The sequence below is a fragment of the Arvicanthis niloticus genome, chromosome 3 (genome assembly GCF_011762505.2).
Source record: "Arvicanthis niloticus isolate mArvNil1 chromosome 3, mArvNil1.pat.X, whole genome shotgun sequence".
NCBI lineage: Eukaryota > Metazoa > Chordata > Mammalia > Rodentia > Muridae > Arvicanthis > Arvicanthis niloticus.
Genome location: NC_047660.1, coordinates 73039672 through 73183850, shown reverse-complemented (window position 1 = coordinate 73183850; position 144179 = coordinate 73039672). Strand labels below are relative to the sequence as shown.

The 144179-nt window shown below is 42.9% G+C and overlaps 1 protein-coding gene and 1 pseudogene across 3 annotated transcripts; both read left to right on the top strand.

The window, feature by feature from the left end:
• Positions 1-32777: 32777 nt before the first annotated feature.
• Positions 32778-136809, top strand: Gng2 (G protein subunit gamma 2). 3 transcript variants are annotated; one of them, XM_076931193.1, is made up of 4 exons: positions 32778-32860; positions 48750-48789; positions 119026-119141; positions 133386-136809. In XM_076931193.1, exons 3-4 carry the CDS (start codon positions 119055-119057, stop codon positions 133512-133514), a joined length of 216 nt encoding a protein of 71 aa, XP_076787308.1. In that variant the 5' UTR covers positions 32778-32860; positions 48750-48789; positions 119026-119054; the 3' UTR covers positions 133515-136809. The 3 variants fall into 3 exon arrangements, with proteins under 3 accessions (XP_076787308.1, XP_076787307.1, XP_034354665.1); XM_076931192.1 differs by having other exon boundaries at positions 32781-32894; XM_034498774.2 differs by lacking the exon at positions 32778-32860 and adding an exon at positions 32957-33082.
• LOC117705649 (far upstream element-binding protein 3-like) lies at positions 113458-114647 on the top strand (annotated as a pseudogene).
• Positions 136810-144179: the final 7370 nt, after the last annotated feature.

The following is a 144179-nucleotide window of genomic DNA, read 5'->3' as shown; positions in this document are numbered from 1 at the left end:
GAGTCCCTTTTCATGTGGTAAGGCACATGCAGGGGATGGGGTAGGGCAAAGGCTTCATTCTGAATAACAAATTCAAGAGGCATCTGGGAGAATTTTCCCCTCTTGAATCAGCCACTGGTAGACAACAGAAGATAACCACAACTGACACATAGATGCTGGATGGTGGGTGAGCAAGAGAAGTAGGAGAAGAGGGGGCGGTTAGTGAAGTAGAAGACAACACAGTACAGCTGGGCAAGAACATGGAGCGATCATGGTAAGTGTAACTTGCAGATGTGAAGAGAGGGCCTTGACTTAACATGGAGTAGGGATGCATCCCACTCTGAGATGAAGGTGATGGGGGGAAAGGAAGAGCAGCTGCTAGAGGTAATTTTTTTTTTTTTTTTTTTTTTGGCTTGGGTGGAGTGAAATACAGGAATGTGTCATGACTGATGAAATCTACTTTCTGTCATGAGATAGGACGTGATGTCATCTGGAAAGTTTAAGGAGGAAAATTAGAATAAAGATGTTTTGGAATCACGAGTGAAGGCCAGACAGAGGCTAGAGATGGAGGCCACAGGAAATGAAGGATTCCTTAAAAATATCAGTATAGATAAGTATTAATGGAATGATTCATAGGATGTGAAGGCTGCATGACGTTCTCCAGTCACACTTGAGGGCTAGTATTTATAAGCAGATCTTTTCTTCAAGGAAGGCTGACAGGAGGATACTTGCGAAAGCAGGACATAGACACAGGCACTTTTGAAGCTGCCACGTAAATCTTACATGAAGATGACTTTGGAAAACATTAGATTCATACATTAGGCCAGGAGTCCTCAAAGAATGCTCCCCAAAATAGCAGCATCAGGAAAAACACAAGGCAAAACACTCTACACACAAAAGAAAATGTCAAAAATTCTAGACAGACATTCTCCAGTTCCACCCAAGCCTACTGAGTCAGAAATTCAGTAATGGAAGTAAGTTTAAGCTCACTTTGTTAAAGCTTCCCAGCCCCTGAATGGGAAGAAAGAAAGGGCATGCTGGTCCTCATGATCTCTGAGAGCAAATGTAGCAAGGGGGCTGGCAGGACTCATAACCACTGGCAGGCATCCATGAACAATAACTAACTCTCTTCCGAGCCTCAGAAAGGCCAAGGAAATAAAAGCTGGTTGCTGTGTTAGATGGTCATCTATAAGTATGTTTAAATATTCCAGAAATATGGCAGGATTTTGGAAATGTGGGAGGACTTACAATGCTGACCACATGTCTAGAGCATCAGTGTTTACAAGAGATTTTAAAAATGGGCCTGGGTGGTAGTGGTACCCTCTTTTGGTCCTAGAATTTGGGAGGCAGGGGCAGGCGGATCTCTGTGAGTTCAAGGCCAGCCTGGATTATTTGGAACTACAGAGCAAGTTCCAAGACAGCCAGAGCTACATAGAGAAACCTGTCTTGAAAACCAAAACCAAACAAACTGGGAACATTCAGCAGAACAAAAGTTAATGGAGGAAATCCTATTTTGTATATGGTGAAAAGCAGAAGCACAAAGCTGTGTATATTCTGCTCTGAATCCTTGTCTCCTATCTAGGACTATGTATGGGAAAGAGAGGCCTTCAGCAGGGCAGAAGCAAGAGATCCTGTATGTTTGGTAAGGTAGGCTTCATCCAAGGGTAGTGGAAAGACATTGTCAAGAAGAAAACATTGGCTATAGCATGTATGAAACATCTGGTTTTATCACCAGTATTTTAGTCAGTATTCCGTTGCCGTGAAGAGACACCACGACCATGACAACTCTTAGAAAACAAAGCAGTTAATTGGGGCTTGCTTATAGTTTCAGAGGTTTAGTCCATTTCTATCATGGCAGGAAGCATGGTGACTTGCAAGCAAACATAGGTGTAAGAGAAGTAGCTGAGCGTTCTATATCCAGATCCCAAGACAGTAAGAGAGAGACACTGGGCTTAGCTTGGGTTCTTAAAATCTTGAAGCCTACCCCCAGTGACACACTTCCTCCAATAAGGCCACATCTCCCAATGATCTCAAACACTGCCAGTCCCTGGTGACCAAACATTCAAATCCATGAGCCCATGGGACTCATTCAATCACTATGCCATAAAACTGAGCATGATGTCACATGCCTGTAATTCCACCACTGGTGGGACCATGATGAAAACAGGAGGATCACGAGTTTGAGGTCATTCTTGGATACATAGAAAATTAGAGGCCAGTCTGGAATACATGAGACTCTGCTAAAAGAGGAGGAGGAAGAGGAAGAAAAGGAGGAAGAGAAAGAAAAGGAGAAAAGGACGAAAAGGAAGAAAAGGAGGAAAAGGAGAAGGAGGAGATAGAACAAGAAAATACTGAAGCATTTCTGTTGTATGGAACAGAGCTATAAAGGGTAAGGGCTTGCAGAGATGGGTTGAGGGTGGAAAGAGTCAGAAGTTACAGGATAGATGCTTGGGTGTAAAAAACTGGGAGAGATCAAGTATAATTTGTCTTCCAGACAGGGGAATGATTATCAGTATGGGAGGCCCTGGTCCAACTGCCTAGCTTTCTTGACCTGAGTTATTTGATACTACTGTGGCCGGTTGTCCCAGACAGTGCATGGGATCTGTGGCCCTGTGGCAGAACCTATGGTTTCCAGCAAGGCTGCTTTGTTATGGGCAGGGAAGCTGCAGGGACTGCCCAGCTGTCTTCAGCATAAGCCAACAGTGGCAGGCCTGACCAGAGAATGATTCTTTTACACAAACCACAAAATCTACTTAGTTGTGGACATGTTACCCAACAGAGAGTTGTGCCTGCCTCAGAATGTGTCCAGGTCTTTATGAATTGCATAAAATTCAGCAAGACCAAAAGATTCTTAAAAACTGTCAGCTCTTGCTTATTTTGGCTTTGGCTGGGAGGGAGTCAGGAGAGGCAGAGGGAGGCAGGAGGAGGCAGAGAGGAAGGAATAAATTAAGGAGACAATAACAAAGGCAAAGCACAGGTCTTTTGTGGTGGGCAAGAATAATTTGATAACTTCTGTGTAACTCATGACCATACTGAAGATTCTAGAATGGATCACAGACAGGTATTAATGGGCATTCTAATGGTCACAAAATAAAACTTAATTTAGAGACCAGTAAAATTGCCTGGAGCAGTTCAAGATTGAATTGTGGAGCTATTGAAGTGTATTCTTGGATGCACCTCATTTGCAGGCCTCATTTCCTACTCTATTCTAAGAGTCCATCACTTATTCTCTCTCTCTCTCTGTAGGCCTATCCAAATCCTCTTACAGCTCATCTCAAGCTAGGGATCTCAGCACTTTTTCTCTTCCTCCTGCCTCGGGTTAAGATGGACAGGCATTGCAGATCCTTCTTCCCCAAGAATTTTAGTTCTTAGCCTCTCTGTCATTCTCCAAATGCTATCATCCCTCTTCTTGGAGGTTCCAGGGTTTGAAATGGTAAGCTTTTTATTCTTTGGTATTTGAGCATAATGTTCACAATAGATAAGAATTGGTGGAGCGCCCACACTGCTCAGGAGAACAGACAGCCGTGGAAAACAGGAGATTAAAGCAGTAAGCTATGTGACAACCAAGTGGCTGACCTCCCACCCACCAAATGACTTTGTCTTTCTCTGTCACAGCCAGTCACTTCCATAAGTATATCCAAGACTCATCATTGTTATCAACAGTAACAGTCATTTTCCATCACTCTTCCAACTTCTCTTTCCAACTCCTTGTGTTCTTTAGATTTAACGGCACTTTGATACCTATGAGCTGTCAGTCCTGCCCCTTTCACTAATCCTCCAGGCCCTCATCTTCTTGCCTTCACTCAGATCTCTGAATTTATTAATATTTCCTCATCTGCCTTCTTCCATAGACCCACCTGGCAGACCTCCTCTTAGCTAACCCCAACTCAACACATGCTGTAGACTTACATCTGCAGCCATCTTAAGAGCAACTCTATCCTGGTCCCACATCCCATTCCAGTCAGAGACGGACCATTGCCCTGCTCTCTTCCATAGAGATATGCCTTGAGAGAAGTATTGGTCTTTACCATCCCTAATTCTTCTCAATCCATTCTCTGTTAAAGTCATTCTCCTCAAATTACTCCCTCCACCACTCTAACTGTTTATAAGGTCCATCTGAGACAACACAGGGAGTGCAGCTCAGGAGCCATGGCACCTGATCTCTTCTGATTCTGTCCTTGGTCAGGTTCTACTTTTGAAACACTTCTCTTCACTTTTATGTGAAAAAGAAGCATTCTTCTATGTGAGCAGACATTTTTGCTCAGAGCTCTTTATTGATTCTTTTTCATCATATTGACTTTGGATCAAGGAGTTCTTCGGGGCTCAGCCCTTGGGCCTTTCCAGTATTGATATTGCCTTTTTACCACACTACCCTCCTGATGGGATCAGCCTCTCTGCCTTGACAACTCTCAAATTTACATAATCTAGTGAAGAATTCTCATATCAACTACCTCTCGGAATTCTTGATGGGGAAGAGGAGTTTCATCTTTAGTGTGTCTGGAATGAGGGTATCTTCAAGCTTGCCCTTACATCTCCCAGTTTAGCCAATAGAAACTCTATTTTTCCAGTCAATCAAGTCAAAAGTCAGAGTCATCTTAGCATCATGTTGCCTTCGGACTCCATGTTCAGGCATCAGCAGGTTTGTAAGCTGGATTATCAAAATAATGTCCTAACTAGTACATTGGTTTGACCCTATCCCTCTCTAATCAAATTTCCTTACTGCAGCTGAGATGATGCATTTCAAACATTGAGTAACAGCATAGGTGGTCTGCCAAAAGATCCCCACTTCTTAAAATTTTATTCTAGAAACTGATATCCTTAAGATTTGGATACAGCTTGACGGGATCTACAGCAAGCTGCATTTCTCTGGCTATGCTCTTCTCTGCCTCATCTCTCCAGTCTGACAAGTGTGCCACACCCCTCCCAGCCTTTGTGCCTCCCCCCCTTCACCCCTCAGCCTCCGTGTGTTTTCACTTGCTAGTCCTTTGGCCTGGAGGCTGTTCCTCCAGATCTCTGCTTTGCCAGTTCCCTAACTCCAAAAGTACTTAATGTAAATAACTTTAATTTCACATTCTAAGATATCCCTGCATTAAACATTTCAACTTATCTCCTCAACTCCTTTTTGTACTTTTTTAAAAAACCATCTTTTTCTTTTTAATTATTTCCAATACCTAATCATATCTGATGTATTGTTTAGAATTAGTCATGTGTTTATTGTATGTGCTTCCTAATTTAATACACCCAAAAGAAGGACAGTAGAATTTAATGCTAATATAGACTGCTGTGCAGTCCTTGGGGCACAGACCAGTGTCAGGGCTGTATCATCACTTGATAAGCATTTTTAAAATGAATAGATGGATTAAGATGAAGTGGACATGAAAGAACCATCTTGAGTTGTAAAATCTAGATAATCCGTATTAGAAACTAGGGCTTGGGTATTTTAGCTCAGTGTTGACTGCTTAGCATGTGCAAGCCTTTGGGTCACTCTTTAGAACCAAAAAGAAAAATGAGACGGAGGAAGAGGAGAAGGAAGAAGAAGAGGACGAAGAAGAGGAGAGGAGGAAGGAGGAGAAGGAGGAAGAAAGAGGAAGAGAAGAAAAGGAGAGGAGGAAGGAGGAGAAGAGGAAAAAAGAGGAGGATAGAGGAGGAGGAAGAAGAAAGAGGAAGAGGAGGAAGAGGAGGAAGAGGAGGAGGAAGAGGAAGAAGAAAATTATTTAGAAAACTGCAAGAAAGTGGTTCGCAACCAAGTTGTATATTGTTTTAATACCAAATCTGAGGGAAGGAAGGGGGATATAATTTCTTTTTAAGTGGTTACAATTACTTGGCAGTTTCCTCCCCTCCTTTCATGACCTCAAAAATAAATTCAAATATCACACACACTGGAGAAGTCCAAAAATAATTAAGTGACCTCATGGGCAAAGCCAACACATACTATCTTCAAAAGAAATCTCAGCCCAAGGCCAAAAAGCATTTAGACCCTTAGTGGTTGCACACAAAGATATGAAAGTGGAATACAGTATATAACATGCAGCATAGATTTAGATCCTCTGCTCTGTTCGAAGAATCATTTTAAAATTAAAAAAAAAAACCCATAATTCTGGTACAAATCCATAGTGAGTATGTGTCCATTATTTTATTTCAGCTCATTAGAATTATGATGATAGTTCAAGCAATTAGATAGATAGTGCATATAGAATCATTGAAAGGAAGTTGCAGAAATAAGATTGTTAATTACATGCAAATAAGATTGTTAATTCAATGCAGGGCAAGAAGTCATTAGCTTTGGGGTTATCTTTTGTACTTTTAGAAATAATTTTCATCTCTCCCTGGAAAGAACTCTCTCAGTCAGTGTTAGTTGGCTGGGGCTGCTATAATTAAATATCAGAGAATGACTGGCCAGAGCAGTGGAAACGTATTCTCTCACAGTTTAGAAGACTGGCAAGTCCCAGATCGGGTCTTGGCTTGACTGGTTTCTGATAAGGACTCTCTTCCTAACTTTCAGATGACTGCTTTCTCTCTGGATCCTCATGTGGCACAGAGAGATAGAAAGCAAGCTCTAGGGTCTCCCAAGGACACAAATTAGCAGGGGCCTCCACCCTCATGTTGTAATGTAAACCTAGTTACCTCTTACCTAACTGACCCATTTCCAAGTATCATGATATTGAAACTAAAGTATTCAACATCAGGGTTTAGTGGGGGAGGAAGTAATTCAATATAATCCATAACAATAGGTAAATACATTTGTATCTTGACTATCTTTTGCAGTTTAAAGGAACACTTACAGAGGTGTAATGATATAATCTGCTTGCATGATGGATGGATTTATTCTTGTATCAAAACCATTGTCATCTGCCCCCTCCTTTTACAATGACCTAGGTGGCCATTGACATAGCATTGGATATACTGTGTTTATAGCTTACTGTAGATGTGGGGATCCACTCAATACTGCCCTCCGACCCTGCCATTATGCAGCATCAGTACCTAGAAAGTTAGTAACTATGGTTTTGTGGACTTCACCTGGAGGCTGTAATGAATAAGTCACACACTAGAATTTTTAGAGAGGGGAGAAGGCCTTTGAGGGACTGGAGAGGGAAAGGCAAGCAGGAACTGCTTTAGACTTCTCTTTTAGCTGTGAACCAGGAGGCAAATCTTGTATTTATACATGAAGTTTGGAAGCATCTCTTCTCTGTGATATTCTGACCCAGAGCTGTAGGGATTGATGCCTGCTCACTGATGGTTTTGTTCCCGGGCTTGCCTGCCTTCTGCAAGCCTCAGGTTCCCTGCTGAGGTCAGAGCCTCCTGGAAGAGAGGCCACCCCTGGTGACTGAAAATAGAGCTTGTCAACCAGCAGGAAGACAAGAGACAAGTGCTGGGTGAAGGAGGCAGATAAAAGGCTGCTGAGATGCTAATGTTATTCCTTCCAGAGGGTGGCAAGTCAGGTGCAACAGGCTTTGTGCTCCTGTACAGTGTGATGAGTTACCACTGGGTGGCTAGTGAGAACAAGAGCACCCCCAATCTGCACAGAGGTTTAAAGGGCATCCTTTTCAGTCATGGAAGAAAAAGATTTGTGTTGGGGGTGTTACCCACATGAATTCTGGGAACCTATGGAGGGAAGGCAATACAACATGCAAAGTTGGGGAGAATCAGACTTGCTCATTAATAAAAGACAAGTGTTGGAGATATGTATTTCTCCCCTTTTTTTTCAGGGTTCCATTTGATCTTGCTCTGTCCTGCTTGGCCTTAGCACATTGTATTTCATGCAGAGTAGATGCCCTACACGCCTCAGCATTCCCTACTGTATGGTTGAATAAGGACAAAACTCTGTGCTCAAAATAGCTGAAGGCCATAAAGGGTCAGAAGAGTCTTAACAAAAGAGCAGGCTGTAAATTATTAGTACTTTGTAAAACTAAGCCTTAGCTACTGGCTCAGCTTCTTAAAAGCTCCCCAATGAGTGACTAGAGAAAGCCAAGTCAAAAAAGTTCCAAGGCTGCCCAGCTGTTTATTTATGTGCCAGAGTTCAGAAGAGGCCAGAGCCAAGCCAAGTCAGAAGTTACCACCAGAGGAAAGAAGCACCAAGCTCCTGTAAGAGACACAAAGTGCCAAGACTGGAGTAGGGTGCAGGAGAGGCTAGGCTTTTGATTATCTCTGCATCTAAATCTACTTTACCATTCCATTCCTTTCATCTAGAGAAAGGAAAAAATATTTATATCCAGACCTCTCAGCTCTCTTGACATGTAATATTTCAGTGGCCCTAAAATATTAAGTATTGTTCTTGATATTAAAATACTAAGCATTGTTCTACTTAGCATTCTGAAAGTAAATATGGATAGTTTATACAGCAAAACAATCTTTAAAATTGTTTGTTTTTTCTTTATCCTACTGCTTGGTAAAAATTATTCATATTCACGGTGTACTTCAAACACAGGGGCCAGAGCCCCTGAGCTGGGACCAACCTGAATGCCTCCTCCCTGAGCATTAGCTTTCATGGTCCCAGAAGGCACCATGCAAGTTTACAAAGGAGAGAGGGAATCAACAATCCTACCCAGCTATGATACCTATGGACCACAACAATGACCCATGGTACAGTAACCCAAGGGGTGTAGTAGTGGCATGTGTGCCTAGGCAGTAACCAACAGCTCCCTAATTGTACTTAATGATCATTTAACAAGTCGGAGACCACACCTGGTACTGGAAACCTAGCTAGTGACCCAGGAACTAGTGAAGTCATGGATCTCTGAGAACCTACAACCACTGCTTTACTAAACTGGCATAATTCCTAACTACACTCTGAATATTTATCCTTATACTCCCAGATAAGTCTAGACTTCACTCCTGATCAAATAAATAAATCTTTGCCAAAGACAAAGACCATTACAGAAAACCATAACCAGTCAAGAAAAAAAGCTGTGGAGAAAAAAAAGTTGTAGAATCCAATGACTAGACTGACAAAATAACTCATACCCCTAAGACTCAGGGAACATGGCAGAGGAGAAGACAGAAAGACAGTGAGAGCCACAGGATCAAAGAGTTTGCTGTGAGGTTGTATCTCCTAGTAATGTCAGAATTGTCAGGCATAAAATCTCAGGAACATGACTGCCTACCCATGAGCTGAATAAGGATAATAACAGACATGCCAAAGTGGATGGGGGAAAGACCACAGGACTCAAACATACACAAAGAACTACAGGCAACTAAGGAATGCTGAGAGTGGGAGAAATAATCTTGCCCAGGGAAGAGCACACCAGTTGTTTATCCAATGCCAGATGATCAGTGCTGGAAACATACATACAAGCAACATGATACAGACTGAGCAGGTTGTATTTATACGCTTAGGAGGATATGTATGTAAAACCAATTAATGAACAAAGAGGCCACAAATTTGACAAGAGAGGAAGGATGGGTATATGAGGGTTTGGAGCAGGATGAAATGATGTAATTATATTATAATCTCAAAAAGAAAAGAAAAAAAGGTTTCACAAAAGATGTTACTGTTCAATCCTTTTTTGAGGAATATTTACAAAAAAGCAATGTCTAACCTTAGAAATGTCTGGGTAAGAATTGCACAGGAAAGATCTGGTTACATGTAGATTTGGTAGGTGTCCAGGTCAAATTTTGCACACTTAACAGAATTCTATAGGCTGCATGGTTTCAATGGCAGACATTTTTTTTTCACAGCTTTAGAGGGTAGAAGGTCTACCATCAGGTCAAGGTGCTCTTGTTTGGAGGCCACTTTTGGGTCACAGACAATTGTCTTCTTGTGCACGCTTATGTATCAGAGCAGAGAAGGGCCACAGCCACCCCACCTCTGTCTCACGGGACACTAACACCTGTATAAGGGCTCACCATCTTCACCTCATGATCTCCCAAAGGCCCTAGTCTAAAACCCACCACGTTTGGGTTTCAGCATTTGAGTTCAGGGAGGACAAGGTCAGTCAGTGCTTAGAAGCATGGAATCTGGGTGGTGTGGTGCAGTGCAGTGTGTTTTGGCTTCAGTTCTGGTGTGGAGAGATTTGGGGGGCTGCTTGGCAAGACTTTGACTTTGGGCCATGACAAGGAAGTAAGCTCAGGCAGGAATCTAATTTTAGGCTAGAACAAAGAAGTAGGCTTCAGGCATATTATGACATTGGGCTAGGACAGGGAAATAGGCTCAGATATTTTGGTCATCCTGATAAGCCCTTAGAAACAGTGATCAGGGGAGTGATCATGGGACTTTTGTTTATTGCCTTGCTTGTTTCTTGACTATTTGTATCTATTATATTGCTTGTTTCTCAACCTAGAGCTGACCTTAATACTTGCATGTAATTAAAATGGTATAAAAGCAGATTGGGAAAAAATAAACCAGCCTCAGCCTCAACTAACTGCATTTTTGAGTGACTGATGCTTTCACCTTTATATCTGACAGTATTACAGGGCTTCAGTTATAGTCAATAATTTTTAGCTTGTGTTCTCATTCAAAAAAATTTTATGGGGCTGGAGAGATGGGCTGGGGTCATGCTACAATGTTGTTTAATTGTCTTTTTTCTTTTTAATCCTCGCTCCTGTGCTGGAGGACCTGTTGACTGACTGAGTTGGCTGTCCCTGTGTTTCTGCGGGAGCTTGTTCCCTGGTTTGGATCTTAGAGTCCAACAGAAGGAATATACCAAGTTTTATACTATTTCCCATACCAAAACATGGAAGGAAAACAAATTTTTTAAAAGATTTAAAAATTTTATGTATATGTGTGTTTTGCTTGCATCCACATCTGTGTACCATGCATGTGTCTAGTGTCTATAGAGACCAGAAGAGAGCATCAGATATCCTTGACAAACTGGAGTTACAGACAATTGTGGATGCTATGTGGTACTGGGAATTGACCCAGGTCCTCTGGAAGAAGAGTCAGTGCTCTTAACTACTAAGCCATCTCTCCAGCCCCATAAAAATTTTTTTTGAGTGAGAACAAAGGCTAAAAATTATTGACTATAATTGAAGCCCTGTAATACTGTCAGATATAAAGGTGAAAGCATCAATTACTCAAAAATGCAGTTAGTTGATGTCAAACTTTAAAAAAAAAATCCACATATGTTTTATTAACAAAGAACTTACATGGTAGTCAAAAAAGAGTTTGAAAAATTAAGTATTTCTAGAGACTGAAAAACAAAGAAAAATACTTCAATAATATAACTGAGATGCTAACTTACCTCCTACCTCACAAAGTGGTAGCTCTATAATCTTAGGGTGGTTGCATCAACCAGATTACTATTGTTCATCACTCTTTCATTGCTCTTTGAAGAGAATCACATTGACCCATTACAGTGTTACAGAAATTAACCTTTATACTTTCTTGTTAAATATCCCACACAATAGTAAATGGCAAGTCAAACAAAAGTAGCCACTCAGAGAGTCATGTAAGTCTTGCATTCAGGCCCATATGCCAGACCTAGCCAATATAAAAAGGATTTGCTTCATTTTTAGTTATTTGATTTAAACAGTCCATTATACACCCAGCCTTGCAGAACTTATTGTTATGATAGTTTTTTTTTTGTTTTTTAATGATTGCGTTTATACTGACAAAGGGAATTGAAAACCAGAGAGGTTAAGAAATCAGATCAAATTCAACGTAACAAAAGGTTACCCAAATCTGTGTGAAACTTTTGACCTCTCGCCATGGTATGAATTAACAACAGGAAAAGAGAACCACAAAAAAGCACAGTATCAAGATCCACGGTGATATACTGTGATGACATTTTTACCCGTGTTTCTATGTCTTTGGATAAACACATGTCACCACAACCAGATGAAGTTACAGACAACATTCACTGTGTGGATGTTCTCTCTGTATTTCCCTATACAAAAGCCATCACCACTACAAATCCTGGTCAATCGTTGTGGATTAGTTTGGCTTGTTTTCCATAGAATGATACGTATCTACTCTGTGTCTTCCTGTGTCTCCTGTGTTTCTCTCATAATTGTGCAGCATACATGCACACTCTCATGTATTCTCGTTCTTTGAAAAGGTATTTCATTAGGTGAATATGTAGTCAGTTTTCTAGTCTTTTGCTGAAGAATGTTGGAGTTATTTCTAATTTGGGCTATAATGAATAAAACTAGGAACATTTTGAAAACATTCCTGTGGATATGAGCTACCTTTCTTACTGGCTGAGTATTTAGGAAATGAACCTTTGAGCAGTGTAGCTGTTTGTATTCTAATGCTAATTGTGTCCCCCAAAGCTGTTTGCAACAGAGGTCTGCATGTAGCTTCTGGGATCCTGCCCCCAGTTAATTCTGATTGGTATGTAGAGATGCCAGCAGCCAGTAGCTGGGGAGGAGAGACAGAGGCAGGGCTCCTCAATTGGGTCAGAAGCAGCCAAGATGGAACATAGAAATTAGTAAGTAGTAACTTGGAATTATTAGGGTAGATTCTAACTGTACAGAGGTTAGGCAGTTGCCCAGCTATTGTGCTGATTAAGGCATATTAAAATATAAAGGCTGTGTGTGTCTTTCATTTGAGAACATAAACCGTTGAGGTGGGTAGTAACTCCGTTCTGGACTTTATTAAAAATATTAATACTACAGGGCATTAGGTCATGTGTGTGCTTAGTGTTCATAGGTACTGTTGTAGTGCTGAATGTTTTCCAAAATGATTGCACTAGTTTGCATTCCTACCAGCAAAATTCCAGTACCTTCAGGTCTCCATCAACACTTGATGCCACCACTCTTTTTAGCTTTACCTACTCTATAGAATTAATAAGTGCTCCTATATGTACACATGTGATACAGACACTAGGACAAATAAAGGAAATACTTTTGCATACTACAAGATGTTAGAAACAAACTTTCTTAATCAAACAGCTCACAAAGCAAATTACCAATAACTGTCTGGAATCACTGCACAGCGTCATGCTTCCAATTTGAGTTGCTGCTTTTATAGAAGGTTCTACATGCTGAGGTACAATTGTTCCTATACCCTGCTTCTCACACGAATGCTGCAATCCTGGTGGTGTTCTCCACTTCAATGTATTTGGTACAAATATTTGTAATATTAGACATCTTTTTTTGTGTGTGATTTAACATTAAATATAATGGCTGTTAGGAACCAATACTATCCAGAGCACTGCATTCACTAAATAAATTTAACCAGAAATCCAAACACATCAAATTCAGATATCTGACTTCAGAGTGACCCCCTTCAGTCCAGGACCATCAACTGCACCTGAGGCTATACCTTCACCAATAGCTTTCTGTGGCCACTCACAGTGCCAAGCCTCAGCTGTTCTTCATGACCTCTTCATGCCTTCAAAAGCAGTACCACCTGGGTGACTTACACATTACCAAGTACAGCTTGGCTATCTCTGGAACACAGGTTCTTTGTGCTCTAGAAAAGACTTCCCAGAAGATTTCACCTCAGTGATGCTTGTCTTCTTCTTAATCACCACTAATTTCTTAGCTTCTGCTAACCAGCATCAATTGTCCCAGTAGTCCCTTCTATTTTTACTCTAAAGCCAGAGCCACATTGCTGAAGCTGCTTGCAGGAGCTGGAACATGGCCCCTTTGTTCTATTACAACATCGCTAGCTTTCTTTTCCAACTCCTTCACTGCCTAAGCTTGGCTGCTGGATCTTGTTCTGTAGATTGACCTTGAACTCAAGAGATCTGCATGCCTATCTCCTGGGATTAAAGGTGTGTACTACCAAGCCTGGATTTAAGCTTTTCTTCACCTAGAACTTGCTCAGTCCAAGGCTGGCCTTGAACTCAGAGATCTGTTTAGCTTTATCTCCTGGGATTAAAGGTGAGTACCACCATTCCTAGATCTAATTTTAGCTGGGTAGGATCTTACCACAAAGTCCCATTCCCTTAATTTGCTATCTCCTAGAACACAGGATTTAGCTCTATTTCAATTCATGGTGCCTCTTTAATATGCAAACCGTATATTCTACATTTTTCCTTTCTAAGCTTGCTATGCTTGTTTAAAATGCTCTTCATGAGATTTAACCAGAGAACAGTCTCTGCTGGACTTTTTTGAGACTTCATTTGTCAATGCAATTAATCTGAATCACTTCACCTTAGTGTCAGGAAGACTCTTCAGACAAGGGCAACAAGTTTCCACATTTTTCACCAAAATACCACAAAAACAGTCTCTAGTCCATATATTGAAATTCTCCACTGAAAACTCTTGGGCCAGGTCCCCACAATTCAAATCACTCTCAGCAACAAAGTCTTCCATATTCATACTAGGATGGCCCATTAAGCCCCATTTAAAGCATTCCACTACTTTTCAAATCCAAAGTCTCTAAATCGCATTCTTCCAAATAAAAGCATGGTTAGGCCACTTACAGCAATGCCCTAGTCCATGGTACCAATTTCTGTCTTAGGGTTGTACTGCTGTAAATAGACACCATGACCAAGGCAACTGTTATAAGGACATTTAATTGGGGCTGGTTTACAGGTTCAGAGGTTCAGTTCATTATCATCAAGGCAGGAACATAGCAGTATCCAAGCAGGCATGGTGCAGGAGGAGCTGAGAGTTCTACATCTTCATCTGAAGGCTGCTAGCAGAATTGACTTCCAGGCAGCTAGGATGAGGGTCTTAAAGCCCACACTCACAGTGACACACCTACTCCAACAAGGCCACACCTCCTAATAGAGCTATACCCTAGGCTGAGCATATACAAACCATCACAGCAAATATATTCCATTGTATACACTGGTTAAATCTCACATAACTACTTTTTAAAGGATGAATTTTGTTTTGTGCAAATCTTCTTCAGAACAAATGGTAAAAGACCAAGATGTATCACAAAGATATTTGTTTAAAAAATAATACCATGGCATCTTTAAAAAATTTTTTAAATGTTTTCATTGATTCTTCATGAGTGTCACATTACATACCCCAAGCCCACTCATCTCCCCAGCCCCTTGTATCTGCTCTTTGCCCTTGCAATCTCCCACCACCCCAATAAAAACTCACACGCGTGCGTGTACACACACACACACAATGCACAGAAAACATCTCGTTGTAGAAGATGCAGTGTGTCACAGTGTGTCCCACAGTATACCCCTTGGCCCACACATCTCCACTTTCAGTGTTGATTGCAACGAGTCATTGGTTTAGTTCACGCTCTCTGGCTTCTGTGACATCATCCGTTGGATCCTCACCTGGACTCCTCCCAGCCATCCTGTTGTTTCCCTGTGTCGTGGAGATCCTGCAGTTTTGGATTGACAGGTCTGGTCCTTTCACGTGGCTCAACAGTTCACAGATGAGATGATGTAGGTTTGGGGGTGGGCCAACTCAGAGCCTGGATCTGGGGCTGGGTAGCAGCTGAGCTGGTCGGCCCACCAGCTTCCCCCATCTGCACCATCAGGGCAAGCTCTTTAGCATTACTGCAGTTAGTCTACCCAAAGCCACCATTGGCAGAAGGTGGAGTCAGCCCTTCTGCTCTCATGCTCTGGGAGCTGGGTCACCTGCAATCACCAGAACCAGATCCACTGGGCTGCCTAGTCAAGGTGCAGGGCCCAGTCTCCCAAGTGCTGCAGCCTGTGAGGGGCTGGGCCTATTCTCCTGCTCTCGAAACCTCAGGGCTGGCTGAGCCCAAGTGAGGTACAGGGTCAGCAATCCCTCCTGACTACTGCAGGTGGCAAGGGGCAGGGGCAGGGGAGGGCATCATCCTTGCACCCTATCCACCTCATGGCGGTTGAGTGGCAAGGATAGCTCTCCCTGGCTTTTTCCCTTGGAGCTGCCTCCCTGCATCCTCTCCACCTGGATGCAACATTCTTTATTTATTTTTTCTTTATTTATATCTAAAACTTTTGATTTTCAAGACAGGGTTTCTCTTTGTAGCCCTGGCTGTCCTAGAACTCACTTTGTAGACCAGGCTGGCCTCAAACTCACAAAGACCTGCCCACCTCTGCCTACTGAGTGCTGGGATTAAAGGCGTGTACCACCACGCTTGGCTACCCTGGCATTCTTATTGCTCATTTCATAATGAGTAAGTAGAGTCAGCACATGTGCAGATCCACATCTAATTTCACACTGGGGTCGTTTTCTTCAGTTCTAGGAGTGGTACTTTAGCAGACCTGGAACGTCAGTTGGTGCTGGGTACTCTGACAGAATCATGCTTTGCTTAAATAGTTGCTGTGCAACCATTAGAAACATTAGAATATTGTTGTTGGCAAAGGTGAGTTCCTCTTGTCTATTGAAGTCAGTATTCTACGGGGGAAGCTTCAGCAATAGCTGTGTATCTGTGAGAGCTGGAGACCTGAAAACCTTTACTTCAGTTTAGGCACACACTACATTTTGCTTTCTGCTTTACCTCAAAAACGATTTTTTATCTCTGTCTTCTAATTCTTCTATTGCTGTGAAGAGACACTATGACCAAGGTAACTTAACAAAAAACAAAAACAAAAAACAAACAAACAAACAAACAAAAAAAACAAAAAAGCATTTAAATTGGGAGCTTGCTTACAATTTCAGAGGGTGAGTCCACAGTCATCTTGGTAGGGACCATGGTGGTAGACAGGCCAGCATGGCACTAGAGCTGTAGGTAAGAGCTTATATCTAATCAATAAGCAGGAGACATGAAGTGGGGGAGGGGGGGTGAGGAAGAGAAAGAGAGGGAGGGAGCTAACTGGGAATAGCACTGGCTTTTGAAACCTCAAAGATCACCTCCAGTGACACACTTCCTACAATAATCCCACACCCCCTAATCCTTACCAAAAAGTAATTTTTTTTTAAAGTTCCACCAACTGGGAACCAATTATTCAAATATATTAGCCTATGACGGTCATTCTTATTCAAACAACTATGATCCCTTATTGTGAAGAAACCTTGTTTCTGTCCGTGCTTAATGTATCTTTCTGGTGTCTCCCAGGACCTCTATGGACCCTTCTCTACAGAATCCACATTCAACAGAAAATCAGAATTTTCAGTCTTTTGGGCTGACATCCTCTTAGTTGGGTACAGGCCCATTGGGTGCAGCCTAAGTTTTCCAGGTCTGAGATTTCTAAGGATGTTCTCTTCTCTGTAGCCGCCCCCTCCCACTGGGCCCCACTCTCCCGAGACTTTCTGCTTTAAGTTTAACTCCTTCCTCAGAGATACCTGGGCTGTCTCTCATCTCATGATCTTTTAAAGCTGACAGTGGGTAAAGAGAAATGAAAGCTACCTTGATCGATCTGTCCTACAAACAACCAGAACAGTGCCCCAAGCTTTCAGAAGACTGCATGTAAATGACATCTCTTACATTACACGTCACAAGACAGCTTTGAGTCATTCTTCAATACTCTTTAGGTTTTTTGTTTGTTTGTTTGTTTTGAGACAGGGTTTCTCTGTGTAGCCCTGGCTGTCCTGGAACTCACTCTGTAGACCAGGCTGGCCTCAAACTCAGAGATCTGCCTGCCTCTGCCTCCCAAGTGCTGGGATTAAAGGCGTGCGCTACCACTGCCCGGCTATATTTTGTAGACAAATACCTCCTTCTCTTCTACCCAACAGCATCCTAAGCCTTAAAACCAGGTATACCAGGTAACCACATGTATTAAGTCCCATGACACCATCTCTTACCTTAAACCACAGCAAAGAGGGTTCAGTATAAACATCTGCATCTGATCCATTTGCCCCAAGAGAGGATACATACACTGAGGATCAGGAAAATACTTGCTTCACTACAGGAGCATGCATGGGTAGCTCTATATGGAGAGCTGCACAAGGTCAGCACCAGAGGAGAAACCCCCTCCACATGAAGAGTTCATGCAAAGGTTCCCAGATGTCACTCAGAAACCACTGGAGGGATAGCCGGGAGTCTGTCCTGTAAGATTTCTCTCTAGGGCATTCTGATATTTGGCCAAGGTGGGAAACCCTGTGGTCTAAAGAAGTTCTACCAGAAGGGGAAGCCTGGTACTGTTCTGCAGTTCGTGTGGTCCTCCAAGGGAGGCAGTATTGGTCTGAGCCCTTTGCAGGCAAGAATGTAGAGGCTGAGGGGCAGGCCACCCCTCCATAGGTGATGGGGTTGAATGTTTTACAGAGTCCACAATGATGTTTCAACCCAACTATTAAAAGCTAACAACAAACAGTAAGGCATGGGGAAGGAATGAAGTAGGGGGAGAGGAGAGACTGATGAGAAACACCTTGTATAGGAATCGGTAAGTTCTAATGAAAACCAGACATGAACTCTGGTGTGTAAAGGTAGGCACGGAGCCGGCCTGTGGAAAAGTGCACTTCAGAGCTGTGCAATGACAGCTGAGGTTCTGTTCTGTTTTACGTCGAGTCTTGCTACATAGCCCAGGCTAGCCCCAGACTCTCAGTCCTCCTGCCTCAGCTTCTGATTGCTCAAGTGAGATCTTAATGACAGCCTGGAGAAAATAAAAATGCTATCAAGAAGGAATAAATTGTTTACAAAATTAGTATAACCTTTAACACGAGTTAACTGTTTACAGAGAGTGATGTTGGAAATCCTACCAATTAAAACACGAAGGGTTTCTGAACATTCCTTTTAAGGGTGTGTGTAGCCCACTGTGCATTATTTTCCTATTGTCTTAAAAGCCTCCTTCTTGTCTAACCTAGATGACAACTGTGATGTCGTGCTTATTTATAAACCATAATGAAAGCAAGATTTTGGAAAAATCCTTTCAGAGCCTGAACACAGAGAGCTTATTCAGATCTGAGATGACTGGGCCGATAATATCTAGTCTAGACATAGGGATCCTTGAAAGAAAGGTACAATTAGAATCTTTTAATTCAAAGTGGGTGTCTTGAAATATGTTTTCTGAAAACCCAATTTTAATCTGTTATTTTTGTAAAAGGAGAGAGCACAAGGCTTCCTTGGGAGAGTAGAACATCTCATTGTGTCCGAGTTGTGCCCACCAATGACTGAATCTCTGATTGGCAGGCAGAATTTCATCTGCAGCAGCTGTGGGGCTCTGTGAAGCACAAAGGCACAAAAGCTGAGGGGTTGGGCACTTCTGTTCCAAGCTGGGAGTGGCTTCTCTGAGGTGCTGCCAGAATCGTCACAGACAAAACATTATTTAACACTAAGGTGATTTGGCTTATGCTGCTAAAGGAATGCCCTGTGCTTGACCTGTTCTCACAAAGGACAACCACTTACTAGAATTAAAGAAAAAAAGAATGTCCCCCCACCCCCCTGGAAAACTCTACCACTAAGTAAGTAATCTTGTTTCAAAGGTCACAGGCTGCAATTCGTCTGCTAAAGACCCATTGGAATCATTATCTAGAGGAAGAGACCAACAATCCAATTAAGTTATAATAAGCTGAATTATTTCAGGTTCTTTTAATCAACATATTCCTTTCTCTAAGTGGTAGGGAAGGTCTTCAGGGTAAGAGAGGGGAAGGATGATGTTAATGCAGATGAATAATTGCTGAAAGGATTGAATGAATCCTGGCATCTTTATTGCTTTATCCCCCAGGACTTGTGTCACGCCCCCAAACACCTGACTATAAAATTCTTCAGAGATATTTAAGTATCTGGAGTGGTCATTCCTGTCTGGTCTTCACTGTCGTGGAATGGTCTTTTCAGAGATAAACCTAGTAATGTCAGTGCTGTGTTTTGTAAAACGGTGATATGTGGTGGGAGGGAGCACTTCAGCAGGCCCAGACAAGGTGTTCCCCTGAGGAATCACCACCATGTGACAGACCTAATGCAAAAGGGAGTTTATTGGGGGAAGGGAAGGGGACCTGGGAAAAGGGTAGAGGCAGAGAAAAGATGGGAACAGAGAAGGACAGAAAGAATGAGAAGACAGAAAGAGAGGAAGCAGCCAGCCAGGGACACGTAGGAAAGAGAGAGAATAGGAGGATATGGAGAGAGAGAGAGAGAGAGAGAGAGAGAGAGAGAGAGAGAGAGAGAGAGAGAGAGAGAGAGAGAGAGAAGCTATATGCCTGGTTGGTTAGCACCTAGCAGTCAGCTTCACAAGCTGTTGCTAGGTAGCTATTGGAGGAATTGCCAACAGCCAGTGCCTAGGTCAATGTCTTCAAGGCTCTTCTGTCCACATTGATTAAAGCATCATGAGAAACACTTTTCATCAGCCCAACCCACCTCTTCCATCCACAGTGTGATCCAACCGACATAACTCCAACCTTTCACTTCCGTGATGCCAAATCTTTCCTACCGTACAGTCAGCCACGGTCTGGCCTGCCTCATGCCTCCAGCCCACCAGTGTCGCTAGCCCACACAGCCTCCTTTCTCTTCCACTACCCTAGTTCTCTCTGTTGCTCAGATTCTCTTGGTAACCCAGATAAAGTAAATTGATCTCCTTGTATGTCCTCCCTTCCCTTGAGCTCCTCCACATGCTTATATGGCTGTCCCCAGCTATTCAATTGTTTGACTGAAGACATTCTACCCATTGAGGTAAACACAGGGACTAATTTTAACTTGCTAACAGCAGCTACCGATTGTGTTTCTCATCTGTTCTTTTGTGTCTCTGGGTAGCAGGCTCCTACAACAACATTTTGTTCTAAGTCATAACTTAAGTCACTTGCACTTGTTAAAACACTTTGGTCCTGTAAACTATTGCGTATTTGGCTCAAGCCTCCCTCCTCCTCCAGGGAAGGAAGCCTCCTCCCTGCCATGAAGCAACTCAGTGGCAGATCCACCACTCCCTCCCCCCTCCATCCCCCCTTGCTCTTTCAGGAATTTGTCTCTGGGACAAATTCTCTGTCTCTTAAACATTTCACAGCTTTAATCACAAATAAAAACCCATGTATCTTTCTTTATATTGGGTTTTAGAGACAATCTGGCCCCATGTTTCTCAAAATATGTTCTGAAAACATAAGTGATGTTCTGAGAAGACTGTTCAGTGGTCGAATATATTTGAGAGACACTGTGTTCTTTAGATTTCTCTCTTGGAGAGTCATGATAGCTATCAGAATATCAACAAGCCCTGACAGAGCCTGCACTAAGTAAATCTGATAGAACTCCACAAGGTGGGATCTCACAAAATTATTAAAGTTCTTAATTTTCTATCCCAACTTTGTACCCTATATATCTTAAGTTACTTTAGTATTACTGTGATGAGACACCGTGACCAAGGCAACGTATAGAAGAGTTTATTGGGGGCCTACATTTTCAAAGGTTTAGTATCCATGACCATGGCGGGGAGCATGACAGCAGGCAGGCAGGCGCAGTGTTGGGATAGTAAGCTATGAGCTTACATCTTGAGATACAACCAGCAGGCAGGGAGGGAGACACTGGGCTTCTAACATTTCAAAGGCTACTCTCAGTGATACACCTCCTCCAACAAGGCCATACCTGCCAATTCTTGCCTGTGGGTCTCCCGGTTGATTTGGTTCACGAGGGCAGTGGAAGCAGAGATGGCCGACAAGTGGTTCCAAAGCCCTGTGAGTACATAAGATGAATTACCACACGAGAACCACGTGTCAGGAGGCAGATCTTTATTTGGTGTGATACAAGGTTTTGGGGGACTGAGGGCAGGGACATCCAGGATAGGCAAAGTCATTGGCTGAGGGCTTAGCGTACCTAACATAACTCATTATCATGATGAAGTATTTCAGGAATCTCAGGTGATGGCTGAACAGGTTTTGTCAGGAGGAAGGAATTGGTCCTATAAAGTAATTGAGGCTACGTGGCATTCCTCAGGTAGAGACAAACGACCAGGCTTAGAATTCCCCAGATGAGGTCATAGAAGAAGAAACTCTGTTAAGGAAGAGAGTCTCTGATTATGTGCAGAGCCCCAGAAGGCTATCTGATCAATGGTAGACTTCCACCTTAATCAGCGTTTACCCATGCTTCCCAAACAGTTCCACCAACTAGGGAGCAACCATTCAAACATGAATGTATGGGGGATGATTTTATCCAAACCACCACACTATGTGACACCTAGTGATCCAGTTTGGGACAGGGTAACTTTAGATGAATACTAGAAAGAACGCAGAAAATGCTCCTGCAGAGAACTGTTGCGTTTTTATCTCCAGTCACATGGCTATAAATTCTTTCTGGGCATCATGGCTCAGGTACCAGCATCTAAAAATAGGAAAGGTTGGAACCCAATTGCTTCATCAACTCTGATTGGGAAGAACTCTACAGTCCCAGCATTTTCTCTGTGTTCATTTTAGCAAACCTAGGAAAATTCTACCAAGTTTTAAAAACATATGAAGCATCTGTCAAAAGGCAGGATGATATTTTATAAAAAAGAAAAAAATGATTTTAAATCATGTATTTCTGAAATATAATGATGAAAACTCCAGATGAATTATCAATAATTTTAGGTTGTTACATAATTTATTGGGGCTGGAGAGATGGCTCAGTGGTTAAGAGCACAGGCTGCTCTTCCAGAGGTCCTGGGTTCGATTCCCAGCAACCACATGGTGGCTCACAAGCATCTGTAATGGGATCTGATACCCTCTTCTGGCAGGCAGATGTACATACAGATAGAGCACTGACAGAAAGTTAATAAATCTAAAAAAGCAAAGCAAAACAAAACAAAAAACCCGCTGTGTACAGGGCAGTGGTGGCCCACACCTTTATTCCCAGCACTTGGGAGGCAGAGGCTGATTTCTGAGTTCGAGGCCAGCCTAGTCTACAGAGTGAGTTCCAGGACAGCCAGGGCTATACAGAGAAACCCCTGTCTCGGAAAACAAAAACCCAAAACCCACCCCCCCCCCAAAACAAAAAAAAAAACCCAAAAAACAAAAACAACAACAAAAAAAATGCAGGCTATGATAAGTAGAGAAATCCAGACTGACCAATTTTGTTATGCGGTTTTAAGCAGGGAGTTACAAATCAATAAAAGGGAGAAAAGTAGTTACTATTTTATCATTAATTTTACAAAATTATTGGATAGAAATAAAAATTCCACATGACCAAACATGAAATGAAAATATTTGGAATCTCAGCTCTGTTTTTTTTTGTTTGTTTGTTTTTTTGTTTTTTTGTTTTTTTTTTAAGTTATATAAGCAAAAGCATTGTGAAAGGCTCTACAAGACCTATCCTTTTGTTTGGCTTTGAGTCTATGCCGACTAAATCTTTCAGATTTCCTCTGGGTGGGTCTGATTGCTGGTGGGCTCCAGCCACCTGAGAAAAGCATCTGTCTTCCTGTCGCCATGCCAACTGCTCGGGATTTCCCCCTTTCTTCTCCAGTCTTCCCAGCAACGTGGGAGCCACACACTTGCCCACCTCGGGAGGGGCGCTACTTCTAACTACATGTGGCTCTTCCCCCTCGCCTTTTGTGTGAGGCAAGAAAACTGGCAATGAAGTTGTCTTTGGGAATATGATTTTTGTTCTGTTTTGCCTCCTCGCTTTTCTTACTGATGTCTTTGTGTGGCAGAGCAGGCTGGGATCCCACTGCATTTACATGGCAACCAGGAAATCAGTCATCGGCGTTGCCATGGTAACCAGAGTGGGGGAAGGGAAAAGTCCATTTATCACAGTGGGCTGTGTCCCTTGTTGGAAGCTTACAGAATTTTTAGACAACGGTCATTCTGAAAACAGCAACCAAAAGAAAGAAAAAGAAGGAAAGTAGGAAGGAGAGAGGGAGGGAAATGAAAGGTAAAGAAGAGAAAGCAAAGAAGCTCCAAACTCAGGCCTGCGGAGGCGCTGGCATCATGAAGCCGTAAGGTGCTGAGTTTGTGGCAGATGCCACAGACAGCAGAGGACTTCTCTTTCTCCTCTGCTGCACAGGACACAGGGCTCTGACAGGTCAAGTCAGCTAAAGGAAGTCTCCCAACGCCGGTCTGCCTGAAGCGAGCAGTCTGCAGGGAAAGACAGGCATCCTTGTTGCAGAAGACTGCCTTGGTGCGGTACCGCTCCATTTTATGGCTGCAGCGGAAACAGAGCTCAGGGTGCTGTCCTGAGAAAAGCAGAAGTGTATGTTGAGTCTTGTTTCCTGTCACACTTGAAAGTAGTTGAAAGTAATCAGCTTTCAAATTCAAAGGTTTGGGCTACTGTATGTGATGTGTTTTTATAGGCCTGGTCATTAGAGTCTTCAGTGAGAAAACCTGACAGAATCCACTTACTGGCAGATATATGTTTGGTGACAAAGAGGAGTGGAGACCCCCATCAGGCACAGATTTCCCTTCTGGGTTTACTGGTGTGACTTTTACAGGAAGACTGTCACACAATAAAGTTGAGGAAACACTATTTGCTTTTAGGTCTTTTATTGGCAACACTGGAACAAGCCAAGAGATAGGAGTAGAGCGTTGGTGTGGCTGAAAAAAGCCCTTTTCTTGTAAAATAAAGTCTTCCTTTAAAAAAAACAAAGTAGATTGTTCTTTTCCTGTACAAGCTGAGATGAGGAAATTGCTGACGTTGTTCTCCAGGGCTCTAGCCTCCACAGCTCACTTTGAACCTTTCCTCTCTTCCTCCTCTCCTTCTCTCATGTCCAACAAATTCTCACAACTTTTATTTGAAAACATACCCTGACTCTCTCCTCTATGCCTTTTATTATCTGTCATCCCGAACCGTGCTCCAACAATATTTCTAAACAAACAAAAAAAAGTAGCCCAGTGGTGGTGGCAGCGGCAGTGGCAGCACACGCCTTTAATCCGGCCCTCGGGAGGCAGAGGCAGGCGGATCTCTGAGTTTGAGGGTAGCCTGTTCTACAGAGCATTCCAAAACAGCCAGGGCTACACAGAGAAACCCCATCTCAACAAAACAAAACGCAAAACCAAAACAACAACAAAAACCCACGGGGTGGTGGTGGTGGTGGTGGTGGTGGTGGTGGTGGTGGTGGTGGTGGTGGTGGTGAGCTTCTGATTGTAGTTATAGTTCCCCTTTTAAAACCTCCACTCTTATCAGGCAGTTCAGACCCTGCCACGCCCGTCAGCCTGTTCCCCACTCTACCCCACTGCTCTGCACCAGGTTCAATAAATCACTATCAGCCACAAAACCGGTTCAAATGTGGCTCATGACAACCTGCCCCATCCCCAAACCCCGGATCTCTCCTACTCCTGCATTCCTTCCCCATATTCCTTGAAAACATCTGCTGATCCCAGAAGCTTTACACTTGGTGAACACTGTGCCCTAGAAATGGAGAAGGCTTTCTCTCACTTCCTCCCTGTTATCTATGCAGAGAGCCTCTCCCACCATTTGTTATACTAGTCTGGAAACAAAAGGCAGGCAATTTTTGCAAGAGGAAAGGGACTGGTCACGGTGGTGTGTGGAGGGTTAAGGGAACCACAGAAAGATAAGTGCCACTTCCAGACTTGAAGGAACTAGTGTTGCAGGAGCACAGACAGCTGCAGTCCTGGAAACAGCAGGCATGTCCAGAGGACTTGTGGCTTTTGTGGAAGGAAATCATAACCAAAGCAGTGTGGTAAGGAACATGCTGACCTCACTTCCAGCCTCTTGGCCAAGCACAGATGGAAAGCAGAGGCAGAAGGGGCCCGAATGATACAGTGTTATTGCATAATGAATTCTCCCCCAACACACAGAGGCTGGAAACAATAACTATTAACTATTTCTTGTAGTCTCTGTGAGTCATGAATTTGGGAGCTAGTCTTTGTATTTTCAGGCCCCTTCTCATGGAATATTATAGTCAGGATGTCAGTTATTTGAAAGCTTGCTCTGATTGGAGAGCCTGTAAGCCACTCCCAAGGTGGCTCTCAAGGCTTCAGGTGGCTGCTGGCTCTTGATAGGAGATCTAGGAGCCTTTCTCTACAGAGCTGCTCCTGAGTGTCCTCACAATAGGCCACCTGGACTCACTAAATGGCTGATTGGAGAGGCCAAGCTGGGGACTCTAATGCATCTTGTGGCTTACCCTTGAAAGTCATACAGCTAAGTTCAATGTAAAGAAGGGACAGCTGAGTGTGAGCAAGAGATAAGAATAGTCAGGACTGAAGACCCATCTTGAAGATCCTGAAGGCAGAGGACAGAGGGAAAGAAAAAAATAGGAATGAATCAGAAAGTGTGGGGGAAGAGAGAGATCAAAGCAAAAAATCAGCACGGACAGCATCCTTTGAAAACCATCCTACTTAAAATAGACCATGGATTCCTGCCCCTCTGAACCCTTTTATTTTCCTTCACAGGGTTTAATGTGACACAATATACATATATTTATCTGCTAACTATTTTCTTTGTTGATTCCCTTTGATTGTATACACTTCGTGAAACAGGCGCCATATTCTGTTTCCTAGTAAGACCCTAATAAGTATTTGTACGTTTGAACATGTAATTATACGCAATTTTAGAGAAAAAGTAAGTGCTACTAAATGACTAATTCCAGCAACATTTCCATCCCTTTTAAACTGAATTTATTTTCTCCCTCCCCACAGAAAGAGTAGAATAATACAGTTCAGTGAACTCATTGTCTCTGAGCACCTTGTCAGTGGCTTTATTACCTGTTGCCTATTTTACTTCCTTAGTTTCTTTGACTCTCATTTGAAAATTGGATTGTTTCGTATTGGACGGGAGGAGGACCTGAATTTTAAAAGCAACTGTTCGTCTTTCTCCCTCTTATAATAAGAACATATTAAACTATGTTTTGTTTCTATGGCTGCCCTTTTTGAGTTATCTTTTGGAGATCTTATTTTAAAGTGGGTCCTTAACAGATGAATTCTTCTTGTCCTTCTTGAAATAAGCCAGCAGCACCTCCGGGAGTGTGTTGTCCTCTGCGGTGCAGATAAGATGTGCAGGATTATAGTCACTGATGCCAGGAGGAGAGCAGCTCATAGCAGCGAAGCATGTCTTCACGAAAAATCCACACGCATGTGGAGTTATTCCAGTCAATGGATTCTAACCTCAGGATCAACTACACCGATGCATACAAGCAAGGATGTTTTTCCTCCCTCAGTCCCCAAAGGCACACTGTAGAGGAACTATTTTCCAGGCAAGAGTGGGAGAAACCAGTCCCTCAGGTTATGAAGCAATTTCTTTTGGATGAGGGAGAAAGTCTAGTTATCAGAAGGCATGACTTGAGGCCATGGCCACAGAGTCCTTGCTGCACAGCAGAGGACTCAGACGTCCTCACCAGCCAGCCGTCACCCTCCATACCACATCCAGGAGCTTTGGTACTTTCATCATTATTAATAACATTAGAGATAGTGGTGTGTGAATGTGGGGGTTGTGCCTGCCATGGTGCTTGTGCGAACATCAGAAGACAACTTTGGGGAGCTGGTTCTTGTTTTCTACCTCTATGTGAGACCCAGAGATTGAACTAGGGTGGTCAGGCTTTGGTGGCAAGTGCTTTGTCCACCGAGCCATCTTGTCAGCCTAGAAGCCATGACCCTTATCAATACTGGATGTCGTCATTTACTTAATATGATAGATCATCTCTCATTTCTGGGGTTCTTCATGCATTCACTTAACAAAGATTTAATGTGTGCTTTCTATATACTAGGCACCATGGAGACACTGGCAAGCCAGGATGAACCCGTTATGACTGATATCTCAAGTGCCTCCTCAAAGTCTGATATGTTAACATCTTGATTCTCAGCTGATGAGAATTTTTGGAAGCAGTTGGATCATAAAGATCCACCAAATGTGAACAACCCCCATGGCAAGCTCCTGCCTCCATGCACCAGCCACGTCAGCAACCGTGTTTTCCCAATCACAGTGGACTATATCCCCTGACCATAAGGCAAAATAAATCTCTCATCTCCTAAGCTGTTTCTGTCATGTATGTGGTCCTAGAACATAAAGGTAACCAAACAGTTCCCTAGTTATCCCCCAATAGTGCCGACATATCCTCTAAAGAAAGAGATGGTCCTTACTCTTAATAGCCCTCTAGACTGAGACACAGGCTGACATATTCAGTAGTGAATACTATTGGCTACTGTTTCTCAAGAAAGGTTAGTTCTGCATGCTCCCGCTGACTCTCTTTAAGCCAATATGATTTGGTATTCTCCGTGGCTTTAACAGCAGAGCTCGATGGCAATGGGAGAGAATAAGCCCATGGTACACAAACCAGGGTGTGATGATGCCTTTTGGAGAACTCTTCGGTGAGCCCTGCACTCCTTCTAGCTGGCCTCCAAAATGCCTGGTGCTCTGTTTCTTCTGTGAGAAAATAACAGCTTAAGAATTACATATTTCTTCTGCATTGCATCTGCACAGCATTCAGTGAGTCATTAGAGATCATCTGTGCATGCAAGTGGGCAAGAGTTATTAGTGTGTGAATTTGCTCTTCCCATTTCCCTCTTCCTTCTTCACTACCCGTGCGTGCCTGCAGGTTGTAGCCTTGTTGGAATGGGCTATGGTCACTATCTATAAGACAGAGGGAGATGGGGAAGACAAAGAGCAAGAGGGAACTAAGACATGGAAAGAGAATTAAAGGGGGATTAGTCAGAGAAGTCAAGTCAGTTGAAATAGAGTAGAGCTAGCTGGGCATGATAGGGGCTGTTGGTGGTGGTAGTGGTGGTGATGTTGCTGTTGGTGGTGGTGGTGTGGTGGTGGTGTGGTGGTGGAGGTGGTGTGGTGGTGTGGTGGGGTGGTGGTGTGGTGGTGTGGTGGTGTGGTGGTGTGGTGGTGTGGTGGTGTGGTGTGGTGGTAGAAGTGAAGCATAATGAAGAGATTAGAGAATTAGTTTGTGATTTGGCTTAGGAGAGGCTCAGGGACAGCTTCAAGGGACGTCGGTGAAGACTTTAGGGTGTGTGTGTGGGGGCAGGTAAGAAGTGTTCCTGGTTGAACACTGGCCTCCTGTAAAGTTCTTCCAGAGATTCAAGGACAGAATGGCTTTCCTTCCCGTTTCCACCTCATTATAATTTTTTAAATTAGTTTTTGTTGCCAGACTATGCTTCTTTATAAACATGTCAGTGCCAAAATGGAACGAGACACTGCCCCAGACTTCTTTAGGGTTGCCTACCTAATGATCCAGACTTTGCTGTACATATAGCACGCTCTCCTGCAGTTTGTAAAGAGAGAGGGAGGGTGGAGGGTGGAACTGTTTCTTCACAGTCTGGCTAAGTTCTCATCTCAGACCTTTTCTTCCCTTCCAAAGTATCCAAAGAAGTACAAAGGCTTGGGAATTTATGCCACAGTTGTTGCTTTTCAGTATGTGAAGTTCTGTCAACTAACTGCTACGTTAGTAGGAAAAACAGAGGCCCAGAACTGGAGGGGCTAGACAACTATACAGCTGGTCAACATTGAAACAACTGTGTTGAAGTGGAAGGGGACAGGGCAGAACGACCCGGCAGAGAGACCCTACTCGGCCTGCCTATGTGGCCAGGGGAGATTTTTTTTTTTCTTTTCTCATTGCTGTGACAAAATCCCCAAGAAAAGCCACTTAAGGAAGGAAGGAAGGCATCAGAGGTCATCATCTGTAGTGGTTGAGACAGCATGGAAGAGGAAGTATGCAGCCTGCTTTCCCCCCTTCCCTTTTCATTCCATGGAATGATGCTCCTCACATCCCCCAACCCCAGTTAAGCACCTCTGGAAACATCTTCACAGACACTTCCAGAGAGATCTCTTTTTAAATTCAAGTTGACAACACAAGTTAACCATCGCAGAAGGCTTCTAAGAAAGGCTGTGTTGAATGACAAACGGGATCTCCAGAGTACATCCTAGAGAGAAAGATGAGGGTGTGTCTGGAGATGGGATAGTAAGTAGTACGTTGTCACGGTACAGAGGTAGGGGACAGCAGGCTCTACCCAACCGGCAGGCATGAGACTGACAGAGGCAGTAAAGCTGGACTGTGAACAGATGACATCATGCACGGTCTGGCGTACTGTGCAACGAGTTTAGGCCTTTATATCATAAGCCGTGGGGAGAGCAGGAAGGTAGCCATGAGAGTAGGGCAGTGTATGGTCAGCCCTTCATTTTGGAACTGGAATTCTGGTGAGGAGGATTTAGAAGAATGGCTGGAGGTAGAAGCCCATAGTAGGGAACTTGCAGTCACACAGGGAAACCCAAAGCAGTGGGAACAGAAGGTGGTGGCAGGGGAGGCGAGAGGAACATCTTGGGTAAAGAGGTAATTTGGAGGTAGCAATCAAAGGCTGATTTACTTTGAAATAGCAAAGAAAAGGGGGTCTGTGGTAATCCTGATACTGTGTGTACAGTTGGTTGATGTGCCTCCTTAAAAAAAATGGAGACTATAGACAGAGGTATAGGCTTCAGATGAAAGCAATATTTAGAACTCTTAAGAAATGCTAGCCAGCTGGGCAGTGGTGGTGCACGCCTTTAATCTCAGCACTTGGGAGGCAGAGGCAGGCGGATTTCTGAGTTCGAGGCCAGCCTGGTCTACAGAGTGAGTTCCAGGACAGCCAGGGCTACACAGAGAAACCCTGTCTCAAAAAACAAACAAACAAACAAACAAACAAACAAACAAAACTGCTAGCCAGAAAACTCAAAAAATACAGGAAAGACATCAGGCTAAAATGATGCCCTTTGTGTCCCCATCAGCCCCCATTATCAGATAAATGTAAGAAATACAGCAAGGCATTAATTTCTGCAAATAAGAGCAGTAGTGGATGTTTTCAGATTTTTATCTCCGCATCGATCAAATGTATGTAAGATAGGTTACATCTGACAATTGACTGCACAAGCATCTCACATCAATAAAAGGCTTACTTTTTTTTTCCTGTGTAATGGATACATTGTAGATCTGGTGTCAGGGCTTCCCGTGCTTCTGTTCCAGCTCTAAACTGGATTAATCTCTTCCCCTGGCGGAGCTACACACCCACACTTGACTCTTGCCTCCTGAAAGAAGAAGCTGCTGGAACGGAAATCAATGAGGCCAATGACAGGAAGGGGACATCTTAAAATCTGTTTTTTTTAGTTTGAGGAGTTTGTTCGGTTCTTTCCTGGAGCGGGGCAGATGAACCTCCTGGGAGATTTATGACCAGAGCCGAAAGAATAGATTAGGAGGCGGGGACGAATTCCTAGTGATTTGTTGTTTAAAAGAGATTTTCTTATAAAAACTTGAATAGAAGTACCAACCCCTTTCTCATGGAGAGGGGGGAGGGAAGCAGGGAGGGAAGGAGAGAGAGAGAGAAAGAGAGAGAGAGAGAGAGAGAGAGAGAGAGAGAGAGAGAGAGAGAGAGAGAGGATCTATTTGAATCCACAACTAACGCTAGATTCAGCTGGTTTAAAAATGACCAAAGTCTTGTTTTTATAATTTTCCCAATTTTTTTTCTTAGGCTTAGCAACACACACACACACACACACACACACACACACACTGGACCTCAGCTGACCCCTCTTCTAGCACAGCACTTTTATTTGTTGTTACTTCAGAGGTGGCTCCTCAGCTTTAACTCGAACAAACAAACAAACAAACAAACAAAAGAATGAATAACAAACAAAGCAACTTTCTTTTACAATTTTCAGATGTTTGCAGGGTTCAGGTTAACATCAGGGTCCCTTACAATAAAATGAGAAACTTCATGGAACTTGAAATCAAAACAAAAGGACTCTTGGGATTGTCTTAGAACATTTCACCGAGATTGAATTCTATGCCAGGATGACATGCTGCCGGAGTCCTCAGGGAGTTCCCAGGGTGTGTGAGGAAGGCGCAGCTGAGGAGCCTGCTTTAATTCTCGAGTTTCCTGTCAGATTCCCTCCTGGTGAATGAAGCTAGGACAGGACCTTAAAAATACAGTTGCAGACTACTTTTGACGCTTGAGAAGGTTAGCTTTCCAGGCCTGGCTTCTGAGAGAGGATGGATTTATTTATTATTTACATTTGATTCAGGGTCTCACCATGTAACCCGGGGGAACCTTGAGCTCAAAGTGATTCTGTTGTCTCAGGCTACAGTACTGAAACTGCAGATGTGAGCTGCCACACACCACCTCCCTTCAGGAACAAGAACTCCCACCTCACCTCCCTGCTGGTGTTTAAATTGTAGCTTCTCCCAGAGTGCTTCCTTAATCCAGAGAAAGAATAACTCAAGCCTGGGCTAAATTGTTTCCACAAGAGTCAGGGCTCAGCTGTGAACATAGCTGTGGCGGAAGCCAGAGGGGGAGCAAACACTGTTCTCCCACCAGCTATTGCCTGCCCAGGCCACTTGTCACCTGAGTTTCAATCTCTTGTAAATAATATCTGCTAGTATGTAACTAAGTATTTTTCTCTGTTCCCGGAACTATTTGAAGCACCGTGTGGCACATAGAAATTAAATCGTTTGTCTAAATTCACAGTCAGGAATGACAGCTCAGATTCTAACTCTGGTGGACAGCCAGCCAGTGGGTTCTTTTTATCCACGACACCATCCTATCTTCTGAAACAAAGGGCAAAGGCGGCTCCTCAGTCCCACCAATACTGTGTGGGTGGCTGAGGAGGGGATCTAAGTCTGGGCTGGGAATCCGGACCATTCAGACCCCCCCCCCCAGCCCCCACTCCCTTCATTCACACTATTCTCAGACCGTTCTCACTGCTAGGACTACCTCAGTATTGCAGGACTTGGCTTAGCTCCCACGTCCCAGAAGTCCTGTGGGGCCATTATTTTCTAAGCATATGGGTTAAATAAAATCTCAGTGGTAGGGAGACCTTGGGGGGAAATGAAGCTCTGGGAAGGTTGGTCACAAAGGAAAAACTCGGCAGCAAGAAGCTGCAAACTGCCTGGGAATGCAGATAGGCCATAAATCAGAAGGAGTTGCTGGCTGGCCCGGGATCTCAAGACCCGAGCTTACCGCTGGCCCAATAAAAACAGTAGCTTCAGTTCAGAATGTGAAAGCAGTTTAGGTGTTGAGGAGACCCACTGAGGCACCGTGTGGACACTGTTGGGAGATGAGAAAGGGACGGAGAAGACAGTGCAGTAGGGAGGTGGGGATGGAGGGGCGCTGGAACAAAGGGGTCCAGCGGATTAGAGCCGAATTACCATCAACAGCAGACAAAGGCACTTAGAGGAAGCCCTGAAGTGGAGGGAGAAGCAAACAAGAAAGCTGGCTTGCTACTCGATACTAAGAGAGGAGGAAGTGGGAGATGCGCTGCTTCCTGTAGAAATGATGATTGAAGACAAAGCTGGGTGGGGACTCAGGCTTGGGCTTCAGGGGCTGCTATACAGACACTCGACGCCTCTCGGTGGGCAACTCCTACAGGGCTGGGCTGGACTGAGGTGGGCTGGGCTGGGCTGGGCTGGGCTGGGCTAGACTGGGCTGGGCTGGGCAGGGCAGGGCAGGGCTGGGCTGGGCTGCGCTGAGCTGGGCTGGGCTGGGCTGGGCTAGGCTGGGCGGGCCGAGCTCACCACCCATCTGCTCCGCCAGGGGAAGCTGCTCTCTAACCAAGCCTCCGGAGCCAAGCAAGGTAAAGGACACGTTTTCCGTGTAGCTCCTTTTGAATTGAGACGAAAAAACCGTGCCTGTGGGTTTTAGGGTGAATTTCTTAAGGAAGCGAGGGACATTGCTTCGGGCTTGGGGGAAAATGATTAAGATGGGATTTTAATTATTTTTTCGAGAACGATGGTCAGATTTGTGACACATTTTGTTCGGGGTGAGGGGAACCACCCTCAGTGGTGTTTAGGAAAACGAGCTGAATGTAAGAAGTGGTTTGCTTAGCTGGCTCCGCAGTCCGGCAAGGCTGAGTTGCAGTCAGCTGGGCTGCGAAGCTGCAGTCTGGGCACCCGAGCGTGGCAGACCCTTGTTTTGGGGTGTAAGTCGTGAAAGATGTTCAGCACATTCATGTACGAATATATTTCGATGGGCCGTCTCTTTGCAACATTATGTCTGTGGTTTGGCTGTGAGGATGTTGGTTTCTTTTGTACATAGATTTTTACCAACAAAGGCTCGCATTTCGCGAGCGAGGGGCTAGTATTCACCTCTAAGGAACTAGTGTCTTCCTCTCTTTGCTGCTACCATTTGTTAGTAGGTCTTACCCTAAAGTTGCATCCTTATTTAAAGGACCATGGCCCGCCTGTAACTTGCTGAAAATCGGATACCGGCGTGTAAATGGATTTTATGCCTATATGGATTTTATCCATCTCTAGAGCAAAGCGATTGTTAATTCCAGACAGAGATAATATCAAAGTGAACTAGTTTGTTTCCTTGTCTGTGTATGCTGTACACTGAAGTAAAACAATCAGAAAACAGTTATTATTCTGTAAATTTTCTTAAGCTTTGGATACTGATAATGAGTCTGAAACTCGTTCGCGTTTATGAATGATATATGTAAAAATGCAATAAAGGGGTCTAATGGGCTTGATCTGAGATTATGGGCTTTCTTTGGCTTAACATAAGATAAACAGTTTAATAAACGGTGGCATAATTTTTAAAAACTCTTCAACAGAAGTGTGGTTAAGCATAAGAAAGCATTGATTAAATGGTTTTTACTGTTTATATATAATAAAAGGAGATAATTTTTTCAAAGCAAAGAAAGAGCCTCGTGTGGCAGAGTGAAAACAATAAAATGGCATGTTAGAATACTAATGAATTATTAAAAATACAAGTTTTTTTTAAACAACCCAATATACCAGTTGAGAAAGCATGTACTTTTGTGATAAAACCATTGTCAGTTGAAGAAGCCACACAATTGAGATTCTGTTTTGTTTTGTCACCTTTATGAAATTAATTTAGCTTCTCAGAATTTGTGGAGTAGCAATGCATTTTCTGAGACAGGAAACTTTCACAGACACTGAAGAAATAAATTTCTATTTTCCTGAGTTCGTGTAGGAGTTACTGTAACCATGGGGCTCTTGGGAAGGATTTCTTGAATTTAATCAAAGCAAGTCGTTACAGGATTCCAAAGTCCCCATTGCATCCTTAAGTGAAATATGTAGAACCATTCTTCTGGATGAAGACCTAGGCTTGATCTAGAGTCTGGTGTCCCTAAATAAAATAGGAAGCTGGGCCTCTAGGCTATACGGAAGGCAGGACTTCCCTTTCATAGGGATCCATCTCCAGCCTGTGTTCCGCAGATGATACTGGCACCCTGCTTTGTTTTGGGATGTCTAGAAAATGTGTGTTTCCCCTCCCATGTGTCTCATGGGAGAGTGAGGTGATGAAACCTTGGCCAGTAGGCATAGTAGAGTCAAGGGGGCCCCTATTATCAGTGTGAAAACAACTAAGAGGTAGCCTGTTTTGAGCACAGCAGAAAACACTTCCTTAATTGTTGAATTTCAGCTCGAGGGCGGAATGTGAGTGAGCAACCGCAGGTCTGTGAGGATGAGAGCAGGATTCTTTCTTAAGCAAGAAACAGATGGGTGGGTTTGCTTCTACGACGAAGAAGGAGACTATTCCCACCGCTCTGGCCGGACGAAACACTAACAGGCATTTTTTTTGCTCAGGGTATTTGGTGGCTGGAGAGGGCACCAACAAACACTGATATTTTAATGGTGTGTGTGTGTGTTTTCCTGACATATGGTCAATGACTGAATGGAAACATGACTCTTATTATTTTATGGCCAGCCCTGGGCCTTGAGTGATGGGTATGTAGTGATGCCTTTAGCTGAATAACTTTTGGAGTCCGATTCTACAACTCTTAAGTCTAAAAGTAGAAAAACTTTTCACAAAAGATCAGTGTGAGGAAAAGAAAGGAACGCAGAAGAGTGCCGAGAGCACACTCTGGAAGCAAAATGTTCTGCCTTTGAATCCCTCCGCTGCTTCTTACTATGTGACTCAGTACATAAATTTGTGAACCTTAGTTTCTTCCTTGTGAAGAAAGTACAACAGCACATAGTCAGGGTTTTTTTGTGATGTGGCCTTTGCTTATGTGTGTGGATAAGCAAGTACTGGGTACACAAAGATGCTAAAGCATCACTTTGTCCCTCTGTAGTGGCATCTGGAGGAGTTAGCACTGTCTCTGAGAACGGAGATTTCTTTATTGTAAAAGAATATTCATATCACAAGATGCCCTACTTTAGTAACTGTTAAGCATGCAGTTCCATAGTATCAAGTATAATCACATTAATGTTGCCACTGCTCACCCCCTGAATTCTTCTTAATCTTATAAAACAAAGTTGGTAAATATTAAACAATAACTCTCCTTTTCTCTGTAGCTCAGGCCCTATTAAGAACCATCATGATGGAGATAGAATCACACAATGTTTCATGATGAATTTAATTCATCTTCTATATTGTCTTCATGTTCTAGCACATGTGAGAATATCCTACCTTTTTAAGTTGAATAACATATATCTACCCCCATGTCATTTGTCCACTCATCCCTTGATGAATGCTTGGACCAGTTTTTTGCTATTACAAACAATGCTGCTATGAATATAGCTGTGTAAAGTCACTGGATTCTGTGTTCTGTTTTTAAGGAGCCACCATATTGTTTCCTCTAGCAGCTACATAACTTGACTCTCCGCCAGTAGGGCACAATGGTTCTAGTTCACCTTCATCTTCACCAGTGCCTGTGGATGATCCTGTTTGTGTATTTGTTTTGATAATTGCCACCCCAAAATGAGGTGGAATTGCTTTGTGATTGGATTTGCATTCTCCTGGCTATGCTCACAGAGTCTCGAATACTTCCTAGCTCATCTTGCAAGAGCACATCTCATGTGATTCACATTTTCCCAGTGATTTTCATTCTTCATTTGCTTTTGACCACTGGTGTGTCTTCTTTGAAGAAATGGCCATTCAAATACTTTCCAATTTTGAATTTGATTCTTCTTAAAAAAGAGATTTGTGTGTGTGTGTGTGTGTGTGTGTGTGTGTGTGTGTGTGTGAATGTGAGTACAGGTGAATACAGAGGCCAGAAGGTATCAGATCTTCTGGAACTGGAGTTACTGGAAATTGTGAGATGCCTATCATGGGTGTGAAAGACTATCTTGAAAGCCAAGCTGATGATGATTCCTGAGGAACAAACCTGGGGCTGCCTTCTGGCAAACACACATACACACAAACACACACACACACACACACACACACACACACACTCACACACACACATATTCACACACACTCACACACACATACTTACTCACACAAACACACTCACACACACCCCTTTCTATATGAACATGAACACACTTGTACACAAACAACACAATCCAGAGCAGAGGGTGCTCAGTTATCTTTGAGTGATTGCCTGTTTCTATAAAGTAGCTTTACTGCAGAGGCTTGAATAAGGCAGATGGAGCCTTTTAGCTCCAGGCAAGTATGTGCAATAGGACTTGTGCTTAGTGGGAAGACCAGTGAGTGTCTTAACTGCGTCATTGGCCTAGTTCGAATCATGCCTGCGTTCTCCTGATCATCTCTCATGTGCCAAGTCTCTGAGGCAGGCAGAGAACCTGGAAACTAGGTTGCTGACTTCTCCTTGAAATTTACCACCCTATCAGCAGGTGGTTGTTTCTTGAAAGCTCCCTCCACCCATCCCTTTCTCTCTCTTTTCTTCTTCTCCTCCTCTTCCTCATTCACTTTCACTCTCTCATGCATTCACAGGAAAGTCTGCACAGCCCCAACCCCTACTCACTTCTTTCCTTCCAGTTGGGCCAACCCTCTCTTTTTCTAACGTGCGTTATAGGACTCCTCAATTCTTACCACTTCAAATTTTCTGTTTGTCTTCATTTGTCTTAAGTCATTCAGACCACAATAACAAATGGCCACAGACGAGGCCATTTATAAACAACAGAAATTAATTTCTCCCAGTTTCTGAGCCTGGAGATGGGAGATCATGGTGCTAGCGGATTATATGTGGTTGATGCTGTCCTCTTGTGGCCTTACATTCCTGAAGGCCCTCTTCTACAAGGTCCCATGCAGGACCTGAGGACGGGCGGAAAGACCACTCCTTCTCTAACCCACTGCAACTATGCGAGGGGTTAGGTCCCAACATATGAATGAGGGTAAGGAAGGGCACAATCACCGGCCAGAGCCACATTCATTCAGTCCTTTCTTTGCCTTTCCTTCAGAGCGAGGGTATATCCTTCACCAGACTCTATTCTGTCCTCTCTTGTTTAAGCGATAACAATTTTCCTTCCTACAATAATGGGTTTCTTCACTTTTAATGATTGTTTTTACTATATTTATGTGTGTGCACAAATGCCACAGTGTACATGCAGAAGACAGAAGACAATTTGAGGAAGTCAGTTCTCTTCCTATCATGTGTATTCTAAGGACTGAATTCAAGTTGCCAGGATTGGTGGCAAACACTTCTACCTGCGGAGTCACCTCATCAGCCCAGGATTTCATTCCTTAATTTACTGTATTTTACCTCACCTATAACCTTATTTTAGTTTTTCTTTACATGCAACACTTAAACAAAATCTACTGCCAACAAAGCCCAACCTTCACTTTGTTTCTTTCTTTAAGATAGGTTCTCACAGTGTAGCCCAGGCTAGCCTTGAGCTCAGGCTTCTTCTATCTCAGTGTCCTGAGTACTGGGAAGAGAGGTGCATGCCATCATGCCTGGCTCTGCTTGACTCTTGTAGCCCCTACTGGCGCCCTTGCTTTCCCCTGCCTGTTGAAGGTTCCTAGCTCCACTAACTTAGACCAAGAATGTCCGACTCTTCCTTTCCCTCTTCTCAACTCACACTCTTCCCTTTGGTTCTAATCACTGTTGTGTGTGGGTCAGTTCTCATATCTGATCTCTCCCTGCTTTCTAAGCATAGCAAACTCACTAGAGTATCTAACCTAGCTCAGGTTCTAAACCGTGCTCACCACTGCCTTTTCACACCTCGAATCCACTCCTCCCCCATGCCAGATGCCATGACTAATGATTAGCGCTCTCCTCTTTCAACTTTGACGTATTAAAAACTCCATCTCAGTCTCACCGTTTTCCATTTTCCTCACCAAGCAACCTGAGTGGCAGTAAGCTGAATAACTCTTGCATTTGGGAATGGAAGTAACCACCTCCTCCCCCCTTCCCCAATACTGTCTACTCGTTTCTATGGTGATAACAGTCTCTTAGTCAGGGCCTCTTGGTCTCTAGCAGGGCTGGTTTGTCCTTCCCCTAGATTAGCTCTCTTACTTCCCCTTTCTGCATTTCACCTCACAACCCAGTATTTGCAAAGAGCTGGATCCTACATGTTCCATCAGGCTCAGTTCAGGGGTTGATGTCTTCCATGAAGCCTTCTCTGGTTGCTTCTGCTGGCTTCTTCTGCTATTTCCCAAATAAACAACAGTATTTTTAATTCCCCAATTATATCTTCTTACATCATAGCATTTAGCATATTCTGTGTGTATATTAATTTTGTACATGCATTCTCCTTTTTTTTTTTTTTTTTTTTTTTTTTTTTTTTTTCGAGACAGGGTTTCTCTGTATAGCCCTGGCTGTCCTGGAACTCACTCTGTAGACTAAGCTGGCCTCAAACTCAGAAATCCGACTGCCTCTGCCTCCCAAGTGCTGGGATTAAAGGCATGCGCCACCACTGCCTGGCTGCATTCTCCTTTTAACAACACAGCAAGCACGTTGTGAATAGCAACTACATTTGTTTCTGTCTCCATCTTAGCACACAATGAATGCAATTTGTTTATCATCTAGTTATCTAATGAGCTTGCTTGAGTGACTCATATTTTTGATGCAGAGTGAGCTAGACATAAAACTTGTTCTCTGGGCAATCACAGACCACTGTGAAAAATAGGTACAGAAAAGAATTACAATTCAGTTAGTCAGTCTGGCCACAGGTCTGAAATGAGTGTCTGCCCCTTGCCACCTACCCTTTGAGATGCCAGGGAACAAAACAAGTCAGTTCTTTCTTTTCTTGGAACTTAAATTCTAGTTTTGAGAGAGACTCAGTAAACATGTAAACCAGAGGCTTGTAGATCTGGCTGCACATTAGAAATCACAAGGGGGTTTGAAGAAAAAAAAAAAAAAAAAAGCTCTATCCCAGTTATACCCCAGACTATAAAATCAAAGCCATCCAGGATTGGAAACCACAGGCAAAGACAAATCACAATACAAGAACATACACAAATATAAGCTGCCACTGTGTGTTGTGTTAGATAAAAGGGGTGGCGGTTGTATCATTTGTATATGTGATGGGTGGTGATGGGGATTTAGTGTTCTCTCCCTTCCCCTTCCCTCTCCTTTTCTTTCTTTTTTTAATCCCAGAAGGTATCTAGGAGGTCACACTGTGGGTGAGTCCTTCGATGCTAAGCACCGATGTCAGGTATGTGAAGGCTCTACAGAGTGTTTCCATGCAGAAAGTACCTTTCTGAAGCAAGGCTGAGGTGAAACCCCAGAGGCACTGTGCCCTTCCTCCCACATAGGCAGGATGACTTACAGACACTCTTCTGCTGGAAGCAGCCTTTCAGTCAACCCAGACAGGCTCCAAGGCTTGGCCACTCCACTGAGTATTTGGCCTGGGCTAGATTTTATTTAGATCAAATTGATTTGCACAGTCAGGAAGACTTTTCCATTTAATTATAGATTTTTTTTCCCTACGCTGCAATCAACTCAACAGGGCTTGTCTGAAGTAAACACTATCCTTATTGTTTAAAATAACCTTAGATACATGATAGTTATCTCCTAGATGAATAAAGAAGAGAAAGCAATGATTTCTGCTCTTAATCGTGTTTGGGGGAAGAAGCAAAAACCCTTACAGAGGAGTCTTTCAAGCCACTCCGAGTAAAAGCACTCCCTCCTGTTAGAAAGAATGAACAGCACCACCCTCAATAAGCCAGCCGAGAGAACCAGCGTTTGACAGGCATTTGTCTGTGCCCTGAAATTTATATGTTACTGCTTTCAACTCATCTTTAAATTAACCACGTGAAATGAATTTTTTTCTGCCAGGATATTTTGAGCCGCTGGTGAGAGGGAAAAAACCGTTTGCCTAAATGAAAACAATGGGAGATTTATCCCAAGATCCAGAGTCTGTTATTGAGCAGCTGGGCAGTGTTCTTAAGGAGCTGAACTCTGACACCCTCAGCTGATTTGCTCTCGGCCAGCTCCCCTCAGTATGTGGAGATGCCTCCTAAAATCCAAATAAGGGGCAGCTCAGTGCCCACAGGCACAGCTGAGGGCCTAAGTTCCTCTCATGAAGCTCGTTTGCTCATTTGTGACAGTGTCTCCCTCAGCATTCTAGAGCTCATCCTGTAGTCCAGGCTGGCCACAACCTGACAACCCTCTTGCCCCCGGCTGCTAACTGCTAGGATTATAGGTATGAGCCACAACACCTGTCACTCACGCATCCCTTTCTAAAGCTGAAAGCAGCCTGTGTGGTCACCCGTGCACTGGGAAGGAATGGGCAGGAATTTCTCAAGTATGAGACTAGCCTGGGCTCCATATGAGAGTCAAGTACATCAGAAGCCACCTGGATAGACAGCTCCTGTCTTAAGAAGTAAAGGCTAGGGGTGTGTCTGAATCACAGAGTGGTTGCCTGTATGCACAAGACCTCAGATGTGCTCTATAGCACTGTGAAAGAAGGAAGAAAGAAAAAGAAAGAGGCCTCTCTAGCTGACTTCCTCTCCTGACTCACACATGACCAAGCAGAAGGAACCACTGTGATTAACTGATTTGGGAGTTTCTTTCCAGAGGCCTTGTTGCAGCCCAACCTCTGTGAAAAATATGGTCACTAGAACCTCAGAGAAAAGTCCACTACTATTAACAAAACCAAAGAGTTATTGGCCTCCAGGGCAGCTGTCAATATATTCTGCTATTATTAGTTCCATTTTGCAAGTGAGGGTACCAAGACTTGGGAAGATTAAATAGCCTCCCCAAATCACACAGCTGGATCTTAGTAGTTTCCTTGCATTTCTCTTTGAGAACAACACACACATGCACACATATCTATACACACACAAACACTTACCATTTATGCATATGCACACGTCCAAACTAGTTTTTTGCTGGTGATCTACATAGAATGGAGAAAGAGCCCCAAGTGTAAAGAATAACCTTCTCAAGAGAATATTCCTGAAAGAAATTCAAGTCCTGTAAAGACAATAGGAAAAATACTCAATCAACCCTGCATGTCTGCATTTTATATGTGTGTGTGTGTGTGTGTGTGTGTGTGTGTATAAAATGATGGAGACATCATATACACATATATGTACATATACATATATGTACAGTATATATATGTATACACACACACAAACACACATATAACTTGGTCCTCTGTGACTGGTCATGCAAATCGATTCGATCTAAATAAATCCAGCCTGGCCTGAGTATTGAGCTCAAAGGCCAAGGCCTCCATGACTGGTGTCTGTCTAACTTAAGTGAGAAGCCTGTTTTCTTCTGCAGCGTATATTTTGTTGGTTACTGTGCCTGTAAGTGAGGCTTGAATGGTCTCTGGCATTTCTGATTACAAGTTACTTAGACAACAGGTTTCCAGTCTTCACCTCTGGAGGAAAGTGGGCTCGTGGTTCCGTAGCGGGCGTGGTTCCAGTAGTGGATAGCATATTCTCCTCCCTCCTCCCTTCCACTCAGGTATTGTATTTCCCAGGCGACGCGTGCGCTGCAGCAGTAGGGAAGAAGGGAGATTTCAGTGTTGTGACAGGTTTCTGTGTGTTCTCATCCTAACAGACAGGTGATGGTGGGGTGTGCTTTCTCTGCAGTCAGACATGGAATGCCTCCTACTCTTACATTTGCATTTTCAAACAAAAAAGTAAAGTTAATTTCTCAGCTTTGCCAACAGAGCCCTGTTTAAGAAGGGTGTTCATCTGATCCGTGTCGAGCCATATTTTAAAAATTACATAGGAACAAAAACCTCACTGCCATTTTAAGAGCTTCCCTGGAGTGAACTGATCTCTTGCCTTTTTTCTTTTCTTTTTTAAGACTTTATGAATGTATTTAGGGAACGCTGATACCCAGGAGTATTATTTAATCATCTTACTACCTGTCTTTTATAATGTCCTAAAATAATCCAAAATATAGCAGTATAGAAAAATAAAGAGCGTGAATAGGAGTTGAGTAGTTACGAGAGATTACTGTGGAGTCAGAATCACTTGGGGAAGATGCTAAAAACTTTCTATGCCTGTCTCCTCATATGATGGATATAAAGTGTTTATCTGTCATATGCCTAAACTATAGGGATTATTCAAGAAGCAGAGATATTCCCATAGATGTCATATTGCTACCAGCATGAAGGGCAGCGTCTTTTAGTTTAACCAAGGACTTCTTACCAATGTCTAGCAGAAGGAATTGTCCAGTCAGTGTTCATCACTGGAGTCTAGAGTTAGCTGAGGAAGCCCATTTCCCAGGCACAGCCAGCCGTCAATGATCTGATTTAGTGAAGTGTTAATCTCAGATTTAAACTGTTTATCTAAGAGTCCATGGCTTATCCACAATCACCTCCAGTTTCCCTTTCAACTCAAAATAGACTCACACAGCCCAAGCTTGTTTTGTTAGGTGTGGCCAGGTGCCTGGCATCGGCTCGAGATAGGCAAACAGCCTGGAACACATCATTTGTAGAAAGAAGTTATAAGAGTCATATGTAGACATATCCTCTGGCCATTGAAAGTGGGGGCGGGGGAGGGCAGCAATGGCAGCCGCACTCCAAAGCTTGGATTTGAAAGTGAAGACAAGAGAGCTCTCTGCACTGACCAGTAATGACTTTGGAGTGTGAATGATAGACAGATTTTGCTGGCTATAGAAGGGCTGTTATCCTAGTCCAGTTTTGCTCATCCTGACTGATAGTCCTTTGGTTTTTTCCTTTAAACCATTGGAATATTTATTGGCATTAATGCATAAAACATGTACATAATTCTGAAGATACTGATTTTAAATGCCCATTTTGTGGAGCTTATGTGTATATAATGTTACTGTGTGGGGAAGATAATTAGATTTACATAAGTAATTTGTGTTATTTATTTTTTTATTTTTTGTAATAAGGCTTAGTTCCATTCCTCACAGAGAAAATTGGTATGCTAAAATGATTAGCAGATCTTTCTTTGAGGGAGTCAGGAGCAGTACCAAAGTTAGACCTGTGGTGCTCAGCAGGTAAGGAGACATCTATCTACAGGAATGCCTTGTTCAAAGTGCAGTGTTCAAAGAGAGGCTAAGAATCAGACCAGGCCTGGGTCTTTGTCTGGAACAGGTCTCCCTAAGCCCCATTGTCATGTTCCAGCTACAGACCATGATGCATAGTTTGTACAGGCCTTAAATGATGTTTACTAAATAGATAGAAGTCATTTTTATTTCTTTAAATGTCTGAATTCTTTCATGTTTGAATTTTAAAAATAAAATCTTTAACTTGGACATCCTGTAGCAGGTCTTTGTTACTTTGTAGGTTCTTCTTTCTTCCACCCTTCTCCACCTCCCTCCATCCACCCTTTCAACCCCCTAACACTAGATAGAAGAGAAGGAACGGTAGAGAGGAAGGGAAAGAGATCCCTGAACAAAGTCAGGGGTTGGGAAGGGTGACGTCATTGTTAGACTACTGCCTGCTGGTTAGGGGTGTTGAGATCCTTTGCCATCAGGACATCTAATTTCTTCTTGTTGTTTTTTCTTCTTTGCACACAACTATTTAACAAACTGTGACCAATAACCAACAACCAGCCAACAGCCCACCACCCCTCTCAGGGCCCTAGCATTTACATTCCCTCTGAAAAGTCCCCAGCATTCTAAATGTCACACAATCACAAAAAGTGTCTGCAGCTGGCAAAATCAGACCCCTGCTAGAACAGGAAGCAAACCGTGGTCAGCTGCTGTGGACACTCTGAAGCAGCCCCATCGTCCACATCTGGGATTAAAATGAAAACATATAATATTTCTGTGTTTATTACAAAAAACCAAAATTGTCACTACAACATCCATTTTAAAATACCTTGATACTAAGATTTCAAATTATTCTTCAGTAACAGTTTGTGCTCCCGGATTTAAGTTATTTTGTTTGGTATTTCTTAAATATTTTATTTTACCTACTTATTTCACTTGAGTCCCTAAAACTACTTTATGTAATACTTAAATTATTTAGATGAGAAGGAGATTAATTATCTCCCATAGATAAATTCAAATTAATTTCATTGTAAACCTGAGGTATAAAAATATTAATCTTGGAACAGAGGGAACTGGTTCATTTTCTTTCCACTTCTGTTTTCTTCTCTGTCTCTCTGTCTCTGTCTCTCTCCCTTCCTCTCTCCCTTCCTCTCTCTCTCTCTCTCTCTCTCTCTCTCTCTCTCTCTCTCTCTCTCTCTCTCTCTCTCTGTGTGTGTGTGTGTGTGTGTTTATTTTTAAGGAGAAAGGCCTGTTGACTTTATTGATCCCTCCTCATGGCAACAGATATGCCAATAAAAGCTGAAAAAACAAAAACAAAACAATAAAACCTTTAAATGGATTTTATAAACCAGCCAGAAACCTGTGTGTCTGGGGCTTTTGGGGGAACAACCTGTGAGTCATTTTAACAAATACACTCATAATCTCGTAGCGCATGTGGTTTCCATGGTAATTAGGCTTGTTGAGCTGCCTTGCTTATGTTCCTGCAGAGGGATGAAGGGGAGAAAAACTGTGAACTCTGAGCTTTGACTATAGGCTTCAGCTTGCCTACTGTGGGAGAGAGTTTAGGGGTTTCCCTTGAAGATACTGGCACAGTCATCCTGGAGGGAAGTGGAGAGATTCTGGGACTAATGCCCTATTAGTATTGGGGATTGCAGTTCACAGGGGAGAAGAAGACTGTTTGGCACTCTCTGGGGGAAGGAAAGGACAAATGGTTTCTTTAGCTAATATATAATTACAGGTAAGTCTCTAAGGTCAACCTGATGAAATGCTTTGAGTGTCTGTGTACAGGACTCTAATGATCTCCTAAAAGGCACGGAGTACCTCTGGCATATCATTATTGCAGATTTAAACGATTCTCCCTGTACTACTCAGTTAGAGGTTGGTTTTATGTCTCTAATCTGATTCATATATGGACCTGGTATTTTTTCATTATTTATGGATTGGATTTGACTCCTTTATATTGGGCAGCCATCTTATAATGCAGACCCATGGGTCTCCAAGGAGACCAACAAAGTTACAGGGGTTCTGCTAACTCTGCCATTGCTCCTAAGGAAATGAAAATCAAAGCACACACTTGGATGCACATCCAAAATGTCCCCCGTCACCCAGTTAGTGGAATTTTATAGAAGTCACTTGTTTCAATTCTGTTGAAGGGGAAAGCAGAGCTTTGAGCCAAAGGTATGAGGCCACAGATAGAACTTTCCAAATTCACCTTCACAGGGCTGGGCATCCGCTCACACGTATGATTATTATGTATTGGCTGAAACTTTATTCTTTAGACCATGCCTCTTTAAGGCAGATTCTATTTGGAGTTCTACTAAAATGGAAATAAGGTGAAGTTATTTGATTTGTGCTCCCTACAATGTCTTTGGTTCTAAACCACTTTCTATCTCATTCTTAAAAGTAGAAATAATTATTACCCAAACATTGTTCTAGATTTGATCATCTTAGCATTAGTAGATAAAGCTTGACCTGGGCCAGTAAGATGGCTTGAGGGGTAAAAGCATTTGCTGCTAAAAAACCACCTGAATTGGACCCCTAGTGGGAAAGCGAACCGACTCACAAGATGCCCTCTGACTTCCCCAATGTGTCCATATTCACACACGTACATACACACGCTGGAAAACCTGCAAAATAAGTACAGTTTTAATAATAACAAACCTTGACTTAATGTTTTACTGATCATCAAAGTAATTCATGGGGAGCATTAAAAATTTGGAAATAGTAACATAAATTATGAATAACAAAAGTAAGATTAGCCCTCATTTATTATGTTTGTTGTTGGTTCAAGTAGTTGATGTAGCAGGGACCTGATTTTACAGTGACTGAAGGAAATTGGATAGTATTTATTTCTTTTTAATACAATAGCCCAGAGGAGAATGACCAAGGACTGGGTTGCTATGATCATTCAGGGGACGAGAGGGAGAAAGATGGAGCCACAGCGTACACGTACTACCTTTGCAGTTCTCCTATCAAACTCCATTATATGCCTGCACACCTAGCATCAAGGGAGGCTGGGAAAACGAGCTTTTCTTTACATGTATGGGCATGCAGTCTTCCTCAAAATACTTAGTCTTGTGTATGCACCCGATGTGCTTGCAGGATAAAACAGAGTACATTAAATAATAAAGATATTTTAACATAGAGTTAGGCTACTATGTAAAGAATGCTTGTCTGCAATACTTTGTCACAAGATGTGTAATAAATGACTCTAGTAAGTGACGAAGAGGCAGGCAGCATATACAGTGTGGATACTTTGGGCAAAGGGATGACTAGTATCCTGGGCAGGACTGAGGGGATCATAGTGGCATAACTTAAAACTTATGAATTATTCATCCGTGGAATTTTCCATTTTCCATGTATTAACATTTTCAGACTGCAAAGTAACTAAAGCCTAGAAGAACAAACTTTCAAATGGGACTGCAGGATGCACAGAGTTCTGCGTTAGGAAGCTAGCTGACATTACACGGCGAGTAACGTTTTACATTGGTGTCTCTAAACTGTACCAGGTGCATTTTCCTCATTTAAATTTCTTACATCCCGATTGGGGATGAAGCTCACTGACAGAGGGCTTGCCTTGAATGTGCAATAACCATCCTCCCCAACAACAACAAAAACGGCTCATACTCGTTGTCGGTTCACCATGCAGGATTTCCTTTGCGTAGGAAGTTGTATTGTTGGTAATTGGGCTATTTCTTATGCCTTGGTAATAATTTTCGTCTACAGCTGTTGTTAGAATCAAGAAGTGGAATCATGAAAATGATGACTGAGGACAACATCTAAGTCCCTTGATAAATAGTACCAAGCTGTTTTCCAGAGGCTTGTGCCAATTTATGCTATCAGCAATAATATATGATCCTGCACCTCAGAGCACCCTTGCCTGGGCTTATTTTCCGAGTCCCATTTAGTCATTATTATCCCCAGGGCTTGTTCTCTAAATAGGTTGTTTGGTTTTTTTGTTTTTGTTTTGTTTTGTTTGCCCCTGGCTTGTTTTCTTTTCCTCTGCTGCCATTAATCACAAGATAATGATTTTCTTTTTTAATAACTTTGGCTCATTTAAAAACACATGATCCGTTCTAGCACTCTGAGAATACAGTTGATTGGGCAGAGATTAAAACATGTGTGTCAGCCTCACACTGTGTGAGGTCTCTGGAGACACCGATGTTCATTTAGTCCTACGACCCAATGTGAATTTGACTTTCACCCTCAGTCATGGTCCTCTTGGTGTGAGATACCCTTTTGTTCTGAGTCCAAAAAGAAGTAGGAATGGGAAAGTGCTCCCCCAAGGCATTGGGGTGGGTGCTCCGAAGTCCTCCAAGAGAAAGGAAGCTCCTTCTGGTGGGAAGCACAATTAGGCGGACTCAGTTTGAATCCACAGGGGCATTAGTAGCAAGGAGTACAGGTGCCTGTAGACATCAAAACAATCTGTGAAAGACTGAGGAGACCATTACAACCACAGCGTACTTCCATCTGCCCATTTAAAGGGCCAGATACTCACAGACTGTACACCCTAGCTCTTCCTCCAACAACTAGAGCAAGAGGACGTACAGTCTTTGCTTTGGACTTGGTGGGAACCAATCAATCGGCTTAGGCCAGGAGGAGAGTTTAGGTACTTAGCTTCTGCCAGCACGAACTCTTGCTTTGCCTGGGATCCTTGGTCCGTTGTGTTCTCTTAGTGTTTGGTTGCTGTTGTTTGTATGTGTGAATATAGAGAGAATTTCACAAAGCAGAGGATTCCTATTTCATGTACTATGTACATTTCTTAAAAAGAGAAGGTTCACAAAATGCAGGCTCTGACATGCGTTGCCATCCCGCCAGCCCTGGCCACAGACGTGATCATTCACTCACTTAGCTCCTATTGGTTTTGCTATTTATCATTTTCTTTCTGTTTTTAAAAAGTTTTATCTATCTATCTATCTATCTATCTATCTATCTATCTATCTATCTATTTATGTGAGCACACTGTCTCTGTCTTCAGACACACCAGAAAAGGGCACTGGATCCCATTACAAATGGTTGTGAGCCACCATATAGTTGCTGAGAATTGAACTCAGGTCCTCTGGAAAAGAAGTCAGTGCTCTTAACCGCTGAGCCATCTCTCCAGCCTCCTATTTATCATTTTCTTAAAGTATGTTTTCTTCTTCTTTTCAAACAGTCAGATCTGCCAGGGAGCCTCGGCCTTGAACATTGAGCAGGTAAGAATTCTGAAATCTTTCCTTCTAGGATCTGCGTGAACCTAAATAGGACTTCAGAAGGGTCCATGAAAGTATCAGTAGTCTTATAGACTAGCACATTTACGTTTGTGATGTTCTTAGAGAAAACAACCACCTACAGTCACTAATAATGTCGGTCTGGCTCTGGTATTTGAAGAAAACATGATTCTCTTTAGTAATAGTTAAAATCCAGATTTTCACCTGCATTTGCCCTTATCTTCTAAAAAAAAAAAAATCTGAGTAGAAAAAAAAAATCTGAGCTGGAGAACATTTGAAGTTGTTACCTTAATAACGGTGTCCCTGTGGTGCCAAAAGTGATTAAGGGATTTCAGACATTATCATAACCTGCACAAGACAGCCGCAGAGCAATTAGTTTGGAGAAGTAAGCCCTGATCTTAATGGATTGGTTATAGACAGTGCAAGAGCTTTTCCCTTAGCAGTAACCAGAACAAAAGGTCAGCTTAGGACTGGTGGGCTTTTTCTAGAAGACACTTAATTAATTTTGAAGATGAATTAAAGCCAGTCAAAACTAGCTGCAGACTTGAAAGGCCCCACTGTCCTGAGACAGCCAATATTGTAGTTTGTGTATTCCTACCCAGATGTGGAGTTTCCATTAGCCACTGACTCGGGATTTTCACTTCACTTTAAATTCAACTTCATTATGAAAAATATTAAGCATATGTCAAAGAAATCCCCATTTCCTTATCATCCAGTGTCAGCGACTATCAACTCAGAGCTTAGGTGTGGTGCTTTTCCTCTTTCAACTGCTTCTTGTCTTTCTCCGTTGGGCTGAACTGCATGGCCCCTTGAAGTTGATGGCTGGACTTAACATTGCTTATTTATTTATGCATCTAATGGCTGGAGCAAAATGCTCATTAAAACAGCAAGCCTCATAGCCTGGCTTAATCAGTTTCTAGAACTTGTCATCCACTTGTTTCTTCACAACGCAAATGTATACTTAGCAGTTACCAGGCACTAGACCTTCCTTTGGATAAGAGGGTCGATTTTTTTTCAACTCACAATAATGAGGCCCTTAAGATCACCAAATGAAGTTATCTATCAGAGACACGCTGACAGAATGAAAAGATGACACTGATCATACATCCTTAACAGTCAAATGTAGGCATTTGTCACACATCATAACATTCATCATACAACCTTAGCAGCCAAATGTAGGCATTTGTCACACATCACAACATTCATCATACAACCTTAACAGTCAAATGTAGGCATTTGTCACACATCACAACATTCATCATACAACCTTAGCAGCCAAATGTAGGCATTTGACATATATCACAATTTTAGAAATGGTGGGAGGTTTATTCCTTAACTTATTAATAGTGGGATTATAAAGACCACACATAAAACAAAACACCCAACTCTCTATCAGTCCGTTTTATTGTGAATGTTCTTCCAGTGATCTGCCTCCTTTCAAGAAAAACTCAGAGAGAGAGAGAGAGAGAAAGAGAGAGAGAGAGAGAGAGAGAGAGAGAGAGAGAGAGAGAGAGAGCAGTTGTGGATTCCAACTTAACAATTTTACCTCCAGCATGTAGCCTGCATGCCTGGCGTTTGCTATATATTTAATAAAAGTGTTGAATTGAATGAACAAAAGAAGGAATGCCAGCTGCATGAGCCTGAGGATGGAAGCCACATGGGCCACAGTGTTGCCAGTTGCATGGGGGAGTAACAGAGGCCCCATGGGTGAGGTGTGAGCACAGAGTCACCAGCAGGTGGAGGAGGGTGCTGACCTGGTGGCCCTGTGGAGAACAGCTTTGAGTAGTGGTGAGATGTCTTCTGTCTGAAAGAGAGAGAAAATCTAATTCAGGTATAAAGAATCACATGTTGGAATACACACAGGCCCCAAAAGGCATGGTGCAGTCTGAAAACCTTCAGAGACTTAGGTGGCCAGACAGCAGCTGACTGAAGAGGTGGGGCTTCAGTAGCAGGTCAACTAAGCATACAGGGACTCTATAATTGTCTAAGTGGGAGGGCTGAAGGGAATATGCAATGAGAGCGTTTCCTGGAAAAGATGATTGTATAGGCAGAAGGGAGAATGGAGGCAGGCCAGTGGGAAGACTTGGGTCTAGGAATAGGGGACGGTATTGATGACTAAGTGAGGAGAGAAGAAACATCTAGAATAACTTCAAAGCCTCTCTGTGGGCAGAAGAGCTGGAGAGCTATCATGAAGCTTCAAATGTAAGGGGAGAGAATAGGATTCAGATCTCAGGATGGGTTCATCCATGTGGGTATCCCTATAGTGGGCAGAGTCTGGGTTGTCCATGAGGACCTACAGAAAAATATGGAGACACATGGCTACAAGGAAGCCACCCATATCAGACCAGTTGAATCAAAAGCCTCAGGGGAGAGGCCTGGATATTTGTGGTTTCTCAGAGCTCTACAGATGATTTTTAAACTGCAGTCAGGGTTAAGGATTTCTAGTTGAGAGCTTATTTGAAGAGGTGTGTGTGTGTGTGTGTGTGTGTGTGTGTGTGTGTGTGTGTGTGTGTAAGGCCACGTGGAATGGCTGGGGCCCTATAATCATTAGATTTAAGTACCTTTTATCTTTTGGGGGAGCACCAGGCCATCCCAATATTCCTTCAAATATTACTAATAGATAGGAATGTTTTATACATCTTTAATATTCTTTGTTTTGTTGTGTGGATTTCATGCTAAAATATAAACTGAAAAAATTTCAAGTCAATTCAAGCAGAGTTGCTCAGTGGAGGTTGTTCACACATTCGTGGGATAGCTCTTCATTGTTCTCTTGGTACTCGTAGCTAATAAAGGGCAGTGGTATCCTCTAGTCCTGGTGGCCTCTGGAACACTTTAGGGACACACTGAGAACTACTGTGCTTTTACACACAACTGTAAAGGAGTTAGTTGACATTCTCTTCTCTCCCCAAAAAGTATTTTTCAGTAGAACAAGAGTATTGGTCTCAGTGCTACTCAGTGGTCCCTTACCTAAATCATCTCTGGGTAAATAAAACAAAGAAAGAAACTACACAATGTAGACATGTAAAAGGTGGTGGCGTTTTGAACTCCCACAGGGACTTCGATTATATTTGGTTTAGTACTAAGTCTGTTTTTGTTTTTTTGAGTCTAAACAGAGAAGCAAATTAGACACTAGGTATGAAGTGGTCAAAAATTAGGCTTTGAAACAAAATCTTGCTAAGGTACCAGACAAACGATACAACAGTGCTAAGAGATTATTAGTTTTCAAATGTGCTGAAACAAATTTTTGTTAAGTTTAATAGCTTAAAATATACAAATGCATATTCTACTGCTGTGGGATGGGCTCTGTGGGGATGTCACTTGGGCCAAGAGCCACATATTAAGAGACCCAGGAGTGAGAATCTATCTCTTTATCATTTTAGTATCTAGCTCAATTTTCAAAGCCTGTGACGCTGTGTATCTGTGTGACTTTGCACTGTGGGCACGTCACCTTCTGACTCTCAGCCATAAAATCCGTTCCATCCAGGCACATCTAGCTGAATGGGGATAATCTCATCAGAAGGTCCTTAATTTAACCACATCTTCAGAGTCCCTCTGTTCAGGTCAGGTTGCACATTCACAGGCTCCAGGGGATTGAGACTTGGACATATTTGGTGGTTGTTATTCTGCCTACTACCGAGGAAACAGACAATTGTTCAGAACAGTAGAAACGCTTCAGGTAGTAGAGTTGGGGTCATGTCACACTTCATTATACCAGACTGAGAGGTTTTAGTGCTCCCGAGTTAATGAAGCAAGTTCTTGTCTTCGCCGCAGTTTCTATTCTGTGGGCCCAGGCACCAGAGACCTTTGCTTTCCTTAGAGACTGGCAATGAAGCAGACAGGTTGACATCTAGTGCCTCCCTGTTCTTGGCTAGATTTTACGACGTGGTTGCTGCTTTTGGTGTTTCTCCAGCTCCTTGTCTACTGCTCATAGGTTCCCAGGACTTTGAATAGCATTGAAGTTTGTGAGCGTTTTATCGTAGGCAGGTATGTCTGCCTGCCACATCACACATTATTTATTAGGCTCTGAAATGTGGAGACTGGGAAGGGAATGGCATACTATTCAGCCTCTCTATGTAGTGTGGCTATTAAAGCTGGTTTCGAGGTGTGTTTCAGTTGTGTCCACATGTTAGATATGTTATCCCTGCAAGTAAGAAACCATTTCTTGGCCTATGGATAAAATGAAGTATTGGGTTTTTTTGTTTGTTTGTTTGTATTTTTAAGTCTACCCCTAAAGGAGCTTGTGAGCTTGAAGATTTGGGTGGATATTTTGGGTTTTTCAGCTGTTTTTGTAGCAAGTCTCCCTTCTATCAATGTTAGATACTCCAACCCCAGAAGTCTGAAGTCTAAATCTAGGGCTATTGGTAGAGCATCAAATGTCCTGATTTTCCCAAGAGTGGATGGGTGGGGGGCGGGGCTAAAGTTTTTCTTTTCCCCCAGGACACAGGACTTTCAGAACTAAACCTTGGAGAATCCTAAGCATATTGAGATAGTGGGTCACCTTCAAAGGTCTAAGAAAGTGACTCCAGCGGACATTGCTGTCATATTGATGAAGTTTTAGGATATAACTTTTAGTTGAACTAAATAATTAAAACAGCCCCCAGGGTTTGGATTGAAAATGATGGAGAATCTATCGTATTTGGAAAACCCTGTATTGATTATTCTCTGTATTCATGGGTTTAGTATCAGCAGATTCAACCAATCATGGATAGAAAGATATTTTTTTAAAACCTTACTTGTGGTGGTAAGGAATGTCCATCAATAGGTAGAGGCTTGCTTGAGATTCATGAAGCCCTGGGTTTGATCCTCAGCACCATATAAAGCAAATGTAGTAGCACAACCTCTACTGGAAGCACTTGAGAGGTGGAGGCAGGAGGATTAGAAGTTCAAGATCATCCTCAACTAAACTGGGTGTTCAAGGTTGGCCTGGGTTATGTGAGATCCTGTTTCAAAAACAACCAACCAACAAACAAACAACCACGCCCAATTCTGTAGTGTGCATCTACATGCTTTCCCCCCAGTTGTTCCATAAGCAATGCAGCCTAACAGCATTTTCACAGCTTTTACAATGTATGAGGCATTACAAGTAACTTAGAGGGAAAATGTATAAGAGGTTATATGTAAATATTATGCCATCTGGCAGAAGGGATTTGAACAGCTACAGATTTTGGTATCCATGGAGGTCTTGGAAACAGTCCTTCATAGGTGATGCACAAATCAGGATGGCTCGACACACCCAGGATGCAGATGAACCAGCAATGTTTGTGAAATCACAAGGTTGATTCAAAGTGGTTGCCAGCCCCATTAGCTCCCCAGTGGCAGTTGCTGCTTCCTGCGTGCTGGCTCTGGTAATGGAAGCTTTAAGAATTGTGTTACTGAGGTAGCCATGGGACTTCCCTGAATCTTCTTCAGTATGTCAGCATGTGTAGAGGTTATAATACCCAAGTCTGCCACAGAGTTCTCTTAGATTTAATCTTGCCTTTTGTATGATAAAATTGAACATTTCCTCTCTATTAAACAGCATGAAGTGTTTATGAAGAAATAGGGCTTTGGAAGAACAGTCAATGGCTTGGGTGTTGCTGCATCTGCTAATGATACCTGCTCAGCCATCCATAGCAAAATCTAATAGCAGGAGACACTGTGTCCCAGGGCGGTACCCCTTGCTCTTCTGTGGCTTTTATTTGGAGCTTTGATCTCTCTAAACTATTAGGACTAAACAAAGAGAATTGCAATTGTACTGGAAAGAGCAATATGTTGGCTTCCTCAGGTAGGAATTTGTCTTTTAAGTGTTGGAGGGGTTTTGAGTTGTTGTTGAATTTTGATTGATATTTTAAAATGTTTCATCGTTTTCTATCTTCCAAATCATGCTGCTTGGTAGATCCAAGGAATTCCCTTTCTTTCATTCTCAAACATGATTTGACATTATCAGTCATAAAAGTAACTCTATTTTTGAATAGGGATGCTGGTCAGCTTTGTGAATTTATTTGTTTAGTTATTTATTGTGTAGAGGTGGGAGGGTGAGTGCGTGCTACGTTTGTGTGTGTGCACATGAGCCATGGCTTATGCACATGTGTACCACTGTGCATGTGTGTAGGTAAGAGGACAATTAGCAGGAGTTGGCTCTCTCCTTCTACCATGTAGGTTTTAGGGATTGAATGCAGGTCATCAGGCTTTGCTACAAGCCCCATAACATGCTGAGCCATCTGCCTGTCCCCAGACTTGTGAATTACTTTAACTTTCTCATCAACCATATTTTGAATTTCTTCTTTCTAAGGCTTCTGATCTCTACTCTGTCTGATTGTCTATCATCTATCTACCTGTCTACCACATCTATCTATCTATCTATCTATCTATCTATCTATCTATCTATCTATCTATCTATCTATCTATCTACCTACCTCTATCCATCATCTACCTATCTATCCATCTAACTTCTATCTATCTAACCATTTATTTATTTATTTATTCATGTTTTGAGGCATGGTTTCATTGTGTAGTCTCCCAAATGCTGGGATTTTGGACACACCACGATTGGCAACTCTGTGATCATTTTACCAAGCCTACTTTAAGGTAGGAATGTAGCCCAGTGCTAAAGTCCTCCAGTGACCTGTGAAGTTGAGTCCTACTCTAGGAACAAGTAAAGTGACACAACAAACTGCCAAAACAATAGCCAAACCCTCAGTTCAACATCTGCTGGTATTTTTGTAAATAAACAAGTTCTATTAAAAAACTGTACAATAAGTTAAGCCAAGATTCTCTTATTCTTTTCAAAAGAAAGATTAAAGAACACTTGTAAATAAGGGATCCAAAAGACTTGTTGCCTGGAAGGACATGAGGCTGACATTTGCATAATTACTAAATGCTGTCCAATTGTTCACTTTAATGAAAGGTAAAGCATTTTACCTCGATTTTAAAAACTGACTAAAGTTCTGGAAGGGAAAAAAAAAAGTGGCTTCCTCCTACCTTCAAACTCTGGAAAAGGTCTGTACTCATTATAATGCACTCATGGCTAACACCCAGCCTTCAAATTATTGTCTGTTCTGTTCATTACTGACTGGGAGAGGATGTTAGCCTCAGAGCCATGGTGGCATTGAATGTGGAGCTGATGAAGGGGAAAGTGGAACATCTTGCTATTAGACACTAATTGTTCATTGTTAAAATGTGGCAGTTTCATCACTAGGGTATTGACTGGTCTATCCTTGGCAAAGCTTATCACGACAGGACACTTTTAAAGTTTAACAATTTAAAGCAACTTGGGTTCCTTCCACTGGTCCTGGGATAGATTGTTTCTTTCAGCAGTGTTGGAAGCTCTCACTCTCCTGCAGTACAGACTGTAATTGGAAAAAATGGAAGAAGTCCAGATGTGACAATGTTAATGAAATGTGAGCAGGATAGCGTATTTCATATATAGAAATACCTTTTATTAAACTATCTCCTTAGACACCCCAAGGACCATTAATTGATGGGGACTTCTTTCAAGGGATCACAAGCAAATTGGGCTTAATTATGAAATCTTGGGGCTTGAAATTTCTGCCAGATTTAGAGATAACCATTTTAACCTTTCTACAGAGATGTAACTAGGCAACCAATTTGGTCTCTGCATAGCATTCAAAGTATATAGCTATTGCATCATTTTTTTTTTAAAGAAATACTATTTAAATCTCTTCTTTAGCTTTGGCATATGCTGCCATACAACCTTTATTTTCTTTGAAAATATCACACACATTCCCAGGCTGGAATGTGGTCTGGTTCCTCGAAGGCCAGTATCCCTGCTAATAAGGCAGCATGTGCACGGAAGAAATGATGCAGTTGGCAGCGGGCACACACTCTGTGCTTTATCATTGAGGTTAAGATGGTGGGTGTCACTTTAAAAAAGCTGTAAAGTATTTTTTAAAATTAATCCTTGAGAATTTCATATGATGAATCTTAATGGCAGTCACTGCCCCATTCTTCCCCTTAACTCCTTCCTGATCCTCTCTCCCTCCCTATCCCCTCAGCCTTTATCTCTTCTTCTTTTTCTTCTTTTTAAATTAACCCATCAAGTCCAATTAGTGCTGTCAAATAGTCCTCAGTAATTCACTGGAGTGTGGTCAGTGAGCCTACTAGGAGCCATGCCCTAAAGAAAACCGATCCTCTCCCAGAAGCAATCTGGCTCAGTTAGAAATGGAATCTGTCCTTCCTCTTTGCATAACTGGCTTGATCTGTGCAGGTCAAATGCAGGCAATCATGGCTGCTGGGATTTCACAAGTGCAGTTGCTCCGCCATGCTGAGACGACAGTTTTGTTTCAGTGCTCTCCTGCCTCTGGCTCTTAGAATCTTTCTGCCTCCTCTCTCACTTTGGTCTCTGTGCATTGGGCTGTGATACAGATGTCAGTTGTGGTGGACCACTCCAGTGACACTTGTTCTCTAAGCTTGGTCTGGTGTGTGTTAACCAGTGTCCACTACACAAACTTCTGTGATAAGGTGTGAGAGCTGTACCAATCTATAACTAGAGGGATACAAGCCTAGAGAACCATTTGATACTCTATTTAGCAGAACAATAGTAGTAGATTCACCCCTGAGGCCCGTGAGCCCCCAACCTTAGGCTATTGACGAGACTTATAGTACCAGGCATGTGTTTCTTCCTGTTCAACAAGACTTACAACGAAACAGAAAGTGGTTGGTTATTCTTGTAACAATTGTGCCACAATTGCACCCATGGTCAATTGCCACATTGGTTGGTCATTATTGCAGTTCACAGGGTTTACAGTGGGTAAGACTATTGATGAATCCCTCCCCCAAGCAGCCTTCAGAGTCCCTTCCAGAACTATGAAAGTTAGTCATTAGGAAGAAGCATCCTGGTCAGTACCAACTTGATTTCTCTAGGCTCTGTGACCAATGTGGGTGGTGTCTTCAACAATAGGGAGTAGGTATCACTTTTCATGAGGGAATGTGTAAAAGTTTAAACATCTATCCTTAGTAGGTAGAAATGAACTTTTTTTTTTTCCCAGCATGATTAATGAAAAGAATATATTGTAGAGAAAAAACCCCTGGGTTTTATTCTAATGAACTTGCTTTTACTGTACTATATGTGTGGTAACTAAAAATACCAAGTTTGATCCATAAGCAAGACTTTATTGGAAGCATTTTATATCTCAAACACTCTCTAGGTAGGTGCTGTGTTCCTTTTTGGTTATAATCATGATTTAAAATTTTAATTAGCATTTTATTATTAAAAATTAAAGTATTAGAGATGGATGTCAATGAAAAGTAATGGACTCTTCCTCTACCAGCTTCTAGCTTCACTGCACAGAGGCAACTGAAGTGAACAGTTTCTGGTACATGTTCGAGACTTTTCCTGTCCTAGTTACTCTGTAGAGAGGAGGTGGGTGTGCTGAGTAGTACACGGCCATCTGTCCCTCAGCTCCTCTTCTGAGCTCAATTTTTAAAATGTGAAATGCTGTTTGATCTCCCCTTTTCAAATGTGCCTTTAAAGTATTGCCAGGGCTGACGGAGAGAGGGCTGAGGACATGGAAGGCAGCAGAAATCAGTGTACATAGCAATCAAGGAACAGTCTTTAATTGTTGGTTCCTATTTCTGGAGGGTGTCCCACGATGATCTCCTGACTGGGGACAGGGTGAGAGCAGGGAGGGCTCCCTACTGTCTCCGCGCTGCCTCCGCTGTCTGTAGGTCTCTGTCCCGGCCTGATTCGGCCTGATTCGGGAGGTCGAGGCCAAAGGACACAGAGTGCGAGCAGGAGGGGAGATTGCCTGCCCCTGCTGCTGCCTCTGGCGCCCTGTCGATGACCGGTCTCTCCTAGGTATTGCCCCTGTCTCTCCGCGTGGAACCAGTCCAGGCCCCAGCTGGGCTGATAAGGAGCCAGCTAGCTGGCAAGGAGGCAGCTTGGTGTCCCAGGCAGGTTCCGGGAGAACAAAGCTCTTCCCAAGTGTTACAGCTCTTGTGACAAAAACTCTCAGACACCAGGATGATTCTTGAACACCCGCCTTTACTTCCCCTAAATAGAGCCCTTATATACAGTTTTGAGGTGGGTTAGGGTCTGACAGTAGATAATGTCTATTGGCTTGACCTGAGAGCTTAGAGATACCTCATCTGCAAGCGGAAGAGCCCGAGGGACCTTTCCTTGTGACTGATGGTCATAAGCCTCTCTGTGGGAGGGGTTGTTGGAGGACTGAAGCTAAGTGAAAAGAACCAGGGCCTGGGAGCAGAGCTGAGCTCCTGCTGTCCGATAAAGGTTCCGGGGTTCGAAACTCATGCTCAACCAAACACCCAGCTGCTTCTCATAGCCCACTGCCCTACATTTAATGTTGTCCTCTGTAATCTTCATATCACCTGGAGTACATGATCACCCTGCATCCCTTGGGTGACCTGTGACGGAGGGAGTGACTGTTTACAGAAGAGGAAGCAATGATTCCTAGGGTTCCACAGTTTGCTCGTGATCTTGAGGTCACATAGCTGATCAGGATCAGAACAGAAACCGAGTTTCATCCTGTCTTGCTCAGTGCTCTATTGCTGTGAAGAGATGCCAGAACCAAGGTAACTCATACAAAGGAAAACATTGAATTGGGTCTGGCTTACAGTTCAGAGGTTTAGTTCATTACAGTCACGGGGGTGGGGGGTGGGGTGGGCAGGGGCAGGGGAGAACATGGTAGCATGTTGGCACATATGGTGTTTGAGAAAGAGCAGAGAGTCCTACATCTAGATCCACAAGCAGCAAGAACAGAGAGAGGCTCTGGTCCTGGCTCAAGCTTCTGAAATATCAAAGCCCACCCGGCAGTGGCAGACTCCCTCCAACAGGACCACGCCTCTAATGCCACTCCCTAAGCATTCAAGCATAGGATTCTGTGGGAGCCATTCCTATTCACAGCACCACCAGCCCTAAACCAGAACACACTGATGCCTGAGAGGATGAGGTTAGCAACACTGAAGTGGTTCCTGAAGTGACTGGCTGAAAGGAACAGTGAGTTCTCAAGGAAGACCTGGTTACACAGTCATTCTGATTTTGCCACCAACAAGTTATGTAAAGGCAGTGCAAACTGGGGGAGCCAGCTCTCATCCTTTCGTTTTTCCCAGTTCTGTCCCTATTTTATTTCTTTAGAGAATTCTGAGTGCAAGGTGAGACTAAGCCAAATAGATAAAGCCATACTATTCCATCCCTAGACTACAAGGGTTAGCTCAGAGATTTAGCATATGAACAGCAGGGGCCAGAGAGTTCCTCTTTGAGTCATCCAAATGTCAAGTGGGTAGGAAGAGGCCCCATCTTCTCAGGTGTCAAGGCAGTGGGAATTGTGCCTGGCTATGTTTCAGTCTATTCAGAAAATGAAGTCTGGTGCACAGAGAGAGGCAGGGAGAGAGGCAGGAAGCAAAAGGGGGGCGGGGAGAGGAGAAGAGAAAATGGAAACAATTTAAGAATGGAGAGACTGTGCAGGAAACAGAATGAGCTCCGGCATGTCTAGTAGCAACCAGGCTCCAAGAATCCAGTCAGTGTGAGCCAACACATTTCCACTTTTTGTCTAATTTAATTCAAGTTTTTTACTAGAGGAGTCCTGACCGACACCTCAGGCTTTAATTTTCTCACCCGTAAGCTGGGGTTGTAATTGCCTTGACTGTATCTGAGCTATTGTAAGCAACCCTTGAGATAAAGAACAGGAAAGTACATTGTAAATTGTAAAACGTGACACACATGCAGGATGGCACTATTCCTTGATGTTACATTGAACTAGGCAGAGTTGAAAAAAATGAAATCTCCACTCATTTGGAAAATAAGACATGAGAGCTGTTGAGCCATCTGGTCTTAAGGAGGCTGCCAGAGGTTTCTAGTTTTTCTTCTCAGATCTGCTTTTAGAGTCCTTCAAGTTCTACTCAGTGCCCACAATGAATGTCAAGGATAGACCTGAGTTAGTCCAGGATAGGAGTGAATTAGTCCAATGGGTGTCTCCTCTCTCCCTCCTTTCCTCCTTTATCATCCTCACCACATACACAATTGTTGGGTCAACGTAATATATCAACATTTTAGCTTGTCATCCATAGAGCTTTACCAATTCAAACTAAATAACATTTTGGCTTTATCAAAGAAAAATTATGGAAGAAAATAAAGCTTAAGGAACCTATTCTTATTATATCTCTTTTAGAATGACATTATGTAGGTAATTCTGGGAGTTGGAAGTTGGTTGTTTTGGGATTTAGATAGGTGCAGAATTCACCTTCAAAGAGAATATCTTGCTAGAAGCTCAGTCTTGAAATTACAATTTATGCATGATGTAAAGAATCACATTTCAGTTTTATAGTATTTTTCACTATATATGATAATGCATTTTAATGAGAGAAAACAGATGGAGCCTCCACAAAACCTTAGCCTTGCTGTTTCAGACGTGTTCATTGTATTGAACATCCATTTCTTTTATGTTGGATAATTAGAACCTCCCCCAAAGTCATTTAAGGACATAGTCTGATATGAGATTGTTTACAAAAAGGTTGAAGCCAGTGTGGAAATATGATTTATAAATGTGAAGAAGAGTGACCTGTCAACCCCAACAGGCTTTGCATTTGTCACATTTGACAATACAGGAAACATGCCTGTCTCCTTCATTGGAATCCCAAGTTCATGAGGATGCGTCACCTGACAGCCACCAATGTCTGTGGGCATGAGGTTGACTCTGTGCTGCAGGACTCCCCACACACATCCCTGCCTTCAGCTATGTACTTGGCATTGACATGATGAATACCAATACATTCATGTAAGCTGTGGACTTAGAATAAGTTCATATCATGAATAAGGTTCTGGGACCTCAAGTTGCTTAAAAGGCCAGCTGTATTGGAAACAGTTGGCACCTTCAAATTGTTTCATTTTAGCAGAGCTTAATACAGGGAGTGATTTTTAAGGATATGGTCAGAGTCCAGGAAAATGAAAAGGAAAGTGTGGTTGCCATTGTCACCTTTTGCCTGAAACAATGACAGAAATGAGGAAAGGACCATTGACGTGGAGTTGAAGCCACCAGGAAAGGGTCATATGATACATAGACAGAAGTCCTAGGAAACAGCCTGATTTGATACTCCTTTTCCCTCTAATCTGCGCATGCTCCCTACTGGCCAAGCCCAATGGCAGGCATAGAGCCACTCTGCCTGCTCTGGAGTCCATGCAGTTTAGTGTTCTGGGGCATAGAGAACAGCTAGTGGAAAATATTCAGCCTGGTCTATCTATGAAAGTCTTGCAGGAAACAAATGGCTGCACTTCTCTCTGTTGTAACCCTCCCTCCCAAGAAAATACTGTTCCAGCGAGTTTCACATTTGCTTGCATTTTACTTAATCAAGCTGAAGCCCGTGTTCCAATGGCCCCAAATACAGTGGTAGCATTTGAATAGAGCTCAGTTGTTTGGTGTATGGTGGCTTGGAGGTGATTACAGGACCATGAGACCACTCCTCTTCTTCTCTTATTCAGAGCTAGGATGGAAGCTTCGGTAAACAGTTTGAGTTTACTGTGTAAAGTAGCTGGGCACCATTGACAAATTTGTGTAGCCCACAGTCAGGGACTTCCCACAGTTAAAGGAATGGCTGTCATTTTAAAGAGTGCCCAGTCCAGCTAGAGGGCTGAGGTGCTAGGCTTTTGTTTGTACCTTTTAAAAAAAATATATCAGTTCAATTATTTTCCTTCCTTTGTCTAAGAATGTTTAGAAATGCCCTCATTTCCTCATTTCTTACTTTGATCAATCTAGATGGACTACATTGTACCACTAAGAATGAGTAAATCTGCTGAGTTAGGTACAGGTTCACAGTAAACGGGGGGGGGGGGGGGGGGGGGGGGGGGGGAGATGGCAGTCAAAAGAAAGCAAACATGCATTACTGCCCTGCACTCTGAACCTCTTCTGTGGACCAGAAAATCCTGACCCGGGAAATCCAGATGGGTAGAGTTGAGAATGTAACAGGAACAACAAAAGCTGCTGGGTGGGGAAACAGAAGTCGGACCTCAGGTATGAAGTAAGAAATCTCAATATGATGATACCTGTTAGCCTTGGTGGTTGCTAAACTCTGTCTACCTCAGGTCTTCTCAGGAACACCATAAGAAGAATCTGACTTGCTTCAAAATTAACCAACATTATGTATGCCAAATAAAGACATTGCTTTCCATCCAGTAGTGAGGGGAGATGCATATCCATATTTAAACACCTTGGTTCAAGAATAACTGATCACTGAGATGATGCAGTTAATCTTTGCACTGTGATGGGTGGATCAGGGTGCCGCAGCACATCCCAAAAATCCGAGCACATGGGAGACTGAAAGCAGAGAACCACAGATTAGAGGGGAGCAGGAGCCTGTCTCAAAAACAAAGCTAAACCAAGAAAACTTGCAGTCAGATTTGTATCTACACTCACTTTATAAAATTGTCAGTTCTTACTTTTGTTGGTATATAGCTGATATACAATAAATTATATGTTTAAAGAATATGATTCCATGAATCTAAGCAGTATGAAACCATAGCCGTAATCAAGAAAATTATGACGTCCACTCACAAGTTGCTTCATCACGGTAATAAGCCAGATACCCCTCCCCATTCCAGCATAATCACATTGAGAAGCAGGCATGCTGTCCACATTATCTGTTTATTCCTTTAAGACTGAATGTTGACAATGTTGCTTACCTCTTGGTAATATTATTCATTTTAAAATCTTTTTCTCTTTTTTCCTCACCAGTAGTATATAACTTTTTTTTTTTCAAAATCCCATGTTATTACAGCTGACAGCTCCATTATCATCCTTTTGTAACAACATGATAAACAAAGATTGGGCACAATGCAGACAGAGCAATAATTGCATTTACTAATCTCTGGTTTTGTTTGAGTTTAAAGCTGAAGCCCACTTCCTTCAGCTCCCTGAGCTTTCTAAAACCAAGCCAGGTGGAGGAAAGAACCTAGTGGTCCCCAGCTGTGCTACGGATTGTCTACCCGCAAGAAGGAATGATGCAATGCACGCTCCAACATGGGTAAACCAGAGAACATTCTGCTAAGTGACAGAAACCACAGACTGTAGTTTTATCCATTGATATATCCAAAAAGAGGACAACCATAGAGGCACAGAGTAGACGGGAGGTGTCGAGGTCTGGTGGGAGGCAGGAGAAAATAAATATGATTCTGCTTTTGCCGTGATGAAAATATCCAGGAACGTAATACTGACGATGGATATGTGACTTTGGGTTGTATCCCAATAAAGCTACTTGGGGGCGTGTGGAGGTGTGTTTATGTGTGTGTGTGTGTGTGTGTGTGTGTGTGTGATTTATAGAAGCTAGAGATCAATGTTGGGTGTCTTCCTCTATTGCTGTCTGCTTTATTGTCTGGGACAAAACCAACCAGGCTCTCTACCAACCCTGGAGCTTACCGATTTGACGAGCATATCTTGCCAGTGACCCCTGTCACCGAGTCCTCAGCACTAGGATTACAGGGAAGAGCCATCACGCTTTGCTTTTTACACAGATGCTAGGGATCCAAATTCAGGTTCTTTGTTTTTGAGGCAAAAACTTTACTGAGTCATTTCCCTAGCCGGAAGCTATTATTTAACAGCAGCAACAACAACAACAAAAAACCCCATACATTATTAAAAAAAAAAAAAAAAACAAAAAAAAAAAAAAAAAAAAAAAAAAAAAAAAAAAAATTTTGCTTGGGGAAAAAGCATTCAGGAACAGCAATTGATTTCATTCTTCCTTCAAATTCCTTGTGCTGCATCCATTTCCAGGCCTGGAGCACAAAGCAGAACAGTCTAGCAAGAGGTAATAGAAATGTGTATCTGCAGATGAGTGCTGTTCACTGGTAGAAGTGGGGCTCAGAGTCATGCTGCTTTGCTTTACTTAGAGCATAAGGGACTTGTTACCATTTGACTTTTTTTTTTTTTTTTTTGTCTTTTTCTTTCCTTTTAAAAAATAGCACAGATCTAATTATCCAAGCACCCTTTCCTCTCACTTCACCATGTTAACTAGATACAGGATAGCCTATGTGCAAAGCATCCGAACTCTGCCGCTGGTATATTAAATACCCGGCAGTGGCAGAACAGGGTGCACTAGCTGGAAGTCCAGACACTCAGCTCAGCCCTCAGAAAGGAAAAGGAGCCAAGACAGAAAGCAGAATGGTTCCCTCAGAGAGCAGCTTGGGTTGCAGCAGCAGTGCAGGGTAGACTGAGAACAGGCTTCCTACCTTTTCTATTGTCGTCCTTCAGCTGGGAAAGCAAAAGCGTCACCTCCTTTAAAACCCATTAGCTCTCCCTGTGCTGTGCGGCAGGATGATCGCTCACTACTGTAGTAACTGCAAGTACAGCCTACCCTGTCTAACTCAGTAAGCTTGTGTTTCTGTGTAAACTGTGCTCACAGTTTACAGGGGAGAAAAATCTCCTCCCCCACTTTCCTTAAGAAAATCTTACTAGCCAAGGTTTGAACTTTGATGCCATTTACTCTAATCCTGAAGGTGAATCCAAGGTACTGCCAACCTAAGATGAATGCAAACCCAGCATGCCTCTGCTCAGAAATGTTGCCTTTGCCTTTTGCTGTAATTTGGCAAGTTTTTTTTTTTTTTCCCAAGGTGACTCAAAAACCTTTATAGTGGTGTGTGCCTTTTGTTACTGTTTTCTGTTTCTTCTCCAACTTCCTGCACACTTCGAAACAATATTGCACAACCTCGAATTTTATTTTGGCACTGGAGGGAAAGGCACCACAGTATGTGTCTCTGGGTCTTATTCTAGTCATCTGTGGAGTAAACGTCACAGAAAGTGTGCCTTAAAGGTGGGAAGGTGGGCTGTGTGGCTCAAGCAGAGAGACATGAGGATGAGTGTCCTTAGAATTTGTGTCCTTTTGGAATCTGGCGTGACCGGGAATATTTTCATGTGTTTTAATCAATCATTAGCATTTCTTCTTTTGTGGGCTGTCTTTTCTCATCCTTTGCCTGTGTTTCTACAAGGTTGTTTGACTCCATTTACATGGCGTTTTAGTTGGGCGATGGTCATACTTTGCCTGTTTAATACGGTTATCTACTTCCCTGACCACCACTGCTCTTTAGTTAGAATGATTCTTTCTGTTTTCATCTTCAGCCACGTGTCTATTTTGTGTAGCTTCTTTGTTTCTTGCCTCGCACAGGGACTTTCCCCTTATCCAGAGTGATTAAATATAGATAGATTCCTTATCTTTCTTCTGATACTTTAAAATAATATTTTTATATGCATATATTATATATAATATGTTGCTATGGTTTGCTTAAGGTTATGCCCCTATGAACTTGGGCCAGTGTCACAGTGCTTGCCAGGGGTGCCTGGAGCTGCCTGTGAGCAGGAGTGGTATTTCTTTCAGTTCTCAAACAGGCACAGTTTTGCTAAAAGCCAAACTGAATAGAAAAGATGAATTATTATACATAACTGTAAATGTTCCTTGAAGCTCCTTATCTGCTGGTTAGAGGCTCATGTTCTGACAAAACCCGCAGGATGCTTGCTGCTGTTAGATAAGGACTATCATTTATTGAAGGAATTTTGTTATCTGTGCAAATCGATCTATAGTTGTTTAATATGCCCTCATTTCTGAAGACCAGAATTTGTAAGTAGATCATGGTTCCTTCTAAGACACTATTGGCCTAGAGGGTGTAGATGGCCTTCCCCAGGCTATTAGAACCAACAGAAACCAGCAAATACCCTAAAATAACATAAGTTCAGCCTTCAGAGTGTAAGTCTGAGAGGAATTTTCCAAAATATCCACTTCATTTTTAAAAGTCATGACTCCAGAGAACAGAAGAATAGGGAAAGGAGACCAGTGAACTTTAGAGCCATCTGATTTGAAACCACCAAAAAGTCTCAATGAGAATTAATAGCTACAAAACCCAGCAACCTGAAAAACAGTCTACATGAGGGGGAGGGGGAGGGGGAGGGGGAGGGGGAGGGGGAGGGGGGAGGGGGAGGGGGAGGGGGAGGGGGAGGGGGGAGGGGGAGGGGGAGGGGGAGGGGGGAGGGGGGAGGGGGAGGGGGAGGGGGAGGGGGAGGGGGGAGGGGGAGGGGGAGGGGGAGGGGGAGGGGGAGGGGGAGGGGGAGGGGGAGGGGGAGAGGGAGAGGGAGAGGGAGAGGGAGAGGGAGAGGGAGAGGGAGAAGGAGAAGGAGAAGGAGAAGGAGAAGGAGAAGAAGAAGAAGAAAGAGAGAACACAAAAGGAAAGCCATGTTGTGAAATCACAATGTAACAATTGAGGGTGTTTTTAGAAATGAGTAAGGGAGAAAGACAAAGGGATTGCATGGTTATATGGAGAACTAGCTAGACTAGCTAGTTAATTAGGAAAGCATGTTTATTAATTATAGGATCAAATAAGTTAGATGGCTTAAATGAGCTCTAAAAAGTAATTCCAGATCAAGTTGATCCTTTTCTAGAATGAGACATAGTTTTTTTTTGTTTTTTTACTTTTTTCAAATATAGATTTTTAACTTTAAAATAAAGGTGGTGCATGTTAATACTTGAGCCAATGAAATAGATAATTTTTTAAAAAAACAATAATTTAATATAGTCTTCCTAGGATTTAATAAAGACATGGCATATGCATGAAAATTAGCATCCAGGGAAAGATGCTGAAGCTGGACTGGTAACATTTCAGACTCCAGTGTAAAGAAACCCTGAAACTTCCGCAAAGTAAAGCCAGATGACGTTCCAAATACTGCTTTTTCCAGTGCAGCCACTGTTAGGACCATGAACTCTCCAGGGCACTGAAATAACATCTGTAATTGCATTTATAGGAAAAAAAAATTCAAGCAAGATGGTTATTCATTTGGAAAAACTCAAAAATTTCAACACATCCCACCAACCCTAAGTAGTCATTGACTTGCACTCAGGTTCCACACAGCTACTGCTGCTCCACACCAGGCTCCGGCCAGGTCCTCCTCTCAGGGACGTTAGCCAGGGTCTGATGGGGTCACCCCAACAGAATAGCCCTGACCTGCCAGAGGGAAAGATGGATTTCTTCATCCTCATTTAATAAAAGTGAAAGATACAAGTCATGTGAAACAAAGCTAAAAGGATTGAGAGAGAGAGAGAAAAAAAAAGAGAGAGAGAGAGGTTAAAGTAATAGCTCCCGCAGAAGCCTGAGAAAGAAACAAAACAGCCACAAAAGACCAGGCAAAGTCCTTTGTCTGAATTAAAAATAACTAAAAACTGCACGATGTGAGCTGACTGCAAATGCTTCATTCACTGCAGAAGGCCCCAGCTCTGTAAGTCCACAGCCTTTCTAATGAGGCCTGTCTCTGCTGCTCATAGCTAGGTCCCTGTCACTAGCTCTGCCATCTCTGCAGTCAGCAACAGCACTTGGCCAAGGTCAACTCTCCCCTTGGTGCTCCTGCTGCAAAACCCTAGAAACTGGCAGAGATAAAATAGGTTGAGTGAAGTGACCACTACTTCCTAAGGACACATTCTGAAGGAAATGAGAAGAGCTGGGGGCAGAGGGGAGGGAGTGTAGCTGTGACCAGACTTTCCTGGCTAAAAGATCTTTGTTGAGTTGTGTTTAAACTTCTCTCTACTATGGAAGAGACCTTCAAGAACATCTGATTGCCAAGGAATACGACTTGCCCTTTGAACTCTGCTCTTTTCTATGCCACACAAGTCTGGTCCAGACCCATCTGGCAAAAGCAAGTTTGCAACAGGGAAGTTTGGAGGAGGTAGCCCACCCAATCCATTCCTGCTGTTCAGCGCCTTACTGGAACATCACAGACTCTGAACAGCCTCCTCCCCCTCTTGAAGCTCAGATTAATTATCTTGCTTTAAAATATTTTTTAGATGTATATTTTATGTGTATGAGTGTTTGGCTTGCATGTGTATCTATGTGCCATGTGCATTTCTGGTGCTCACAGATGTCAGAGTCATGTGCCAGATCCCCTGGAACTGGAGTTCTGAAGTGTGAGCTTCCACGTGCGTGCTGGGAATAGAACTTGGGTCCTTTGCAAGAACAAATGCTCTTAACCGTGGCCATCCATCTCTCCAGCCACAGTTATCTTGATTTTGTTGCCCAGAAGTAAAATTTCCCTGAAAACATAAAAAAATCTATAGAAATGAATCTTCTTTTTGAACATATTGAAAATTTTAGTAAGCCCTGAGAGATCAGAAGCTATATATGCTAAACTATAGAACCCATAGTACAGCTCTCCCCAAGTAATGTTGATTTGAAATAACAACAACATTTATAATCCTTTTGTCGTGGCCAAATAACTATAAAGAGGGAAATATATGCTTGCAAATTCCTGTCTTAATTTGAATAAAGATAAGTGATAGTTGGGCAGAGAAGAGAAAGGGTGGTCATGCTGGAGAGCTCTTTGGGACAGCTTCAATCCCTCAGGTGATTTGCATGGTATTTTATTAATTTCTTCAGTGGCCCTGAGGGGAGGGCATGGTTGCAGCTGTTCCCCAGGCGCAGGCTCTTTATCTTTCTTCTGAACTTGCAGCCACAGAGCCTATTTTTGTCTTCTTATTCCACCATCAAGTTAATTAATATGAACCGATCTAACAATTTCAACTGAAGTACTGATAGGAAGGACACTGTCTAAATGATAACAAAGTTACTTTATAATTGGTCGATAAGAATTAATTTCTGAAGCGGCTCATGGACGTCCAGAAAGATTAAACCTGCTCACTGTTAAAGTACTTTGTAATTTGTCACAATTCAAAATGGTGTGTGGTAGATAAAAACATACAGATAGAAACATAGATCATCATACAAAACAATGGGCTCAAGAACAGACCTTCAGACACTTAGGATTTAATACGCAATGCTACATTTGTAGTTGGAAGGGAAAGGAATTTACTGTCTTGCTAAATCGAAAGATTTTGTCTACATCTGAAAAAAGTAGTAAATCCTGCTGCATGCTGGCCTGTAGAAAGTGTGTGTAGGATGCGTGGATTTGTGGGGGTGTGATGTGTGTGGAAGTGCACACATTTGTGTGTGTGTGTGTATACATTCGTGAGGGGATTGTGTATGTGTGCTTCAGTTGGGATATCTTTGCTGCAGTTTCCCAAGATATCTGCCATTCTTCTCAGGTTTGTATTTCTATACAGACCTGGACCCTGTGACATCTAATGTTGTGAGTCCTGCCTTACAGTCCTCCTCTGTCAGTGAATCTTAAAGTTAAACATGTAGCAAACCACTCAGGTCCTGTTGGCTAGGTCAGAGACTGTGCTTCCGAGGGTCTGGGATCGGGCCAGAAGTTTTGCCTTTCCAGCAAGTACCGGATGCAGTGTCCTTCCTAAGTGCATACACCAGTGGAGACCGAGCACTTAGGAGCTTTTATATTAGTCAAAAGCTTGTGTTTTATAAAGTAATTTGGACTCTTTAAATCTAATAATTTTTTAAAATAGTCTGTTTTTGATGAATGTTTTCTTTTTCTAGTTATGTATTGTAATTATTGGATTTTATAATAGCACCAGACTACATAGTGCTGGAAATTGAAAACAGACAAATAGGGGCTAGAGAGATGACTCAGCCTAAAGAGTGCTTCCTGTTCTTACAGAAGATCTGCATTCAGTTCCCAGCACCTGCAACAGATAGCCCACAGGAGATCTGATGCCCCTTGCTGGTTTTCATTTTACACACACACACACACACACACACACACACACACACACACACACACACACACACACATCTTTTAAAAAATGGACAAATAAATAAAACCATATCTTCTCTGTGAATTATTCACTGTGGTTTCTCTTGGATGAGGCATATGGTTTGGGGCAGAACACAGCATACAAGCGCTAATATATGACCTAAGAAGAGGTAGAGAAGATTTCATTGCAACACAGACACATCAGGTCCCACACAACACAGGAACATAAGACCACATGGCGCTGCTAATTTACATGTTTATTATGAAAAACTAAACTCCCATCTGGAAGGGTTAATCATATCAAGTTCCTGATGGCAAAAATCATTGGTACCAAGATAATATTTTGTAGCCACCTGCGGCCACAAGTCAACTGGGTTCACCTGAAAGGGGGGCTGGGAATGAAAGAGAAGAGATGAAGCCAAGACAAAGTTCTCTGATCAAGGCTCAAAGCTTTAATGTTCAGCTCTCAATTTAAAGGGGGAGACCCAACCCACAACCCCTCCTGGTTTCAGATGGGTGGGATAATCCATAGTCTATTCCAGGTCACGGCCAGAGATGTCTCAAGGCAAGCCCAGGGGCAGTTCTGCTTCTGTGTTCTGGGCAGCCAAGGTGAGTAACTCCACCTAGATCCTATCACTTGGTCTTGTTGTGGTAAACAAGGTCTCTCAGGCCTGCCCATGGTGGGGGGAAGGGCACAATATTTAATGAGATTGGAAATCGAAAGGAAGAGAAGGACTTTATGGCTTATGTATTTATGACAGCAGTGGTGATATATATTACCTGGTATCTACTTACTACATGAGCCCCACAGCACCCTGTCTACATAGATGGACATCTTTTCTTTTGAAATTTTGGTGTCGGTGTGTACATATGTACCATGAGACACATGTGAAGGAATGAGATTACTTTTGGGGAGTCATTTCTGTCATTCCATGAATCAAAATCAAGTCATCAGTTTTTATGGCAAGTAGTACCTGCTAAGCTGTCTTGATGACACCCAATATTTGACATTGCTCGAAGGTTCCAAATTCCTCTTTCTCATCAATATGTAATGGAATTAATTCATCCAACTCATTGCTCTGTCTGGGGGCCATTGTCTGTGTTTGATGGTAACTTTGTAAATCTCTATCAGGGCCCATTATGTTATAATGTCTGAGCACAGATGTCACACAGATACATAATAGGAACAAGGCAAATATTGAATTAACACATTAGAGGGCAAATCTATACAGAGCCTGGTTTAAAGAAGCCTAAAGCTCGAATATTCTGAAGAACAAGAAATACTGCTGAAGTATGGTTGCTTTGTTATATAAAAACCACTTTATGTCCTACCGAGCAGGACAGCTACGCCCTTTCAGATAATTTCCTCTTTCAGATAATTTGCACCTCTATTAGGCCAAACTAACTGACAATTTATCAATCTATACGTAGGCTCCTAACTTTCTGGAGTCATGACTCTAATATACATTAAATCAAAAGGTGTCCTCCATAGCAGTGACCAGTGTCAGATGAGCTTGGGCCTGATGGTGACATTGGAGAGGCATCCGGCTGTCTTTCCATGTCTGAGCTATTTCACAAACGTAAAAGTTTTACTTAGAGAGACAAATTCTTTCCTTTGTTTTCTGCAAGAAGATATTGATAAGTCTGGGGGCAGAACAAAGAAAATTTTCATCTTTCTAATGTCCAGGATTTTGAAATGACAGGCGTGGCCTTAAAGCAGTTTTGGAGCCTGCAAATGGCTCAGTGGGTAAAGGTACTGGCTTCCAAGCCTGATGACCTGAGTTCAATCCCCAAGACCTACATGTTGGAAGGAGAGGACCAACATTCAATTGTCTGCTGACCTCTGCCTGTGTACTGTGGCTTATGTGTATGCGTGTGTGTGTGTGTGTGAGCGCACACACTCACACACACACACACACAATATTAATGTAATATTTTTATAACCGTTTTTAAAAGCCTTGCAATCTACTGTCTATTTGCCGATAGGAGTAGTACCATTTTCATGACTGGTCAAGAATGGTGGTATAATTGTGCCCACTGGCATTGAAATGCTCTCCTGGCCGACTCTGGCATTTATTTATGTGGGTTAGCTAGTCAGTGCATATAAAGCTCAAATGTAGAACATAATACCTTCACATTCTCACATCCTGCCATGTTAACCATCTCCAATGTCTGAAAAATACTTAGGACCTGCTGTCTAAGCATGATAAACCTCAGGGATGACTTTTCTGAATTATCGTTTAATTAAAGTATTGGTTTGGAGGTACCCAGGGGCCATATAAACCAGGGGAGCTCTAGTGTTGATACACTGAAATGAGTTCTTACATTATCTGGCCATTTGTTAAATATTTTTATTTTTGATATGACTGCCTATATAAAAATTGAAAATATTTTAGCCAAACCATCAAAACTAAGAAAAAATAATATTGGCAATATAAAAGTTAGTCTTGTTGTCTAGGGCTGGCAAGATGACTCAGTGGGTCCACTTGTTGCAAAACCCAATTACCTTAGCTCAGTCTCAAGAATCCATATGGTAGAAGGAAAAAAAAAAAGCCAACTGCTACAAGCTGTCCTCAGATCTTCCCCTACACACACGTACTAGATAGGTGTATTTTAAAAATACTCATTGTCTAAATTTACAGAAAGTGTTTATTTAAAGCTAAAAAGATGGCAGAAACTTCCAATAAGTAGATAGTTAAAGTTTATAGGCAGTTTGTAGAAAAACATCCACAGGTTCCTAAGGGAGGGGACAGTGGATGACCCAGGCCTGGTCTTTCCAACTAGGCCTTGTCTACCTGGAAGTGACTTGATAAAAATTAATTGTTCAAATGAGAAAATGAATCAACACATGAGCAAACTCACTGGCCTGGACCAGTGATTAAACAAATGCAAATTAAAACAATAATGAAATATAATTTCGCACTTGTTAATTCAGCAAAATTAAAGAAATAAAATCCTTGCTGAAGGACCTTTGGGAGAACACCACCCTTTCCAACAGGACTTGTTTATTCGTGTTGCCTAGGACTCCTCCTTTCTTCAACCCATTTTGAAGAATTATCATCAGGAATCAATGGTAAAATTGTTTATAATAGAACTCTTAACAGTGAAACAAGCTACAAGCTGCATACCCAGCTATGTCATGGACTGTTATGCAGCCCTCTGAAATAACGTACTTGAACTTTGAACATGTCCAAACTAGCATGATGTGGGCTGGGAAGGTGGCTCTGTGGGTAAAGCACTTGCACATGTCTGAGAACTTAAACCCAGTCTCCCAGCACCCACATAAAAAAGCCAGGCCTGATGGCACATACCTATCATCCCAATACTGGAGAGGCAGAAGCAAGAGGATCCTGGGCTTGTTGGCCAGCCAGTCTACCCTTATTAATGAACTCCAAGTTCAATGTGAGACCCTGCCTCAGAAAAATAAGGTGAATGTGCTGATTAGATCTTTGTCAGCTTGGTACAAGCTGGAGTCTTCTGGGAAGGGGGAATCTTAACTGAGCAAATGCCTCCATTAGTAACTCTGTGGGATTAACGATTATTGTAGGAAGGCCCAACCTACTGTGGGTGATACCACCCAATGCAGGTGATCCTGTGTTGTGTAAGAAAGAAAATTGATCAAGCCATGAGAATCAAGGCAGTGATCAGTGTTCTTCCATGGTCTTGGCTTCAGTTTCTGCTTCCAGGTTTTTGCTCTGGCTTCCCTTCATGATGGACTGAAGCTGTACGATGATGTAAACCCTTTCCTTCTCAACGTGTTTTTGGTCAGTGTTTTGTTAGAACAACAGAAAGCAAACTAGGAGAGTGGAGGATACACAGAGAGGCTCAATGGGTGAAAGTGCTTGCCCACTTAGGACTGGAATTTCACCCCTGGGTTCCACATGGTTACACTCTATGGAGTGTCAAAGGTTTCCATCTTCTGGGAAGGCTTTCAGGTTGCTTGCTTAGGTCCCTTTTCTCTAACAGATTGTTATTTGAGAATCATGGGTCTGTACAATAAATCCTGAGAAGATGCTATCCTCTCTGGTGGACCTATGCAGCACTTTTTCTTGTGTTCCCTCAAGACTGGACAAGTGATAACTACTCCCAAGTCTGTGCTTTGGAAAGAACCCAGGTAGGGACACAGTGGCTTCAACTCAAATCCTAATCAGACAGCTTATGCTGAGAATAACAGGGAACTGTGGTCTCTCTTAGCTTTAGCTTCTCTGGATCTGTGTAGGTGGCGTAATATTTGCCACTTAAATGCCTTGCTCTATGAGTGGGACGGACTGTAGGAGGGTTGAGCTCTTTGTGGTGTCTGAATTGATGATGGCTCTCTGCTTCTCTGCCTCTTACCCTCTTACCCAGGAACTGGGAGAAATGGATCCCTGTGGTTTGAATGAGAATGATCCCCATAGACTCATATATTTAAATACTTGGTTCCCCAGTTGGTGGTACAGTTTGGGAAGGATTTAAGAGGTGTGGCCTTGTTGAAGGAGGTGTGTCACTGGGAGTGGGCATTTAAGTTTCAAAAGCCCCACATCATTCTTAGTCTCCCTCTCTCCCTCTTTCTCTCTCTCCCCCTCCCTCTCCCTCTCCCTCCTCCTCCTTCTCTCTCTTCCCCTCCCCTCCCCCTTCTCCTCCCCCTTCTCCTCCCCCTTCTCTTCCCCCTCTCTTCCTTGTGGTTGTATTTCAAGATGTGAGCTCTCAATCACTGTTCTAGTTCCATGCCTGCTTGCCTGCTATCTTGCTTCCTGCCATCTTGCTTCCTGTCATGATGGTCATGGATTGCAATCCATGGCACTGTAAGACCCAAATAAATGTTTTCTTCTGTAACTTTCCTTGATTATGGTGTCTTAGCACAGCAATAGAAAAGTAAATAACACAGTCCCAAATAACTATTTATATTTTGCTATGACTCCAGCCCTCAGAAAACCTTAGGCTTGCTTCTCAGACACTGGGGAGTCAGTAATATTTTATTTGAAATAGTTTTGCTTGTAGAAGATTTACATTTTCTTTGAGAAGGCTGCAGTTTTGGTTTTAGAGAAGGTTTGTGCTTTCTGGTTGTTCACCACATCAGTGAAAACTGTTGTCGGCAACTTAAAAACAATAGCTAGTAGTTACTGTGGCTGAAACTGCAGTGCAATTTCCATCCAGGCACTCCTGCCTGATTCAACCAAACTTTTCCTGAATATAACTTTAGATAAAAAGAAAATCATCACATGGTGGCCCATGAATACATAATACATACATGTATGTGTGTATATATATACACATATATATGTATTATATATATATGATTATAATATAATATAATATAATATAATATAATATAATATAATATTGCCTCTTTCTTTTTCTTCCTTCCAACTCCTCTCATGTGCCCTATACTGCTCTCTTTCAAATTCATGGCCTTTTAGCTGTTTTTTCCACATGCCTATTTTTTTTCTTTCTTTCTCTTTCTTTTTTTTTTTTTGGTTTTTGTTTTGTTTTGTTTTTCAAGACAGGGTTTCTCTGTATAGCCCTGGCTGTCCTGGAACTCACTCTGTAGACCAGGCTGGCCTTGAACTCAGAAATCCTCCTGCCTCTGCCTCCAAAATGCTGGGATTAAAGGTGTGCACCACCACCGCCCGGCTGCCTATATATTTCTATGAGTATAAATTAAACCTGCTCAGTCCATAATGTTACATGTATGCATCTTAACTCTTACCTTCTTATGAGTCAGTTAAAAGCAAACATGCACTTGGAGAAGATGGATGCTTTTGTTTCTTTGGTTTGAATATTAGGTATGTTCATGAAGAATGGAATCAAATATGCCATGGGGTTAGGTCTGCCGTGTGACAGGAAAGGTTTTCCTCAGCAGTATACCACCAAGAACAGTCACCTGCGACCAATAGCATCTCCCTTCAATAGCTTGAAACCAGCAAACTCAGAGATGATTATTACTGCCACTTGTGTCATGGAAATTGCTAGAACTTAGACTTCCCAGATGAGATAAATGTCTCTTCTCCTTTTCTACTGCCTGACTTTCAGGACTGTAGTAATTTGAATAAGTTTGGCCCCTATAGACTCATGTGTTTGAATGCTTGGCCCATAGTGAGTGTGCACTATTAGGAGGTGTGGCCTTGTTAGAATAGGTGTGTCCTTGTTGAAGGAAGTGTGTCACTGTGGGTGTTGGCTTTGAGGTCTTCTGCTTCAGCTCCATCCAGTGGAAGAGCCAGTCTTCTCCTGATTACTTTGGGATCAGGATGTAGAACTATATTGGCTCCTTCTCCAGTACCATGTCTGCCTGGATGCTGCCATGCTTGCTGCCATGATGACAATGGACTGTACTTCTGAAACTGTAAACGAGGCCCAGTTAAATGTTTTCCCTTACAAGAGTAGCTGAGGTCATGGTGTCTCTTCTCAGCAATGGAAACCCTAACTAAAACAAGGACCCTTCTCCCTTGGCCTCCCTGTTTTGATTTTACTCGTTCATGTGATTATTTGACCTACTAGGAGGTAGGACATCACAGACTATTTTCTGCATTGTGCTGAATCATGTGTGAGTTTACTTGTCAATTGAAATTCTCTAAATATAGATTCATGGTTAAGTCATTACTTGGTTTAACCAATGCCCTGGATTTTCCTGTTGGAGGGTGGATGCATGGGATAGGACCACCTTTCAATCTCACTGGAGAAGGAGAAGGCTTCATTCCCTGTACTATCACTAGGACATCACTAGCTCCCGAAGTTTCAAATTTCAAGTATTCCTTCTCCACACATCTTCTCAAATCCCAGTGTATTAATTGGTGGGAGATAAGCTTGTGTGTGTTCATGTGCGGAGGCCAGAAGTAGATAGCTGGTATCTCTCTTTTCACTGCCAATCTTATGAGGTAGCATCTCTGTCATTGAGCTTGTAGCTGGCCAATTCAGCTGGACTGACTGGTCAGCAAGCCCCAGGGATCCTCCTGTCTCCCATTCTCCAGCAACAGGATTATAGGCTCACATGGTCCCTCCTAGATTTTTTTTTTTTAAAATATGAATACTAGGAATAGAACTAAATCCTCATAGCTGGGTGATGAACACTTGAGTGTATGAACATCCCTAACCCCAGGAGATGAACTTTTAATATCTGTTATTTGGAAAACTATTTACTGAAAAGTGTTTCAAGTGAATCTGCAATCCACCTATTATTGCTATCTTCCCACATCCATGAAAACAGAACTTGCATGTATAGAATGTATTTTGCAAACAGCCTGCTGGGGAATCCTTTATAGAAACTCTAAGCCTTCATTCTTAGCCAAGCTGGGGCACTGGTATGACAGCTCCTAGATTGGATTCAGGCTGGCAACTGCTGCCAGGTCTTGGACCCATGGAAGAGACTGGCTCTCTGTGCTTGTACTGCAATGCCTCTCTGACCTCTCATTGATTTTAGAGGTGCCTATTTGTACTCACATTTTTCTTGCATACACAGAAACAATGATTGATACATATACAAACTATTTTAAACAGAAAGGAAGATGAATCCTAGCCGCATTTGGACAGATACTCTTGGCTGGGTTGAAACCACATAGAAACCAAATAGATACTGGGAACGGGAACACACTAGCAAAAATGGTGGCAGGGAATTCTGTAATGTGCAACCTCATTTCTCTCTGCAGTCTCAGCATTAGGGGAAATTAAGCCTCCATACAAAAGGAGTCCATTTCTTCCCTCATGAGAGATCCACTTAGCAGGAGAATAATGGGCAGATTTCCAGCATGCTGGCCTCTTCTCCTTGTTAGGGTGTGCTTCTGTGACATTTAATTTGAGCCACTGTCAGACTCAATAATGTAACAGCTAGTTGGGTCAAATAGAAAAAGCAGAAGTTTTTTTTTTGTTGTTTTTTTTTTGTTTGTTTGTTTGTTTGTTTTTTTGTTTTGTTTTGTTTTTTGTGCAGGATTTGAATCAGAAGGCTCAATAACACATCAGTCCCTCACTCCTGTGATACCTGTGACCTTCACTGGACTCACCTCCTGCCTCTCATCCTGAGGAGGCAGAACACCCTGAGGACAGAACAAAATGTCTTGCACTAACTTGAGTGCATGGTCTTTACCAAAGTGGAGTTGGCACACAGAGTGGTGTGAGATTAGTTTAGGATGTGGAGACAGGATCCTCAACTTGGGGACAGGCTTGAAAACTGAGTTGGCTAGATCCAAGTGTCCTGCTGAAAACCACCAATCTCTTGTCATCTAGAATTTCCCCATGTCAGTGCATGTGAAGGACTGCAGTAAAGAAATTGCCAATATGACCACTCCACGATATATATATGGTTAAGATATTTATTGTAGATGTGGGGGGGGGGGGCAGAGCATCTGGAAGAGTTTAGATCAGAGAAAGAAGTAGACTGAATATGGCCAACAAACTGGCCACGGCCAGGGATAGAGAGGCAGGAGAAGGAGAGAATGGTGGAGACAGGAAGAGATAGGGAGGGAGAATGTGGAATAACTGAGTGAGTGCTGGAATAGCAGAGAATAGCAGGGTTATAAGGAGGGTGTGGTGGTTAGAATAGGTATAGCACCCAGAGATTCATGTGTTTGAATGCTTGGCCATACGGAGTGGCACCATTAGGAGGTGTGGCCTTGCTGAAATAGATGTGGCCTCGTTGGAGGCAGTGTTTCAATGAGGGGATGGGCTTTCAGGTCTCAATACATGCTCAGGCTATGCCCCCCTCTGCTGCCTGCCAATTAAGATGTAGCACTCTTGGCTCCTTCTTTCTCTAGCACCATGTCTGCCTGCACACCACCATGCTTCTCTCTGTGATGATAATGGACTAAACCTCTGGAAGTGTAAGCCGGCCCCAATTAAATGGGTTTTTTAAATATGAGCTGCCATGGCCCATGTCTCTTCACAGCAATGAAACACAAGGACAGAGGAGCTGGAATACATGATATGATGACAAAAGCTTCCATTCATCCACTCATTCACAGATTCATCTACTAGAAATAATGAGTGCCACTGTGTGCTTGAAGCTAGAAGAGGCCCAAGGTATGAGTAACAAGAGTCATGGACATGGAGCTTCTGTCCACCATGGGAAATAGACAACAATCACATAGTCATAAATAGGTATTTACACACTATACCGAGGAAATGATGGTATCTCAGAAATCCAAGGAGGTCAAGTCTAAAGGGTGAGTTTGAGATCAAAAAGAAAGCTGGGAGGATTATTCAAGGAAGGAAACCAAGTCACAAAGAGCATTCATGCAAAGGTCCTAAGGTAGGTAGCAAGTGGACTGTGAGAGAAGCCAGTGTGACCAGAGGGCTAGAGATGAGGTAGCAAAGGAGGCAGGAGGAACCATACTGTATGGGGCCCATTCAGGCTGCTGGAAGCAGTCTTTTCAGAAATATAGACCCAAGAGATGTGCATGTTAAAGGGGAGCTCAGGAAGGTATGGAAGTGGCATTTGCCATTGGACTGGTAGGAGATACCTCAACTAGGAAAAGATACAGCTGGAGTCTCTACTAGTCTCATCCTGCTGGTCTTTCTTATCTACCTGGGCTTTGTGAGCAAAGTTCCATTCATCTGACCCTTACTGCATGTGGCCTTGCCAGGACTTTTCTTTTGTATCCCCTTTGCTTTTCTGCCAGCTGGGAGCATTCCACCAAAGTTCATGCTATGAATTGAATTACAAGAGGCCCTGGAACATTCATGAAGATTAACTCCATCTCCATGTGGACCTCAAGCATTCACAGCTATAATAAGTCCATAGTGGTGCCTCAGCAGCATCACTTAATAGTAGTGTAGACAATGTAGGTCACCTGTCTATATGGAGTTCACTTCAGTAGCTTCTAGAACCATCTGGTAGCTCAGCATTAGGAATCAAAGAGGGCAGCATGAGCCATGGGCATCCAGCTGGATTGGTCGAGTGCTCATGAAGCTCCCATGAGGCCCTAGGCTTGATCCCCAGGGCCACATAGACTGGGCATGGTGGTGTATGCCTGTAATTCCAGCATTTGGAAAGTGGAAGCAGGAGCCTGAAAGTTAAGTTATTCTGTACTATATAGCAAAGTTGATGCCAGCCTGTCTCAAAATAAAAGTGTTACATGACACGACATCCTAGAAGGGCTTGCTTTATAAAAACTGTCTCTGTCTCTGAGTGTATATGTGTATGTAGTGAGCAAGTGGTGAAGAAGGAACTTCTCATGAGGCACAGCAGGGTGTGCTTACCCCTGCCAGTGGGACAGCAATAGTCCCTAAAATGGGCATAGTGTTCTCATGTAGAGCTTTGGATGCCACAGAAATAATTGGTCAATGCTGTGGTCTTGGAGACCTATGGCCAGAGTCCAAATGCTGACACTACCATTACTAACTGGGAAGTCTTGAGTATTTAATGAATTTACCCGAGCTTCATTTTCCAACTCTGAATAAGGGTCATACTAGCGTGGTTTCTTCATAGGGTTAGGGTTGGAATTAAAGTAGTGGAAGTATAAAAAAAACCCAGTCCATTATATTTAGTGGGTGTTTTCAGAAAATGGAAAAGAAAGCCAACAGCATCAGAATTTATCTCACCTGCACAAGATCCTAGGAGGTATGTGTTCTTCTCACCCACCCCCCCCCAACACCACCACTTCCCAGATAAGGAAAAGCAGGCAGAGAGGCAATGCCATTTTCATAAGTCACATCTCCAGTACATGGAGGCTTAAGTTCTGGGCAAGAGTAGTTGGAGTCCCAGCTCTTAGCTGCCTTGCCTCCCACCTCTCCCAGCTGTAAAGAAGGTTTAGTTTTTGTTGTCACCAAGGACAAGGAAGAAATCCTGGTGAAATGGAAGGGGTGAACATGCAGAGTTAGAGTAATCCATCCGGAACCATAGACCGTCTACCTCAAGTATCAACAGTGGAGTCTACTCTCTGTTCCTCCAGCTCTCCACACCCTTTGATGCCTAGAGGCCCCATCCATGAAAGCCCCAGCACTCATCTTGTTGAACTAAGCATTAGCTGCCGCCAGCAGGAGAAGGGAATCTGAGCCTCTGCATCAATGTTTACTTTAGCTGTTCTCCAGCCTTCTCCCACCCCAAGGAGCAACATAAAGAACTAAAGCAATCTGGGTGGCTAAGTTAGGAGGTGTCCAGTGAAGCAGAGAAGAAAGCAGTGTCCTGCCTTCGTTCTGTAGGCAGGACCTGAGACCCTCACCACCCTCTCTCTGCCCTACCCTACAATCCTTCATTCCAGTGAGCCAGGCAGACACTCTGTCCTGATAATGCTTGGACATTCCACTCACTGTTCACACTTGGGTGGGAGAGACCGTCATGTCTTTCTCTCACTGTGCCTTCCCGGGGTTGTGAAGGATGCATGGGTCTCTCCTCGGGGGCCCGGTGCAGAAGCCCTCCTCCCTTTGTGTCTTGTCGGCTTTCATTACTGTTGGGCTTCTCCAGAAACACCATAAGTTCCCCAGAGGAGAAATTCCCCAAACAGAACTGCATGATTGACCCAACCTGACATTTAAGAGCCAGTCCAACCCTCAGGACTTGCCAGCCTAGATTCTTTCTCCTGAGATTGCAGTGAGTCTCATAAGAGGCCAGAGGTGCTGCCCAAGGGGGCAGAATCCATGGGCAGTGTTTCTCAGCAGTGTGTGATGACCTAGGGCTTCCCTGTGGCCCTAGTAAAGTTGAATGGGTTTTGTTTGCTGGTTTGCTTCCCTCATGCTCTTCAGTTCTTTAACACAGGATCCAAAATAACCTGAGTGAACCTCAAACTTGCTATGTGGCCGAGGATGACTTTACACTTCCTCATTCTCCTGCCTTCACATCCTGAGTGGTGGGATTATAGGTGTGCACCTCCTGAATGGTGGAATTACAGGTGTGCACCACCTGCAAGGGTTTGTTTGTTTTAAATATACTTTTACAAATAGTTGTAGCTGGTCTTGACAACTTTGTGGGTTCTTCCATCTTTTTCCACCCCATTGCTTCCATTCTTTCAACTCCCTAACACTAGATAGGAGAGAAAAAAAGGATAGAGTGTAGAGGAAAAAGATACTTGAATAAAGTCAGGCATCAGAAAGAGAGCAATATTATTGTCAGATTACCTCCTGTTGATTAGAAGAGGCTTTGAGTTCCTTGGGGCAAATTTGATTGTCACTGTCAGGACATCTAATTTCTTCTTTCTTATGACTACTTAATGAACCACGACCAGTAACAATCCACCACACCTCTCAGGGCCATAGAATTTATATACCCTCTGAAAAGCCCCCAGAATTCCAAATGTCACACAATCACAGAAACTATCTGCAGCTGGCAAAATCACACCTCTACTAGAGCATGAGGCAAGTCATAGACAGCTGCTGTGGACAATCTGAAGCAGACCCATATCCCACAACTGAGATTAAAACAAAAACATATTTATATAATATTTTTGTGTTTTTAAAAGAAACCAAAATTCCAAAATTGTCACTACAGATGGTACTTAGTTTTACAGTCAACCACTGAGTTTGGAGAATGCAGTAGTCCAGTTTGTGCTCAGGGGTATGTCTGTCTCCATTTTTGTTTTCTTTTAGTGTTGGGAATGGGACCCTGGGTCTGACATATGCTAGGCAAGAGTTCTGCCCACTGACTTACATTTCCATCCCCTGTCACCAATTTAATACAGCTGGAGGTGACCGGATAAGGGCCATTTGGGAACATAAGCTGGACAAGTCAGACCAAAGCTGGGTAAAGAGGACTGCCATCTTAGGCCACCTCTGTAGTCTAATGCAGAGGAAGAAGCCCTGCATAGGCCCCTGTTCCTGCATTCACTAGTCTTGTCTGAGTCTTCCTGAGGGACTCTCTGTTTTGAGGGTGCCCAGGGCATATGAAAGATCTGTCATTTCCATGTTTGCTGTTATGTTCCAAATAACAACATCTGATTAGAGAGTGATGTCTGTGGTTTTTGTTGTAGTTGTTTTAAATCTACATAAAACTTCAAAGAGACCACAGAAGTAAGATACTTCAGGTGAGACTCTCTAATTCATTCATTTGTAAGTGAAATAATTAAAGCAGGCTGGGGATCGCCTCAGCAACCATACTCTGGTGGATCTGGTCACAGATCATGCCTCATGACATGTGTGGGACTGGCTCTGTGCTTTCTCAGATGCTGGCAGGAGAGTGTGTTAAGTGTCATGTGAGATGAACTGGCCCTGCTGTCTACCAGCCTCCCATTGGTAGCTCTGAGAGAAACCAGGCAACAGAATGGGAAGAGTCTCTCTCAGTTAACATGGAGGAGAGGGGAAGGAGCCAGACACTTCCTGTCCTTGCCCTGTGGCCAGCAGTCACCCACAACGCCATCAGGAAGAACCAAGAGCTTGTGGCTTCATGATGACTCTCTTGTTTACCTTCAAGGCTTTTCTTTCTACTTAGGAATCTGCTTTAACTTCAGTCATTTGTTAGATAACTAGGGCACCCAAGGTGCTCACCACTGTGATTTGGCTGTTGTCTTATGTAGTGCTGTGATGAGACACCATGATAATTCTTATAAAAGAAAGCATTTAATTGAGGCTTTAGTTCAGAGGTTTAGTCTATTATCAGCATAGCATGGAACATGGAGACATGCAGGCAGACAGGTTCTGAAGAAGGAGCTGAGAGTTGTACATCCAGATCCAAAGGCAGGAGAGGGAGAGGGAAAAAGACAGGGAGAGGGAGAGGGAGAGGGAGTCAGACTAGTCCTGGCTTGGGGTTCTAAAACCCCAAAGTCCCCAACCCCAGTGGCACACTTCCTGCAACAAGACACCTATTCCACCAAGGGCATAAGTCCTAATCCTTTCAAGTAGGACTACTCCCTATGTGGACCATTTTCATCCAAACCACCACAACTATTAAGAAACACTGGCCACTTGCTCATTGATTTAAGTATCCATTTTCTATACTTCTTTTTGTCCCCCTTTCCTTGTTATTATCTTACAATAAGGGCATACTCAGGTACAGAGACAGCTCAATTGGTAAAGTGCCCTGCAAGCACAAGGACCTGAGATTGATCCCCAGAACCCACATAAATAAGCCAGGTGGGTCATGTGTGCTTTTATTCCTAGTGCTGGTGAGCTGGAGAAATGCCAACCACTGTGGCCTGATTGGAGAATTCCAGGCCAATGAGAGACCCTGTCTCAAATAACAAGGTGCCTGAGGAATTATCACTGTCTTCCACACATACATAGGTGTGGTGGTGGTGTGTGTGTGTGTGTGTGTGTGTGTGTGTGTGTGTGTGTATACCTGCATATACCTGTATACCCCTACAAAAGACACACACACAGAGAGAGAGAATGAAAAAGAGACATAGACAGACAGACAGACAGACAGACAGACAGACAGAAACACACACACAGAGAGCTAGAAAGGAGGAGGAATGCATATAAGGACACTATTTTCAAGGAAGAGCCAACACTTGGTACAGTCGATTAAGATCCTTCTGAATAGGAACATCAGTGTTTGAACATGAAATTCCACTCAACATTTTGCACCATTATTCAGGAAAGGATGTGTCTGAGTATGGTAACCAGGGCAAACCTTAACAGTGTATTTTATCCTTTGTACACTGTTCTGCCCCGAGTTAAAGAACAGAAGCATAAGTGAGCTCACAAGCTTGGCTGCCTCAGGGTACAGGGGGGCATTTAGTTAGAGGCAGGAAGATAGCCGGAGACAAATGGTAAATTGAAGGTGTTGGGCAAACAAACCACATAGTTACTGTGACTATATGTAGGTTCACCCCTTTGGGCCCATTTCCCTTTTCTCCTTAATAGAAAATTGGTGTGTCTCTCAAATGCTTTTTTAATTAATTAATTAATTAATTAGTTAATTAATTAAATGTATTCTTTGGAAATTCATATGTGGTATATAATGAATTCTGAATGCGCTCACTCCCTAGTGCCCTCTCACCACCCTCCCTAAAGTATTTTATTAAAAAAAAAATGTCACTCTAAACAAGTGCTCTCAAAGAACATGTTCTCAGCCTGGGAGGAACACTTTCACCTGCAAGGGGAGTTAAGGGCCATGGGAATCATGGGGGGGGGGGGGGGGCAGAAGCACACCATAGATGCCTCAACCATTGGCAGTTCTCAGGACTGTGGCAGTATTGAGACTGCGGCAGTATACAACAGCAGCTCAGGAGATTTCTTCAAAGATAAACCTATGTCGGGCCATTTTTTGGGGGGAGGGGTGATTGAAGGACAAAGACATCATAGGACTACAATAATTACTCTCAGAGCTCAGCCCTTGAGAGCAGGAGCCTCTTGTTGTGTATCTTCATCTCTCCGGTACAGTGTATGGCAAATGATCCGTACTGAGTGAATGAATGAAACCCAGCCCCTCGTCTTTCCACCTCATTTTCTTGTGTGTAAGATGTCTTGGTTTCAGTGACAGCAGATAGTCTCTAAAGAAGGCGAAATTTTAGGGAGAAAGCCATATTTTAGAACTCTTATTATTTTAGCCATAAGAAAAACACTGAAACCGAGTGGGTGCTAGAACCCAGCCATCCTGTGCCCTCCAAAGATAGATGGAAGAGTTGCCAGAGTAAGTCTCCAAAAACATGCTGAGGAAAGCTGCACTGCATGCTGGCCTCCCAGGGGGACCTGTTTGATGCCGAATTGGTTCATATTCCACTCTCTACCAGTGTGAGAATATCCTCAAGTGGGAAACTTTCTCCTCAGAAATAATTCTGGGGGAAGGAGAAGAAAATCCAACTGAACTTATTCTCCTGAGAGAATAGGCTTTGGTTGGTTGAAGCTCTAACTGAGAGCAAGCTGCCCCAGGGAGAGCCAGCTACAGGACGATAGGGGAGGGGCAACGGGGGCATCAAAATTATAGTGTTCCAGGAAGCAGTATGACCATCAGGGTTGTGTCAGGCAGTAAGTAGATAGTGTTTCCACTTCTCTGAAACCCCAGATATTGCCAGAAGAAGAGCAAGGAAGAAACATTTTTTTTTTCACATTGAATTGGCTGAACCCCAGGAGGAAAGAAACTCCTCAAAAATGCCATTCCATTTTTTCAGAAGGGCAGTGACAGGATGGCTTGAGTTCATATTGTAGGAGCCTCTGTAATCTTCCTGAGAGATCACCACCCTCTGGAGGATTAGTGTCAGAACCTCAGCCGAGTTGATTAGAATTCTCTTTTTTGTCGTTTAACATCCAGCAAGCAGAATTAAACCCTCAGACACCAAACTTCCTCAAATTAAAAGTATGTAGAATTAATCAAAGGAGATTTGTTGTTCCCTGAAAGTGAAAAATCAGGTCTTTTTTAGAATTTATACCATGAAGCTTGTTAATTATCATTCTGATTACAAAAGAAAATCTGAACTTTTGATCATCTCCTTATTAATTATCGGAAACATTTTATTAGAGATGAACAGACAGAGCTGGGGAGATGAGATGGCTCAGTGGGTAACATACTTGCTCCACAACCATGGGGACATGAGTTTGAGCCCCAGAACCCATGTGAGAAACTAGGCGTGGAGGCGCATGCCTGTAATCACAGCACAGGAGAAACTGGCACAGGTGGATCCCTAGGGTTCACTGACCAACCAGCCTTGCTTACTCAGTAAGCTCCAAGCCAATGAGAGACTCTGTCTCCAAAGACGGGCAAAAGGCTCCTAAGGAACACCTGAGATTGTTTTGTGGCCTTCACATGCAATGCATCCACTGACACACAAATATTCATGAACCCCTAATATTCTCTCTCTCTCTCGGTAGTAGAGTAAGATTTATTTAACAAGCTCCCTCCTACCATCACCCCCCAAAAGGAAGAAGACAAAAGCTGTAGGAGAATGTGTTAGAAGTGGCATCAAAATGGGTAGAAACAAGCCTGGATGTATCTTTATTCAACAGAGCTATTCAACAGAGCTCTAGGTACTTACAAGGCCAGGAGCTAAGAGTTTTTGGTGTCACCATGGCATCCAGTCTGGTAGTTTGAACAAGAATGGCCTCCATATGCTCATATATTTGAATGCTTAGTCACTAGAGGAGTGCCACCATTTGAAAGGATTAGAAGGATTAGGAAGTGGCCTTGTTGGAAGAAATGTGTCACTGGATGATGTTTCAAAAGCCCATGCTAAGGGGCTGGTGAGATGGCTCAGTGGTTAAGAGCACTGACTGTTCTTCCAGAGATCATGAGTTCAAATCCCAGCAACCACATGGTGGCTTACAACTATCTGTAATGAGATCTGATGCCCTCTTATGGGGTATCTGAAGACAGCTACAGTGTATTTACATATAATAATAATTAAATAAAAACCTTTAAAAACAAACAAACAAACAAACAACAACAACAAAAACAACAACAACAACAAAAAAGCCCATGCTAGGCCTAGACTCTCTCTTTCTGCCTACAGATCAGGATGTAAAGTTCTCAGCCACTGCTCCTGTGCCTACCTGCATGTCACCAGGCTTCCTACCATGATGATAATGTACTAAACCTCTGAGATTTTAAGCAAGCTCCCAATTCAATGCTTTCTTTCATAAGAGTTGCCTTGGCCATCTTGTCTCTTCACATCCATAAAACAGTGATAAGGTACAGACACCCTGTGTAACAACTCACCCCTTCTGCACCTCACCCTTTGTTTTTACATCTCACTGCTTCAGTACTTCAGAGTTATGCAGCTCATTGGCTTTAGTTGTCTTTATGTAGACAAAGTCTACATTGAGAACAGGTCACAAAAATATGTTGTTTTACCAATGTTTTCCAGTTTCTTCTTGGTAAAATGAGGCAGAGGATTAAGCTCAAATTTAAAATTGTCTCTCCATTCCAACTGTCACAAAGGTGTCTTCTAAAAACAATGAGTAATGGTTCATCTCTGGCCTGTCCCCAGTAGAGTACTTACTTGTGTTTGCAGTCTATCCAATGACTTGTGCTTCTTGACATAAATAATAAATAAAATTCCTCACACAGAAAAGACAAATATAAAAGGATTTTGCTTGAAGAACAGCTTTGGAATAAAACCCAGCAGATTGTCACATCTCCACAGAAATTACTGACTGTGTACCTTCATCATGAGGGGTCAGAAAACCAAAGGGCACATAAGAAGTGTTTTTAACATCCTCTTCTTCCATCACCAAAGACATAGAATTTAGGAAACGTTTTTGTAGTCAGCTGCAGTAAACATCATGTTCATTTCAGTTCTGCGATGAGCACTTTATTTCAGACGGTGACTGGCAGTTAATTTCACTCAACAAACCCACCATTTGTAGAGATGCAGGCACCATCAATGTACTAACAATAATACTCTATGCCAATGGTGGTTAATACATAAAAGAATAGCTTTTGTTTGCTTCATTTTAAGCATCTGTGAGAATGGCTCTAGAGCCAGATAGGATGGTGCATTCCTGTAATTCTGGAACTTAGGAAGTGTAGGCGGGGAGATAGAGAATCACGGACAGCCTGAGAAATATAGAGAGGGTGTGGCTTTAAAAGAAAGGAATGAGAGAAGAAAGGAATGAGAGAAGAAAGGAAAGAAGGATAATAAAAAGAAATAGCTTCTTTTACATAATTACTGAACATGCTCAAAACAAAACACCAATAAACAAAAACAAGCAATCATTTTATTTAGCCTTTCAGTTAGGATCTCACAGAAGTGTTTCCTTGATGGAGCATATAATTTAGACATTTCAGTCTGGCCATTTGGTCTCTGCTACCTGTTGTGTTGAAACCTTGCAGTGTTATCTGTCCCACCCCCAGGGTACCTAGAAGGATTCTGGACACTCTCTAGATGATAGGAAGATTTGGAAGTCAAGTGAGCTTCTGCTGTTGATTTGAATATGTTCTGCCCTAGGGACAGCTATGGTCCCACGACATGGTGACACGGCAGACTTCATGGGCTCAGAACTCTAGGTGCTTCTTCAGCAACCTACGGGTGGCTAAGACCATCTTTCAAAAAATGCTGTTGAGAGTGTGGCATAAATGTGTTTAAAATGTAGTAGCTGAGGACCTACCATGTATGAGGTTCTAGGTATTTCTGGGTAAATCCATATGGCCTTTGTCCTCACAGAACATTCAGACCAGCTAGTGAAACGGGAAGTAAGTGCATATACAATTAGATGTAACTACTGATCACGTGGTCTAAAGAGCAGATACAGGAGGCACAAGGCCTTGAAAGATTTCTGGAAGAGCTTTCTGTGGATAGAATTTATAATGGGAAGTCAAAGTGAGCCCTGGAGGCTTTGGGCTTGTAGGGTACGTGTTTGGAGTGGGCCCAAGCTCCCTTCCAACCCGCAGGCATCAGAAGGAAGGAAAATGGCAGGGATGTTCCAGCCATGAGCTTTACCTGTGCACCCACAAGATGTTGTGGATTTACACAGGCCTGATGAGTGGCAACCACTGTAGTCATGGCAACATGGGAGCCAGGATGCTCAGGGAGTGTGGCTGCAAGGGGAGCAGCACTTGGGCTCACACTTCACGAGGATTAGAGCGACCCCCGTTCAGCTGAAACCTTACCAAGAGCCAGCTGCCCTCCCCTGGATGGTGCACCCGACTTCTTAGAGGCTCATTTTTTCTCCTTTAGAGTGAAATAATTAAGGTTATCTCTAAGATCCATTTGGATTCAAACCCCTAAGAGGCCGGATGTCGTCATGAGATGAAAGCTCATATCCTGCATCCAGTCTGCCAAGGGTTTTTATCCCAGCTCAGCCACCTGACTCCTGTGTGTTTAGGTAGGCTTCTCACTAAGTCTATGAGTCCATTTCCTAAACAATGCGGTTGGGACACATTAATGTTCACCATATACTAAAGAGAACCACTGAGTTAACTTAGTATTTAGAATAGTGCCTGCAAGACTATGATCACATCCCCCCAAGCATGCCACTATCTCTAAGGACCAGACTCCTATGAGGCAACACAGCCCTCTGGTTTAGGCATTGAAGGCACTGGAAAATGTATCAGCACTCACTCAGTGATGCCTGTCTCCCATGGAGATTGTTTCAGTGAACAAATTTAGCTTCAAGCTGGCCCACCTTAAGTTCTCATGGTTTCACGATGTGCCTACCACTAAGGCCCTGTCATGTTTTCTGTGTTCTTTTCTTTAGCATTTTCAGGATAAACCTTATAATTTCACCTTTTATATAACACTTGGATATAATGCTAAATTATTGTTAAATGCTAAGTTGATAAAGAATAAACTAACTCCAAGGGTATGTAGTTCAGTTAGTGGAGTGCTTGCTTAGCATACATGAAGGCCTGGGTTCTGTCTCCAGCATCACATCAACTGGGTGTGATACTGCATCTCTGTAATCCCAGTCCTGAGAGGTACATGCAGGAGGACCAGGAGTTCAAAGCCAGCTTCATCTGCATATGGAGTCAAGGCCAGCTTGGATGACAGAAGATCCTGTTTCAAAGTAAATAAAAAATAACTTTCTGTGTCCAATGTTAGCCTTTTCTGCCTTCTGCAAGGATGGTTTTGGAATGTCTAATATAGTTTTGGGAGGTTCTCCTCTGTGTTGATCTCTGACCTCCACACTCATGTGCACACATGTACAAACTGGCATATGTGTACCCAACCACACATACAGGTGGAAACAAACAACCCAAGAACTCTTTTTGTGGTACCAAGCTAAAATAATTTGTTTGTAAATCTTTGGTTGGTTGAGACAGTCTTACTATGTAGCCCAGGTTAGCTTTCAGGTCTTTCTCCTCCTGCCTCAGCCTCCCACGTGCTGGGATCTTAGTTGTGAGTCACCATTCCTATTCTGAATCCAGTCTCTGAGCCCTGTCCCCACTTCTAGCAGCGACTGGACACCATCACCCTCACTTTGGAAAAGCGGGGCTCAACTCCAAGACCAGGGCCATGGACCATCCTGTGAAGACCACTAGCCCTCCTGAGAGGGCCACTAGAGCTCCACATCCCTTGCTTTGCACTGTTCTTCCCGAGAATCCTTCCTGCATTTGGCATCCCCTCCCTCTCCAAAGACTTGGGAAAGAGCTCAGCTTTTCTAAAGAGTGAAAAACAAAAAGGCCTTTATGTGGGAGTCTGTTGAAGAAATACTGGCCTCCTGTGCACAAAGACCCCTTTCACTCCACCCAAGCCGACAATTCCTGAGCAGTGGGGAGGGTGGGTTAGTGGTCCAGAGAGAGAGATGGCAGCCGCTTTGCTAGGCTGCAGTGCAGAGCGAGGGCCGGGCCGTCCTGTGGATACTTGGCACAGGATTTACCCAGAGCAGCTGCTAGAGCTCCTGTTTAAACAGGAAGATATGCATCTGTGAGCTGGGCAGTCTGGCAAACGCCTTTCTTTACGGGTTTCCTACATGTGGAGGAGGAATGCGTACAGGGGGTGGATCGATTGGGGGGATTCAGTCAGTGGGTGGGGGGGGTCAGTCTGTTTTTCACAATACTCTTATTTTAAAATGCCACTGAGCAGAGGAAATAAGTCAGCGGGTAGGAAGTGCGGTCCTCTGTGTGAGGCTTCCTCCTGCCATGAGTTAGCAGAGCACCAGCGTCTGCAGCCAGTGGGTTGGGAAGACCTATAGGGACTGCGGTGAGGGACTGTTACCAGCATCACTGCAAATCTCAGAATGACAATGGGCAACCAAGCTTTCAGGAAACAGGAGGATCTGCACTGTGGCCAGACCATGGAAGAGAGACACGCAGCATTGTTGGAAACTGAGGGGCAGACTCGTTTATTTGACTATGCCACACATAAGCAAATCTGTATGTACACACATTTGTATTTTCCTTGTCTCTCTGGGTATTTGATTTCGATTTCAATGGAAACACATTTGCTTGGCAAACTTTAAATGGATTCTATTCCATATCACCACCCTCTTCAGATGGGGGAGATGGTACAAGTTTCATTTCACTGTACCTGACTTTTTTTTATTCATAAAGCAAGATGCCCTTGAATTTAGGGCAGAACAGAGCAGTTGCCTAAGACAGGACAGGCTTACAGACCCACACTGTGGGTCACCTAAGTTCAGGACAGTTAGTAAGGAAAAAAAAATCAGAAAGATTCTCTCTGTTCAGAAAGACCTACATCTAGTCCCTACCCCCATTCCACTTTCATCATGTAATTATAAATCCATTAACCTTTTTAAATGCAAGTGTCTCTCTGTAAGTGTAACATATTGGCTTTTCACATTTTAGTGTGAATTACTTTAAGCAAGCATTACTCTTTTTTGATTGGCTTTAAGGAACACATCAGAAACCTTTATTTCCTAACCAAGGGGCTACTTGACAATTTTGTCTACTGTTAAAATGAATTAGTGAACTTATTTGAACTCCAGTTTCTAATAAGAAAATAAGAGTGATTGTGCCTGCCTACATATGTTAGCATGGCTTGGATGTCAAAGTGGTGTACCACAGATGGAGGGCCTCCATGAAATTACGCTGTGCCCCGGTCAGGTGTAACGGTGCACATACACACTCCCAGCTCTCAGGAGTGTGAGGCAGGAGCTGATGCAGAGGCTGTGTGGGGTGCTGCTTACTGGTGTGCTCTCCCTGGCTTCCTCTGTCTGCTTTCTTATAGAACCCAGGACCACTTACCCAGGAGGTGGCACCACCCAGGGTGAAATGGGCCTTCTCCATTAATTACCAAACAAGATAGTAGCACAGGCTTGCCCATTTAGACCTGCCTTCAGTTTTAGCAAACCAGGATATCTTCAGGAATTTTCAAAGAATCACTATATATTTTGTGCTGAATTATGTGTGTGTGTGTCTATCTCAGGGGTGAGGAAGCATCTACGATAGTATTGCTGACTTCAGAGTTTTAGGACCATTTTCCAGGCCTTGAAGTTCGAAACTGACTCTATAGTGTTACAGTGTTCCTTAGGCTGATTTGTTTAATCACAGTTGCCTGGATAAAAAGCCCTGCAAGTAACTGGCTGAACTTCATGGCTGTCGCTATTGCTCCAGCTATCTTGAAGATCTACTGTAATGGGGCCTCTGCCCACTCCAGGTTTTGATTTTGTACTCCTGTGGTAGATGACTGGGGCAAGTCATCCTAACATGACTCCTCTGGTGTTCTGCTCACTGCATATGTAAAAAGAAAGGTGGTTGCTCAGGGCCTGCTTCACTAAGCAGCCTTCCAGGGCCTCAGAAAACGAGTCTCCATAAATCACATCATCCCCTAGTAGCTCCAGCAGAGTTTGCTCCTTCAAACAAGGCACGGGATGGAGAATACCAGACTCTAGTCATAAAGACAAGGCTGTGAACCTACAGTCAAAAGGGAGTGTAGGTGGATGGGGTCGATGTTCCAGCTTAGAAACGATGCTCACTTTGTGCTCAGCTTTGCTTGGGTTCTTATTGGAATATTCACTGGGATAAGACTAGTGTCGCTGGCCACAGGAACATAGGAGACATCGGTGTGAGATTGAGAGGAGAGGCTGACACGGTCATTTGTGCAGAGAGCCCTCATCCCAGCATGAAAGACAGACAGCAGTTTTGATGGGTAGTGCTCCAGAAAGCTTTGCTATGATGATGTTATCTGATTTTATCAAAACATGTTTCTGCCCTCATTTTAATTTCCCCAATAATAAAGTATTTGTCTCTAGAAATTCAGTAAACTCCCTTTCTATGCAGTGAGCTTAGAGGGACCCTGCAAGTGGTCAAGGCAGGCCATGAACCATGGAGAGGTGAGAATGAGAACTCGGTTCAGATTGACTTTGTCTGCCTGGATCAAAGTTCAGGGAGTCTGATGCCAGGATGCTTATTCCCAACAAATTTAAACACATGATAATTTGGAAAAAATGTTTCCTAGTGTAACACAATCCCAATGTGTTACACAATCCCATTTAATTACCTCAAAACTCCACTCAGGGTACATGTCATTTCTTCCAAGATGGGTTCTAGAGATACACTATTTGTACTAGCTTAAGGGTCTTAGAAAAGGTCTGCCTGGTCTTCATTAGACAGTTAACATAGAGGTTATTTACCCAAATAACCACCTCTGGTTATTAGCCACCTCTGGTCCTGGTTGTGGGAGCTTGGAGAGCCTCTGGTTATACAGATAATGTGAAGGTCTTCAGTCTTCGTTGTGAGAGCTTGGGGAGACCCTGGCTTTAAGTGTCATTTAAATTACTAGCTGCCTCTAGTATTGGTTGTAGGAGCTTGATATGCCTTGGCTTAAAAGATAACACAGATAAACAGGCAATTAGTCACTTCCAATTCACAGCTTTCTGGATGGGAGAATAGGTTTTACATCTTTCCCGTTGGAAAGACAATTCTAAATGTTTAGCATTCCTGGTTCTTCTGGAGATCTGAGTGTGCAAGGACCGCTGTGCTGTGCTCCCAAGAGTAAACATTTGCCTCAGTCAGTATACAACCTGGTGCTCCACTCTCTGTCAAGTGAATGGCAGCGTAGCCAGGCAGGAATTGGTTTCCGTTCTTTTGTATGAGCTTCCTGTGGTATAGTTGGTGAATGTGCTGTACAAAAATGATCAGAGTACTTTCGTTCCTCCTGGCGAAGTCAGCTCTGCTTACCCAGCCCCATCCTGTCTTGATGATAAAGGGACACCAGAGCCACGAGGCTTACTAATTCTTATCCACAGGAAGCTAAATGGCTCAGGATGTGAGCTCTGTCCTTGGCTTTAATTTGTGGAAGCAACAAGTCATGTTTGCAGGCAGGGCCTTGCCTGGGAAAGGATTCTGGCTTTCTGGAGGCTTCTAGTGTCAGTACTAGTGCTCAGGGTGTGAGGGTCACTTCCAGTCCGGCTGTGATCTTAGTCACATGACCTCCCTATTGTTTCCTCAACCACAAAGTCTGTTTCTGTTTTACTTTAGAGGTGTTTCCCCTAAACAGAAAAATACAATATGAGTCCTTGGACATGACCTTTCTTTCTGCTGCTTACCTTTCTAAAGATTAAATGAAATCAACAAGTATCAGAAGTGCTATGTAAAGCAGACTTCAGAGCACTTTCTCTATATAGGTAAGCTTAGAGGCCAACAGGATATCTTTTTTTTTTCTTTAGAATTTTGTACATAAGTTCTGTATCCATATTTTCTCTCTCTTCTCCCTATAACTTCTCCTCCTGTGCAGCCCCAGTCCACAACTGCACTCCTTAAATGCATGGCCTCTTTCTTATTTTGTAATTATTATTGTTTTACACACACATACAGAGAGAGAGAGAGAGAGAGAGAGAGAGAGAGAGAGAGAGAGAGAGAGAGAGAGAGAGTTTATAAATACAACCTGTTTAGTTTTGCTTGGCTGTACCTGTATTTAGAGCTGACTTCTTGAGAGTGGATAAGCTATCATGGGGCTTGTCCCTGGAGAGGATGGGCTCCTTTGCTCAGCAGTCATTAATTGCCCATAGTTCTTTCTCTACAGACGGGGTCTGTCCTAGTTTGCTTTCTGTTGGTGTGATAAAGACTGTGACCAAAAGCAACTTGGGAAGGGAAAATTTTTTTTGGTTTGTATGCTGCAACCATGGTCCATCCTTAAGGAAAGTCATGGCAGGAAAAAAACTGATGCAGAGGCCACCAGAGGATGCTGCTTGCTCAGCTTGTTCTTATGAAATCCAGGAACCTGCCCAGGAGTGGAACCGCCTACAATGAACTGGGACCTCTCAGAGCAATCATTAATAAGAATATGCCACCACAGACTACAGAAAGTCTGATGGAGGCATTTTCTCAGTTGAGGTTCCTTCTTCCCATATGACTGAGCTTGGGTCAACAAAAACTAACCAGCACAGGGTCTTGTGAGATTCCCCTCTGTCCATGTTGGTTCATCAGTTGGTATTGTCATTGTTTGGGTCTTGTTCAGGCAACCATACTGTTGAGGTTTCATGGGTGCAGCTTCCCTGTCCCGTACAGAGGGCACTATTTCTCAGCAGACACCTTAGTTCTCTGGCTCTTCCAGTCTTCGCACTCCACCTTCCAAGATGTTTCCTAAGTCCTAAGTGTAGGAACTGTGCTGTAGATGTATCGTTTGGGAGTGAGCACCCCACACTCAGTTCTTGTCTTCATTTTTGGCTAGTTGTGACTGGCTGTAATGGTCTCTATGTGCTGCAGAGAAGCTTCTCTGATGAAAAATGAGGAGACACTTACCTATCAGTTAAAGGGTAGTGTTTAGAATGCAGTTAAAGAGAATACTGGTTTAAGAAAGTGGCAATAGAAGATTCTCCTCTGGGACCCATGTCCTCACTAGGCACTGGTAGAGGGCTAAGATGGTGAGGACAACCATAATTTCCCTTCTATTGAACATGCCTCAATTCCAATTAGGTGGCTGCTGACTAATTCCTGGATATAAGTGCCATTACTGCACCTTTCAGGATACCTTGCTGTTCTTCTCATCAACAAGAAGTCTTGGAAGCTAGCTTCCATTGAGCTTCCTTTGTGGTTAATAAAGTCCCAAAGCAGTAAACCTTTCAAGGCTCATCATCAAATTACTCTTGGACAAAAACAATATGTGTACCTCATTCATTCATTCATTCATTCATTAACTCATACAGTGACTAGTTACTAAAAAATGAACCAGTAATTTATTCACTCATTCTACAAGAGTCAGGCTCCATTCTAGACTTAGTGATACAGCAGCGCGTAAAAGATACTGTTGAAGGAGGCATGACTAAAGGGAATAGGAAAAATATGCCCAACTGAGGCATGGGGAAGTGCAGAGGTCCCAAGACTGTTCTAGAAACAGCAAATTGATGTTGCTATCATATTGGAATAAAAAGTTGGATCCAGTAGAAAGTCAATAAGCAGGATTCCAGGTCCCTAGTCATTCAGAGCCTAGAGTCTATTGGAAGGACTTAGACCTGTGGCTGTGAGTGTGACCTGAGCAGACTGACATCCTGTTGGTGTGTGTGTGTGTGTGTGTGTGTGTGTGTGTGTGTGTGTGATGGAATGGTAGGAGTTGAATTGAACTTGGGACCTCACATGTGCTAGGTCAGTGGTCTACATATCTATCCCTAGCTCTAAATTTTTTTTTTTAATTTTGAGACAAAGTTTCATTAAGTTGCCTAAGTTGGTCTTGAACTCAAGCTATAGCCCAAGGAGGTCTTGAACTGACCTTGACCTCTCAAGTAGCTGGGTTACAGGCCTCACCACATGATGTAGCTTTTAGAAAAGATCACTGTAGATGGTGTACAAGAAGTGGACTGAAGGAGACAAGGGCAAAGTTTGGGACCATAGGCTGCTATTTGTATGTTCAAGAAAGAACGGACTGTGGCTAGACCTGTGGGGTGGTGGTGGCAGTGAGGAGAGGGGCTGGGTTCTGAGTGTACTCTGGAAGAAGAGTCCTAGAGTCTGGCAGTCCAGCGGAGACAAGACATGAGAAGAGATACTTTTGGCAGGGAGGTTCCCTGAGACTTTCCAGTCTGAGCCTTTAGAAACACAGAGCTGTAGGACTGTGGTGGCAAAGGCCACAGGACCCAGTTAGCTTGAGGAAATCAACAGTTCAGTTTGAGTGACAGCAAGTGGGGGCTGCCCATTCATGGAGTAAGGACAGGCTGGTGGTTGGATATGTGGCTCCAGAAGTCACAGGCAAGACTGGTACTGGAAACATAAGCCAGGGAGATCTAAGTTGGGTTTTATAACCATGGCAATGAGCAGGATCATATAGGGTGTTGAATGTGAGTGTAGAAAAAAGCAAACAGACTAAGATGTGTGAATCCAGGAGATGGTGGAGACCAAGCAGGTAAAACCAAGCACAACTAAGGAGGTAATAGGACAGTAAGACAGGAATCCAGAAACACCAGCACTAAGAAACATTGATGAGGATGTGGTTAGAAGTGCCAAGCAAGCAGAGTAGGGCAATGGGCTAAGAACTGAAGAATCAGGACAGCTCTTCCAGACATGAAGACCACAGGGGACTGGGTCAGCTCTGAGCAGTGTTGTTAGTGATGCAACACAATGCCAATGTTGTGGAAAACAGTATGTGGGTTGCTCAAAAAAAATTAAAAATAAACAGGATTCCATGACACAAGCTCATAGTCTCAGCAGCTCAGGAGGCTGAGGTAGAAAGCTTGCTGTGAAGCCCCTAGTGAGGTCTAGTAATCCAGCAATCCCACTTCGGGATGGACACCTGAAAAGCCGCAAGGTTGACCTTGAGAAGCTGTTTATAGACTTGTGTTCCCTGCCGGAGCATCTGGAGTAACAGGTGGTGACAGGGACTCACGGGTTAACTGGAGAGCCTGTGGTAGATACATAAGAGGTCACTGGGTGTCCTGCTCCATCACTCCCTGTCTTTTCCTTTGAGACAGGGTTTCTCATTGTCTTCACTGCACAGCACTGGAGATCCAGGTCCAGCCCCCCTCCCTTTTTTAAGGAACATGAGTACCAGGGACCTAAACTGAGGCTCATGCCTAGTCACCAAGCACTCCTACCTCCTGCGTCATCTCTCCAGCCCGTTTTTTTTCTAAGATGAGAGGTGGTCTGGTATGTTTACGTGTTGATGAGAGTGCTCCTATTGGCGTGCTCTTTAAGAGACTAGAGCAACTATTGATGTCAGAGAACCAGGAACACAAGGGGCAGGACCCTCAGACAACAGACAACGGGAGATGGCATCCAGTGAACCTCTGAGAAGGAGCTGCCTTAACACAGGGCAGGAGGAACTCATCCTAGAAACCAAGCTTAGGAAGGATGCTCAGGTGAGATGGGTGGGGGGTGGGGTGGGGAGAAGGAGCGCAGGAGAAACATCCCTGGGAGATATGCACACTTTCACTGAGACAAGAAGCAAAGTGACTGGCTGAGAATGAGCACAGGAAGCAAGGAGGTAAAGAGCTTTGAGGAAAGGAGAGAAGGGTGGAAAAAAATCATTCTAAGGGAACAAAAGACACGTGGGTGCAAAGCAGGATCCACTGTAGTGAACTCGGGTTCTCATGGAGGTGTGCCCTGTGGTCTGTGCTCACTGAACACTCTAACCGCTCCAAACTTACCTGAGTATCCTGTCCAGCCAGGACTTGGGGTGGTGTGGGGGATTACCAGCTGGTGTGGTAGAAAAAGAACCAGCCAAGACTGCTGGGAGAAGGGGAGGCACCTTGACAGATGATGGGATGTGAGCCTGGTTAGGTCTGTTTCCAGCCGCTTTGGAGGGACCGTTAAAAGGCAGTGAACTCAGTAGATTGCAGTAGATACAGGGTGAGGAGTGGTAGTTGGTGAGGGGTACAGGATTGGGGTGGTGGATCAAAGAGAAGAGAGTCTGGGAATGATCACCAAGAGTAGCCTGGAACCCCAGGAGTTGATGACTCGGGTGGGAATGTCTGAAACTCCTTTTTCACCTGGGGTTGCTGTTGACCTCAGAGATTTTCTGTACATTTCTCCGTGTTTCTAAGGGATTTGCTTTTGGAGTGTGGTCTGACAGAGTCCAGATATGTGGGATTCACTGGTACAGAAAGAGGAGCAATAAATACCACACCAGGTCTCTTGAAGAACTAACAGAAAGAACCAGAAAGGAAGTAGCACTCATGAAGGATAGATAGTACTGGAAATCCCGCCATGAGATAGCTCATGCATAGTCATTCAATAAAGCTGAAATTAGATTCAGAGTTCTAGCCTCGTCTTGCAGCACCAAGTCCCTCTCCACAGGGTCCCTCTCCTCCATACCAATGCTCTCTGTGCCCTGAATGCTGGGGCTATCTGCTGAGGATGGATCTCAGTTCGAAGCCTCCTGGCTTCTCAGTCTCTCCTTTCCAGTTTCCATCACAAAATACCACACTTAACAAAAGAAAAAAAATGTCCTCTAAAAATTCCCTGGAGAGCCGCACAATTCTCTCTCCCCCTGCACATTACACCCATCCTACTGAAGTACAGAAACCCACTTGGCAAACAATCTTCACTCTCTAATCGGGAAGCCTTTGTAGTTCACTTTTCTTCTCCTTTCATTTTAAGTCTTTGTAAAGCAGCACAAAAATAATAATGAGGTGAGCAAATCAAGGCTGGTGCCTTTGATCTCATTATATCAGAATAGAACAGCCACCACCAGGAGCACAGGGTCCACAGAGCTGGAGGGCTGCTCATGGACCTCGCCTTCATGCTCTCCTCCCAGGACTCTTCTAGGTGTGGCTGTTGATTTGAAGGGAGGGAAAGACAAGCCTGGACCTCAATAATGTTTCCAGTGTTAGGGAAAAGGGTTGTCAGATGCTTTTCTAAAAATTCAGGAAAAGGTTAAAAAAAAAAAAGTACAACTAAGTAGGTCAAAGATGCTCTTAAGTACTGGGTCCTGACATTTTTTATTTTTTATTTTTTGTAGTCGTATTTTCTAAGGCAATTCAGATAAGCTTTCTGTCTCTTGTATCTAATTTACCCAGAACATAAGGGTCATGGTTCTACAGGCTTCAAATACCTCATAGTTCATACCCGTTTGAAGTGAATGCAAGAAATGGATATTAGAGCCATTTTAAAATTTGTGTATTTCTAAAAAAACCCAGTTCCTGGAGAAGGCCTTCTTTCATGACTTATTCCCCAACCCCCTGAAACAAATAAACAAACAAACAAGAACAAAGAAAAAAAAAAGAAAAGAAACCACATTTATTAAATAAAACAGTGTCACTCCGAGTACCACAAACCTGTATGATATTCGCTTAAAGTATTTAATTGGTGGTTATTAAAAAGATCCCTACTTTGGATGGATGGTTCTGTCTACAGGACAACTTTTAGGTTCTGTTGAACTTTGGGACTTAAAGATTTTTAGTGTGTTACCTAAGGCCAGTTAAGGGTACAACCTTGGCCTTTTCAGAACTGCTCTTGGGGCCTGGGGGCCTCATTCCTCTCAGGGTAGGAGAATGGAAGAAGATGAGCGTCAAACATGGCCTAACAGCTCCCTAAGACGGAACATGCAGTGATGGTGGTTTGGGAATCTATACAATTATTGGCTACTCCAATAAGATAAGAGACATGTACATCATGTCTGTATTAGTATCATCTATAAAACTTGGGACCCAGAAGTGTGGTTTTTTTGTTCTGAACTTTGAAATACTCTCATATATAGTGAGATATCCCAGAGAACCTCAAGGTAATTCTACATAGTATTTTTAGTATTCCTGTGTTTTGTCCACAACCTGACACAAAGGTCAGTTCTTGTGCTATCTTAGCATTTTGTAGCATTTCAGAGTTCAGATTTTGGGATGAGCAATGTTCAGCCTCTTTGTGAAAGATGGACTCCCAGCCCCAGAGTCAACATTCAAGTAAATTCTTCCATCCTTTGGAGAAGATGAACGGCTCTCTTAAGAAGGAGCCTTTGCTTGGCTCACCACCAACCTGGACCTTTATGAATCAGCAAAGGCAGTAACTGTCTACTTTCTAGCTTAGTGACATTGTAGGTGGAAAGGTTACACGCCCGACTCATTTTTGCCTCTTACATTTTGCCTCTGATCACTCCTTATAAATAAAAGGATTTTGGCATGGCCATTTATTTTATGTACGTAGAGAGGGAATTTAAAGCACTATCGATTGCAGGAATTAAAAGAGGCTCTGAGCTGTGCAGCATTTCTGATGGAGTGGCTTGTTAGGAGACATGATATAAACGTTGACACATGAGCGACAGGGAAAGCTAAAATCACTTCATTTTCTAGAGGAGGTGTGTGTATAGTGGTAACTCTTGCAGTGTAAACAACAACTCACCTCAGAGAGTCATCCATTGCACGGGACCAGCAAATGAGCACTTATTAGTTAACATTGTCTTCTCAGCAGGCACACACACACACACACACACACACACACACACACAGAGAGAGAGAGAGAGAGAGAGAGAGAGAGAGAGAGAGAGAGAGAGAGACAGACAGAGAGACAGAGAGACAGAGAGACAGAGAGACAGAGACTCTAAGTTGGGGAAAACATTGAGAAATTGCTACAAACGTTAACTTAATTGCCTGTAGTTGAAAGGATTATAGGGAATTCTTATTTTCTGACTATGCTTTTTTGGTTTCCTAAAAATAGGTATGTAGCTCTTTTATGAGAAGAAAGGGGGGCAGTTTGGCTAGGTAGCTCAGCAGGTCAAGGCACTTGCCACCAAGCCTGACAACCTGAGTTCAATTCTCTAGTGGAAGATGAGAACCAACTCCTGAAAGTTAACCTCTGACTCCACATATAAGCACTATGGCATGTGAGTATGCACACACACGCACAGACACACACACACACACACACACACGCATGCGCGCGCGCACACACACATATTTTAAGAAAGAAACGCAGGGAGGTGGTGGGATTGGAGGGACATCTTAGTGGTGGGGCACATGCTTAGCAAGCATCAAGCCCGGAGTCCTGAGTTCAGTCTCTAACACCACAAATGAGAGAGAAAGAAGAAAGAAGAAAGGAAGGAAGGAAGAGGAGAGCATGTGGGAGAGGGAGAGACAGTGAGAACTGAGTGGCAATGCGTTATGTATTCTTCCTAACCCTGAACTTACAAAAGGAAGCGGAACCATGTCTATTGTCAGAGTCGTGGGCCTTTTGACTCCATGATTCTCTCAGAGACCAGTGATCATAGGCTGGCAAGGGAGCTCCTAGCTGGGCCAAAATCTGCACTTTCTAATGGAATATGTGTGTCACTGGCTACTGGAAAAGGCAAAACCCAACCTAGATTGCATCTGGTCACCTGCAAATTAGTCCCTTCTTGAGTGGTTTCCAGAAAATAGGAAGAGAGAAGTTGGCACACTAGTGTCAGACTTATTGTTTGCCTCAAGAATGTGTGCCTGCTCCAAGGTAAAAAGGGCCAGACCTGGGTGGCTCCCTGCTGGGATGTTGTCATGTGGCCCTCCTACCAAAGAGCTACTGAGTCAGACTATCAGGAGCACATGTGGTAGGATAGAGCAAGAGTCTGTGCTAATGCTCCGCTCGTCCTCAAGGCTGGGCACTTGAGAAGTGGCACTTGAAAGCTGAGCGCACAGTGCCACGGAGGACTTTCATTCATTAAACATAGTTAGCAGGAGCGGACTAGGAGCATTTCCAAGTTGCTGTTCTTAGTTTGCATTAATGAAGAAAAGACATTGTTGATAACTAAATTCAGTACTGTACTACATTAAGGGATTATAGTACACTGAAAGAAAGAACTAGAGTGGAATACCAGGGAGTGACAGGAGCTGGGTGGAAGCCTTCCAGAGGTACGGTCAAGGGAGCGTGATATTTGAACCTAGGCCTGCGTAAGAAAAGTTCATGGGCAGTACCACCTGACGGCATTGCATATAGGGGGTGGGGCATCTTAAGTGATAGGTGCCCATTTGCTGGTTCCCGTGCAATGGATGACTCTCTGGAGTGAGTTGTTGTTTACACTGCAAGAGTTACCACTACACACACACCTCCTCTAGAAAATGAAGTGATTTTAATTTTTTCTGTCACTCATGTGTCAACGTTTATAATTCTACATCCTAATGAGCGGTTCCATCAGCACAGAGCCTCTTTTTATTCCTGTAATCAATACTGTTTTAAATTCCCTCTCTATGTACATAAACTAAACAGCCATGCCAAAATCCTTTGATTTATAAGGAATGATTAGAGGCAAAATGTTAAGAGGCAAAAGTGGGCGGGGCATGGAAACTTTCCACCCATAATGCCACCGCGCATGTGCTAAGCCCCTTGGGGAAACCTGGAGCAGACTGTTTAGTGAAGATAGATACACAGCTATTTTGGTGGTTCAGTAGCAGGTCTAATGAATATTGTATAAATGTCTGAGCAAAATAATGATCTTTAATAAAAACCAGTCACCAAGCAAGAACAACAACAACAAAAATAGTCAGAGAAAAGGCTTGGATTATCCTGGTACACGTTTCTAGATTGTTGTGGACGCAAATCACCACAGCTGCTATAGGCACGAACGTCTCCATTGGGAGAACAGAGAACTTGGCTGGAGACCAGAGCTGGTAATGTGGGCCTGGGGCAGGCAGCATTTCTCTTGCCACAAACACTGGCTGTGGGCTCTGCTGGCCCTTTACATACAGGAAACAGGCCTGAGGAGAGATGCAGCAGCCAATTCCACAAGCCTGCCTGCTACGCCTGCCAGTTTATTCTGTGGTACAAAGAAACCTTTACACATGCCGTTTTTGGACATGGGTCTGCCCTGCAGAAGGGAACAGCGAGAGGAGCTGTTTTTCTAGCATCATTGAGAAAGCTCACAGTGTGTTCCAGAATCTGCTTAGCAGCTGGTTCCCATAGAAACGTAATAGACTACGCGATTGTTGCTTCTGGATGCCACCCGTTAAGCACTCAATAAATCCTTGATAATTTAAAATCATGATTGACTTTGAAATTACTATCATCTCTTTGACAGATTGCTCATGAAAATTAGAAATTTCAAAGGCAGGCGTGAGGATTTCCTTACTCTCTCCTCCAAAGCAGATCCCTCCCCCTGAACTATTTAAATTCTCATTTATTATTTAAGTTCTTTATTACTAGAGTTCATAGATTTTTCTCCTTTGCCTTTCCTATTCCATGATTTCTTTTCCATGTTCTTTGCTGTACAGAATGTAGATGTTTATATAGTATTTTTAGGTCATCATGCTCAGGGGTGGTTCCGTAAACAGTAGCAGTCACTGTTTTCTGTCCATAATTTACAATGGACTGCAGCAAGGTTAGGCACACCTGTGAAATGCTCACTTTACGGCTAAGCAAGAGAGGACCTAGGAAGACTGGCATTTGCACCGTGTCATAGCTCCTGTGCCAACTAGAATCCAGCAGTCCTGTCTCCTGATGGATACTTTTTCAGTCTTGTGTCGTTTATCACTTTCATCACGGGAACTCCCAGGCAATACAGAGATGAAAGCAAACCTGAGTGGAAGAGGCCCAGGTTACATTTGGAGAGCTCAGCATCTCTGTTGACCAGCTGACTTGTCTCATTTAGTAAGCCAGCGTGAACATTAGAGCCTTCACAAGTAAGCTCAGCCAGGGAAGTCTACCAAACCCCAGGAAGCATTTTTTTTTTTTTTTTTAGGTTTGGGATCTACTAAGGATTTAAGAATGAAGCACTGGTTTCTTATAAAGAAATTAATTAGCCAATAGATAATCTCTTCAAGGAAGCAGAAGGCTGCTGCCCGTCAGATCCCCAGTGCCTGCTGCTACAGAGGAGTAGACATCAGTAGGCTAACAGCCATTGCCATAGAAACTAGCTTGTATTTCTCTGTCCTCAGAATCCTGTGGTTTGTGATCAAGGCTTCCTTCCATACATATAATATTTAAAAAAAAAAAAAACAAACCAGCATATATAATACCAAATACTGTCTTGGTGGAAACAAAGCTTACCTAGTATCCAGAATACCAGCTCCCATTTACTGAGACAAGCCAGGGCTTTATCCAAAGCTCAGATGAAAACTGAAAAGCTGACATGCCATCTTAGCGTGGTAATACAACCTCTTGTGTTTCATTTTACAAAATTGGTAATTTTGAAAGTAACACTTTTATCGAGGTCTGTGTTTTTCACAAAGGACATGAAAATCAGCTAGCCTGTGTCCACGAGGAAGGCTCCATCTTGTACAAGATGATGCTTTCAAAAACAGCAGCTTGCTGGGAATCTCTGAGAGCTGTCAGTCCTGGCGCAGGCCACCTATGGGGAAGCTGTGTAGTCTTCCTCACTACCCACACCAGGGAGTCAGCTCCCTGCACAGTGGAAGGAAGCACTGGAGTGTTGCTTTGTCTTTTTCCCTATGTGGCACTTGCTTCTCAGGGAAATACAAGTGTGAGTCTGAAGTCATTCCCTGGGCCGCCTCTTTTCTTCCCAGTTAGCCCAATAGCAGGTCTGGTTGTTAGTTTCATTCACATTAGCTCCCCTGGAAGCTACAGAGACCTACATAGTGTAAGAAATGGCTTTTATGTGTATGCAGGCGACTAAACATGTGCCGCAAAACCCAGATTAGGACCAGACTGATGCTTTGAAGATGTGAATTGAGAAGCATCTAAAGAAAGTTTTTCCCAGGAAGGCAGGGCATTTTTCTCACTAGTGTGCCCTTTTAAGCTAAGCCTCCATTTCCTGTGAGGAGGGAGCTAGTGCTTGCATTTCCCCTGTGTCATGCTGAGGATTAAGTAGGGTGATGCTTGAATGAACCTGGCCCAACTGTCATACATGCCAAACTTTTGGTGTAGAAGTGAAATTTATTCACATGAACTCCTTGTCCCTTAGTGAAAGAATAGAACCAGGAGACAGAATGGGGCTGGGGACTACTCTTGGGAGATTTCTGTTTTCCTTACAATCTAGTCTACTCTTTAGCCAGTGCCATGGTTCCATCCCATGGCATGATGGCAGACCTGTGAACTCCCTGAACTCCCTGAGGCTACTTAGGATGGTACCTTGTCTTGCTGTGTCTCTCCATCATTCCTCTTGTCCCCCTCCCCCCCACACCCCCACCCCCGAGTTCTGCTTCCCATTTCTTGTCTTCCCTATCTTCTACACACAAGTCAGTGACTCGTGGAACCCATGATTGTCCAGCACCTTCTGTGTCAAGCTCCTGCATGCTGTTGGTGTGGACATATATACACTGCATATACACACACTGTGGATGTGCCCCACCCCATCTGTTTTCTTCTATGTTTTCATTCTGTTCCTCAAGCCTTCTCAAAAAGGAGGAAAGGCAAAGAAACCAAGACACCATGACTCCAAAAAGATCTTTGTGACTACCCTGTTGTTTAATTGCTTGGCTGGATGAGTGAAGATGCATGGTGGATTCTAATTCAGATGCCCTGAGGCTTGACAGTGTTAGGGAGAAGGAGTAACTCCTGATTGTGCTGTGTGCTGATTGGCAGAGATCCATTCACTATTTTGCTATTTCTAAAAGTTCAAGTGGCCAACTGGTAGCAGAAAGAGATGCAAGACTAAAAGCTACTAAGAGACTGGGCAGATTCATATGTTTTCATTATTTGATTTGAACATCATTTGTCCAGATGTTCACTAAATTGTAAGTGCATATAATCTGATATTCGTACATATGCTAAGCTCATCAGTATATATAATACTACCAGTCTGATGATATATGTGATATATAATGTATAATGTCACTTATGATATATGTTATATATATACAACATTTAATGTCAGTATATTTGCAATAAATTTGAGTAAGGATCAAAATGTGCATGGCGAAGTGCCCAAGTTCAATTTGCATGATTATAGTATGACCATTTAGCACAGATATATATGCAGAAAAATCATTGTAAAATCTTTTAAAATTTTTTAATTAGGACATTTTAAAATTGGTCTTCCAATTTAAAATGGACTAACCATGTACTAGTGATATGGCTAGCTGACCAATGAAAATAACAAAGACTGGCCGGGAGACTATACCCTCTAATTTGTCTTCCAGATCTATAAATTGTTCATTATCAATTTAATACAAAACAAACTAATCAAATCCCACCCCAACACACACACACACACACACACACACACACACACACCCCTATGGAGAATATCAAAACATGGTGCAGAGAAAAGCACAGTTGCAATTAAGGGTTTCCAGTGAAATTTGTCAGAATGCTTTAAAAAAAAAAAAACCCAACCAAAAACCCTTCACAATTAACCTATATATGTGTGTGTGTGTGTGTATGTATATATATATATATATATATATATATATATATATATATATATATATATTTTAATGAAGCCCGAGTAACAGGAAAAATATATGGTTCTTTAACCAAAGAGTTCCTCCCAAAGAAAATGAAAGAGCTGAATGTGTTTTGAAGAAAAGGAAATTGTTATTGCCCCTGTAAAATTCTCCTAATCCTTGGATGGGTGGGTACTCATAAATAGAATAGAATAATGTCTTTTGTGTTCTTCTTGGGTTTGGAATTCAGGTGGAATGTGACATTCCTACAGACTTCTACAATCCTTCACATATAATCTCTGTGACTGTTCTAGAGAGATTTGTTATTTGTGGGGGTGTTTAAGTTTTGTTGTTGTTTTGTTTTGCCTATGGGCAAATCCAGCTCAACATAATCTCAGTCTGCCAGGACAAGGCACAAAGAGACTATGTTCTACTTTAAATGATCAGGAATCACAGATCCCTTAAGCACAGAGATGCTAATAAGAATCATGAGCTCTTAGCCTTCATTCATCACTGGGAGGGTTGTGGGAATCATAAAATACCAGGCTCTAAAAAGTAGGAAGTGGATGCTTTCTGCGTGGTGTGTGTTCTGTGAGCAGCTTTGTGGTGCATGGCTTGATGGCTGTCTTTTTGAGTGTTTTCCCACTGAGGGCACCGGGGGCATTTAGAACAGCACACTTCATTGTTAAGTGGCATGCTGCAGAGCATTGGGTGTCTGCCTCAGCATATTACATACCACTTATGTCTGCATTTATTGTCACAACCGGAAGTACACACTTCCAAATGGCTTCTGGTATCACGGCCAGTGGGTCAAGTGGATGGTTCGGGACAAAGGTTAGATCCACTTGAAATTGCCATAAGGTAGATTATGCAAATGGGAAGGAAGGTGGGGGTGGGGGGAAGAAGAAGAAGAAGAAGAAGAAGAAGAAGAAGAAGAAGAAGAAGAAGAAGAAGAAGAAGAAGAAGAAGAAGAAGAAGAAGAAGAGAGAGAGAGAGAGAGAGAGAGAGAGAGAGAGAGAGAGAGAGAGAGAGTTAGTTCAAAAATGTAACCACACACATCCCATGCTACATAATGGATGGCAAATGATACAGGCTTGGTGACTATCATAATTGCTAGGCCAGGGACAGCCTGCTAGTCCAAAGAAAGTCACTATAGCATTTGTCTGACTTTTAACCATCTCCACAGCTGACTCCCAGAAGTGTTCAGAGGTCTTCTAGACTTTCCCCAAACAACTAAAACCAGACTCTGTTTTCTCTGCCTCATGGACTCCTGGAAGAGATGGCCACCGCTGCCCAGCACATCTCTGTTGGAGTCTTGAGGGCTCAGGGCTAGACTCTGTAGAACTCAAATGCATCACCAAGGACTAGGCTGGTGAGATAGCAGGGAGGCAGTGTGCAGAAATTATAGCTTTAAGTTTGGGTTTGGCTTTGGTTGGGTTGAACTAGGGCTTTGTTTGGTTTGGTTTGTTATACTGGGGATTGAATTGAATTGAGTTGAGTTGAGTTGAATTGAATTCAGGGCCTTGGCATGCTAGGAAAATGCTGTACCTCTGAACACATCCCTAACCTGTATCTTAACACAAAGACACTTTTTTTTTTTTTTTTTTTTTGCCACTGGTCCTTAAGAGGTATGTAAGAATGGAAACTTTGTGTGATCCCAGAATTTTCCTTACTTTTTACAGCCATTTCAGCAATTAGCTAGCTTGAATTTGTTTCTTCTCTCTTAGTATAAATGGTGTCCAATTAGAATTACCAATAAAATGAAAGAGAACATTAGTAGTATTGACTATGTGCTGGTGATTCGCTGTTGATGTGCCTAAGCGTCTGATGGAATGCACCTCTCTCTTAAATCCATTGTACTCACAAAGTGCAGTATATGCCTCACCCACGCTTCACCATGTATGTATGCACTGCTTCCAACTCAGGCTGGGAATTAGAGAAGCGACATCTCTATACACGAACAAGAAAAGAAAGCCATGGATTGAAGAGTGACCACCGACATGTCAATACTACCACCAAGAATTTAATGTTAATAACACCTATCGAAATGCCAACCATGGTTTTAGCCAAAATAGAAAAATCTCTTAGCATTTATATAAAGTCCCAAATACCTGAAACAATCACCCAAAAGGAAAAATTAAAATAGTCCTCACACTTGGTGTTTTCAAAATCTACTACAGCTGTGTGGTCAAAACAGTTTGGCAGAGAGGCCAGCTATCTATAGACCAGTGGGACAAAAGTAAGAACTCAGAATAATGTCTTACATATTCAGACAGTTTGTGACAAGGGTACCAAGACCATGTGTCTTAATCAATTTGGTCTGTAACAACAAAAGCACAGGCCAGGGGTCCTCTTCCTGCTGTGCTGGTGTCAAGCTTCTCCTCACTTTTCTTGGGGATTGGGGGGCAAGATCCTCTTCTCTGTCCTCCTAATCACATTTATGGGACTGCCCTCTGTATGACGTAACTCCTCCCAAAGGCCCCAGTTTTAAATCAGAGAAAGGCAGTAAGCTTTAACAAAACAAACTTCTAGTTTATAATTAGTGAGGGAAAAGATATATTCAACAAATGAGATTGGAAAAATCAGATAGCCATAGGCAAAATAGCAATATACACCTGACATGACAAAGAAAAATGAACTCAAAATGGGTCAAAGAAGGCTGGTCCTCAGTTCAGAGTTGGGATGATTGACTGTAGTGAACGTTTGCAAGTAAAGATGTATGGATAAAGGGGGTACACTGTCGGACACACTATAGCTTCCACAATGAGGTAGTTTTTGTTTTGTTATAATTTATTTTGTATTTTCTTTTGGGAGGGAGAGTGGAGGGTGGAAAGGGAGGGATGTGGAGATGAGTGGGGTTGGGTTGCATCCTATGAAATTCACAAAAAAAATCAATAATAAGTTTTTTTAAGAGCAATAAACTTGATATGCCATATTTGGTTGATATTTATAGGAGGCTTTCCCTTTTCTGAAGAAAAATGGAGGAGGAGTGGCTGGGGGTAGGGGTGGAGGTGGGAAGGAAAGGAAAGAGGGCAAACTGGACACGATGTAATATATGAAAGAAGAATACATTTTAATTTTTTTTAAAAAAATAAATGGGCAATAGATTCTAAAAGAAGGCAAGAGAAAAGATGCCCAACTCCACTGATAACAGAAATGCAAATATAAGAAAACAACAAAATAATACTAATATAACTAACTACTATTGAAAAAGCAATATCAGAAAATAACAAATTTGGCTAGCATGTACAGAAATGCTTATGCACTTTGGTGAAATATAAAATGGCACAGTCATGCTGAAAACCAGTATGATAGTTACAAACACAGACTATATACTATATGTCATATATATGTATATCTTTGTATATTTATGCATTCTTATTGTTATTATATATTTGTATATTCTTTATCTGTTTTTTATATATTTTATAATTTTACTTCTATTTATATATTTATATCTTTACATATATACATAATCTGAAATTCCCCTTTGAATTCTACCCTAAGGAGTTGAAAGCAGAGTATGGAAGAGATATGTGAATGCCTATCTTCCTAGCAATGTTCAAAACAGCTAAAATATGGAAGTAACCAAAATGTCCCTCAAGAAATGAATGGATTTTTAAGCTGTGATACTATACACACACACACGCTAAGTTGTAAGAGAAAGAACATTTGATGTACATTGCATCCTTCATGAATCTTTAAGCCATTATGCTGTGTCCTTCTCCTTCCTTCCTTCCTTCCTTCCTTCCTTCCTTCCTTCCTTCCTTCCTTCCTTCCTTCCTTCCTTCCTTCTTAACTGAAATAAATTTTATGCAATATACTCCCCCAGTACCTCCTGGATCCTTCCCACCTACCTACCCAATTTTATGTTCTTTTCCTCTTCCTTAAACAAAACAAAAGAAAAGAAAACAAGAAACATAATACATAAACACACAAAAGACAAACAAAGTAAAACAAGACAAAATTTACAATCATACCATATAGTTTGTTTTGTGTTAGCCAACTACTCCTGTGCATGGGGAAGGGGCCTGCCATGAAGTGTGGTTAATATTTTCAGTCACACTCCATTGGAGAAAGCTGATTTTTCCTTTGCCGCATACTACTGGGGATAGCTTCTTGGATAGGGTTTGCAGCCTGTATCTACTTACCTTTCCACTTACAGTGCTCAGACCCCTTCTGAACTGAACCTGTGCAGGCCTTGTGCAAGCTGCCACAGTCTCTGATAGTCCGTGTGTCCATCAGTCCTGTTGTGTCTGGAAGACACTGTTTCCTTGGAGTCAACCATCACCTATGGCTCTAACAATTTTCCCATCTTCTCTTCCACATAGATCCTTGAAAGGAGGACTCTGATGAAAACACCCCATTTAGGACTAAGTGTTCATAAGTCTCTTACTCCCTGTATCGTGTCCATTTGTGAGTGAGACACTGATCTATGGTTATAGCAGAATGACATTAGGAGCCATTTTATTGTTATGCTCCTTTAGAGGAATAGTAGTATTAAGTTATTCCCTAGGCTTATGGCCTATCTATTCTCAAGTTCTGGGCCACTTTAACAGTGTTAGCTATGGGTTTTATCTCATGGAGTCGGCCTTAAATCCAATTAGAAAGTAGTTGGTTCTTCTCAACTTCCCTGAAGTTGGTCAGATTCCAATTCCTATAACCTGTGAGTACAGAGCAAAGGCGACTTCAGGTCGCAGATGAAATTAAGGTTCTTGATCATCTGACCTAAAGAGAAAAAGAATATCTGGGGTGAGCTGGGAAGTCACACTGGAATACAAGGATTCTTGCAGAGGTAGACAGAATAGGAATTAGAGTCAAGGGAAGATCTGACTTCTCCGAAAGTCAAGGCAGTGATCTGAGAAGGATTCAGCTCACCTTCTTCAGCCATGAAGAATTCCCTGTAAGACATTAAAAATTAGAAATGAGTTCTTTAGACCATCACCATCCAGAAGGAGCCATGTCTTCTCTCTTTACACCTAGACTTTAGCCTAGTGAGACCCATTTCATATTTCTAATGTCCAGAAGTGCAAGATAATTTCCTGCTGTTTTGATAACCGCATGAATGTGCATGATATATATTACTGCAGCAAAACTACACACTCTAAATCTGTCCCCTCCACAGCAAGAAAAACCACCAGGATACAGACTTCCATAGAATCCAGAAAACAAGACTGGAGCATTTAATAAATTGCTGGTTTGGTGGCCAGCAACAGGGAAATGATTAATAGCAGTGTTGTAATCAAGACACCCCTAGCATCTCTGTGACATAAAAGGTGGCCAGTCCACAACTAGTGTGGTATCTTTACACTGGCCCAGAGAGATGGCTCAGAAGTTAAGAGCACTTGCTGTTCTTTCAGGGGACTTGAGTTCAGTTCCCAGACCCAACTCAGGTGATGCCTGTAACTTCAGTTCTAGGGTGTCTATCATTCTCTTTCAGTCTCTACACATACATAGATACATATGAAAATATACATACAGACATATGAATTTTTTAAATGGATCTATTTTTTTTAAAAGGGGGGTACAGCCCTAAAACTTAAAAAAAGAGAAAAAATGCAGATTTCTCCTGCTCTTCCTGTAATATTCAAGATGGCCAGAAACAAAAGAGAAATGACAGTAAGGGATAACTCCTTCTGAAGGGCATCACTGCTGTGTCCCATTAACTAAAGCTTGGATAATTATATCAAGTTGCAAAAGAGGCTAGAAAATGGATCATTCCAGTTCATACCAGACGATGGGATTAGTCCTGAAAGAGCAGCGCAGGTCATGGGCCCTCCAGATCGGTGTCAGCACACAGCTCGCATCATCAATGAGCTCATCCTCACAGGAAAGAGAGATCCTTGGAGGCCTCGCAGTAGCAAGAGGAAGAGGCCGAGGCTGCAGTGACTGGAGTGTGGGGACTCCTGGTGGTGTCCAGGAGATCACATACACAATGCCAGCTGATAAATGCAGCCTCGTGATAGGTAAAGGGGGCGAGAACATCAAAAGCATCAACCATCAATCAGGTGCCCATGTGGAACTTCAGCGGAACCCCCCACCTCCTAACATGGACCCTAACCTGCGGATATTTACCGTCAGGGGTGCTCCTCAGCAGATCGGATATTTACCATCAGGGGTGCTCCTCAGCAGATCGAGGTGGCCAGGCATCTCATAGATGAGAAAGTTGGCGGTGCCAGCCTCGGAGCTCTTGCAGCCTTCGGACAGGCCCCTTCAGCCAGCCACCAGCTGCACCACATCAAAACACCTTTCCTCCCAGGGGCTTCCCCAACATCGCTGCTAAAGAACGGGAACCCCCACAACACCCCAGTGAGTGGCCCTCTAGCTTTTCTGACCCAAGGCTGGGACAGCACTTACAAGGCTTGGCAGCAGCCTACACAATAAGTCCCAAGCCAGCAGAGCCAGTCACAGAACAGCCAGCCCGACTACAGCAAGGCCTCAGAGGACTATTACAAAAAGCAGAGTCATACCACCAGTGCTGCCCCACAGGCCAGCTCCCCACCAGACTACACGATGGCCTGGGCTGAGTACTACAGGCAGCAGGCTGTCTTCTATGGGCAGACTTTAGGGCAAGCTCAGGCCCACAGCCAGGAGCAGTAGATGGGCATCTGCCGCGGCTCTTCCTTCCCCGAAATCAGTGTGAGAGAAACCTGTTTGTTACAGAGATTTTCAGATTTGCAAACCTTTCGATGAAGACCTTTGTTTTGTTCAGTGAAACACTATATTTAGGTTAACAAAAATTTTCTAAAAATCGGGAAAATTAGTTACTAAACATTGCTGGTAATTTTTGTGTCATGATTTCTTTGTAAATGTGTAAGCTCTGGAGCTCTTGGAGCAAAACCTGCAAGCTCAGGTGCCCGAACTCTCCTCAGAGCCTGACAGTTCATCAAATGATGGGTTTGTCTTGTGTCTTTTTATTTACAGTTTTGGGTGGGTTTTTGTTGTTGTTATTGTTGTTGTTGTGGGGGGGGATTTTTTTGATTTTTGGTTTTTTTGTTTTGTTTTTTTCCTCTTTTTCTGTTTTTGTTTTTGCTTTTTTGTTACAGAAAAAAATGGCTTGGAAGTCTTAGGTGGTAATGTAACAAATTCTTTAAAAAAATTTTAAGCAGTATTTAAATATTCATAAAGGTAAATTCATTAAGTGTTTCACCTCTAATTTCTTGTATCTTGGCTGTCTGGTTTTATTGCATTTTTTTAAAAAATTGAACATATTGTAATTAATGATGTGAATTTTGAACTGAGACGGGACCTTGTGTTTCGGGAGGGAGGGGTCATTTGTGGGTTGTGTCATTTCTAGCGTTTTGATGGTGATGCAGAGACGCAGTCTACCTTCTTGTGAGCTGCCCGTCTCCATTACCCAGGGCAGTTGTGTGTCTAAGACCTCCAAGCTGGTTTTAAAAACAAAAAGCTTTTCTCTATTCTCAGAAGTATAAATACTGTTATTTTTAATATTAAAAAGAAATTCAATATAACTTTTAACAAACACTGTGGACATTAAACCATATAAAAACGTAGTAACTATTTTTTAATTCCAGGGTGTTTTTTGCTTTTTTCCTTAAATATTTTTTTAATATTTGTCAAATTAACTAGATAAATAAATAAATCTAGTATTAACCACAGTATGAGTTAAATAATTTTGATTTAATAAAAGGGATAATATGATCTCCAATGTTTACTGTAGTGTATCTTGTAAAGATAACATGTATTTTTAAAGAAAAAAGGGAATTGAAGTTATTTTTTTTCCTTGCATTTTGAATTGACCTGAGGAACATTACGTTTGAAATGTGCTTGTTACAGTTTGCAGTTCTTGTTTTCCTTACAGTGCTTGAAATGTCTAACTATTAAAAAGGCATTGGAAATGGGGGGGAAAAAAAAAAGAAAGAAAATGGATCATTCAGCAGACAATAACCAGCTAAGGTCCAGGGCTCCTGTAATTTCTGAAACGGAAGGAAGGTGGGCTTGGGAAATGGCTACATTGGTAAAGTGTTTGCCATGCAAACAGGAAGTCCTGAGTTTGATCTCCCAGAACCTACATAAAAACTCTGGGTACAGGGGCTTGCACTTGTAATCCCATGACTGGGAAGGCAGAGACAGGAGGATTCCCAGGGCTCAGTGGGCAGCCAGCCTGTAAGAACTAGTGAGTTATGTTTTCAATAAAAGACTCTATCTCAAAAAAATTAGGTAAAGAGCAGTTGACATTGACCTCTGGCCTACACCACACACACACACACACACACACACACACACACACACACACACACCATGAGCATACACAAGCATGTAAAATACATATATGCATAAGAAAAGAAATGAAAAGGAAAGGTTACTAGGAAAGGGTACTAGGAGGCAAGTCATGGTCTGTGGGTCAGGTTACTGAATGATTTAATTTCAATTCAATGCAGAAGAGTAGCTGGCCAGACTTCCAAATCTCTTTCAGGCCCAGTGAAGGTTCAGTAATTCTATGATTATCTGCGCTCTAATGTAATGAATGAATTCTAGTACAGCAAAAAATGTTAGCTTCACAGAAGAGTGTCCAGGGACTTGGGGATCATGGCTGTTTTTATCTCAGGCTGGCTGGAAGTCAATACTCTGTCTTGGCTTTATAAAGTTTTGCTAGGCTGTCAAATGTTTATTGGGTTTTGGACTTATAATATCCCTATGCAATGACTAGGTTCTTAACCATGCTGATAAATTCATAGTCTTGTATTTCACGTGAGAGAGAGAGAGAGAGAGAGAGAGAGAGAGAGAGAGAGAGAGAGAGAGAGAGTGTGTGTGTGTGTGTGTGCTGGACACACATGTGGAGGTCTGAGGACAACTGGCAGGAATCATTCCTCTTCTTCCATCATGTGGGCCTTCGGGTGATTGAACCTAGGTCGTCAGGCTTGGCAGCAAGGTCATTTACCCATCGAGTCATCCCTCAAGCCCCATCGCTTTGTTTTGTTTTGTTTGACATGAATTTCTCCCTCTCTTTATCTTCAAGTGTCTGACGGTGGTTTGGAGCTCCTGTTGCTTCAGACATAGCTTCAATTTCTCCTTCACTGTCTTGTCTCCAAACCCTTTGAAACAAAGTTGGGGGAACAGTTAATTGCCTTCCCGTTTACACTGCAGATGTTGGGCAGCCTGTTTTCGCATTCATTATAAACTGACTGTCTCCGAAGGAAGAGAATTACATGAAATGTCTTCTTTTATCTTGAAGAATTATGCATGGAAAAATACCAAAGAGATAATTCACAGACTTTTGTTCTTAATACTAAAGAGATCACTTATAGTCTTTTTTTTAAGTGTTGGGTAAAATTATCTATGACTTATTATGTGTTATTCTTCATCCCTTGGGTTTTCTATTTGCCCTTGTTTGTTTTTTAGAAGGAGATCCTGGTCCTGTTCCATTCCTGCATAAAAACATTTCCCAAAGTGAGCCAGCATTTCAGCTTTTAATATAATGGATCCAGAACAAGAATGGACCAGTGTTGACCTATGCCATGTGGCCGTGTTTCATTTCCTGGGTCAGGCACTCTAGTTAAATTAAAGCCCTTGGATATTGCTACCCTATCAAATGTCAGTAACCTCCAGGGACAGCTTTAACTGATAGCATGGAGCCTTAATGAGAAAGCAAGACCCAATCAAGATTTGGGGGAGGACACCACCAAACATGAAACAAAATGATGTTTAAAAAGAGCAGTAAGAATACAGTAAGATAATCTGATAGCCCAGAACAAATCAGAAGAGAAATAAAACTTAGGATAGGTTTGGAAGGGTGTGGAAGGCATGCTACAGGAGTGGCCCTGGGGCTCTGGCAGAGACACTGTCTCTTGATCGACACTGGCAGAGAACTCCCTTTTAAGGGCACACTTTTAGCATTTGAGACCTGGTTCTCCCCTGGACACTGTGGATGTCTCTGAAGGACTAAGAAAAACAACCGTGAGCAAAGAGCTGTGAACTCAGACACAGGTCAGAGTATTTAGGGACAGCTCTTCACAATGTGCGATTAAGTGGCATTGGAAAGCCAACCCCCACATCCATCACCACCCCTGCTGTCCCAGTTTAGTGTCTCTGTGGTAAGCAGTTTGAGGTGGTCACCACTAAACAGAGGAGTGGAGCTTGATTCCTTGAGAATATTGGAGATAGTGTTGAGACCTGAAGGAAAATCAAATTTGCCCTGATCGCTCTGCTCAGCTTTCCCTCTCATCCTCTGAGGACACTTCCCCCAGCCCTGGACAATAGAGAACCCATAACCCACAGCAGCCATACAGTGATGGTGTACACCAGAACCCTACCACTTCCAGGGCATTTTAAAAATTAAAATAAGGTGATTTAATATCATATATATGTTCTGTGTAGTTTTAAAATGCTACTGCCTTTGACTGGGATTGGTGGAGCTACTAGCTCCTCCCAAGTTCCCTTTTGTTTTGTTCTACCCAGTTTAGCTCCAGGATCTGCCACCACCAGTCCTAGCCCAGCTTCTCTTTCTACCCTCCTTTGCTCCAGGCTTAGGGGTGGGGATCTACCCACCTTTGCTCTGGGGGTAGGGGTGAGGGTCTACCCACCTTTGCTCTGGGGATGGGGCGTGGGGTCTACGCGCCTTTGTTCCAGGAGGTGACCGTACTACCAGCTCCTTCCTGAGACCCTTGAATCCGTGGATAAAAGACACTCTCATACAGCTTGTTACTTTATAGCATGCCTTCTTGGCACAATTGCTGGGCGCAGATATCTCCCACCTGGAAAAGCATGCCCTTACTATTTATTATCACCGTCTTTCCACCTCCCTAAACTTAGTGTCTAGTCCCACCTAGGCCTTGCCAAACATCCTTGGCTACCTGCCTGTAGTACAGGCCACAGCCCCAGCTCTCCCAGAGACCTCACATGGTTGCTGAGTTCTTGTTCAGAAGCATGGCAGAAACAACAACAACAACAACACTCTCCTTCCTTGTGCCTGCCTTTTCCTCCTGGGCCCCCGGAAGTCCCACCTGTACCCTCTGCCCAGAAATTGTCCCCTGGCCATCTTTATTGACCAACTGGGGAACAGGATCTCCCTCTATGTATATACATATATACATACGTATGTGTATATGTATATATCATATGTATATATCAGTGCATTTTACTGTGCCTGACTAGGTGAACTCTTTGGGGCAGGGCAGAAATGGGAAATCAAAGCCTGCTAGTTATAGATAATGCTGACTGGAATACAGGTGGCTGGAGAATTGGGCCTGGTTACCAGCAGTGTTTTAAGGTCCACCAGTTGTGAAGAACTGCATGTCTGACAGCTTGTGAGTTCTCTGATGCAGTCTTCCTCCATGTTTTCTAGAGTGTCTGAAGACTCCATTCAGCTCTCCAATGGCCAGCAACAACACCGCCAGCATAGCACAAGCCAGGAAGCTGGTAGAGCAGCTGAAGATGGAAGCCAACATCGACAGGATAAAGGTGAGGATGACATCATCTATAGCCCATCTAACTTGACTACCGAGCAAATGTCTTGCAGCCAACTGCCGTGTGACTGGTTTTCAATAGAGATGTGTAATATCAGAAAGTGTAAGAGAATGATCTAACAACTCCACTGATACTAATTTCTCTAAGGTATCTTTGCTGTCTTAAGGATTCCCCAACATCAAATGATGACATGCATTGAAGTAGGGTCTCTATGTTGAATCAGAAACAAGCCAGGCGGTGGTGGCACATCCCTTTAATCTCCGTGCTTGGGAGGCAGAGGCAGGTAGATCTTTGAGTTTGAGACAAGCCTGGTCTACAGAGCGAGTTCCAGGATAGCCAGGGCTACACAAAGAAACACTGTCTTTAAAAAGTAAACAAACAAACAAACAAATGAATACCATACCAAAAAGCAAAACGGGCTTGGGCTGAGTTCCAACCAAGGAAAAGGGTGGGCACTTGAGACTTCGATCCACCAGCCACCTCCCAGACCCAATAAAGATTGTCTCATTTTGGGTCCTAACTTTTTCTGTCCCATTCAGTATCTAAGACTTAGTGCTGATTTTATGAGTCTAATCTGTTTTATTCATTCATCACTGACAATTTTTTCATTTTTATATCTTACTGATTGTCTTTCACACTTGAGGCCTTAAGTAGACATCTTAGTGAGTGAGTGCCGTCCTTCAAGCATGGGGCTTGAGTTTGGATCTCTAGCATCCCCACAGAAAATCAAATTTAGGTTCCTGCAAGATGGCTCAATGATACAGTTGTTCAATACCAAGCCCAACAATCTGAGTTCAAGCTCCAGAACCACAGAGTAAAAGGAGAAAACTTACCCCTCTGAGCTCTACCATGTGTGCACTGTGGTGCACACACACACACACACACACACCCTACATAAACATACACACACGCATACCACACAATACACAGACATACATACATACGTACTATGCATACCACATACACACACACCACATATACACACATACACACATACCATACACATTTACCATATGCACACACTCACATATACACATATCACACACACATGCACTCATACATACACATACACACACCACACACACTATGTGTACATCACACATACACACATCCACCACACATACCACATACATACACATCACACATACACATATACACACACATACACATGCATACACACACTATGTGCACATCACACACACACACCACGTATACGCACATCACACACACACATACACACACATATACACACATACTACGTGCACATCACACACATCACATATCCACACATCACACACACCACATATACGCACACTACACACATACACCATGCACATCACACATACACACACCCTGTAAGTGGGCACCGTAAATAAGTGATGCATAAAGAAAAAATCCAAGTGTGGCAGTGCTCAGAAACAGCCAGGTCTCAGGGACTCGCCAGCCTGCCAGTTAACAGAAACAGCAAACTAGGTTCGGTGAGAGACCCTGTTTCAAAAACTAAGGTTGGGAGAGATGAAAGGCAATGTCCAGCATTCACCTCCACAAGCACACACAATGTCATTCTTGTTCTCCCTTAAAAAGTCAAGAGGCATGGAAGCTTAAGGAAGGTTAGTAATCTACTTTTCCTTTTATGCCCCAGACTCTACTGCCCGCTTTACTGAGGCTAATTTAGATAAAGTGAGGTTTCTGTTCAGACCCTTTGGCATATTTTGAATGTGAAGCTAGCCCCACCGTCACTGTGAGTAGACAGCTATTATAGGTTGGATTGCGGGAGAGGTGAAGTTCTGTCAGTCACCACAATTTTACTTCCTCAGAAACACTTCAGGAAATGGAACTCAGAAACATATCTCATTGTACTAAAATAAAAATAGAACATTATCCCAAGTGCCTTTTAAAAGGCCATAGCATTTTTCTACTTTTTCTTCCTCTATACCTTAAAAAGTCCGGATCAGTCAGTGGATGCACTGAACTGTGCAGTAGGCAAGAAAACGTGGCTCAGGACCCAAATCCAGCCCACGCTGTTTTTATAAATAAAGTATTATTGGAACACATGTATACTCATTCACTTACATTTTGTGGGTGGCTCCAGTCACACTTCAGCCATAGAACAGAGGTGTTGACAGAGATCACACAGTCCACAAAACTAAATAATAACCCTCCGTCCCTTTACAAAATGAGTCTGCTGGTTCCTGGTTTAGAGCAGTTGTTCTCAGCCCACTCTGAGTTCACATCACCCAAAGGACTCTATAAACAGACCAATTCCCAAAACACACTAAAAGGAAAGCCAATTAAATTAGGATTTAGGCATCAGTGTTTTTTTTTTTTTTTTTTTTTAATCTTCAGTTAATTCCAATATATAGCCACAGTTAAGACCTGCTATCTCAGGGCAAGGGGTTCGAACCTCCTTGCTGCTGTCTGCCTAGTTCTGGATAGTGAAGGGAGAGCTCCTCTACCTTCATAAAGAAGCTGGACAAATATCCAGGACATTTTTCTTTGTAAACTCGGGCTCCTGGTGGTGGGCCACACCATTGTCAGATTCCACTGTGTTTTCCATGGCATTTATTTTTCCTTGCTTGTGAACGAGACAAGGGCTCCTCCCCGGATGTTTTCTTCCTCTGTTATGCCCAGCCATTTTCATTCTTTTACTGGAAAAAAAGTACAGGGACTGGTGGGCATTTTCACCCCTAAGAGAAGGGAGGTGACCCAGGAACTGCTGTATCAGAGAGGGACACTCATTTCCTTTATGAGGGACTGAGGCTTCACAACCATCATCCTGAGAAACAGTGGTTATGTCCTATGAAGCTCTGCTGTGTTTGGCATATCCACCACTCTTCACAACCTCTAGACACTGGTCCTGAAGGAGAGCGTGTTGAAGTGCCCTCTTCTACCAAGCCATCCTTTCTGTGCATGCATCCTTGACTGCAATGGTCCCTGCCTGGTCCCTGCCTGGTCCCTGCAGTCCACTTCAATCCACTTCCATCAGCTGTCAATCACCTGTCATACTGCTGCCAAGAAAAGTTTCCAGGAGAAGATTCCATCCTGTTCCCCTCCCACAGAGACCTTTATTCTTCCACAGCTCCCCATCTGTTAAACAAGGAATCTCAAACGTTGATGGAACCCCTGGAGTTCCTTTGCACACCTTTTCAGCTTTATCCCCTTCCTCTTGCCCACACTGGTCATATCAACCACCTTTGATTCCCTGGAAAGGAACCTCAAGTGCCTTGAACATCCTCCATCTCTCCCTTTCCCCTCTCACTTTACAAATGAGAACCGCACGGACTCCCTGAGGATTCAGACCAATCAGCAGGTTCTCAAAGAAGCTTTCCAGGACCTTCCCTGTGGTGTTTAGATTTTTTTCATCTGTCCATTTGTTCATCTATTTGTCTAATAAATATTTTACTGAGATTTTCCATGTTGCTGGCACTTAGGTTTGGGAGATAGAAATGATCAGATAGGAGTCACACCCTCGGTTATGTGTGGTATAGTGAGGGATAGGTACAGAAGATACAAACATGACCTGTTACCAGAATAAGCAAAAATATCCAGGAAGGATGTTACCAAAGATGTCAAAGCTAACTCCTGATTGCCCTTTGAAGAGACACAAATAAATAGCTTCTGAGAGATCTGAGGCAGGTGTAGGGGGAGCACATGCAAGGGTTAGCCCAATGAACCACACACTGAGTGGCCATTACCCAGGTCATCTTCACAGTCACATCTCTGAGTCCTTCTTGATGTCATCAGACCTTCTGCTGATGGAAATACAGCAGCAGCCTGTACTCTGACATTTGTTCTGTACCACACAGCCAGGCAGGCACACTGTGGTGAAATGACGGATTATTTTTAGTTTCGCTGTTGGGTAACACTGTGACTATATTGACACCATTCTCAGCTAGCTGGTTATCCATGATCAGGGATCCTTCAAGGGCGCTGAGATTTCTAGCTACTTCACTTACTTTCTAGGCCAGAGCCTTTCAGCAGCACAAGGGGATTTAAATGATTGTTTTTGGTTTTGTTTTTATAGACAGGGGTTCTCTGTGTAGCACTGATTGTCCTAGAACTTGCTCTGTAGACCAGGCTGACCTTGAACTCACAGAGATCCACCTGCCTCTGCCTTCTGAGTGCTGGGATTAAAGGTGTGTGCCACCACTGCCTGGATAAGAGGGGGCTTTTTGGACAATGCTAGGCTTGTGATTTTCCAGGTACAGCAGTAACCTCATCAAACAATAGCTTTATGTGCATCTGGAAGAACCAGCTGTAGCTAAGGTGACCTGAGGAGGACCCTTAGTAAGAGGAGCTAGGGTACAGCTGCCACTGGAGCTTCTCCAAAGGTCCCATAGGCAAGGGGTGCCTTATCCCTCAGGTGGCCCCCAGAGTAACCCAGCCAGGCTTCGCTATTGGACCTAGATAACACTTTTTGTTTTGAAACTTGTCGTGGTTTTTGGCCTTTGTATCATATGTCCTGGGAGATTCGGACTAATGAAGAACCTATCTGTTCATAAGCCCAGACATAGATAAACGACCCTCCCCCGAACTGTTCTCTATCTCTTTGTTAGCATTTCCTTCAAGGATAGGGAGTAAAAGTAAGGGAGTAGAGAGGGATTGTGAATGGTGATGCTTGGATTTCTAAAGCAGGGAATACACAAAGGCTAATAGTGAAATAAGGGAAAGCTTGTCCTTAGAGCACAGGTGGGAAACACAGAAGTAGAGGACAGCAGGGTTTCAGGAAGTGTCTTATTACCATAGTAGGATTCTTTGGACATCAAACAGAAACCCAAAGCAAACTAACAAAACTAAGCAGAAAGAGGGGATTAATTATAGAAGACACAAGATGTCTTAGAATACAGGGGCAGGAATGCAGTTGAAGGGACAACTGGGAGCCATTGGGAACCGTGGGTCCTCCATAATGAGTCATTGCTTCTCCTGCCATTTGTGTTTCCTGGGAAGAGTGGATTTCTCAGCTGATTGGTGCATATGACAGACACATGATGGCTGCCCTCAGGTAGCAGAAAGACTTGACCACGTTTTTCAGTTTCAATGCCATGGTCTGGCATCTCTGTTTAGCTTCAATTACCTGCCATCAAAATCAAGCTGTCGTATAAAATCCTGATTTCCAGGAATTAAGAATAAAAAAGGAGCCAGGAACTGTTATAAGCTAGGGTGATCTTCTTTGATAGATGCTAGCCCTAATGTTATAAAAAGGAATCTAGAGGTAAGGGGGGGGGGGGGGGGAATCCAAGGCCAGGAGCATGAAGGAACTGATTGGTTCTTAACTGGCTAGACTCATAAATTGACCCCACATAAAAATCTCAAGCTTGCTCATTTCTCCCAAATATTTCTAATATACCTTTTCAATGGATTCTCCTTCCAGCTCTAGCAATGTGTTATGTAAATTCCCACTTACCAGGCTATTCTGAGTTCCTCGCTGAAAATAACCCATCCCATCCCACACCACTCTTTGCCTGTGTAAATCATATTCCTTCATTAAGTATTAGCTTAAACCCTCATCTGTTCATTAATCTTTTTCTATTCTTACCAAATTTGCTAATTTAACTTTTATTAAATAAACTTTTCCAGACAGACTACATGGTCCTTAAAAGTCAAAGACAATATTTGTATCCTTTGTGATTCTTTGAAGATTCTAAGTATGAATGTAATTAGCTAAATAAAACTGCAGTAATCAGAGAGAATTCAAATGCCGTATGAAAAAGGTTAGGAGAGGTGGTTTTAAAGTCAGATTGTCGTGTATTATAGTGCGACTGTAAGTAAACACCATTTGTAGTGTACCTTTTAAAACAATTCAAAAATAAAAAACAGGCTGATTTTAATAATTGAAAAATACATAAATTAGAAAGTCAAGTCTGAACATTTCTATCATCTTTCTGATGATAGACCTGTACCACATATGAAATGAACTTTAGAGAATGCTGTACTGAGAAATAAACTAGTTTAAAACAGGTTTGAGGGCAGCCTGAGCTGCATAGCAAGATGGGGGCAGACAGAGACAGGAAGAAAGAAAGAAAAGAGAGAGAGAGAGACAGAGAGACAGAGAGAGAGAGAGAGAGAGAGAGAGACAGACAGACAGACAGACAGACAGAAACAGAGAGACTCAGAGACAGAGAGACAGAGAGAGAGGCATCCAGGAAGTGAGCTGGTTAGATATGCAGGGTGCTAGAGAATGAACACATAGCCTCTGTTTGGGGCTTTGTAGATATTTTTTCCATCATTTGGATTAAAAGCTTTAATATCCTTTTCTCAAAGTGATATGTTCAATTTTATTAGGAAGAATAAGGTATACTCCTATTTATGGGTCAATTGAGAACATTTCCATAGATGATAAAAATCAGTAAAACATACAATAGCCTTATAGACATTCAAGTATGGCCAGCCTTAATTTATTGTAGCTGCTGAAAATGAAGCAAAAACTTTTCAATTAAATTCTCGTCTGTATTGATATGAGTGAGAAATTTGTGTTTCATGAAGGCTGATAAAATATTTAAGAACTCAGTAGCTATCGGTCCAGTACCAAGTATATACTTACCCTTATGCAGTTTATATAGCCACTGGGGAAGCATTATACACTAAGCATCTAAATTTGAAAACCTAAAACATTCCCAAATCCAAAACTTCCTAAGCACCAAGACAGTCCCACCAGGGGAAGCCTTAATTAAAGGGCCATAGTAAAAACATAAGCTCACTAAAAATACTATATACTTCAGGCTATATGCATGAGGTATATGAAATATAAATGAATTTTGTGTTTTGACTTGTGCCTTAGCCACAAAAATGTGTGTGTATGTATTCCACTTTTTATTAAAAAATTTTAAGACACAGTAGTCCAAGAATTTGAGATCCTCAATTTATACCACTAAAGTTTAGAAGTTTCAAATTTCTGAGAAATTAAGTTTTTTAAATAGCCTAGTTTTCAGTGAAAGTGGGGTCTCCTTACTCAAAAAAAAAAAAAAAAAAAAAAAAAAAAAAAAAAAGACTTCAGCTAAGCCTGGTGATGTAAGCTTGTAATATCAACTACACACAAGACTGAGGCAGCCATGGGTATTAGTGCAGACAAACCAGCTGAGCTGAGGAAGTGACATCATGACTGGTAACCTTCAGTGCACAGGCAACTTCCCCTGGGCAGAGGCAATGACAGCCCGTCAGGGTGTATTTCTTTGCCTGATGGCTTGTATGCATTCTGAGACATCAATTTGAAGATGGAGCTCAATTTCAGGAATGTAACAAAGATGGAACTGTACCTTTTCACTCCACTTCAGTTTGACAGGAGATCTGACTTCTCTCTTCATGGACAGCTGCCTCTTCTGCAACTTCTCAGAGACATCAAGGCATCTGTCTGCCTAGAATAGTTTCTTTTTATTTCAGAGCTGAGATGTAGCCCCGTGGCCGTTATTGGAGCTGTCTCGGGTCTCCTCTCCGCACTCCTTGGTTTGAGTTTGCTGAGGTTACCTGTAACCTGGACTTCAGCAATTGTCAGCCTGGGAAGATCAACGCTACTCTGGGAAGTAAACTCCTGGGCTAGAGAGAGGAAGCTCAGTTACTAAAGAAAGTTCTTAACACATAAGCATGAGGACCTGAGTTTGAACCTCAACCCAGATGTGACAGTGTGCACTTGTAATTCTAGCACGGAGGAGACAGGCAGATTTCTGGAACTTACTGGTCAGCCACCCTACTTAATCAGAGAGCTTTAGACCAATAAGAAACCCATTAAAAAAACAAAAAAAACAAAAAAAAAAAAAACAAAAAAAACCAAGTAGGGGCTGAAGAGATGCCTTAGCCTTAGCACTTGCTACTCTTACAGAGGATCAGAGTTCAGTTCCCACAGCCGTGTCAGGCAACCCACAACTATCCACAACTACCTGTGACCCCAGCTCTGGGGATTTGGCACCTTCTTTTGGCCCCTTTGGGTATCTAACTCATGTGGCATATACACACTTAACCATAAATAAAAGTAAATATGTTTTTTAAGTGATGACATTCTTTCTTCCTGTAAAGTTATTTTTGTCCTGGAGACATCTCAGTTGACAACTACAGTGCCAAGGGCTTTTATTTTCCTGCCATTTGGAATGAGTTAAGAAAAGGGCCTACCACCTTCAAATGCTTTAATGTCTATTTGCTGCTACTAAGGACATTCTTCTCCATGATCATAATGTAATGGTCAGAGTCAACAGTGATACACATTTCCATTCTAATTCTGAGACCCCACCTAAATATTGAAAATTATCCCGAATAATAATTTCTTCAGCAGAAAATCCTGTCTTGCACTTAGCTGTCCTGTATGACACAGCTCCTCTCGCGACCTTGACACATTTTTTAAGATTGTGGTCCATTTATTTTATGCAAGGTCACTCAGTTTGGGCTTGTCTGACATTGCTTTTCTTTCACTTTATGGACCCTGGGGATCAAACTCAGGTCGTGAGGCTTGGCGACAAGGATATTTCCACTGAATTATTTTGTTGTCTCCCTTATCTCATATTTCGGTCTGATCAAATTCTAGTTAGAAAACCTTGACTATATAGAGTCTTTCTTTGTTGCCCACCCCCAGTGGGACTTGATTTTGAGTTGTCACTTACTAGTGATGTTAACTTTAATTATTGGCTAAGATGGCATCCTCACGGTTTCTCCGTGAGAAGTAATTCTTTTTCCTTTTGCAGTTCTTCAGTATCTTGGAACTTGGGAGAGGTAGATCAAGATTTTGTAACTTTTTTCTTCCTCATAAAACATCCTGTATTTAAAAACATTCTTAATTATATTGCTATGGGCTCAGGGTGTTCACATTTAATCGATGGTTTATAATCTTTTTTAATTTTTCCAATACTTTATTTTACCTGTTCAGGTATTTTGCCTACATGTATTTCTGTACACCATCTATGTGCCTGGCACTCAAGGAGGGCAGAGAGGGCACCAGATCCTCTATAAGCAGCATTGTGGGTTCTGGGAATTGAACCCAGATCTGCAGAAAGAACAGCCATGCTTTCAACCATTCAACCATTTCTCTCTCCAAGTCCTGTAATCTATTATTTTGATCTTAAATTAGCATAGGCTAAAAGCTGGTTACTGTGTCCTTTGGGTGTGAGTCCCTCATTCCTTTGAGCATTTGCCTAGTTTGGAGCAAAAGCAGGCTCTCCTCTTATTTCTTTCTCAGCTCTGGAGTCATCCTTTCCTCCAGTGAGTGAGCCCTGGTTCCTTAGCGAATGGTATTTAAGAACCAAGATCTGGATGTGCAGTGTGCTCATTGCTCCCAGGTCCTCTCCCTGGGCAAAGCTAGAAAACGCACATATGTTCACACATAAACACACACACACACTTTGCGTCTGTTTTTTACTATGTCTGTATGTGTCTGAATTTTTAACCATGCATTTATATCCAAACCAAGTCCTATTCTATACCATAGGGTTCAGTATCATTTTTTAATTTCCACACTTACAACCCCCTTTAGTGACAATAAGACATCATCTCCCCTCATCCCCTTCCCCTGCAGGGAACTGGGTTTCCACTCCACACCTCCCCTTCTCCACAGAAGATGTCTTGCATATTCCTCATGTCTTTCTTGATCATGTTTTCTTTTCCTCTATGTTTTTGATCATATAGAGAATATTTTTTTGGCAACAACCGTATCCACCAACTCTATGGACCACACCAGTCATAAGTCTTTTTGCTCCAATTAGTTTATCTCTTCCCTATAGTAAAACCCTCTTCTTGCTTATTTGCTATTGGCAATATTTTTTGACCACCAGACACTGTGAAGTTGTCTGTAACTCTAGTTCCAAGGAAGGCAATGCCCTCTTCTTGACCCACAGGAATTTGAAAGAACACACCACTATTAGTTGAATGAAATATCTGTTCACTGAGGTTGCATTTGAGAACGCCTTTAGTATTGACCTGAGCCTCTTCCATGTGTCGGCACTGATACCACAATGATGAGTAAGACAGATACGGTTACTGTCCGCACACAGCATAGTGCTTGAAGGGTTAGAAAATATTAAGTAACCAATAAACAGACCCAGAAGGATAATCACGCTGGGGAGGGGTGTGGCTTCTATGCATGAGAAGAGTGCCCCACTTGGACAGAAAAGGGTAAACAAAGACCGTTTGGAGGAAGAGATCAGTGAGTGCCCTATCAGGAGTCAGATTTCTGGAAGGAAAACAGGAGACGGGCTGCAGAGGATGTGTGGAAGGATGTTCATCGGAATCATATATACAAAACTGTAAGGCAAGAGGACTCTGGGGCTTTCAAAATTAAAGGAAAAAAGTGTCAGGACATGAAATTGGAGAGGAGTGGGCTCTAAACATTCAGGACCCACAGGTTAGTATATTTTAGATTTTTGTTTCTCCAAAGTATAGTGGGCAAGAATTGATGGTTTCAAATGGGGAATTACATAAGCCAATGTGAACTTTGAAACTACTGTTATAGTCACAGTATGGTGACAGAACTTATGACAGTTTCAAAAGCAAAGGAGTCATCCCACTTCCTTTCACATTTTGGTGTCCTTGACCTAACTGGCTGTCTGCTGAAGTTTGTGGCCCCTTTCTCAGAATGATGCTTTTACAATACAAAGGAAACTACTCATGTTGAAATACAGTGTATCATAATATTTTATAAGATATTTTAAATAATAACACATCTCTAAAAATATTTCAAAACCTATATAGTATATAGTATGGTTATGTATATGTTCCTTTATTTACAGTGTCTAATACCATGCCTATAGCCATAAAGTGGGTAAATATTAGTACAGTGTTAGTACAATAATACAATATATGAAAATAAGTGTAATCTGATTGAAAATATCTGTACAGCTCACATTTATAGTGAAAGGAGATGATAAATTTCCACTTGAGGTTAGTGAAAATAAAGGAATGATTTTTATCATCAAACTTCATAGACAACTCTTTAAATTCTATCCTTGGGCCCACTGGTGAAGCCAATTAATCACTTTTTATCTAAGCATCTACTTCAGTTGTCCTGGAAAGGATGGAGCTTCAAACTATGGAGCTGAATGGAGATGACAGCAAGCGATCTAAGTGTGAGCTATTTCTGGGCTGTTCTAAGGTTCAGAGAGAGTCTTCATGGGACAACTAGGCCTATGAATATAAAAGAAGTTGTGTTCATTATGTTAGAAAGGAAAACCCCGAAGCATGAGATCTAGGCAGAACATCACATAAATTACTGCAAGGTAAGGGACACATGTGACAGTCTATGTAGAGAATAAATCAGGAACATGAACATTCACATTTGGCTGCTTCTGAGCTGACACCTAAGCCAAGCACTTACTCAGTGAAACCCAGAATCCACACCCCCACGTTGAGGACACGTTGGCACACATCTGGAATCCCAGTGTCTAAGAGATAGAGTTTCGCACTAGTCTGAACTAAATAGCAAGGGCCAGGGCACCATAGAAAGATCCTGTCTCAAAAAGCAGCCGAACAAAGAATAGGGTTTTAAAAACTTACAGACTCATATGACTATTCTACAGATTAACTATGACACTTGGTGTAAAGTAGTTTGGACACATAGCAAAGGCCACAAATACCAGCAACTATTCCAGCTGTCAGCAAGATTCTGATGTGTTGGGTCAGCATCCACAAGAGACTGGAGTCTCGTGAGGAAACAAAATGTATTTTGAAAAAGAAATCACTCAGAATCATTTGTTCAAATATAAACTAGGAACAGTTCCATGTTATTAATTTTTCCTACTCTAGTATCTTTTGTGTCATAAAAAGCACTTTGAGGATTGCAGAGATGACTTGGTTAAGAGCACGGACTGCTCTTCTAGAAGACCAGGGTTGGGTTCCCAGCACCCATGTAGCAACTCCCAACAGTCTGTAACTCCAGTCCCAGAGGATCCAGTGCTCTCTTCTCACCTCCTGGAGCACTGCACACATGGGGTACACAGACATGCACACAGTTAGACACATACACCTAAAGGAAAATAGAATCTCAAGTAAAAAGTGCTTCAGGAATTTCATGCCATGTGTTTGTGTGCGAGCATCAGGGATGAGTAGGTGTGGATGGTACCAGATCTCTTCCTAACAAATGTGAGTTCAGTATTGCTGTTTAAAGTCTCTGCTGCTTAGCAGTTACGCTCCTGTTTAACGCATTCATGCCTATTGCTCAAATAAGTAAAGTCATAGAAAAAAAAATGTTTGCAGTTTTTCCCCAAAGTCTGATCTTATCTGAGGAAGCCATGGCTAGAACAGTTTTCTTTCATTTCATCATCATCAAGTTTAGGAAAGATGCATGAAGGATTAGTTTCCATCTTTGGAACCAGTTGGGCATTTGAGTAGTTTGCATGCAGGCAGCTGCAGCTTAATGGCCAGACATCAGCATCCGAGTTCTTCTGTCACGTCTTCCACTGCCTGCCTGTGGAAAACTCCTGGAATCTGCTGATCCTGGAGCTTTTCTCCACAGAAGGCAGATGATGATTTTTACTGATGCATTGTCACAGAAATAGGAAGTAAAAGATGCTCAATGGAACACACCTGACAATCACATTAGAATAGGGTGTTTGTAGATGGAAGCAAGTCAGTAGACAGCCACACTGAGTATGGCAGACCCCAACACAGTGACTGATGGAGTTGAACAACAAAGAGACAAATGTCATGTAAAGATAGGGGTCAACATTGGAGTGGTCTGTGTACATGGAATACCAAAGGTCACCACAACCACTAGGTGCTGAGTGTCATGGAGCAGATTCTCGCTCAGAGGGTTGGGGACCAACCCTGCTGACACCTTAATTTCAAACATCAAATTTCTAATGCTATGAGAGAATGCACTGGTGCTCCATTAAGCCATCTGGTTGGTAACACTATATCAAGGCAGCCATGGGGAACAAATAACTTCTATCAATGTTTATATCCAAATCAAGGTAAGCTGGGCTTCCCAGAAGTAATCATCGCCCTATTTTTTGGCACTTCCCACACAGGTCTACTTTCCACTTCTGTTGTAGTAATTATTAAAAAAAAAAAAAAAAAAAGCAGCTGCTGGTCAATCCGACTACCTAAGCTGCAGCATCTTTGTCTAGCTCAACCACGTGGCCATAAGGCCACGTGCACACCGCAGCTAGAAATGGCCAGCCAGAGACACCAGCCCTGCCACCCACAAGATGCCAGCGTGAGAGATGGCTCTGCCAATCTCCACAAGGCTGGGCAGAGCCTGGACCATCCCGCCAACCACATGGGCTCGGTACAGATGAGACTCTAAAGCTTAGATTATCCAGAGGCTTTATATATTTGGTAATGATCAATAACAAGATGCCCATACAATCAGAAGTGTGACCCAATACCCAACCTAGATATACCAACTACCTTTGACTGACAGAGACATGTGAACATCCGCCTCCATGTTTGTCTCTCTCTCTTCTCCTCTCCTAGCTCCTCCTCTTCCTTCTCTTCTTCCTCTCCTTCCTCCTCCTCTTCCTTTCTTTACTCCTCCCACCTTAGCTCCTCCTACACACTTCTACTATAGAACAAGAGAAATTTTAACCTGATGTCAAGAACAAAGTAGGCTTATGATTATAGAGCTTCTGTGAGATTTTCCCTAATCAGAGCAGTTGCCTCTCCACACCACCTCACTGTCATCAGGAATTCTGGACTATAGAGCAGTGTCTGTCTAGAATATTGCTTCTGTCTGGTCTGTGGCAGAGAACAGAGAAAGAAAAGCTGAGCATTTATTGATTGAGAATATAAAACTGATTTCTGTGTCCAACCTGTTAGTCACAAAACTGGTATAGCTGTAAGTGATGGGAGTCCAATCCAATTGGTCCTCGGGCAAGGACCAAAGCAAGGGTGTGGCCATTGATCCATTCATGGAAACTTGTGAATTAGACAGGGTGGTCCTAATTATTAGTTCAAATGGACAGAGAGGAAGAGGGAAGAGTGTCTGGCAAGTCATGCATTGATTCTTCTGCCCCAAAGTAATTAGTATCGATTCTGCTCAAGTCTCATTGGCCAGAACAAATCACTGGTGATATAAGGTAGCCTGACATCACTGTGTGGATATATGGAGCCTACCTGTAGTGAGAAACACGGTATATTTTTTATTATATTATACAGTATATTCTGCCCGAGTCTTAGAGAAGCTTGTGCTTGCAGTAGTCACCATGAGAGACTTTTACAGCCTACCATGGTGGTATTTTCATAAGCAAAGGTCTCCTGAGTGCCTGAGTGGTGATGTTTGGGTCCGTGTCTGTCTATCCTCTCAGATGTTTCTGCCTTTACTTGCAGGTGTCGAAGGCAGCTGCAGACTTGATGGCCTACTGTGAGGCCCATGCCAAGGAAGACCCCCTGCTGACCCCAGTCCCGGCCTCAGAAAACCCCTTCCGGGAGAAGAAGTTCTTCTGCGCCATCCTTTAAGTCTCTGAGAGAAGGCTGAAGAGCGTCGGGGCTCCCCGGACATTGATGTAGAGTTCTTAGCAAAGTGGGCGCCTTTCTCGTCCGCAGCATTTAAAGAGAGGAAGGAGAACCATCTTGGACACTCCGGGCTGTGCATGTTTAAAGAACTGTCCCCTTATGAGAATGAAAGCTGATTCCGTGTCCCAACTTTAGAGATCTGACCCTGCAGACCGGCCTGGAGGAGGGGGATGTATAAAAAACGAGATCGGTGTAACTTTCCTGCTTTCCCTCTAAGACCTTACATTTCTGCTTCATATTTATAAATGAAATAAACATTAAAGCCGGTGTCCTGAGCTGAGATATGGCTGACATTCTGGGAATGAGAATTGTCTTTCAAAATACCCTCTGATAAGCTGTCGCCCCATGTAGCCACAGTCCAGTTTAATGGCTTCCACGTTTAGTCTTTTGTGCCTTTTTCTTTTCCCTCCCTTTCTCTTTCTCTACCCCTCTCTGTTAGAGGGCTGAGGGGATGAGATTGGGCTTGTGTGTTAGACTCAACTCCAAGGAGGAATGAATAGCTGAGATGTTCAGAAAGATGTCCCCCCTGGGATTTCTTCATGAGAATAACAATAAGGAAATAGAAACACACACACACACACACACACACACACACACACCCCACAATGCCGGCTCTCTGTGTTCTCTTACCACTATTCTTAATATTTGTATATGATAGTTTTGATTCTGCGAGTAAAAGTAAACCATGTGTTGTGACCGGTGCTTTCATATCTCTGTGATAGTTTTTGAGTAATACTGCATGAACATGTCCCTTTATCACATCCATTCAGAAGTTTTGTTGTTGAGCTGGAAAGCTAAGAAGAAAATTGAGAGAAAAAGAGGCCAGAGAGGAAAAAAACAAATCCTCTGTATTTTGAAAATTGAGATCACTTCAGCGCCTTAGCCATGCCTGAAATACCTCCTGATGAACTGTGGTATAAGTACCTCTTGACAGATTTCCCCAATCCACAGCATTTGGGCTTACCCAAGATCCAGGGCAGCACAGTTACCCCAAGCTGGAGACCAGGCAGGGATCCATGATGACTTGGGAAGGCGCTGTCAGAATATCAGCCTGTTTCCACTTTCCAGGAACCATAGAAAACATAAGCAAAAGAACATTTCCCGTGTTCATAACTAGACAACCATGGCCCTCTTTAGCTCAAGCATCAGAAGAAATAAACCCACAGCTCCGAGGGAGGTGGCCAGCCTCAGAATACCTGTTGTTTGGGAGACAAAGTCCCCGAATTGTGCTCTGAGCAACCCTCGCAGTTGGCTCTTCTTCCCACCGGTGCTGATGCTGACGTGGCCCTCGTTTTCCACTCCCCCCAAATCTCAAAGCACTGGCTGCTTTGCTCTCCACCACATTTGTCAGAGCTCTCTGCCCTATTTCCAGCCTCCTTTGGCTAGTGCTCTTCCCCCACAATAAGACCCTGAGAGCGAGGTTTGTCATGACAGTTGTATCCTCCGTCAGTAACTGAGGGCCTCAGCTGCCTGCAGACTGCCATCTACCCAGTCAGAGAGAATCTATTTACTTCTTTTTGTTTTCAAATCCTAAAACACCACTAAATCCAAGCAAAATTGATTTTTCTCCTCTCGCCATTCTCTTCCTCATGTTTTAAAAGCTGGTGGTACTTCTAAAGGAAAGAGAAGGTAAAAAGACTTCCTATGGCGAGGACACATTTTTGAAATAGATTGGTAAGATATTTTTCTTAACTCTTTTATGGGTTTTCAGCTAAAGGATAACTATGTCCAATTAAAGTTTATGCTTGGGGTGGGAGAGAAGAGGATCCTGGAACGATTACACCGGAACATTTATGTACAAATGCAATTCTGTAACCAGAAACTTCTGTTCCGGCGGGTCCTGGGGGTTTGTTATAGTTGGTGGGATGTTCATGAAGGTTTAATGGTAAAAACAAAGCAAAACAGACAAAAAAAAAAAGCCACTGTCAGTCTTTTCAGAACTGCACTGTAATGCAGCTAAGAATACTGTGGAATCAGCTAAACGTATCACACCTTCAGAGTGAGCTGAAACATACATATGTGTTCACAGGTCAACAACTGTGACTGGGGCACTCTGTGCTGGTTGGGGGCAGGGCTACACTGGGAGGAGTCTAGACTTCTGTGCAAATTTAGATCTCGGAAGTAAGTACAGTGGAAACAATATCTTTAGGGTGCCCCTTGTACAGGCTTAACAATTAAAAATTCAGGATTTGCAAATTACTGGTGAGCATGTTTACAGAATAAAAAAGTAGGAAACTCTATTCTCTTCCACATAGAAGTTTCAGGAAAATATTGTCCTTTTTTATATATATAATTTCATATCCTTCAGTGTGGAGCTATACCTGGAATCAGTTTTGACTTATTGATGTTTGTATTTATTAAAGGGAAAAAGGTTTTGTTTACTTGGATCTCAAAAGAGCTTAATTCTTTTCAATGTCAACCATCCTTGTCACCACCATAATTTCATCTTAGGGTAACTAATAGGAAACTTTAGTTTAACTATTTAAGTCCCTCATTTTTACATACCTAGATAACAATTACAATCTGCCATGGAATTAATAAATAATAAATAATAAATGTCAAACTTATAATGTGTCTGTTAAAATACCTGAACCACTTTTAATATCAACTCCAATTTAAAATGATTTTAAATTTGAAAGTAAGTAAGATATAATTTAAATCATCAGATTTAAGAAGACAAAGTATCATACTTTTTCCCATATGCTTGAATTCACATGATGAGTCTTGAGAAAATCAAGCTGGTGATCTTTAGCAGATTTTTTTATGCCTTTTTCTTTTTCCTTGGTGTTTGTTTCTAGCCGCTCCTGCAAATGATGAATTATTATGTGTATATTACTGTCTCATAGCCCAACAATTGTACAACTGTTTAGAGCTTCACACTTTTCCTGTATAAGATCTGTGGAATGTGTCTTTAAAGAGGGGAAAGCAGAAAAATGGGGGCTTGTGTTTTGGTGGGGTTTTTGCTTTTGGGGTTTTTGTTTGTTTGGGTTTTTCTTGTTTTGTTTTTTGTTTTTTCAAGACAGGGTCTCACTGGCTGTCCTGGAACTTGTTCTGTAGACCAAGCTGGCCTCGAATTCAGAGGTCTTCTTGCCTCTGACTCTTGAGTGGTTGGGAATAAAGGCATGAGCCACCACACCCAGCTTAAAAATGTTAAAGCAGGAAAACCTGAATGTGATGTGCACATCTTTATCCCACATGAACTGTGTGTTTGTTTTAATAAATGGAATTTTCAGATTCATTTCCTATGGGGTCATTTTCATTGCAAAGACCTGTGGACCACCTCCCATATGAGTATCAAGAGGGACCTAGAAATAGGGACCTAGAATGACAGGGAAACGGGGAAAATGATTTTCTTTAGGAGTTTGTTCATAACATATTTAAAGAAGAGAAAATATATTTTATCTGGAGCTCTGTGTAAAACTCCTCTCCCTTGGTCACTGTGCCTCATGTATAGCCCTTGGGAATAAAGAAATATGGAGGGAGGGTCTTCAGAGTTCTGCAGACTAGACCAGAGAGAGAGAGAGAGAGAGACCAATTAGCTGTATAGAGATTTTAACTTGCTATAGCTACACAATAGTGTCACCCCATCCCCACCTCACTCAGAGTGTGTTATTCTCTGTCCATGGTTTTACAACTGTACTAGAGACAGAGCCTTCGGATTCTAGATCCAGAAGCTCCTTGAAGCTCTCAGTCAACAAAGGCTATTTCCCCTTAGGTCTATAATTGAATTTATGGTTGCATAAATACTGGAAAAGCTCAGTGAGCTAGGTGCTCCGCCCTTTCTTCTGCTTTTAAAAACCTGTTAACAGGATCTTGTCATATTGCTCAGACTGGCCCCAAACTCACTCTGTAACCCATGCAGTCCTCATGCTTGTAATCCTGCTTCAACAGGGCCTCCCCAGTAAGTGGGGTTATAGGTCTATCCAGCAGACCCTGCTAAGAAAGCCTTCTGACTGTTGTGTCCCTCACATTGTGCCAGGAGTAGGTATTCCTAATGAAGAAGGAGGTGCTGGCTCCCTCGGGACTGTGTCAGCATCAGCAGCATCGCTAACACACATGGTGGAGCCACGTGGTGGAGTTTGTACCTTAATGCTCCAAGCCCATCACTGTATCTCAGATGGTGACCTCCTGCCTCAGAATCGCCTGAGATGCATTTTCAAAGAAAAGATCCTGCCCTTTCCCACCACACACATGAACTCATATTCCCTGACGTTGACTTAACAACACGCATTCCCCGGCATGCTGCCTGCTGTCTGACTATCAGCTTTTAGTGTTGTTTGCTTTTCTTACTGCTAAAGAAAGGCACCGATTGCAAACATAGGAGTAAACACAGAAAGGCAGGATCCAGCCAGCTCCTCGCCCGAGCCTCTGGCAGGAGGATGTGATGGGCTCTGGCTCCGTTCCTGTTTCATTCAGGCCCTGTGGGAGGATCTTCTCCAGCTCTCCATCTTTAATAAGCCAGTCACATTTTAGACAGCACTCACAGTGACAGAGGGAATTAGAGCTGGGTCAGCTCCAATCCACAAATTGCAAATAATTTGCCAAGGGAAATCCCTTTCCCTTTGGTTCTGCCCCAAATCTACATTCTCTTCTATTTAGAATCAGGAGAGTTAGGCAGAATCGATTTTAAGGGGCCTTTGGGTTCCCGACCCTTCCTCAGGGAGAACTCCCACTGGAGCTGGAAAATTGCATCCCTGCCCTAAGTTACAGGTGGATGGTGTCTGGTGACCTCAAGCACAGTTGGTACTCACTGTGAGTCCACTGTGTGAACTGAAGAATTAGAATGAGGCCCCAGGTTCCCATGTGATCTCAGCCAAGACACTCCTCACTATAAGAATGAGAGAAGACTACTGAATTCATTTGTCTTACTGAGTGGCTAAACAGAGCCCAGTATGGTGGCCCACGCCTTCAGTCTCAGCACTCAGAAGGCAGAGGCAAGTAGAGCTAGAAGTTCAAGACCAATCTAGTGTACAAGAGTGAGTTCCAGGAGAGTCAGGGCTACATGGAGAAATCTTGTCTTGGAAAAAAAAAAAGTTGCCAAATCAAATGAAAGAAAACAGACAAACAGGTATCATGAGGGAAGTGTTGGCAAAGGATGGTGGCCACTACTTGCCAGCAATCCTTCTCAAAGATGGAAACACTAGGCAGCCCTGCTTCAGCTCCCAGCACACCTTCCTCTCTAGCTACATTCCCCGGCTCAAACCCTTAGTGGCTTGCGTCTAAATTTCCACTACACGCACTGCTATGATCACCCTGACATCCTCCCACTCTCAGCAACGGCACCCAAGTGGTCTATAATCAGGCTCCCTCGGTTGTGGGTGGCAGGATCATCACAATTGCCTAAGAAGAGCCCAGAAACTGTACACCCAGCTGGCTCCCCCTGCTCTGTCGAGTTCTTTGTGTGCCATGTTCTCCGCGCTTCCCTCTGCAGCATCTGGATACTGTCAGCTCTGACCAGGCCAGCAATTACAGGATAAGGGCAATGACAGTTCCAGGAAAAGTGCCTGGCAGTGTCCATGGACCACGGCCTCACAAGCTAGGCTTGGAGTAGAGTCATTATGGTCATGTGGGCAGACAGATGTCCCAAGGAAATGGAACTCCTTGCCAGGCTTAGAACCCCATGATGCTCTGCTTCGAGGTACTACATCAGACACATCCTCCTTTAAGGCTCTACAGCTTCTGGCCCTGCCTTGCTGATCTTCCTGATTCACCAGGGCTCTCTTCCCTTTCACTGCTGTGTGACTTTCTTATTCCTAACACCTTTGCTTATGGGTTAATCCTCTCAGGATTACCATGACCTGTGATGAGAAAAACAACTGATACAAAACAACTCTTTTGAGCGACTTCATCTCCCTCCTCTTTGGAGGCCAGTCTGAAGTCCGAGCTGCCTTTGACTTTACCCTTTCACCTCCAAACAAATGGTATTTTGCAGTATTTGAGGTGCTGTGTCAGAGTTGACAGCAAGGAGCTTGTGGGTTAATGGATAAAAATAAACGTCAATCGCCTGTTACCAAGAACACAGGAAGCTGGAAAGAGAGCAGAGGTGGATTCTGCACCAGAGGAGTTGATGTTGGTGTTAATAACCTACCATATGAGAATCTTGTCTTTCTGGGAAACTATAGCCATCTCAGGAGTCAGGAATACCCCTTGTGGAAATGTCTCTTTACTCCTTCTCCATCCTTAAGGCTACTGAGAATGAAATTCTCCACACAGAACAATGGTCCAAAGCTGAGTGGACTCGGCCTCCTCTCATGACCTGTGTGAGTGAGATCCATACTCCCATGACAGGGCCTGGCATTCTGTCAGTCCTTGACCTCAGCAATAATACTTAAGACCCTGTGGGCTTCGGCAGGTTCACTGACCAGAGAGAGACATTACACAGCTTAGGCCTGAGGGAGGAGCCTCCTCTATCGCTGAGATCATGAGCTGATTGCCCTCTATTCTGCCTATGTGTGACTATTCAAAGTTAGCTATAAATTAACTAGATTTTAGTAATATTAAATTTTCAGCTCCTCACATAAGCTGAAATCACATGTTAAGTGTCCAATAGCCACATTCAGACAGCAGCTACTGTAGTGAAGGCACAGATACAGAATATTTCTGTTATAGCAGAGAGTCTTGTCATATGCTATTCTATAGCAATGGTAGCTTGCTTTCCAGCCCCAAATAACTGACTGAGCAGACTTTATCCTTGCACTCAAAATTTGACAATGTATTTAAAAAATAAGAAGAGAAAGTCAATATTCATCCATGGGTGGAAACTATTTAGAAAACAATCTTCATCTGTACTGAACATGTCATGATTTTCTTTCTTGTCCTTAGTCCCTAAATAATACAGTATAGTGACTCTTAGCATGGTGTCCTCCAAGGGACAGCTATACTGTAATAATCCATAATTGGCCTACGTGGCCATAGGTCATGGCAAGCCATATAGGCTGCAGATTATGTCATTCCTGGAAATCTCTAAGCCATGTATCGTCACCTGCCTGTCACTTAGTAAAGTACAATGATAATAACCATGACAACAGCAATAGCAGTAACAAGAAAGCAAACATGCATTAAGTACTTAACTGGACTTGAGGCATGAGGCCCAGCATTTTGTACATAATATGCCAGATAATTCCCACAATAATTCAAAGAGCATCATCTGTCTCCTGAGGCAGATACCTTTTGTGCCTAACACATGCATGACCCACTTCCGACTTCAGAAGCAGCTGCAGCAGAGTGTTCTCAGCAGGCTATGGCTTCCCAGAGGAAACTGGTGCCCCCCTCCCCCCCCCCCCCCCCCCCCCGTCCTCTCTACCCCTCCTCTTGCTCTCTCTCTCTGCTGAGGCAGCTCTCAGCCAATGAGGGAGGAAGAGTCTGAGACAGTGTCTGACGCTCCACCCTCCAAAGGGATCATTCTGGGTGCGGTTTCTACAGTTGACCTGAGAGTTCCTAACTGGCTTGTCCCAGTCATCTCCAATAGTAACCAGCTCAATAACACACTTCACTGATTCCTGCTCCTTCAATCGGCCTCCTTTTCTCATTAAAGCTTTTTAAATTTATTTCTATTTTTAATTATGTATGTATGTATGTATGTATGTATGTCTATATATATATTCAGATGCTCCTAGAGGCCCCTTTAGGGTGTTGAATATCCTAGAGCTGGAGTTACAGACAGTTGTGAGCTGTCTAACATAGGTGTTGGGAATCAAAGCTGCATCCTCTGTTAGAATGGTGTTCCTGAAGACTGAGAGAGTCCCTCCAGCCCCGTGCCTCCTTTCCTCTTACTACGTTTTTGTCTTCTGTGGTCATTCCCAGCACTTCCTCCCACTAAGCTCCTTATGGTCAACCCACTGACCCAAGCCTTGACCTAGCAAGAACCCAAACAAATTCATCCTGTTTTTGTAGATAAAGAATGTGAGGTTTCAAAAGATTGGCATTCTCCCAAATAGCAGATGAATGATGCCTATGTAGATTCATCTTGATTTCAAAGACTTTGTTCCTAATTATGATCCTAGAGTACAAATTGGGATGCAAGTGCAAAAAAGGGAGGGTTTTAGGGGGAGTTCTGACTGTGTATATAAGATACACAGTTTGTGAGTATCAAGCCTCTTGATTACCTCTCTGTCATGAAGACTTTAGTATTGTAAGTCAATATTTAACCCCTTCTTCACTGGGCTGATGTGGTGCCTAGACGGCGTCAGCAGAAGCTGTCAGGTTTACCTCACACAGAGAATCTTTCTTGGCATCATGGAGCCTGTGCCAGGAGAATCAATGTTGATTACATCAAGGATGGTCCAAGGTGTGATTATTTCTTTAAGACTTTCAGGAGGAGAGAAAGAATTTTTCCTTTTCCAACTATTGTTCTAACAACAGATGCTGTGTCAACTAAGCCCAGCAACTATCAGTGGGTCAGAAGCAGAGACACCCACTGGCAATGGAGGCTTCTGGGACTTTTTCGCCTCCAGCCATGATTTGAGCAAAGCTTAGGAAGAAAAGCAAGACCAGTATCCTTACCCATATAGCTGTAATCCTATCAGAGTCTCAGAGAGAGATAAGACAAGGCTGGTCGTTTCCACCCCAATCCGCATCCCGTTTTGGTCCAAATGCCAGGAACACGTGAAAGCCCACGCGAACTTGGATCTGAATCACAGCACTGATCAACAGATGCTGCTGCACATGCGTGCATCCCTCCACATGCGCACATACAAGGGAAAGCCGTCCCGGAAGGCTTGCGAAAGCAAACCAGCATTCTCAGATGGGGACTAGCACAGTGTACCAGCACATCCCAATCCCACCACCAAAATGTCACTTGCCCCATCTGTAGGTGATTTGTGTTTATTTTTATAATGGCGTTTCTCACAGAGTGCTCCAGGAGCTCTATCGGGTCCCTTCCGGGGGATCTCCAAGGTGGAGGCAGAGTTAGTAGTAGTTCTGGAGTATTGCTTTTCCTTTCATCACCTCACAGAGTGAGAAGTTTGAGAAGCTACAGGGTACCAATGCCACAAAAGACTGAATGCAGGGCTCTAGCTGCCTAGTTTCTAATAAATCACACATCAAAAAGACCTGCAGAAATTATGAAATGAGGTCCATCTTCTTACCATGGCTTTGTCCTGGAAAATATAATTTTTCATAAAACTATGCTAACATGAAATGGTTTGCTGTTGTTATTTTGAATGAATTAGCACACATAATTTGTGTTCAGTTGTTGTCTGTGTGTTTGTAAATCTCACCTGGTAGTCTGCAATGTAACTAAGAGTGACTTCATGTTCAAGGCTATCCTCTCACTTCAGCTAAGGGTTAGCATTACAGGTGCGAGTCATCCTGTCTGGTAAATATAAATATTTCAAAATATATTGGTTTAGTCTCTAATTTGGTGAGTGGTGATAGGTACAACTCACATAAGCCAAAGTCCTAATCGCTTGAGGAGATTACTGGTGGTAATTTAAAAATATGAAAGAGACATGAAGCGTGAGGAGAGCTGCTTGCTAGTCAGGGAATGTCTTCTCGTCTAGCTTCGTTTTGTGGATGAAAATTTAAGCATCATTCAAAGTACTTGATTGAGAGGAAGAGTCACAAGCAGATGCAAGTAGAAAGAGAAGATTAAAACACAAACCACAATGTGGTGGCTTGAGTAGGTACAGCCTCCATAGACTGATGTGTTTTAAGGCTTGGACCACAAGGAGTGGCACTTTTAGGAGGTGTGGCCTTGTTGGAGGAAATGTGTCACTGTGGGGTTGGGCTTTGAGGGCTCCTATGCTCAAACTGTGCCCAGTCTGGCACAGAATCCCTGTCTGCATCCTGTAGATCAAGATGTAGAACTCTCAGCTCCTTCTCCAGCACCATGTCTTCATGATGCTGCTATGATTTCTGCCATGATGATAATGAACTAAACCTTTGATCCTGTAAGCCAGCTCCAATTAATTGTTTTCCTTTATAATATGGTGTTACTTCACAGCCATAAAACCCTAAAACAGAAGTTGGTAACAAGAACTGGGGTATTGCCATGATAGGCCTGGCCATACTTTTGTTGGGAGGGGAGGGGTGTAGATTTTGGCATTTTGGGTTTGGAAAGCAGTGGAATACTTTAAACACTGCTTAAGAGGCCACACTAGTAGAAACTTGGAAGACAGTGGTACTGAGGGTGATTTGAACTGCGGGGACAAACCTGGCTCAAGAGGTTTCAGAGGTGAAGAATTTAGTATGTTACCTAGAGATCGTTCTTGTGACATTCTGGTTGAAGATGTGATTGAATGAAGGGGCTATGTTCCAGCCCCCAGCAAGTAGCAGAACTTGACAGCTTCAGCCATGTGGTTCTTGCTTGAGAGTCAAGGGTAGAAGAAAAGGGTTATGGAATCTCCTTCTGAAGCTAAGGAAAATCACCGAGGCCAGGTATGTGGCAGGATTATCCCTGTATGGAGTCCCTCTGTACGGAGGAAAGCTGTGAAGGTGAAGCCTGGGTTGCCTTGGAGACTCCAAGAGGTTAGAGATGCCAGAGCCATGGGATACCTGCTAAGAAAAGCTGCTAACCAGGAGTGGAACCAGGAAAGAGAAAGAAGTGCTGTAGTCAACAGAGCTGAAAGGAGTTGGAGATCTGAAGAGTGCTTTGACATCAGCCATGAA

Excerpts from the sequence above, each read along its gene's own strand:
- Gng2 (XM_076931193.1), top strand. The coding sequence starts at position 119,055 with ATGGCCAGCAACAACACCGCCAGCATAGCACAAGCCAGGAAGCTGGTA. Across the intron at positions 119,142-133,385 it reads CCAACATCGACAGGATAAAG|GTGTCGAAGGCAGCTGCAGA; the intron begins GTGAGGATGACA and ends CTTTACTTGCAG.